The 110,154-nt window shown below is 42.2% G+C and overlaps 1 long non-coding RNA gene across 6 annotated transcripts; it reads left to right on the top strand.

Moving 5' to 3' along the window:
* The first annotated feature begins 15,632 nt into the window (after positions 1-15,632).
* LOC130141665 (uncharacterized) lies at positions 15,633-109,629 on the top strand. Of its 6 annotated transcripts, XR_008819129.1 has the most exons (8): positions 15,633-16,114; positions 20,130-20,236; positions 62,395-62,426; positions 64,928-64,987; positions 65,684-65,735; positions 68,320-68,399; positions 70,636-70,841; positions 95,415-109,629. It is a non-coding gene; the product is annotated as an uncharacterized LOC130141665 (long non-coding RNA). The 6 variants fall into 6 exon arrangements; XR_008819131.1 differs by lacking the exon at positions 65,684-65,735; XR_008819127.1 differs by lacking the exon at positions 70,636-70,841.
* The last annotated feature ends 525 nt before the right edge of the window (positions 109,630-110,154 follow it).

Here is a 110,154-nt window from a genome sequence, read left to right as displayed (position 1 = left end):
TCTCAACTGGTACAAATGGTTTCAGAAGGAAAATTAGTTTTAAAAAAATCCCATAGTATGAACACAATAATTTTTAGAATTTTTAGTATGTTTCCAAGGAGCATGTAATCTTTCCACAGCTTTGTGAGATTTATTAAGGGAAAAATCAATGTTCATTTTTTTCAGTATATGCTGATAGAATTATTGTGTTGAATTACAGGTGGTCAGACAAGTTACTAAGTGATGAGCTGAGCTTGCTTCCCTGGGGGATATAATCTGAGTTTGAATCCAAATAAGGAAGGGATATTTGTTCTTAGTGTTATCTTTAAGGACAATAGTTAGGATATCACCTGCCAATTCAGAAAGATAGGTTGAAATGAGTGAGCCATTTTGTGTAACGATGATCATCTGCATGCCAAGTCTGCCATGGAGAAAAAGAAGGACGTGTTGAAATATTAGCTAATATGAGTTTGATACTTTCTTGAGTTGTCATTAACTTTGAGTAAAGGATTTGTTAATAATTGGGTTAAACCAAATAATAATTGTCTCACACCAACAATGTAGGTTCTCACCTGGCCTACATTACTGTAACATCAGGGCATGTCCTATTTTGCTAATGTCATAACATTCCAGCGGCAGAATGCAGTGATGGTGCCCTGTCTTACAAAAGGGAAACCAAGGCACAGAAGGGCTAAGTGACATGACCCAAGGTTAAACAGAGCAGAATGGCATTTTAGGGACCCTAACGATGATCCTTCCAAATTTTAGGCTCACACCTTTCTCATGGCACAGTCGATTATGCTTGCAACATCTATATTGTTGGCTTGGTTATTGACGGATGATTTAGGTAGGCATGTATTTCTTGTACGCATATATGTGAGTGTACACATATAAATGCACAGACAGCATTTAGAAGCTGGAATACACCTTAATGGTGAGGGGGTGATTTGGAAGTGGGATTTGTTATTAAACAGCCTCTTTGCATGTTTAATATGTATCTGTTTCTAAAAATCCAGTGTCTCCTTGCTCTCCTCCCATTTTAGGTCTCTAAAAAAAGATGGGTAACAAACATCCATATTCAAACCTGCCTTATGCATGTATCAAGCTTGAAAAGACATTTTACTGCAGCTGTGGGAACCTCAGACTGCCAGTGCCGATGTGTCACATGACGGACTTCAATCAGATTTCAGTCTGCAGCGTGTGGAGCGCAGAGCCTGTTTTAACTGCATTTGCGCTGATTTGCTTCATATAGAAGACACTGAGTTATTTAGCATTATTGATTCCTCTTGACTTATTGGGTGCATTAGTTGCCGTTGACCCTGGCATCTTGCTGGAACAGACTGGCGCGTCATGTGATACTGTCTGGCTTTGTCCTTGTTCTGAGTCAGTTTGTGTTTTACTCAGCAGATGTCTTTTGTTCCTGACAAAGATTGCTCATCCGATTGTTCAGGGGTTAGCGGGTGTGCCCTGTCCAGCCTGGGGTCCCAGATCCCAGCCCTTCCTGGGCCAGACTCACTCCCCTGCCCCCAGGCTGTACTGCGGCTGCATCGAACACCAGAAGGAGCCTGGTTTGCTTTTGCTTTTGTCTCCTTCTGCCTAGGGGTCTGGCTGGATTATTTCTGAAGTTGGCTTCTCTCTTCTGTGAAAGTAAGCCAGTGAAAATATGTTTCATTTTTTTGTTAGGGTTTTTGGGGAAGCACCTGGGCTCCACCTTGACTAAATCAGCGTACATCCCTCCTTGGTTCAGATTTGGATCAGTAGAGAATCTGGCCCACGATATCTAAAGAGATTGTGGGGGTTTTTTTTCATTTGTTGCATGGTAATGCATTGCATCGCCATGCTAGAAGGGATGGGGAAAAAGACTATGACAGGCATTTGGTTGGCATCCTATAGGATTTGGGTGCCTGATCCACTTCTGTATTATGTCATCGTCTGCTAAATTAGGCATTCCTGCTCCTCAAATCAAAACAAATAAATAACTGTAAACCAAAGTGAAAGCCCACTCTGTCATTGTGACTGCAATTCTTCAGGTGCCTTTAAGGCACTGGAGTACCTTGTGGGTGCACTGCTACACTGAGCATTTTGGGATGTTTGAAAAGGCAGGGATCTGACTGCTGTGCAGTGTCCTGGCATGCCTGAGTTAGGAAAGCGGGCATAGGGTCAGGTGATGGGCAGCAGAAAAGGAGTGAGAACTCATTTCAGCCAACTCACTACCTAAAGATTGGCTAATGAGACTGCAACCTTAGGCAGGAAAAGCTGGTAAATTCTTCATTGGCTGCTAATGGCTTTTAGAGTTCCAGATTTTTCCTTGAATTCTAAGATTTCTCTTTGGCTCTAACAGTATATTTTAAGACTTTCACTGCTAGTGGGGTACATGAAGTCTGAGCCAATCCAGAGATTGGGTTCTTCCCCACTTCAGGTGGTACTGGTAAGGTTTCTGCTCAGTTCCTTCTGTGTGCTGGAAGGCCTTTTCTCTCCAAAAAATGAAGAAAGAAACCAGTAGGTCTGAATTCTGCACCAGCTTACTGCAGCCAGGCTCTGTTTTTCAGCATTGTACTACTTCATTGCAGCTTTATGTGTGGAGCCTGAATCAGGTCCATAAAAGCTGCTCAGAGGCCCGTTATTTTCTATTATTATTCCTTTTTGTTCCATTATTACTTTGTCTCAGGAACTAAATATTTCTAACTTTTTTTCTTTTTTTGGATGTGATTTAACTTACAACCACGCTTTTTCCTACGAAAACCACAATAAACTACTATGTTATCACCTGACCTCACTCACTGCAGCTTTGTTCACACGGCACAGGGATTTTTGGAAAGGAGGGGTTTTTTTTCGTACTATTTTTCTGTCACCAGTGGGAAATGGAGGGGAAAAGGGCAAAATTAAATTATTTTAAAAAATCCATTAAAGGAAAACGGATTCTGGTGGTAAACTCACCTTTTCGTCAGTACTGTATGTGATCCCCCTCTTCTGGTAGCCTGTGGAACTGGCTGTGGAGGAAAGTTGCAGACTAGGACAAACAATAGGATTTTGGCAAACTACATCGCAGAGGTATCGTTTTCATTATCCTGGTGGAAGACCTTTTTGGAATTCTACAGCGGGATGTAATTTTGCTGTGTATCAGATTCACCCTGGCGTAACTCATTTGCTGGTGTTAATTTGCACGCTGCATAAGGGAGCTGAACTGGATGTATGTGCCGCTGGATGCAGCTCAGCTACGTTTGGTGTGGCTTTCTGTTCAGTGCGCCTTGCAGAAGTGACAATGAGGGAGACTGGTTCTCCCCTGTCTGGCAGCTGGTGTTGTCGTTTGTTCCTATGAGAAGTCAAGGCATGAAATTTGGTAGCACTTTAAATCTTATTTGTCTAGATAGACATCATGGTGGGCAGAAGGCAATTGAGCCAATCCTAGAGCATCCTCAGGAGGGGTTGGTTGTGTGAGGCATGGATAGACAACAGGCAAAAATGTTCACATCAGGTACCTGATCTGTCTGCCATGAACAGTCTTCCTAGCTAAGAGCAGATCCATTACAGCACGTAGGGTGAGAGAATGACGTGGGAGATCAGGTTTGAAACTTCTGGGCTGGAAGTACTGCAATATATTTCTGGGTGTAGGTACCAAGATTCTGTTTGGCTAAAAGCAGAGGTGGGGGTAAACAGCCAACTTTATATCCATATCCAAGCTTTGTCTTCCAGAAACTGAATCTAATCATAAAGGTCATTGAGCTACAAACATGTTCCTGACTAATTGTCTAACATCTGCCCATCTCGCTCCATCATGTTTCTCTTCCTTTTTGCAGCAGTAATCACATTGGAGTTTGTGACTCCTACCCAGACAATTTAAAAGGAGGCAGGAAAATATTCTTGGGAAGGTATTGAATTACAAACTGGGTTAAATTGAAAGAAAGAACTAAAAGCAAAGAGAGATCACTTAATGCCTCCCCCCCACCCCCACCCCAGCTTAAGGAAGCAGCATTCTCTTACTGCTACCCATCCTTTCCAGGGAGAGTGATGAGATGAGCAGTCTTCTCTCTTCTTTTGTCCCTCCTGGGCTCAATTTACTGTAATTCCTGGTTGCACATGGCAAAAGAGACTGAACATGGATGTTGAACCCAGTGTTGCATATAAAATGAGCCAAAGAATCATCTTCCCGGTGCCCAGATTCTCCTGGAACAGAAAAATATCCTCTATTTCCTAGGGCCCTAGAAATCCTAACCCTGAAATGGATCCCTATCATAGAATAAAGTTTCTTCTGGCTTTCTGTGTGTGCTCCTATCACACATGGAAGTGTCAGACAGAAGTTTGTTTCACAGTTGTGCCAGCTGTGGGAGACATATTTTCCTTACTGGAGTGGGAGATTATTTCTGAGAGATGTCAATGCCAAAGCATCCAGAACGTTGCAAGGTAACTTTGCCCTGCCTGTCCAAGAAAAGGGTCCCCTTGGCCTTGGGTAGCAGGAATTGGTTATGGGCTACAGGTTGGTAAATGGCTTGGACTCAGTGTCTTGGTTTGGTGGCTAGTGATACCATTAGTGTGTTTTAAGTCACCTCAGCTCTGTTTCTCCTTCTCCCTTTTTTCTTGCTGTGTCTTGCACTCTAAATATCAAGATTTTTGTAGTATAATGGGGCCTCCATGCCAAATAGTGCCTCTGGGAAATTCCACAACGCCAGTAACACTCATGTGACCCTTAATGTTGAACCTGCTGGTCTTAAATCAGGTGCCCTCTTACCTTCAAAGTACTGTGGAAAGGGATGAGTCAAAATCGGCAGGGGGACTGCAGGAGATGTCTGATTGAAACCCTGGGCTCTGCCATAATGTATCCATCTCCCTTTCTGCTAGAAAGTTTCTGAGGAATAATAAATTCACTCTAGGTCTGCACTGAATGCAAAATTGATAGGCTGCAGGAGCCACAGGGAATCAATTTTGTGTGTGTGTGTGTGCTGGCGCGTGCGCCGTCAGTAGCACAGTCTCTGTGTGCACTGCATATACATTTGCTCCCTTTCTCTTCTTCCTCCTGCATTGGCCTGCGGATGCCACAGAAAATTGATTTTTTTTATGAAATAAAAAGGTGAACTGTGGCATTAGGCAATTCTAAGCCATCTGTCTTGTCAGGACTCTTGTTGGAGGGAAGGCGCACACACACACACAGCCGAAGATGTATATCCTTCTGTCTGAGAGAGAAATTTTCTTTTGTTTTTCCTACAAAATCCATAAGTAAGCACAGATTCTCTTTCCCTTAAAGAAAAGTCAGCACACACAGCACGTCCAGTTGCATGCATGTGGGTTTTTTCTTGCCACAAAAAAGCCTGATCCTGCCAAGGTGCTGAGTCATTCCTGAAAAAGCCAAGCACCTGCAACATTCCCTGCATACAAGGTGAATTGCAGCTTCCTAGAGCCACTGAGGTGCAATCAGATATGTCTTTTAAACTCACCCAAATACAATAATCTACTGAAACAAAGCAAGAGATGCTGAGTCATGGCCCAGCACTTCTGTACTACTCTGTTCACCCAAAGAAGCTGGAAATGGGTTGGCTTTCCTTAGCTGGGGAAGTAGGAGAGGACAGGAGGGCACCCAAAAACCTGGGGGCAGAGCTAAGGCGGGTCTGGTAACCTCCGCAGTACTTGCATGTTTTTTAGCACTGGTATGTCTTTGATGATAGTTATATTTATTTTTCTCCCCTTGTCCTTTTCATGTTAAACTGTCTTAGTTACTGGTTTTGCTTTTCTTCTCTTTTTATGTTTTGCTGCACTCTACAGACAGGTTCTCAGCTGCTGTCATGATAAAGGGTATTTCAGAACTATGCCATGTGTACAAACTCCTCTAAAGTTAAAAGAAAAAGAGATTACATTGTATTCCTCCTGTATTTCACAAACCTTCACTCTACCTTGAAGAAATCACAGTTTTTGGAAAGGATTTTACTTCCAGTCTGTAAACTGTGCTGTTTGTCTTTCCGAGGGGCAAGCTGTGCCTTCCTTTCATTATTTCAATATTGTATCATGCTGAAGAGCCTCTGTTTTGAGATCATGTCAGAGATTACAAAGCCCCAGAAACCTATTCTGTCCCCAAAAAATCAATCAACCTAAACTAATACTTTAGTGACTCCTTTTCTTACCAAGGAAACAAATTCAGGCACACACACAGGCGTGAACAAAAAAAAAAAATTTTTTTTTTTTTTAAGAAGCTAGGGGCTGAGGAGGACCTCGTCTGGTCAATGAAAGAAAGAGACGGATGTCTGGTGCCATGGCAATGGAACAGGGATTACTTTGCACTGGAAAATACATTCTTTTTTTTTTTTTTTATGCCAGTTTTTTTTTTTTTTTTTCAGGCAGCTAAGAGTTGTCACCGAGTCTGAGAGGCCCATTTAGAGGAAAACGAGCCTCTGAGTGGAATTGAATGCTTGCTTTCACAGGCTGCTGCTTGAACAGTCTGCTTTGCTTTTCAGGCAAGTCAGGATGCAAACACCCATATTTGTTTAGAGCACTTTCACAATCACAGTGTGTATGCATATGTGTGTATACTTATCTATATAAAGTAAGAGTAACTGGATACAGACTTGGGCTACTAGGAGCATACATTAGTAACAAAACTATGCAAGCATATCTAACATGGCCAGATATATTGTGTATGATTCTGTGAGAATGTATCACTTTGCTGCTGAGGATATTGTGTCTGATTTGGGGAGTATTTAGCATTTTATTGCCATTAGGCTAGATTTTGACTGGGTTTAATTAATTATGGTTGATGCAGGTCAAGACATTTTCTGACAAAAGGTATTTTTTCACAAGAAGCAGTTTGATTCTGTGCTGCTTCCCCCCTACCCCAAATTCTAAGTGTTTCTTTGGAAACAAGTTACAAAGTTTCAAACTGAAGAAAGTATTTTGGTCAAAACAGTGTTGTGTTAAAAATTTGTCTTGTTACTGTAAACATTTTACAATAGAATTGGCCAATGGAAACATACTGAAGTGACACTGTTTTAAAGAGGTGTTTTGTTTTGTTTTTTTTTAACTGCATTTTGAATTTCTGAACATTTTAGAGGTTTGAGATTTTTTTGTCACCTGTCGGGGTGAGGGAAAGGCTTGCTTGCAAGTGTGTACCAGCCAAGAGATGAAGGCACTCTCTGATTTGACCCATTTTGTAGTGAATACACCCACCAGCCTCCAGGCAATGAGTTACTAAGTAGACTATTTACAGCAGGTAAAATGGAATAAAATAGCGTTATGTGATTTTTCTGGGCTGGCTGAGGCATTTCCAGGTGATACCAGCTCAGAGCTCTGTGATACCTGGGGTCCCCTTAGTGGCTCTTGCCTCTCTCCTCTGCTGAATTTCTCTGTTTGCCATTCCAGAGGACAAGAGTGTTTCTTCCTGCCCCATGTGGCAGATGGAACCCAGAAGTTAGTTCCTCTGTAATGTGTGGACCTGATTCTTCAGTGCTTTGGGCCTTCCCTAGCTGTGGACTTTGGAACTGGGTTGGTTTCTGCCATTTGAAGGACCAGGCAGTGTATTAACTTTGCAGCCTTGCCTGCTGGGTCATTCAAACACACATTTCACTGGCATGAATGATGGCACAAGTTGCAAAATATTTACTCCCTGCTGACATTCTGAGATGCTGTCGCTTTTAACCATAGTGAAATTGCCTTAACATAAAAGCCAAAACACGGTTTTAAGCTACGTTAATCATATTCTATATATGCCATGCTTTTTGCATAGCAGGGCCACATTAAAGCCTTTGAAATCTTATTGTAACATTTTGTGCGCTCTGTCCTTTCTGGGCTGAGTAGATGTTATAAACTATGTTGTTGTAAATGGTATTGTATATCTTCTTTCTCCTGTCTGGAATGAAAAATAGCTCCTCTCTTTGATCTTCCCTCATTTGCTAAAAAGTAACCAAAAATAATCCCCCCCCCCCCCTTTTTTTTTTTATGTTGGGGTTAGGTAGTGAAATGTGACAGGATTAAAAAAATGTTAACCTCCTTTTCAGTGATTACTAACTGTGAAATATAAAATCTCTGTCCAGGTAAAAAATTTGAGTTGTCATAGCAACAGCAGGATGGCTATTTATTTTTGGATTTCCATTTTCACTGATTTATTTAACACATTGACAATCCATTTATAATGAAGAGGAATTCAAGAGGGTTTTTGTTTCTGGCTACGTTTATACTAAGCCAAGGTTGGGTTACTTTTCTTCATAGAAAATAAGCAAAGATGAAGGAGGTAAATAAGAAAGAAACCTCGTGGTTTTCAGGGGCTTTTCTTGTAGGCTGACACAGGTGCTCGGGGAGTGAAAACATGACTGACTTTTTTATTTTATGTCTTTTGGAGGAACCCTAATGTTATAAAACAGAACGAAGATTTAAGTCCAGTGCAGCTGTGAGGCACGAGAGCCGTAGATGCTCCCCTCCACCTGCCCTTGGTTGCATGCACGCGCTTGCTGCCAAGAAGAGGTCATCAGAGCCATTGAAAGTGACACCTACTGCTCCATCTCCTTGCAGAAGTCAGAGCATGCCCCAAGGCTGTGAGTAAAAGCCATCTTTCTCATTTTGGTTATGAGCTCTGCAGCTATGCTCAGTGCAGTTCAAGGCAGTCTCAGGCTCAGCCTCTCTGGATCAAATTTCCCTGGTCTTCACAGTGTTTATGTGAAGGGGGCACCTGGTCCGGGGCTTGGAAGGAGCCACAGTGCAGCCTGGAGTTTGAGGAGCCCAAACATGCTCCATGCTTCAGGATGGGTTGGTTCAAAAAATGGTAAAGATGGCCTTGTCTCATTTTGGAGTGTTTGTGTTTAAATGGGCTGTGCTCTGTTTTCAGGAGTGTTCCTCATTTGCAAGTCCAGGTGAGGCCAGTTGCCCTTCGGGTAGCAGTTGTGTCTGAAAGGTTCTGTTTCTAGTGACTGAAGTCACCCCTGGATACCCAGGTGCTTTGCACCTGAGCAAACAGGCAGCCACAAAATCAGTGGTACCTGGGAATTTTCATAGCTTACAGTAGCATTAGTCAAAGCACTTTGACAACACTGAAATGTAACAAAAAGCCCAAGAAATGCCTATAACCTATCAATTCCTATATATCTTCTTCCCTGGAAATTTCATTTCGGTGCATACCTTTGAATGTCATCAAATTTAACTGCCACACGAGCCAAATCAAGTTGCAGTGTTTGGTGGCTTTTGAAAGCATCAGGAAATTGGGAAGTCTGAGGCAGATTTTGCAGAAGCAAGCAATGAAATCAAGAGTGGAATAACACAGCAAAAGCAAACCCAGCAGATTTCTGCCTGCGGAACGTGTCTGAGAGTACATAGACGAAGCAAATTTCTGCATGTTTTTTCTCACAGCCTGTCTTTCTGCAATTGCTCTGCAGATTGGTTTCTCTCTGGGATTTGTTTCCTCTGATGGATTTGGGTGACTAAGATTGATGGCTTTAAAAGAACTAGTGTTGATGACACATTTGTAAGGCTTGGTAAAAATTGTGAGCCTGGCAGATACTGGGGAAGTCTTCAATCATTTTCTTTTATTATTGCTGTTTGTGGCATGAATCTGGACTGTTTTCAAGACAAGCGCGACAGGAGGCCAGCAGCTGACCAGGGTGAGTGTTGAACTTGCAGTCCAAACCTGTTAATCTGTGAACTTCAGGAAAAGGTGAGCTTTGACCTGTGCGTTAGATAAAATCAAGCATTATTTCCAGATGTGATCTTGAGCATATAGAGAGGAGAGTACTGTCCATCAGTCACTGGTGCTTCCCCTGTTTGTTCTGATGAAGGAATCAGCCTGAAAGTTATCTTTGGGGCTGAAAGAGGGGGAAGGGTGGGAAAACCCAAGAAATCAACTTCCAGGCATAAATACAATATGAACAAGTCATAAACATTATTAAAGCAAGTCTATCCCTGCAGGGCAGGTTTTTCTTCATAATGCTTTCCTGATTATGCTTCCGCAAAGCTGGGGAAGTGAATAGTGGGCTGATTATCCATGGACCATGATCTACATCAGTGTAGAACTGTTTCCATTGTATGTGAGGAGAGAACTTTGCATATTTACTGGAAGGGGATAGTCATCCTGCTTCTTATTCTGTCTTCAAATTCACAGTGGGCCAGATCCAAAACACAGCTATGTCAATGGGATTCTTTGTTTGGGCTCTTCTTATGTCCTGCATTACCATTGCAAAACCTGCCCTGTTTATCATCTTAAATATACATGCCATAAACAGACCTCGTATTGACACAGTTTGTGATCAAACCCCAGACTGATTTGTCAAACACTTTGTAAAATAGGAAGATCAATGGATAGACAACTAGGAAATATTTCTGCAAAGGCTGTATATAAGAAGAAAAAACCCAAACAAAATATGACTGACTCTGTGACGTAACAGAATTGTCTCTAATTGTTTTTTTTCTGTAAAAGAAACAGAACCCTTGAGAGAAATCCAAGTCCTTTTGCATAATGCTTTCTTGGAGCCAGACTCCAGTTGTCTAGTTCATCTTAAGCACCACTGACTTTACTGCATATACAGTATGGCACTGCTTGCTATGAGAGACCAGATCTGATCTTTGATCAATAGTCAGAAAGCATCAGACTTTGTGTAAAGGTTTGTGTCAGTAAGTATATCACATAAAAGACCACTCATGCTTGATACAGTCAGAATAGCATTTTTTAAACAAATGCACAAGGTGTGTTAGTTTCATTATTGAATTATGACAGAATTTTTTCCAGCACCTCAATTAACATTCATTTACTAAGTATTAAACCATTTTTTCTGTTAAACATAAAGATCAGTGCTAGGAGCTATACATTCTGAAAGATAATTGCATGATGTAATTCTGGTGCTTCAACAATTTGTACTGAAATATTGATGGATATGTTCCAACATATTTTTTTCACAAGCGTATTTCATAATCTTTTAAATATCTCTCTCCTGAAAACTTTAGTATAAAGTACAAATCCTCTTTACATAATAGAAGTTTAATGCATCTGGATACTGCTAACCAAACAAAAGTATTTCAGACTGATATCTATTTTCAGAAATAAAAGAAGTTGTTAACATGTAAGTGTGAATTTATGAGGACTATGCAGTAGCAGAAGGGCATGACTAAGGATTCTCAAACAGTTAAGGGTTCCACTTTAGTATTAGAAATATGAAGTATCTTTTCTGGTTCTCGTTAGCATAACTAAGAATAAAAAAACTTCCATTTTCAAATAGAAACTTAATGCTAAGTGACTCTTCGCATAATCTCCTTAGGAGAGTCACTCTGTAGTCTTACTGTCTGTGCTATGGTTCTAGCATTAAACCAAGACTTGTACAGTGAGAAGAAACGCAGTGAGGTTATACAGGACAATGAAGGACTATCTCAGAGGAGGAGGCCTCACCCATAACCAGTATTTGGAAGAGCAGTTAGTTCAAGTGGTTCGTATGAAAAATGTCATGAAAATGGTATGAAAATTTGTCATGAAAACAAAACTTCGATAGAGCAAATAATAGTAATTAGTAAGTAGCCAGGATAAAGCATTTAGTTGTGAATTTACACAAACTGTGCAGAAAGCTCTTGTGTTTGCTATAGGAGGAAGCTGTAGGAAGACTCCAGAGTGCTGAAAGCTCTGCCTTAGGCTGTTGGATTAATTGACACAGAAAAGTTGAGGGGTTTACCTTTACCGCTGCTATTGGTTCCTAGTGCGTGAAGAAAATGTAAACTGCAGGGAAAGGCCTGTGAAATCTGGTAAATATTCCTTGAATTTGCTACAGTGTCCTGCTCAGTTATGTACTTACAATGAGTTTCTGTTTCTGTGTTATTCCACTATCCACTTAGCAATTTCAGGCCATGATGGTTTTTCGCTTATCTGCAGAGTTCTCTTTCCTACCTTTGTCTGGCAGCATTCTCTCTCTTTTGGTGCATCTTTCCTGCACTGTATCCTGTCCTGCATCCTGTCCCATCTGCTAAAAAATTAAGTAGGACTTGTACAGGCAACAGTTCTGAACCCTGCTAGTTCACCCCAGCTTTGTCCTGGAAAGTCCCCTCCACTGACAATGAGACATAGATCAGCCTTTCTTCCCATTCAGTCTTTGGCTTTTTTGGTAAGACCACAAAGATGGATGTTTACTGTGATAATGGTGTTGACATTTGCTCACCAGGAATTGGAGCGAGACCATCATTTCATGTCATATAGGTCTCCAGTAACAATCAAATGCTAATGAGTGCCAGGCCATTAGAGGCCTGGCATGCACTCCAACTAGTGTCCTAAACTCGGTGTCCCATTATCCATTGTATCTGCTAGGTATTGCTACAGTTTGCCCTGTCAGCAAAGATGTTGCACAACCAGCTAGTGACCACCCAAGCCTATTCTGTTTAGGCTAGATGCCATCTTTTTTGGGCAAGCATACAGATCATGTCTTGAACAGTGCCAGGCACACTGTTTGTGCTTCATTTTCTGCTTATGAGCCTGGTTGAACAAAAAAGGCTATATGTGTATATATATATATATGTACCAGTAGTGTTCATGTTACATACAATCTGACACCTGGTGGATGGTCCTTGGGGATTATAATGAGGCACCCACTGCTCTACAGCATGTTTTGGCAACTGGGAGGGCTGGCAAATCCCATGCCTGTCTTCCTTTTGCATGTCTTTGAGTTTCTTTTTGGCACATACTTGCAATGAAGCACAAGATGCAAATACTGCCAAAGCTTCTTGTAGAATAGATGACATTTATATTGTTATGCAGTTTGCTGATCTAAACATACCATTGCCTTGCCTTGATAGCCCAGGGCAAGTGCTAATCAGCTTGTTTCATGGGCACTGTGCCATCTGAAAGGGTGAGCACAAATAGAGACAGTATGTGCATCATCGAGGAGTGTTGCAAGAACACGATTCCCAGCTGAGAGTATTGAAATGTGTCTGTCTCCTGAGCTGGCATGTTGGCATGTAAAAGATAAGTGACAGCATGAAGTATAATGTATTTGGAATAAATCAAGGTTATATTCCTTGGCTGCTTTAAGCTGGTTTTCATTATATAGGTCACGTCGTCAACTGATGTAAACTGGCATAGCTGCATTGAAAGCAGTGGAGTTCACCGATTTTGATCTACTGAGCATCTGGCCCTGTCTGACTGTTCTCCATGAGAAGCTTTCCTTCTCATTTTGCCCTCTACGGCATCATCAAGGGCTGTTTAAAAGGTAACATGTAAGATGAGGAGTTTGGTTTCCTATATTGTCTTCATGGCTCTGTCAGTAACGCTTGATACTGGGCAATTTGCCCTCATCTGTGTGCCTTGCTTCACCTAGTATATGTAACAGTACTTTTATTTAATTAGTACCTTAGTACTAAGGGCTTTACTCAAGCTTTGCTGTAATGGCAGGCATGGTGGCATAGTTCACATGACTGGATGGATATTGCGATGGATGGATGGATACAGCTCTTTGACGAAGATATACCTGGAAAACAAGGAGAGGGGGTTGTGTTTTGTGCAGAGGAGCAGCAGTGGGTGTTGGAAGCTTCTGGGTTGGGATCAGAGTGGGCAGAGCCACAAAGAAGATGTTGCAGTGGGCAGCTCCTATTAACCACCTGATGGAGAGGAAGACGTGAGCAAAGTTTTCTTTAAACAACTGGGGAAAAAAATCCTGTCATAGCTGCAACAAAGGGAATTCTGATTGGCTATGGGGGGATGGGACGGGACTGGGGGACAGACCTCAAACCTGAGGGCGTGGTGCAGCACTGGAGCAGATGCCCAGAGAGGCTGTGGGATCTCCATTCTTAGGGATTTTCAGAGCTCAAGTGGGCAACACCAGATTCAGTTTTGAGGTTAGCCATGTTTTGAGTAGAAGGATGGCTTAGGTGACTTCCAGCAGTCTTTTACAACCTCTGCGTGAAACATTTTTCTACAAATCTCTGTGATTCTCATTTTGTCCTGGATTAGCAGGCAGACAAGGTGTAGCCTGTCCATCCTTGTCCTTGCTTTCAGTAGCATCTGAAGTACCCTCAGTGCCATCTCCTGCCTTCATTTGGCTGGTTTATGTACTGTCCTTTCCCTCTTTCTGTGATTTTCTTGCACCCATTTCCTATTTGCTTGCTTGTTTATTCATCAGACTGGAATTTTCTGGCCGTGTTTTCAGGAAAGCACTGTCTATGGGTTTTACATGTAAACAATTGCATTTGAAAACCACCGAAGATGCACTGAAAATGGATACTTGCATGAAATAACAGGGGACTTTGGATGTACAAGTAGAACTCTAATAGCTGACTTGAATTTGTTTTGGTAATCTGGCCCTTATCCCAGACTTTTTGAAAGATAATCATCATTCAAATAGAGGTTTTCATTCACTATAGCATACATTTTATATTTCACTATGTAATGTATAGCCTTCCATATACTCAAGGAAAACAGTTTACAGAGTTAATTGCTGAACTCTGCAGATATAATACTTTAAGTGGGTTATGTTAGATATGAGTTTATGTTAAAAAAGAAGAAATGTTCTACGGGAAAGTTATTGTTTAGGGAACATCGATTTGCATGAATTAATGTTTTCACTTCTGTTGATAGTTAAAAATGGATACTTAAGCTAAGCCACATTTTTAGAGTAACGTAAGTGCTTCATGAGCTATGAACCCAGGGTATGAGCTGAAGTCCAGTGTTTGGTTGGTGGGGTTTTTAAGTCTTCAAATTTCAGTTGGTGTTGGGTCAAACTGTGCCAAAGATTTTATTTTTTTAAATTTTATTTTATTCAAAAAAACCCACCAAATAGGCTTAGAGACAGGTGGATGTTTTGGAGTTCTCATTGTTGCTTGCTTACTTTAGACAATCCTCTCCACCCTTCTGTCTCAGCCTACTTATCAGTAAAATTAGGGGTGGTGTTAATGATCCTACCTGACACAGTCATTATAGAAATTAACTGATGAATATTTGTACAATACAGTATTTGTACAAAGGTAGTGTATTACGTGTACTGCAGGAGCAGCCATCTGTCACACACACCACACATCTCAAATTTAAAGACTGCAGCAAATATTTTGAGCTTGGGAAGTTAAGTAACTTTGGCAGGACTCAAATCTTTTTCTTGTTGTTGTTGCTGGTTTTATTACTTGTTTTTTATATTTTAATTCAGAATATTGCCCAGGTCTGTAACTGCTGTCAGTTATTGTGACTTGCCCTATAGTTTGGGGTTATAGCACAAAGTGTCTATGTAAGAGGTTCATCACTGCTTAGAAGGTGTTAGTAGTGAAGCAGACATACTGTCTGAGTTTAATTTAAAATTTTCTCCCATGTAGCTGAGTGTTGGTGACAGATTGAGAGAGAAGGAATAAACCACAGCATTGTGTTTTAAAACAACCCAATGGAATAAAGGGTATATGTATTTACTTTCCATAGTTCTCTTTAATTACCTCGTATTTCTGTGTCATGCTTGATTGTGTTTAAAGGAAGGTTGCAGATTCACATATATATAAAGATGGAGAGACTAAGGATGATATTCACGTGAATCTGGTCTTAGCCAATGAAAGCAGAAATGTGAATGTGGAGCTGTCCTTCATCAGTGGAGCACCAAGAGAGTGGATCAGGGCTCTGAAGGCAGGAGCCTGGCTCTCCTGATAGTCAGCAGAGCCTTGAGTTGAGGGCTCACAGCTTCTGCTGTTAGGAAGTTCTGCTTCTCTATGGCTAAAGTATATGCCTTAAGGCCGACGAGTATCTTGAGCAGCCTCCCTTCTGCCAATGTAACTCTGCTGATTTCAGTAGACAAACACTGGAGAAGGTGGCGCAGCCAGCTCTGACCTCAGGCATCGTTTCAGCAAGAGGCTCTGGGTCTTGATTAACTTGTACAAGAGGCTCTGGGTCTTGATTAACTTGTACTGACAGACATGTCCACCGCAGTCAGCTGGATTCTCGTGTACCTACCAATGTACTGAATTACCTGAATTCTCCAGGCCTAGACTCACTCTCTTAGGCATAAATAAAACTTTCAGCGTGTGAACAGAGCTGGGCTCTCCAGCAGACAATAGCTCAGTAAAATGTGGAGATCACAACTAATTCCCCTAATGAGTGTGAATTTCCTTCTCTTTCAGGATCTACAGTGCTGCTCAAGTCCCTTCTGTGAACCACACAACAGAAGCTGCTGTCCCAATTCATGGTTGCTCCTTCCCACTGGCAAACAGCCCAAGGAGGAGCTGTTTATAGGTGAGATGTTCAGCATCCAGTCAACTCTACTTACATTATGCAAATGTGCAACATTAGCTTTTTGCTCCTTTCTGTTAGAAAAGCCTTACCAATTGTGAATTGAACTGATAATTAAGAGCTCAGAAGCTTTATAACCCATTGCTATATTTATACTATATTTGTACAAAGGTAATATGAGCCTTCGACATATTACACAAGTCCATTGCTTCTGCATGATTATCTTCTTTCTCTTTCCTCCTCTCTTTCTATTCTGTGAATTTTTATTCTTTGGAACACCTCCTGCTACGTCTTGTTGCAGCTAAAATTGATCTCACCTGTGAATTTAACATTAACTTTAAAGGCATTACTGTGTCTCTAAGTGAATGTCAGTATGATACTGGCACTGGAGTGGGTCATTGAAAGAGAACGAAGAACGGCAGGGTGGACTCAGTGTTGAATAACCATGCAACATGGAGGTAATTCAAAAACTAATCAGAGACAGACATAAAAAGAAGTTGTCTTCTGGAATGCAGAAGGTCGGGTAAAATGAAAAGCAAAGCTGAAAACAGTGAATCTGTTTCACATCAGTGAAGGCAGAGGAGTCCTACCCAGGATTAGTTTGGCTACTGTCAGCGTTTGGTCTGCAGATAACATGAGTTCCATAGTAACGATTTTTTAACCTGAAATTCTTGTGTGCAAGGATGCATATTAACTAGAAAATGGACTTGAGTTTCACTGAGATCATTAAAAACTAGCTTTATTTTATTTTCCACCCACCATCCTGCTCAGAAAAATGGACATTTTTTTTTAAGTCCTTAAATAAGGATGAAAATTTAGTGTTAGGCAGATGCTGTCATTTTCTTCCTACCTCTCCAGCAAAAACCCACATGTGATGTGCTGCATTGGGCCCTGAGGCTGTAGGATGGAACCTGCAGCACATGCCCAGGGACTTGTAGTCATATGAGTCATATGTTGCACGGACCAAGTTTAATCGCAGAGAGAATGTTACAACACAGGAAAAAAACCCTGAAAATAACAGGAATTGGTACAGTATTTGGGCCATAAACACAGGTTAGAACAGTCTGGGTATTTGCTTTAATCCTCTCTGATTCTATTTTGAATTGCAATGTTCCTACTTGCTAAACCACTTTCCATTTTTGCTGTTTTACCATGACATAAGGAGGAGGGATATTTTGGAAACTGGAAAACTGCCACTTGCACCAGAATGGCATGCTGCCGCTAATTTTTGCAGGTTTTTTGAACTGAGCATTGCTACTCTGAAAGCTCTGTCATCCTCTTCTTCTAGGATTCCCCACAGAGATCCCCACCCTCTTACAAAGCAGGACATGCTCCAGGTTACAGGACTTTTGTTCCTTCCTCTGCAAGCTGTGCTGCCTCACCAGCTTCAAAATCAGGCACTTTGAAATGATGAACTGAACATTTGAGAGGATGAAGGAGTTTGGATTTATGGGCTCTTCCTCCCTTATCCTCAGCAGCACAGATTCAGTGGGCCCAAACATTGCCAAAAGATGAGGAGTGTGAGCACATCCTTAGGGTAGACAGGATGAAAAGTTGCTCCATGATATGTATTGATGTAGTTTAGCATAATTTCATTCAAAGCTCAAGCAAAACAGTTCAACTCTCCATGAAGGGTTTGGCTTTGTGGCAGCGAGGTGGCAAGGAATCATTGGTGCAGCATGTCGGCTGGGTTGGAAGAGAGGTGCTTGTGACAGTCCTAGCCAGGAAAATGCTTGATGATGGACATTTCAGTAGCTGATGTTGCACAGTAGCTCATGATGAAGCAACCTGAATGGTAGGTAAGAGCTGGAGATGAGGCTTGATTTTTTTGTTTGTTTCCTTTTTTTTTCTTTTTTTTTTTCTTCTCCCAGTATAATGAAACATTACAAGGGTCTTGCTTTGCACCTTTGCTTGCTTATGTTCTGCTGTAGGTTTGGGTGAGATTTAGCAGGCATGACAGGTAGCTACGTTGAGGGAGAATCTCAAAATGTGTACAATGACATAGTGAAGCCTCTGTTATAGAGGGGTAAACTAATCTCACTTCTACTTCTTTGGTTTTTTTCCTTTTCCCTTGAGCAGAAATTTGAGGAAGTCATTTAATGTCACCTAGTGAGTTTTAATGGAGGCTTGGAAGAAGAAGAAAAAAAGCCCTCCAGTGTCTGCTTGTTTCTTAGGTATGCCACATTGCCCACAGCTAGTCTCACCACTCCCAGAGAAAGTTTGTGTAAGTCCTAAAATAATTTCACTCCGCTGGCCCACAAATATTCCCATTTGGTCAGCCTTATATAGAGTAATTACTGTTTAACAAGACACCACAGCTGGGTTAGGGCTTATTTTGGGTTGTGAGTTATAAAAAGCTGTTTGTAGAAAAAAATATATTAAAATTTACTATGTTTGTCAATCTGTTATTCTAAACAAATAAGTCTAGAAACTTTTTAGTTTACTTGTTCTTTTTTACTTGTTTTGCTTTAAGAGTCAGCATTCATGAGATTACTGGCATTAGTGCCAAAGGCATCCAGCCATCTCATCCTGGCTTATTTAGGTATGTCTGCACTCCAATTTAAAAAAATGTAATTGTTAGGTAGCCAGGTGTTGTGGTGATATTGAGCAAGTATTGTGGAGTGGCACATTCTCAGGAAAGGGGGTCAAGGTTTAACGAGTGGAGACATGGGAAGTTCATTTTCATGAGCAGGTGATAGGTGTGATGGGTGGGAAGAAGCATCCTGAGGAAACGTGTTGGCTCTGTGCTCTCCTCCAAATAGGTCTTTGCATTTTATATACCTGAAGTGCTGTGCCCAGAGCAGGAAGTTCATTCCCACAGCTGTGCTGTGGTGTAATTAGTGTTTTTTCAGACCATGCAGAGTCCAACATCAAAGTTCCTTCTAATTTTAATAACTTTGATATATACATATATATGCGTGTATTTTATATTAGTGATTATATGGGTATATGTGCGTGTACAGCTAGAAAAAAAGAAAACACGTCTATGTATATACATGTGTCATTTCTTATCTGCTACTAAAATACAGGTGTCTCTGTGGGAAACAAGTTAAGCTGTTATTGTACAAGAGTTCAGGAAGCTGAGAGTATTGTATTCACTTACATGGTTTCCCATGCTGTGTTGGTCATTTCACCTCAAAAATTAGCATCCTAGTCTATTTCACAGAAGACCCCAATATTTTTAGTATTCATAGGAAAGAATGTTGTCCACTGGGACAGAGCAAGACGCTGTGTATCAGGATTTAGGGTTTGATTGTCTTTTTCTACTTACTTTATGGCCTGGGACAATTCTTAGCATTCTTCTGTGCCTCTGTTTAATAGCAAAATGGGACTAGTAACATTGAGTTACCTTGCATAGAACTATCTAAAGATGAAATACAAGTTTGGAGACCTTTTACTAGCCTTTGGCATCAGAGAAATAGAGGAGTTATGAGAATCATTCCTGTATTTTGGCTTTATTAATGATATGAACTTCTTGAGAAATTTTATTAATGAAATGGAGCTGGGAAACAAACCAGAAGCAGATAGGCAGAAATCAAATCCCTTTGTGGACAGTTATACAATGTGCTAAGTAAGGATGGCTGCATCCTTGGATTTTTTCTTGTGAAAAATTCTGAAATGCGTATGGAAAAAAGTTTCCTCTCTATAACAAAAGTGATGAGACAACTGGCATTTCAATAATATTTAAGGCAAGACAGATCTGAAAAGATATACATTGGAAATTATGGAAATATTTCAAACTGGAAATCTGAAACCAAAATTGAGTCTGGGAACACAAGCTGTTGGCTCAGAAGTGACTCTCAGGCTTCTTGGCTCCTTATTCTTCACCAGCTGTGCCAGAGAGGTGGGGAATGACAGCCTGGAAGCCCTGAGGTCTAAGCCTTGGACCAGAAGCAGATACATCATGGGGTGGGGAAATAGAGATATGAACACAGTTTTTCCTCCACTTGCGTTTCCTGTCAGGGCATCCATCGTGTTATTCCTTATATTCATATATTTCTTATGCCTGTTACCCCAGGTTGTGCCTGTGAAGTGTTGGAGGAGAAGAAGTGCACACCCATCCTCTTTGCCTTTCTTGCCAAGGACAGGTACCACGTGGTCATTCAGGACTGAACATATTGCCAGGTAAGGGAGCACACCTTCCTCCCTGGGTGGTGGAGTGACCAGTTAAATGTGAACTGACCCTGTGGTAGTCCTAGCAGCATAGGTTGTAACATACCAACTTTGCCTTTCTGTTGGATATTTCCTATGTGTTCATAGTAAGAATTTAGTTCTTTTTCCATCTACAGCAATTCTAATAGGTCCAGATAAATGTTGTTGTGTAGGCACCAACAGTAAGGAGAAAACAAGTTTGATCCCAGGCCATCAGGGACTGAATCTTTTCCATTGTAGGTTGCTTCTTGAATTAGTCTGAAAGAGCTTTCATTTTATTTAAAATGCTTTTATTGATCAAAAAGGCTTTGTTCATAGGCTCTATCTTCTTGAGTGGCTGAAGCAGGCTTAACTCATGACAGGAGTTCTCATTTGAGTTCATTTTTGTCATCTTGGTGGTTGCTAAATTTCAGGCTTTTCTTCTCTGTAAAGGTAACTGCAAAAGAGGCACATGGTTTAGAGAAGAAAAAGTGTAGGTTTCCTTCCAGTCCATTAATTTTCTTTCATTGAGCTTTGTACCAGTTTGAGTGCACAGCTGAGAGAAATCAAAACACAGACATCTAGACTATTACATAAGATCAAAAAGAGAACAGATTTGTTTTTAAGCTGAGTATAATGTTTTTGTCTGAAGTCATGAACATTTTTGAGAGCGCAGAACATTCTTCCTGTTCTGCCTCAGGATGAAACTTAGTTCATATGAACTGCAGAAAGATCCTAAAATATTTGAAGCCGTTTAATTCCAGGTCCTTACTGACTGAGGCCGAGCAGGGATTTTAACCTGATTTTCATATGCGCTCTTTTCTTCTCTTTCCTCCTTTTAACTTGATGTTCCATGTTATATTGATGATTCTGTGGATTTCATAAAAATGGATTCATTCAGGTCAGACACTTAGGAATTATTTTTTTTAATCTGACCCAGTGTTTTGTGTCCAGCCACCCCCACCCCTGAAATAAATAAATAGATTTTCTGTGGAAATTTCCATAGAACATTTTCCTGTGTCTTGCCTCATAATTATATTATTTTACAATATTTTAAGTTATAACTGTTCCTAACTGAGTGTCTGTATGATGTAAAGGACAAAGAGCAAGTGGAATGTCTAGGCTAATCTCCTGTCTAAGGGACAGCTTACAGCCAATGTATGTGCATCCAGCCACAGTGGATAGCTTTGCTGGGTTCATTGACCTCTGTATACATGTCTGTTAGAAACAGGCTAGAAACTGGACTGAACTCCTGCTGCTGCTAGCCACTTCCAGTTCTGAACAGAAAAGGAAACACTAGTTTTTCTTCCACAGTCCGGATGCTGACTCACCTGTGTGGTGAAAGAAAATAGCCAAAGGGTAGCTATTTCACCAGTGTCCCAGTGTGCCTGGGGATATTTCATCAGCTGCTTTACTTGGGCAAGTTAAACTGGAAAGCTTTAAGGCCTGAGGACAGTTCAGTAGTTACTCACACTTAGCTTGGCTGTGTGTTTGATGCCCTGGTGCCTGAGGTCCCAATCACCGATAAGTTTTATTTCACAGTCTGGTTTAAAGCTATTGGCAACATCTAGTTGTTTTGCATTGATGTTTCATTGATGCATGCTGTCAATTCAAGCCTCTTTTGTTTGAATTTGGAAAAATGTTCCAACTCATCTGCCTCTTCTCTGTGTCTGGTTCCAGGTCCTGACCTGGTCTGTGGTAGGACTGGTAGAGTGTTGTGTTTTACTGCCCAGCAGCTGGGTTTTGGTGGGGTGGGGAGAGCCGAGCTGACAGCGATGTGCAAGACGAAGGAACCACTGTTCCTGAATTTCTGAAGGCTGGGGGTGACCAAGCAGCACTGTTGTCAGTGGCCCTCCTGGTACAAGGCAGGAAAACTTCCTCTGACCTTGTGCAGTGTTTCCATGCTCTCTGCCTGCCCTGGAAGGCCTCCAGATGCCTTCAGACCAAACAACTTTGTAAAAGCTTGCTGGAGAGGGCATCACTTTTAATACTGCATGGAAGAAGATTTCTCCCCTGCTGTACACCTTTTCCTTATTTTCAGAGCCGGCTGCCCTGATGAATACCCAAGCTGGGGACATGAGTTCAGGCAGGCTACCAGAAAGGATCTGCACATCTGGGTCAGTGCTCAGGCAGGATGCTGATGGTCCGTGAACTGTGCCTGCAAGGTCGAGATCTGAGCTCCTCCTCACGTTGAGCCTGTCCTGAAGTTCAGGACTGGAGCAGGCAGTGGCTGTCTTTTGCTGACAGCTCACTGCAGCGCTGCTTCGCTCTCCGTCCGCCATCGATGCTCACCTCTGCCAGGATGGCCGATAGAGCGAATCTCTGCTTATCTGAATGCAGAGACACAGGCAGCAAGAGAATTAATGCAAATGTGGCGTCGCACAGCCCTGTTCCTTCCCACAAACTATTGATTACGGGCCTGATTGGCTCTCCCCGATAATGGCCATAGGCAGAAGCCAACAGGGCGAGGAGGAGGGAACTGTCAGGATCATTCGATGCAGCCGGTGAGCCAGTGAGAGGAGAAAGCCGGTGGGTTGGGCTGGGAGAGAGCAGGGCGGGGAACTGTCTCAGCAACAGCAGAAAGCAACTCTTTCCCCCTCCCACCCCACAACCATGCTGGAAAGTTCCTGGTGATGCTTGTTAATGTATTTGTCTCGCTCACGCCAAGTCTGTACGTGATTTGTGTGACTTTGCTGCATGTGCCGGTTTACCCCTTTTCTCTGTGATCCTGTGGGAAGGGTAGAAGGGAATCTTTCTTTGTCTGCCCTACTAAAACCAACTAGTGAGCACAAGGTAAAGGGTTCTGCTGCTGGATTCATTGCCGTGCAAGCCCTGAGAACAGAAGTGAGTTTTGTGTTGTCTTTTTGTGGTTGGTATCTTCCCCTTGACATCTTTCTGAGACAGTCTGTTGTGCCAGCAGGAGCTGGACACCTGGACTGTATTCTCAGCTCTGCTAAAGAGCCCTTATATGAAGCCAAATGAATCCCTACCCTTCAGAATCCAGGTCACTCCGCCAGGTTGCTGAGCTCTCTGTTTTTGGAATTAGAAGAAAAGCTTTCTCCCTGTGATCTATGGGCTGAGAAAAGCCAGTCCAAGGCACCATACTGCTTTGCTTCTTATCTTTTATCTGCCTTATAGCAGGAAATGTTCTTTCTGTCTCTCTGCCTCTCTTATGGTCAATCTATCATTGGTTTAACCAACCGAAAATGAAAATGGCAGTTAAATTTGTCCAAACCTTTTGAACATTTATTGGAACCAAACATTGGAACTTTCAGCACTCCCTTGAAAATGACCTTCGTTGTCCTCCTCTCACCTGCTGCCTCCTCCTGCTCATAAGTATTCACGCATTTATCTCACTATTTGCATGCTGATAATAGACGTAGATTTTGTTAGTCCTGCATCTGTCAAGACGGCAAGGACAATAATAGAAGCACCGTCGGGACCAATATATATTGGTCTTAGGAGTGTGTCCAATAATGTCTGGGTCAGGGAGCCTTTAACTGCAGTGTCAGGGAGTTTAGTCAGCTGTCATCGCTTCTTAATTAAAAATAGCTGAGACTTACTCACATTCCATTGCTGTGTGTTAGCTCATTCGTCATCTTGTCCTCTGCTCTCCAGCAAACCCCCTAAACATCTTCAATAACAGACAATGGGTAGAAATGCTTGCAGCAGGTAAGAAGACAAGGGAGCAAAGAGAGGATAACCTGTGCCATAAGCTGCTCTTTGGGTCAAGAGTTTGCAAGCGTTTAGCAGGATTCAAAGAGAATGGGAATACTGCAGTATGTACTGTATGTATGTATTTTATATATATAAAACTAGCCTCTGCACAGGCATGTGTCAGGGAATAAATCAAACAGCAGCTGCCCTGAGGTTACAAGAAACTTTCCTTGTGGACAAACCAACCTATATGTTTCCATGTTGAATTTCCAGCATCTTCCTCTGGTCCAGTATTCTAAAAGACAGAATGTTTTTTCAGTATGATCCAGTCAGACCTTTCCTATGTACATAAGTGATCGGATTCCTAATTCCTCGCTAAATGGAATTTAGTGGTATCAGTAGGTTTCACTAATTTATTTGTGATATTCCTGAGGGGACAGGGAGATGGAAGGTTACAGAGAGGTTCAGGAGCTGCAGAGGGAAATAAATAGCACGCTGTAATATCATTACTGAAAGAAATTATATCCCCCTCCCCCTGCCAAATAAAAAAGAATTTATTGTGTTTCAAGCTAATGCTTGGAGCCAAGGGACAGGTCTGGCATGGGGAGAATTTTTCTGGCTTCCCTTTTACAAGTAAATCAGAGGTGGAAGGGCATTAGACCAACTAACTTCCTGAACTGGAAGTTGCATCCGGACTACCATATTTAATTGTCTGTGACTGACCTATCTTCCATGAATTTTGCTAATCCATTTTTTAACCTGTTTATATATTTGGCCCCACAGCATTGGATGGTGATGAATCCCACCATTAAGTCACATATTGTTTGAAAAAGTTCATCCAGGATGTCCTGTACAATGCTATCAATCTGTCCAGTGAGTAAATGGATGGCTGTTGCCAGGGCTTCAGATCCCTCAGCCCAAAGGCGATAATTCCCCTTGAGACCACATCCATCCCTTGCACTGGAAAAGGGAAGCAGCACCAAACCTCCTGTGCTTCACCACCCAACTTTGGCTGCAAGGCAACAGTGTTAGCTCTCACAGAGGGCAGCTTTTGCAGTCCCACTACTAAATGGTGATTTCTCTGGCCGTACATAGTTGTTTCCCTCAGGACTGTGTTCCTGCTGGCTTGACTGAAGATCCAGGGATACTTGCTGATGTTCTAAGAACGTTATATTTCCTGTAGGGAGGAAATTCACATGCAGCTAGTGGGATATCCCTGGATTAAGTTAAGATACTCTCTTCAATCTGGTCAGGTTTTTTCTGAGTTCAGTTCAAGAAAGCTGTGGAACAGTTTATAGGAATAAACAGGGAAGCCCGCTGATTTGACTTGATATTGGTTGGGAATTTTGAGTTATTCTAAGGTGTGCTGGTACAGGAAAGCAGAAGCAACAGGTAAAAGCTCATCTGAACCCCAAAGCATCAAGCTAAGGACAGACCTTCACATTAGTAGAGACATTTTCAGACTGCAGATTTTTTTTTTTAAACTAATTAAGCTATGATGACTTCAGCTGTATTTTCAGCCTCTGATTAAGGCCATGATACTAATTAAACTCTGGAATTATAAAAAATGCAAATAGTCACATCCATGTGCAACAGCAGACTTGCATTTCCATGCTCCAGGACAGTAGTGGGAATATTTGGCAGTCTCTCTTGTGGTCACAAGTTTTTATTTTCTTTTTTCTCTTTTCTTTTCTCTTTTCTTTTCTCTTCTCTTCTCTTCTCTTCTCTTCTCTTCTCTTCTCTTCTCTTCTCTTCTCTTCTCTTCTCTTCTCTTCTCTTCTCTTCTCTTCTCTTCTCTTCTCTTCTCTTCTCTTCTCTTCTCTTCTCTTCTCTTCTCTTCTCTTCTCTTCTCTTTTCTTTTTTCTTTTTTCTTTTTTTCTTTTCTTTCTTTTTTTCTTTTTTTCTTTTTTTTTTTTTTTTTTTTTTTTTTTCCAAATGGCAGCGCTTAACTTGATGCAGAGCTAAAAAAATCAGCCACTGGGGTAAATGTCTCAGCTGCCTTGCAGCTAGACAAGTAAGTTTGTTTAAAACACAGCAAAGTTTTGGAAGGAATTCTGGGTTTCTTGAAATCCTGACTGTGGCATTTTCACTGAATGGGCTGTTGGGATTGAAATACCATGTAATCCTTAGAGAGCGAGTCTGCTTTCAGTAGCGAAACTCTTGGAGCTGCATTTAAGCTACCTACTTTGTTCTCCTAGTTCCAGAGCATGATAAATTATTTAGACCTCTAGCTGTCCTTCCAGATCCTCTCTCTCTGGCATCCCCTATGACATACATGCAGAAATCTGCACCAGGAGGTCTGATTGTGGCCTTTGCTTCAGTCCAGATGTGTTTTGGTTGTGGCACTACTACACTCTAAGGGGTCTGATGTTTTGATCTCTTTACTGTCAACCATCTTAGCAGGCACCAAGCACCTCTTCTGAGTAATAGCCATTCTTGTGTACAAATACATCTTTTGAAGTAGGTTTTTGTAAACATAAGTAGGGCTCATCTCCAGATGAATAGTCTTGCAGAAGTACAGTTAGCTGGTCTTTGAGGTAAGATAGAGTTCTCTAGGCTAGGAGCTGGGTGAGTAAATATTGCCTCTGACTTGTCTCACCAGTGTCACCGTATACCTAGATCATGGAAGTTTCTGTTTATTATAAAAGGCTTTGCACAGTTCCAGTGATACCCCAAGTACCACTTCTGCATCACTGCCTGTACCCTGGTCAGTCTTTTGGATGTTCAGCCTTTCTTCTGGTTGAGGCAGTGGCCCGTGGGACTTCGAAGTATCTGCCCCACCCTTGCAGCCCTTTTGCCTTGCCATTATGGAGGCTCTGCTGGATCTGGCAGTGTTTGCAGCCGATACCAGCTGGGATACTGGAGGGGTATGCCAGTAGGCAGTCTAGTTATAACCTGCCCAGAGGGAAGTTTCTTCCTAGTGCCTAGTTAGTTCATATTAAAGACATAAATTAAAAAAAGGTGCACAAGACACTATTTAAATGCAGCAAATGCATGTCATATTTAATAAACTGGAACTCTCGCTGGTGTGAAGTGACAATAATTTATTGGAGTCACTTACCAGATAGCAATATGACCCAATGTCTACAGTTGAGTCCAGTCAATGGCAGGGTTGGTAAAGCTATGTCATTTTTTACTTTCCCTCTCGACTGTCCTTTCAGTATGTTAAAACAAAGAAATAAGGGGTCATTACTTTACCTATGACAACTGATTTTTTTCATCCTCCTGCTATTATGGGCTGCAGATGTTTCACAGCCAGCCCAGACTAATAAGAACAGACATTCTGGCCGCATGCCAAAATTAAATAGATATATATAAAACTGTCCAGAAAGAAAAGAAAAGAACAGACAAGGGGGGTGAGGGGGAAGAAAAAGAAAGCACAGGAATCACTCCATGCTGAGATTTTGTACTTTTGTGTCTCCTGAAGTGAATACATCAGTCAGGAATCAATGGTTTGAAAAGTCATTCAGCCCCTCCAAATTAGAAAGTGAACCATCTGCACGACAGGATGAAGCTCTTCTCAAAGGCTGTGGGACAGGGCTGATCTCAGTGACACTAGGGCAAGCCTGGAGTACCTCCACCAGAGTTACAACCAGCTTACCCAGGATATCAGATTCTGGCCTAGTACATGCATCTTCCTGCCAGAATAATGTTTTGGACCCAGCCCTTTAATGTTGTATCAACATAGTGACAGGCTCCTCTGTTCCAGAGCTGGTGAGGAATTGCTGTGGGGTTGTCCAGTGTTAATTAATCCCTTTTAGGCAAAATTTGAGCTCAGTGGAAACTGCAAAGACAAGGCAGCCCATTCAGAGCTCTACAGCCTCTCGACCTCTTCCATTTCAGCAATGTGTCTTGCCCTCAAGTCCCACATGCCACAGCAAATCCCTTGTGTTTCCTGGAAGTCAGAGCAGTGGTTGAAGAGTCAGTGGGAAGGAAAGATGTGCTGTATGAGAACCGAAGATATACATGTGTCCTTACAACTTTGCAGATGATGCTCTTTGGAAAGACTGGGTTGTGATGCAGGCTTCCCAAGGTGCTGCATTTTTGGGTGTGAGCCAAACAGCAGCCAGGATAACTGAGCACAAAGGAAGAGCTGGATCTGAGGCAGTGGCTGGCTTAGAACATTTGGCTTGAAGCACCCTAATGCACTGTAGCTAATGGTGAGAGATCAAAGTCTCCAAAGATACCTCTGTTGAATAAGTGCCTTGGGGATGTCCCTCACCTGAGCTACCTCAGGCAGGTCCCTAAAGGTAAGTGAGATATGTCCAGGCCTAAGGGCATGTCCATGGGGAGAAAGAGATAGTTCTGACTTCAGTTAGCCACAGCAAGGGGTCACAGCGATGCCCTGATCCCAACAGCTATACTGCTCATGCAAAACAAACCTGAGTGCATCTTCCTCTGTGCTGCTCAGTGTTTCTCGGTCTGAATTATCTCTCAGGTGCAACCAGGTTGTCCCTGACCCCAGACAGACATGCTTCTGGGCTGCATCCTAAAAGATGCCAGAAGACATTACCCAACCCACCAAATGGTTTGGGGTCCATATATCATAGTAATGGACACATCTGAGGTCAAATTACTTTGCTGAATTTAATGTGACAGATCCCAACCACAAATTTCTTACCCAGATTTGTTTGGAACCAGGATTTGGTTCAGGCCAATAGTTTTGTTTTGTTTGTTTATCTAAGATATGTTTCTGGATGCTTAGCAGGGGGAAAAAAAAAGCCATAACTGATGGATGCTAATTATGTTCATTTCAGATCTCCTTTTGGCAGCTGGATGAGAAGGGAATGCCACTGCAAAGGCAGGATTACTGAGGCAAGGTTCAGGTTGTATTCAAAGGGGACACAAGTGGTGTGCATTACACATATTGCAACCACAACAGGTCAGTACCTTTTCCCTGGGTCACTGTCAGAGTTGTGAGTAACATCCATGATAATTCAGTCAGGCCCTGTATATGGATTTAAAGGTGATAAAAATGCCATGACTGAAATTCATTTGTATCAGAAAGAAATTACGCAGTTGTAAGGCTTAAATGGTTTTAAAAATGGTATTAGATCAAATGTTTTATAGTAAGCAAATGGTTGATGAATAAAGTTTCAGCAAGTGCTTTGTAATGAGACAGACAGAGTCAGTTTTGAATTTTCTGCTTTTTTGGATGGCCTTTGGTTTTTGCATTAACCCAACTAGGCAGTTTGCTTGGAAAGGTCTGCAAGTTCTGGCGTGTTGTTTGCAGAGTGCTGAGAACACTGTGACATCTCTGAAAATACAAATAATGGTAGTGGTAATGAACAGCAGCTTATGAAAATCTTTTGTGATGGCTTAGAGATCCATGAATTCTTTTGCTCTCTGATTCACCCCTTGAAGTATCCTGTGCTTTGATTTCTGTTTTTGGGTGCCAGTAATGTGCAGCTAAGATCTGCTAAGAAATTGAATGCAATTTTTCTTTGAAAGAGTTTCAGATCTGCAGCTGGTGCAAACCTGTGTCTTGGGTGGCTTCAGGAGAAATTATTCCCTCATCTGGCAATCAGGATTTGATCCTCCTGGGTAGAAGTTTAAGTTCCTTACAGTTCCCATGACCAGAACTCAGTTTTATGATGGCTTCCTGGAGCTTTGGTCATTCCTTTAGTTAACATCAACATGGTTTATGCATATTCAGCTGCTGAGAAGACCAGGTGCCAGTTTAAAGCATTCACGCTTCATAGTTGTGGTTTGCTTTGAGACTGAAAACTTTTTAGGTGCATAGTGGTTTATGGTGCAAGTGCACTAGAGCAATTCTCATTCTCTTGTACTGTATGTACAAACTCCTTAGTTGAAGACTGGTTCTGTCTAACATTAAGCATTTGGCTGGGCTGCCTAGGGTACAGTCCTATGCTTCCCAGCATACCTGTGAGTGAGTGGAGAGAAATAAAAGGGTGCAGAAGGCAACTCAGGTTTCTGGGAGATTGAGTATTGCTCTGAAAATGCCCATCTCTCCCGCTGATCACGGTGAGAGCTGAAGGCATAGCAGAAAGGGGATGGGTTCAGGGCACTGCTGTGCAGGCTTTTAAAAATGCTGCAGAGAAAGATGCCAGATCTTTGTATGGGGTGTCCTGGTTTGGGAGCTGTTGTGGAGATGAGATACAGAACCACATGTATCTTGAGTGGCAGGGACATTACTTCATTTTCTTCTCTTCTTAAGCTTATCTGAGGGGAGGAAGCTGTAGACATTATCTTCTTCTAAGTGGAAAAACTGATCTCAGGTACAGGTGTTTGAAGCTAGCAACAGTGTGAGCCAGGTTAACTTGGCTACATAGGCATAGGAGGCCACAAAATCTGACTGAGCCTAATTAGAAGCCAAGATGCCTCCCAGCACCTAAAGGTTCCATTTAAGATTGTGATGAGCTGACAAAACATATTAGTGAGAGGTAGAATTGGTATGAGCCATGTTTGGCGCTTTACTGTTCAGTGGCAGCAACAAAATCCTGTGTAGAGATCTGAACCACACATGCACAAGCCTGGATTAATTCACCCTACCCATTCTTCGGTGTTTAAAACCAGCACCTAAGTTAGTTGCACGAAGCTCTCAGAGTCAATGGGATGGACTGAATCACCTTTGGAGATGCTGCTGATCTGCTGTGGAACCCAAGTCTTTGAGGCCATGCCGTCATTACCACTAGCCTGGATTCCTCTGCTGTCCATCCTGCACATTGCATTAGCCCAGGCAGCGCACTGCCTCTGTTTTTGGGATCAAGCCATCAGTGCTGGAGCAGGGCCGTGAAACTGTTTTACCTGAGCACAGCCAGGCTGCCAGCGAGAAATGAGGCTGACGGATGCTGGCTGGTGGTGGGACCTATTGCCTACTCAAAGCAATCCTGCCCTCTCGATGCCAGCAGGTGCTTTGCCTATCCAGGCACTGCCAAGCTTCCTCTCGTCGTTGCCCTGAGTTCCAGTATTTCATCTTTGCTCATGCTGCTGGTTTTAATCCCGCTGCCTCGTTCCCAGCCCTTGGTGTCTGTTCAGAGACTCAGCCTCATTTGTTGTTGTGCTCTGCCAGAATTGTAAGAGGCGATGGAGCTGCTTCTGTATGGGGAGGACTCACGCTCGCTGGCTCCACCGTCTGGACCTGGCCCCGAGCACAGAGCGCAGCAACCCCTAACAGGTCCCCTTGCTTTCTCTCCAAGAACATGATTAGAGGTTTGAAACTGAGCAGACAGCTGGTATACTCTCCCAGGGCAGCCTCTCTGTCTGGGCCTCCATTGTTTTCGTCCAAATCATATCTGATTCCTTTCCAAAAGCACTTCAGTCCATAAAACCAGACCAGGTGCCTTTGGTTGCACTCACTCCTGAAATGCCAGCTATGAACAAAAGCATTTTGGATTGGTCTTAAATTGGGTACAAAATTCATTTCAAACTGGGATGTTTTGGGGGCTTTTTTCTCCACTTAAAGCACTTGAATCTTCCCTTATGCTTTCCAGATAGAAAACTGACCTTGTTCAGATCAGTCCTTGGTCTTATTTACTGCACCCTTTTTTACTAGATCTTCAAAATTGCTTCACGCCACACGTCTCTGAAACCTCACATCTATAGACATTTGTTGCACCTTGACTACTCAGGTTTTTTTACATAGAGTAAAACTACCAGCAAGTCAGATGATAGGGTTTACTCCAATGTGCTTTCCCATTCTGCCTAGTAATTTGCCAGAACAGTAGAAAAAGCAAAAGAACCCTTACCAGCCAAAATCTGTGGAAGTGTTTAAAAGCTCAGGTGGCCTCTGAGTTTTGGTTTACCTGTTAACTGCCAAGCTAAGTGCTTTGTCCTCCAGACAGTCCTTCATCTAAACAGTGTGAGCAGTACCACTGGCACCAGAGCTATGGAAGGGCTCCTGATGCTGCCAAGAAGATGGGGCCTAGTTGTGGAGCAGAGATCTGCCAACCTTCTGTGCTGGGGAGTTTGCAAACTTCCACGATGCATCTGTTTTATTTCAGATCATGGATTACACTGAATAGTCCTTTCGTGTGCTCTGTCTCCAACTACTAAAACTGGCTCTGAAGAAGCCAGAGATAAATATGATGGTGACTGTTAGAGAGTATCGCCCAGATATATGGCCTGACCTGCACCCACTGTCTATCTTAACATTGTCAGTAATAATGTTTATATTGCTGTGTCAACTTCGTTTCCTACCGTGTAACCAGAGATGGGCCAAGTGAATGTTGAAAGTTTTTCTGTACCTCTGCATTCAGGGTCATTTAGAGGTCCACAGGTGGGACAGGCACTTTGCACTGAACTGTTTACCCCAATAAATGCCATGATGTTCTGTGTATCATTCAAGGGGCAAACAATACCATTGGAAATGACAGGAGAGCATTACAAGGGTAGACTGAATAGCACGACTGCAGATTGGCAAATCTGCCTACCCACAGTATGTGGTGTTACAGCAAGTTTTGCAGAGGTAGGCTCTGTCCACCTTTCCCATGGGACATTACCTTCCAAACTTCCACAGATTCTCTGCGTAGGTTCAGATGGTTACAGGGGCACCACGGTTTTGTGTGCTCTTCACGTGCATTGTTAGATGGGCTTCATTTTGCATTGTAGAAATTCTTACATTTCAATGGCAAGGGAAATGGTTTTGTTAGCACGGGATAAAGGTGCACTTGCATATGACTATATCAATAGCAAGGGAATTCGGGTGTTCCTGGACCTGGCATAGTGTTTGTCATTATCTGCCTGGGAGCACCTGGTCCCAGTGAAGTGGTGTAAATGAGAGGGCTGCTTCATTGCACCTCTGAGCAGCAGGTCTTTGATACCTGAACAAGGGTTTTCATCAGTCAATCTTGTCTCCAGATAGTGGATATTTTGGAAAATTTAACCCATTTCATTTGCATTTAAGCATAGGCACCAGAAAGAAGTCTTTATTCCTCTAGTACTTGCAGTTCAGTTGCTGGAGTGTCACCAGTTCAGGACGTCACCCAGTCAGCCACTGGGAGCCCAGCTTTCCCTGTGCTGTCTCTGGACAGTGTTTAACTAGACTGCTTTTATCTCTCTAGTCTGTCAGTGGGAGTTGAATCTTTGTGCAGAGACTGCATTGCTTGGCATCTAATCTGGACTAGTTGACTCAGTCAGCCTCAGAAGGCAAGGGGGAGGGAGATAAGTAGGAGGAAGAAAGGTGGGAGTGGAAAGTAACATATTTGAGGGGACAGCAGGAAGCCTAGGCTCATTTGCATCTTGGGAATTGCTCAGGAGATGACCAAGTGAGTGTTTCCTGATCCCCCCTTTTTTTTTTTTTCTTTTTTTTTTTTTTGTGTGTGTGTGCGCGCATGTGTGTGTGTGTTCCCCTGAGGGCCAGAAAGGAAGGTTCCCTGGGAGGGCACAACTGGGGGAATCCCAACATGGGTGATGCCCTTGGCAAATGTCACTAGAAGGCCAAGTGCCCCAGGTGGGTGGTAACTTTGGCCCACCAAGATTGCTCAGTTGAAAAGATTTTCTTTATATTATTTCCTTTAGTACCTGAATTTCTGTTGAATGTGACCCGTTCAGTGCAGTCCTTGCTTATGCCTTAAGAGGAGTTCTCTGCATGGAGGATATTTTAATATATGTTTGCTTGTTATTGTTTGCTTTTTCTGTGGGGAGGTGAGTCAAAATGGAGACTAAATGAGGTTCCTTGGTGAGGAAAAGAAGGCAAGAACGATCTCTAAAAGATAAAAAACATTACTGCTTTTGGATAAAAGGTATGGGGGTTGTTTCAACCTGCAGGTTATTTGAGAAGAGAGGCCATTGTGGAGGTGGAGCTGTAAAGCAGGACAGGAAGCAGAGGTGCATAGCTGTGTGTCTTTTCAAGTACTTCAGGACACTCCAACATAAAAGTTGCCATGGGAATGTCAGATACTGTTACCTGTTATTATTAAAGTTGGGGTTCTGCTCACAGTTTTAAAGATCAATAATCCCACATTTTCTCAACAGGTAGAGCTGAAATCAGAGGATACTCATTGCATGTTCCATGTACTTCAGGGATCGATTATGTCTTTTCTTTGTCTGCCCTAATTAAATCAATAAATGGCCTTTGTAGTCACCTGTGTAGCAGGTGACAAGTTGAGCTGCTTGAGGTCACCGAAGAGGTCATCCTGGCAGCATTTGAGAAAGAAAAGGATTTTGATCCAGAATAGTCATGATGTCCTAGTTTCCTAGTCTCTTGGGCCAGCTCATTCCTAGAACAGGGCTCTGAAAGCAAATAGAAAAGGACAGAAGAGAATTGTCTTCTCTCAGGGATGATCTAAGAAATCTGGTATTTCTGTTGTCTCAAATCTTTCACTGTTTACTCCAGCTGTCACCTGTTTTGCTTCTTCTATGCTTCTCTTATTAACGTAGTAGTAATGCTGTGATGATTAGGTGAGCAGATGACCTGTCAATGTTGCATTACGATTTAGTTTCTAGTTGTACTGTAGCAACTCCTGAGTGTACAGGCATCGATGGGAACTGTATTGTGTAGGTTGCTGTGTAACCCCAGTGCTTATTTGTCAAGGTGAGATAATTTTAAGTGGAAGTGGGTAGAAAGAAATTTTGATTCAGATTCCTCTTGGTGCTGTGGTTGTTTGAAATCCAGATCAGCTCCAAATGGATCCAAATTTTACATGCAATACATGTTTCACATCAATTCAGGCTGAGTCTAAGACTGACACAGCCTCATTCTCAGAGATGAAAACAAATGCAAATCCATGTGCTGTGGTTTGTTCTGCTGGATTAGCCCATTTTTCCTCAGATTGATGCAAGGGCATTTGCAGGTGTTTTCTCTGTGGTAGTTATTTGACACTGGGTCCTGGCATGCTGGTGTTTGGAAGAGTGGCCACTGTGACTAGCAGAGCTCTGGGCTCTGCTAAGGCTGCTGCCATTAGCAGGTTTTTGCCAGCCTCCTGAGATAACAGGTGTTGCGCAGAAACCTGAGCCTTTGGAGCATGTCCTTCCTTCCCTGGGACCCTCTGAGGTAGTTCATTGTTCCTAGAACCTCGTGCCTTGTTCTAGCACTTGAGGATTATCATAAAAGAAAACAGCACTAGTAGGATGGGATTTTTTTTCTGCTCAGGGGTCTAAAAATGGTATCTTTCAACCTGTCAGTATGCATTTACAACACATCTGAGGTTTGAAAAAGGCTGTCCAAAAAGAAACCCAAGAGTATTAAGAGTGTGTTAGCAGAGCCAGTAGGCATTGAATAGACTCTTGCGGTGGTAGAAAAGCCTTAGGCTTCAACTGATTGCTAATTATGTGGCTCTATTCCTTTTTAAGAAAATACCATGCAAGGTTTGTGAAGGAGGTAAAGTGTGTTGATCTGTGGAGAGTTACCAGGTTTTGGGTTGGTGTTTGGTTGAGGTTTTCTGGGTCCGTCCCCCACCCCCCCCCCCCTTTTTTTTTCCTTTTATCCCATGCCTCAATTTGGTATTACAGACTGGGCTCTGGTTTTAAAATGAAGCTGCATTCCCAAGTTCTGCCATCCATCTCTTAGAGCCACTGTGTAAAGGACACAAGTTATTCCACCTTAAAAAGAAAAGAAAAAAAGAAAAAGGGGAAAAAAGCAAAACCCACGCTGTGCAGAGAGGGAGAGAGTTACAGAAAGTGGGCCCCCTGCTTTTCTCAGAGGGGGAATGTAAGCAGATCCTTGCTGAAACTGCTTCACTCAGCAGTTTTCAGCTTGTTTTAATTGGCCTGGCCTGAAAGAATTCTGAATGCTGTACCTGTGCCAATGAAAATGCAAATGTTTCCCCGAGAAGAGGCACTCGGAGTGCCTATGTCCCAGCTCTGATAGCAGCAGCAGGGGCACAGAGACATGTATGTGATGGGAAATGGGGAGGCCTTGATCTAACACAGCTTAGAAAACAAAGGGCTTTGGAAAATGAAGTATTGAGTAAGGCAGACCAGGGCAAGATGTAGGGTACCTACTGGAACTACTGCAAAACCAGGAGCTTTTCTGTTGTGGAGTCGATTACCCTCTCACCTGGCACTAGACTATTGGATCCTTTACTAATTTACAGGGGAACCTGATATCTCTTTCTTTCTAGTTTTGTTTATATGTAACTGTTATTTACTGTAGAAGGTTTCCTATCAGAAAGAAGGCTATTCCTTCAAGTGCAGAGATGCTGTCATCAAGTGCATTCTTATAGCCAGTGGGTACAATGGTGTAAGGTACCGCAATGTGTCGTTGGAGACTGTCTTGCTGTGGGAGAACTCCGTGGTTACTCGATGATGTTACAAACTGACCCCCGACTCTCGCTACCTGCAGGAATTAACAGGGTGGCCTGGGCGATAGCAGTGATGTTTCTGCACCTGGAGCCTGGTGGCAAGGCTGTCATTGAAGCAGTAGTTATGGACCCTGCTTGATGATTTCAGCTCTTCCTTGTCTGTGTTGCTGTAGCCTGGGACCTCTGATCCCCCTCACATTGGAGACAGATTTTATGGATGGCTTTATAGGTGGCTCAAAGGGTAGCATCAGAGCCAGTGAATCAGATGCTGACTGTGTCTTCAAAGGTGCTGGAGTTTGTCTGGGGATTCTGAGGAGGATATCAAGTTGTTTCTCTGAACAAATAAGGTCTTTTCCCTGTCTATCTGGTACAGCCTAATGCTCCTTAGTACCAAAAATTCAGCATCAACCCCATTTAATAATGACTGTTCTTTTCTAACTCCATACAAACTATTGCTTGTGTTGCTAGCTCAGCTGGTGACAGCATTTCCGAATTAATTCGGTTTCATGGTCCTGCATCCACACCTGGTTGCAATGTAAAACTCCCAAAGCATCAGCTCAGTGGAGTCAGAATTACTGGCATGACTGTCTTTATGCTCTAAGCTTGCCATTATCTTAAAACATGAGATGATTGCTTAATTCTTTGTGTTTGTTTTCTGAGGCTTTTTTTACAACAGACTGTCTTTCCATCGTGGAAATAAAACACAATTTCCATTTCCACTTAAATTTGATAGTAACTCATATTGGGTTCATCATCACTAAGTTATGGTGTGTTTGTACAAGCATGGGTCTGGATCCTCCCTGGGTCATCCCATATCCCATGTCCCACTTTTATGCTATTCATTCCCGTGAGATGCTGGCCCTACACAAAGTTAGTTGTCCTTCATCCCAAAACCTGCATTTTTGCATTCATTTGCATCTCTATGAAGTAGCGATGTGAACACACACACGCACGCACGCACACACATGCACATGCCCACACACAGACACACAGACACACACACACAAACCAAACCAAGCTAAAACAACAACAAAAAATCCTTTGAAACTATCAAGTCTCATATATTTCCTGTGTATTGATACTCTCCACAAGTGCCTGGGTACCAGTATTCCTCATACACTGAACTTCCCCATATGCTGGGCATCCCCTAGTGTGACCATTCTAAATGCAGATAAATCCACAACGTATGTATTATAAATCATAGCCACACAAAATTATGTTCTTACACATCCATCAAACATACCTCCTCATAAAGGATACATACTAAAGTGCTGGAATGAATGAATAAGAAAAATCACCTGGCTCAGCTTGTTTTTCAGCTTCGTGTCAGATTACCAGCCCAGTTGTGGATTGGGAAAAGAATTAATTTTCAGTAAATGGTTGATCAATTATTTTCTGTCTTTGTAACTCCCTATACAGTAATGAATATGCATTCTTTGCATTTTCCAGATAAATATCCAGCATCTTAGGGTATTTAAAATTAGATCTGTATGCATTTAGAGAGTAATGATTATTCTGAATTTCATCTGAGGCAATTAAAAAGCATCATGATGACATTTAAGGTGATATTTTTCTCCTCTATGTTAAATAATTATAAATAATAATAATAATGATTAATTCTGTTCCTCCCAGTCTGGAACAACCTTTAGGTTAATAATCTAAATCATTAAAATTCATCTGTCTCTCAAAGGATTGAGTAGTTAAAAAAAAATGGAGGAACCTTTCTGTATAAGGGTGATTGATAATTACCAAAGCAAAGATGTTTTGTGGATAAAAATTGTGAAGGCTCAGCAGATTGGTTGGGTTATATATTGGTCAGATTGAGGTGCTATTTTCAACAATTAAACATGGTACAGTTTTATCAACTGACATGCTCTTCGTAGGATGATGCGGAGGCCAAGTCCAAGCCTCCTTCTTAGTAGACTGACTGTCAGGAATTTGTGGTTTGTGGCTGCAAACTCATTGTGTGACCTTCGGTCACTGATGGCCATTTTTTGGATTATTATTTAGTTACAGTGGGAGTTAGGCCATTCTAGGTATTTTTTTATTATTATTTTTCCTTAAACTGCCTCTGTGAGTGAGGTTTCTCTTGACTAAGTTCCATCAGCTAAAATCCAGATCTCTAGACCAAGCTACCACTCTGGGGAATAACTGGCAGCGTCCATCATTTCTGTCTGCTTAAGGGTTGGTTGATTTACCCCCACAGGTGCCTGTATCACTTTATTTGTGATATAAAGCACCTAAACCATTAGATGAGAACTAACACCCAACTTTGAGATGGTCAGAGCTACAAGTTGAATATGACTCAAGCTGTCTCTCAGCCTCTTTAATAATGAGCACTCTCGACCCATAGACATTGCAAAGATAATGGTGGTAAAAGTGGTAAAAACTCTGAAATGCTGTTTAGCTTCTCTGTTGACAAAAGCAATCTAAGATGACTACCTGAAAGGTGTATGGACTGTTTTGGATTTTACATCTCTCTGGATAATTAGAGGCTTTCCCAGCCACAAAGAGCCAAGGAAGAATGGATTTCCAATGCAGGAAGGAAACATAAGGTTTTCCCTGTGAGGTTTATTGGATTGTGAATCGCTCCACCTATTTGCAGAGTTCTTCAGAAGTAATCTGCGTTCATCCATCTTTCCCCACCTCCCTCTGGGCTATTAAATCCCTCCCCACTCTGCTAAAACCAAGCCTTCATGTTGTCTTAATAAATTGCTTTTCTTGTTGAACGTGACTGTGCTTTGCAGGAAAATACCCCTTTCAAAGTAATTAGGACCAAATAGATGCCCTGTATACAGTGCATAGACCAAGAGGCTGTCCTTTAAAATGTAGGGGGCTATGGAGTTACATCTGATTTCACCGAGCACAGTCTCTGCTGTTGGTTACACTCTCCTCTGTCTTGCTCCCTCTCTTTGTTCGTTCTTTCTTTTTTTTTTTTTTTTTCCTTAAACACGTTTTTATATTCCCATCTTGTTTTGCTACGTACATCTCCTCCCACTTTCCCTCCCTCGCCTGTTGCCTTATCTTCCTAGGTGTCCCTTGCTAAGTATGAATTGCGGTGCTGCGATTCCAGCTCAGAGTTGAGATCCACCGAGACGCCTCCGTCCAGCCCTGGCATCCCGTCGCTGGCAGACGGACGCTCCCCGGAGAGTGGCCTTGCTCAGGAAACGTGGCCATTTCCGGCTTTGGCTGCAGCCAGGAAATGAGGAGGCCGCGGTGAAGATATTTTTTTAATTTGACGGGTTTTTTTCTTACATTGTAGCAAGGAATGCTCAGGCTGGCCAGTCCTGCAGTGAGGGGTTTGTTGAAACTGTTGGCCCGGGGAGGCGGGTCTGAATTTGGGGTTGTGTTATTCGCAGGTTCAGATTAAGGTTTGGGATTTGAAAGCAGCAAAACGTGAGCGAGTGATCCAAAGATTTAAAGCCAAAATAGTAAATGTGACCTCATAAAGTGTTTCTGCTTTCTGTTGCTGATGTTCTCATTTGCTGATTTGTTTTATTTTAGTTTGACCCATTGTTTTGGTTTGTTTTGGTTTTTGGTTTTTGTTGGTTTTTTTATGTTTGGTTGGTTTGGATTTTTTTTTGACACAATTAAATAATGTAAAGTCTCTTCAGAATCCAGAGCAGTGCCTTTTGGGTGCTGCACACGAAGAAATTCCCATCTGCTTCCACTGCAAAGAAAAGGGTTTCAGACCCCACACCCTAATATTGGCCCACTTCTATGTTAATTTTAAATAGACTTTCTTAAAATTAGTGTCATGAGAATGTAAAGCAGTCAAGGGTACTTTAGTTTTAATGGAAGATGTGGCTAATCCCCTAGATTGTTTTAAAAATCTCATTCTTATTAGCATGAATATTCTATAAATTTCTACTGCAAGTAGTGGTTAAAACACTGAATGTAACCATTGCCAATGAAAATGAAAAAATAATAAGGGTAATAATTTAGCGAACTTGGGTGGCATTTTAGAAATATGTTATTTTAGAGCTAAACAGTAGATAGTTCTTGCAAAGGATTTCAAATGTAGTTGTTTTCAGAAACTGGCCCATAGTTTGAAATTCTCTGGAGGAAGCTTTTCCTCTGCCTGTCCCTCTCCTCCTTCAGGAAAAAAAATACATTGGAACAGAATCTACCATTTCATCAAAATAGTTATGATTTTTAAAAATACGTATTTACTGTAGAAGGATTTAAAAGATTCTATGTCGATATTGAATTTTTATTTAATATATGAAAATATAATAGTAGAGCCAGTAAATGTCAAAGCAAAAGCTTATTCTAATGAGAAAAAAAAATGTTCTGAAATTTTTGATTGATAGTTTTACAGGATTTAGAGGTTTTTCCTAGTCTTATTCCACACAAAAAGGTTTTTTACACCATTAGCCTGATTTTTCCCAGGGTGTTTCAACCACAGTTCCCTTGAAGCTTCTGTGACTGCTGATAAAACTTAGCTACTTTGCCAGTGTGTTGTGTTTCATTAGTGCTTCAGAACCAGAGTCACAAAGCAGGGGCCAAAATCCTGCCATCACCTTATGAATGCAAACAAGAGCTGGCCTCTGCCCTAAGTGTGCGTATTGCAAGAGTACCTACAGCAAACATTTCCCACCGGAGGAATGCATGACAGCAGCCACACATGCACCCCAAAGGGGCTGAGTATGTTACTGCTGTAGCCCCCAGTGCCACAGCCACAGGCAGATGCAGTGTTTAGGGCATAGCGGTGTACATTTGAAACTCCAGCACAGGGGTTCCAAGCTGAATCGATGCCTTTTTGTTCTAGGGATGGTACTGATACTTGGTATTTTTACTGTGTGCTGGGGAGTTTGCTTGAAATCTGTGACTGGCTGTGATGCTCTGGCATTGCCTGCCATGTTGTGTTTTGCTTTCCACAGGCAGGTCTGTGTTTGGGTTGGCAAAGCGAGTTGGGTGTCTTCTTGGTGTGTATCTCTGTTGCTCAAAGAGCAGTGAAGCCTCCAGACTGTAGGTCTGAAGAGACAAAAGGGAGGGGAGAAAAGGGAGGAGTGACTTGCTTGTAGCCATCCAGAAGGAAAGCACAAATCTCCTGACCTGCAACACAGTGCTTGTTCCCTTAGCACCCACTGCCTCACAAGCAGTGTCCCAGATCTTTACGTGTGTGATAGTCCCACTGAGTTCAATTGTGGCTAAGGAAACACAAATATTGTTACTCCCATGCGGAGAGTTGCTCATGTACTAATCAGATGAAGAACGGAGATATCCATCTCAGCCCTATTAACTTCATCATTGAAGTGGGTAACTGGAGGCTCAATTAGGCATTTGTGATTTTGGCTGGTGCCTGCAAAATAGTGTCCCGTTGTATAATTTTGTTTGGTTTTGGTTTTAGATAGTAAAGCACAAATAACATTTGCTCATGAGACAGAGTAGGGACACACTGCCAGAAATAGAGGCTCCCAACAATTATACAGGATGTTGCTGTGGTGTTATCATATGATTCATCCACTATAAGTATGAACAATTGTTAAACTCAAGACACTCTCACTTTCACGCCCTCTGATACACATACCACTGAGGGCAAATATTCTCAAGATGAGTAAAACATTAGGACTGTGATTTTAACTCATAAAGGTCAGTTAATTTCAGGTTCATATGTTAAGCCTTAACTTTGCTGTCAAGTCCTTGAGCATGGGGATTATAAGGAGGAATTTCTGTAAGCAATATGACATGCTTGCTTAGTAAATCCTTTTTGGATGCTGATTGACCATGGTAATGGCTGTGAGTAGAGGCTATCAAAGTGGTCCATGGTGGGAACTACTGAAATCAATTACAAAGAGAATAAATTTGGCCCAGATTGTCTGATACAATGCAGAAGGGAGTTATGATGAGGAGCGTATCCAGTAAACCTGGAACAAGCATGGCCAAAGGCATTCAAGCACTTGCAAGAGTGTCATTCTTGTGAAAAACTTCTGTGCAGGCTTTGCTTAAACACAGTCTTGGCAGTTATAAATTGGTAGAGCCATAGCAGCTTGTATCAGCTGAGCAGCTGGACTTTGAGACTTGTAGTTGCAAACCTGCATGTTCTGAATGTCCCCTGCCATGTGTAACAGCTGGATAATGAATGAGCTTCTATGCAACCCCTGCTATTGTAAGTGTTCTGTTATCTTACATACCATAATGCTTATCTTTCCTGTAAATGGTTGAGGGCCACCAATGGGTGTGCCTTCTGCAATTCTTTTTGTATAATAGAATTTAGGTTAATTCTGGACTCTCAGAACTTGACTCGGGCACTTGCTGTTGGTCAGCCATCTTTTGCCAGCTACTTTGCCTTGCAAACTCGCAGCACTAGATGGCAGTGCAATGGCAAAAACCTGCCCCGTGCTGCCAGCCAGGGAAGTCAATTTTTACCTAAAAAGCTGGATGAAATTTAAAATTTGAATGCAAAACAACCAGACCTTAACATGCCTCTTCAACCTCCTTAAATTTCTGTAACGGTCTCTGTAAAGACCTAGGACAAGGTCTTCACTTATGACCCAATGGCAGAGGAGCTACACCAGTTTATGCCACCCACAGATTTGGCCCACAGAGCTCACATGACTATCACAGCCATACCTGTGATTTGCATATATATATATTAGGTCAGGAAAGAAATTCCGGTAAGGTTTAAAATGCAGAAGCAGTAAGGCAAACAAGCATGATATTTTTCTTCACAATTAAGCTTTCCTTACTCTTCAGCTATTGTTCATGCTTCCCCACAGGATAACGCTTTGAGTTGCTTTGCAGCCCCAGACTTGGTGGTGCAATAAATGAAGCTACAGGTCACCTCATTTCAATTCTTTTGACATAAAAAGCCTCTGCAACATTCAATCCCATTTTGTGGCCCAAAGGGGAACGTAAGTGGTGCATGGGTATTGGTTTGGTTTTCTGTAGGGAAAATTCCATCCTATGAGCCCATGTAATTGAACCGTATGGGTTACATGTGTTCATGTATGTTTTCTTAGGTCTGGATTAGCACCCTCATTTATGACCAAGATTTGAACAAGGAGGAAAATGTCGCAGTACAGGAAAAAAAAAACCCAACAAGATAAAAATAAAAGGCAGAAAGACAGTCTTCACCACACTAAACATCATCCTTTTTGGACATCACGAATACAGCTGTTGGCCAAGAGTGAGATCTGAAGGTCTTTGTTAGGAAACGTTATTGCTGAGATTTTCACTGTTTGGATTTCCTGTTTTCCTCACTTCTGAACCCTTTAGCTTTTGTAATCTAAGCAGGGTCAGGTCTGGTCATCCGTGGGGAAACAGACTGACTGTGAACAACAAAGCTATGTACTGCAAGAACAGCACTGAGCAGTCAGTAGGTAAATGGCTGGGTAGGGTATGGAGGCAGCCAGAATCCTCAGCAGAGTCTGCTCTGACCTTCCACGTGATGCTGGCCATAAGACTTCCCTGTTTGAACTGGGTCTGTCTAGATAAAAAATACCTGTCCTTGATTTTAAAACACTTGAGTGATGAAAAACCACCCACTGTCCTTCAGAAGTGCTTTCAGGGGTTAATGGCCTTTGGCTGTTAAAAACAAGTATCTTATTTTTGCTCAAAATCTACTTAGCTTTAATTTCCTTGTCTTGCATTTGATTATACCTCTATCTGTAGACAGAAGAACTCTCGTGAAAATTTTTGGTAGGAGTCTGATGCCCAGATACAAAATGCTCCAAAAGATGCTCCAAGAGCCATCAACTTCCAGATAAGATGTGAAAGTCAGATTGGAAACATTTGATCTCTCCCCAAACCCATTCTTGTTAAATGTGCCAAAATCCATTCAGTCAATCCATTCACTGACTATCCACAAACTCCCTCTCCAGTATCAGTATCATAAAATGCTTTTAACAGTGCTGAAGTGGTGATATCCCTGCATGCATGTGCCTTTATGTTTTCATTGGCTGAACACTGTAATATTTTTCCCTGCAACAGCTAAAGCAAAGTTAGCCCTAGAAGGGATGAAATTAAACCAGTGTAAAGGTGCATGATTGAAAATATACAGAGAGAGGTTGAAAAGTCCCACCCACTGTGGCCACACTTGGTGGCAGGTCATATAATTATACCAGCATAGTTGAAGGGATATAATCCTATTGTGGTAGGTGCTATTAATGTTATTGTGTAATATTATTTGTCACTGTGTGGTACTTAGCAGTTACTCTAAGTAAAGTGATTAAGCACTGTACAACATGGCTGTGTATCAGGTGAGCCTGTGGAGTAAATCAGTGCTGTCAGCCAGTCCAGTTCTTTGTGCAGAGTCTGAAGGAATGACTGCCATAGTGTACTGAGCTCATTTTAACTTCTGCACATGCATTTGATGTAAGCTAAACTTGGGCCTGTCTCACCATCCCTGCAGTGTGACCAGGAATTCTGCTTTGTACCATCTCTGCCAGTATCCCTCATTTCCTTTCCACCATTTGAAACACCAATTTTCACCAGCGGATAGGTTAGATCTGCTCTGGAAGGCAGCCTTCACAAGGCTAATAACTTTCCTTCCCTTTCTAATTATGCATGGCCCATTTTCTCACAGATATGCGTTGGCTTTTCTCAGGGTTATCATGGCACAGCCCATCCGTGTTTTTGAGTTCCTTCTAGCTGCAAGTGTGATTAAGTTCAACTTTTTTGAAGGGCAGCTGGGAAGACTTTCACAGAGTGGCATTTAAGGGTTGGATTTGTCCCAGAACCTCCACCGAATGCCTTGGATTTCACCTTCAAATGCATAGGTATAGGCGATGCCATGCAGACATTTAGGACTTGATTCTCCTCTCACTACAGTGCTGTTTTGAAGAAAGGCAGAGAAATTACCTGGATTATATCAGCATAATTTATATCTTTGTAAAAGGACAATTGGGTTCTTGGGTTGCTGGATGGATAATACGCTGTTTCAGTCAAGTTGTTAGGTATCTGAAGGTGTCAGGGCTATTCTGCAAATTGAACTATGATGTGGAGTGAGAGGACCCGGGGTCCTGCTGTGATCTCTCTCTGCCTTCTTCCCCGTGTACATGCCTGAGTGGGGCAATGTGCCCCATCTCTCCTCTGGAGCGGGTGGGCTGGGCAGCGGCTCCAGTTCTCCCACTCGCTGACCCTCCCAGCAGTATTGCTGCAACAGGACGTTGTGACTTACGAGGACGAGGACGGGCCAGCAGGAAATTCCTACCTCCGCCCCCCAGGAGAAAGAAGGAAGCAGAAGAAGCGCTGTGACTCACTCGGTCATGACTGAGTCACTGCAGACGCAGTTCCCGGGGTGGTGCTCAGCTCGCACCAGCCCTGATCCTGACCCTGCGCACAGCCCCGCTCCCCGTCCCCTGGAGCGCAGCTGGAATTAACTTGCACTTCTGCACTGATGCCCAGAGTTATCTGAGGGGGAGAATGAGAAGCTGCATGTAGAAAAAGACCTGATTTAGTCAATGCTCTTCTTTAACACCTGAAGCAACTTATGGCAGGTGCCTGGCAGCTTACAGTATTCAACGGGATATTTATTGGGGATCAGAAAATATACTTAGTTGAACAAATCTCTCATCTGTCTTCGGCTTACCACAGACTCGCTGAAATTGGATGGGATCATTTGCTGTCCAGTTGCAGATAATAAATCAAAGAGCTGAAGAAACTGCAGGAGAAAGGGCATGAACTGACCAAACATTTAGCTTATTGTAGTAAGCATCAGCCCAGCCAAAATGAAAGTTTCCCAGCAAATTTTCACTTATCTCAAATCCAGTTATTATTATCAGCTCCCTGTAGGCAGCTGAGTTGTCTAAGTAAACAGAGGTCACTTTACCTTGACTAAACAATGACTTTGCTATAGTCGGTGCCAGCTATGTAGCAGTTACAAAATGCACTTTAAAGGCTTGCTGGTAGCAGGCTGCCAGGGTGAATGAACCAGTCAGTCTGGTCTACTTTGGGCAGGATTTAGGATGCTTAGTTAGATGAAGCTGTGGTCGGATCAGCTGATCCCATTCTTTGAGTGGGGATATAGTACGCAAACGAACAGACATGTATAAGGAGGAAGCGGACAGGAGCTGGGGGAGTGGAGAAAGGATGACTTTCCTCTGATGTCAAAAATCCCATCATTCAGTGCTCACAGTGAAAAAGACAAGAGGAGAAGAACGTGGAGAGAGAGAGAGAGGGAGAGGGAGAAGAAATGAAGGGGAAGCATGCACTAATTTTTCTCCCTCATTCTGTAGGCTAGCACTGTCCACCCTAATAGGATGGAGAAAATAGCCTGATCCCGAGTGCCAAGTTCTGAACAGCCTTCCAAGCCCCAGGGATTGTTCACAACCCCATCCCGATCTGGACTTGGTTAGTACTGTCTTGATATGAATAATCAGGTAGATAAAAATTGTCAAGAAACTTACTGCTGTTTCCTCAGGGCTCTCTTTGTGTTATCTTTTATTTCTGGCAATTTTAATTTTCTGATCATTGTTGTGTTTGTCAGAGGTGTTAGATATCCAGCTCTCCCAGGATTTCTGCAGTGTGGTGAGAAAAGGACCAGAGCTGGCTGTAAGTGAATTAGATCAAGCAGCAGACACAGGATTGCTGGAGTTGCCTGCATCTCTGTCCAGGCTGCTAATTCTTCCTTCTGAGGAGCTGATTTCAAAAGGTGCCAGATTTGTCCTTCATGCATTTCACTGTGTGCTGTTGCCTGTAATTAGTTTCTCAGCTGAAAACGCTTTCTCAACTGGAGGGGGGGTGTGGGGTGTGGGGGTGGGGAGAAAAAAAAAGCCAAAAAACAACCCCACACATTTTTGGCAATGGGTTGTTTTTCTAAGCAATTAATTAAGCACTGATTTTAAAAGAATTTGAATGAATCCTCCTTCCACTCTGTGTCAAGCACGGATTTTGTATTAATCACTTCACTACTCTCTGACTGAATAAGGACTGAAAAAGATGCATAGAGTAAAAATTTCCTCAGGAAATGAATCAGTCAAGGAACCTGTGCCTCATCTCGCCTCCTACAAACGAAGAAAGAGAGGATTTTGTCAATGGTGGGTCAGTTTACAAATGTGTCCTTTGCAGTGTGAGTCACAACTAGTGATACATCTCACAGCAATGCAACCACAGATGCAGTTTAAATCCAGGACTGAATGCCAGCTAAAGATAAATAGAAATGTATCCTCATGCCCGTAATAGTAATGAGAATGAAAATGCAACCTGTCAGACCTGCTTGTATGTCAGCCAACTCTTGCTGCTTTTTAAACCAGTGTCAAAATTCTCGATCACTTTAATGGGAGCAGAATAACCCCTCAGGATATGGTCTTGTGATTTCCATTTGCTTACAAGCAAGGAAGAGGGGTGGATTTAGATGGAGCTGGCAGAGTACGTGCCCGACTGTTGGGCACCTTTAACCTACTGCGCTGAAGTTTGAAGGAGAGGGGACAGCATTTCAGTAGAGTGCACTCTCCAATCAAATGTGAATGCATCCAGGTGCGTATCACCTCATTGCAGGGAGGTTATAAAGGAATCAGGAGCCAGTGGGAAACAGCACCGTCCCTGGGGCTGGCTGCAATGTGTTACTAGTTTTGAAATCTCCAAAATGCTGGACAAATATTTTTTTTTTCAGAAGTGTCAGCCTTTGTTAGTGTTATAGCTGTCAAGAGATGTGTAAAAACTGTTGTCATGAAACTACTATCAAGATTTGTTGGTTTTGTTTTGGTTGTAGGTGAGATAATGAAATTTAGCAGAAAATCTGATCTGAAATACAAAAATTTTAATACTTTCCACTGGTGCCGCTTCCCCCCGTGTTTCCTGAGACTGACCCTTGTAAGTGTGTTAGTACTCATGTTTTTGGTTTTCTTTACTGAGTTTCCTGTAGTCATCTCTAGCTTGCTAGGCTTTTAAAATGTTAGAGATGCGATATGGATCAGATATCTAGTGGGTCTGCCAAAGTCAATGCAACTATCACAATTTCTTACTGGCCAAGATCCACCCATCATTGTCCTAAAGTGTGATAAAATGAATAGCTGAGATGCTGCAGGTTTTTTTGTTAAAGGTAGAGGCCATCCTCAGAAATATCTTCATATTAAATGAGTTTATAGACACAGATTGTAGTATGTTTGTTTGTTATGTATGTGTAGTCTTTCCATCTCTGGGCTCAAAGACTATCACAGTTTGGAAATATCAGCATGTTCCTTTGTAAAAGTGGAAACACTGGGGCTACACCAAAAGGTTTGAAACAGGATGGAGAGTGGCAGACCTGGAGTCAAATTTAAATTTTCTGAGCCGCTGGCCAGCACTTTAATCATAAGATCAGTCCTCCTCTTTTTAGGGTTAAACATTTCCTCTTACAAAAAAGAGCCAGAGGCTCTTGATTATCCATGCAAAACAGGCCAGGGCTTTGCTTTGTATGGTTTTGTCTGACACACTTTAAATGGATGAAGCTCAATTTAGATTCCTAAAGAAAAATCTAAATTTGATGGTTGAGGCACATACCCACTCTTCTCTCTTATCCTGAGGCACCTTTCTCCACCCTTCCCCTTTCCTCCTCAAAAAATGATACTGCCTAATGCTTTGAACCAAGAAAGCATATTTCAAGATCAGTGTGGAACAATTAAACCAATGATCTGTACACTTCAAGGAGAAAACTGAGCTGCAGTAGCTCTGCTTTGACAGGTCTTTGGAGGATTTCAAGGAAGTTACACCCACTTCATTCATGATAATCGGCTGTTTAACACAGAGCAGCTCCGTGTTATGAATGAAAGGGAGCATGTTTTGGCTTGCAGAACAACTCACAAATCTAATGCTTCACTCATCAAATAACCAGCCACATTACAAATAAAAAAAAAAAAAGAAAAAAAAAAGAAATCTGACTTCATTCTTGAAATGCAATTAATGAATGCAAGATTCAGTGAAACAAAACCCCCAACCTGACACCTGAAAGTGCATCCTCTCTTTCTTTAGAGATCCAGAAACATTTTACTTCTCCGTACTGTCAATTTGTGAGTCACTGTGGCTGGACAAGTTTGGTGAAAAAAATGCAGCCTCTGAATGGACTTTGATGCAGCTAAGACCAGGTCTCGGGAGGGGGTTGTGCATTTTATCAGAACATGCTGAATTGCTGGGTTTTATATCATTTTGGTGGCAAAAGGGAAACAGAAGGAAAGAGAATATTGGGAATCGTACATGGATCTACAGAAGCTTTCATTTGGATGGGGTTGTAGGGGCTTTCTGAGAAGCTGTGGGCTCTGTGCTGTGCTTAAGTAGCCCTGCTGATTAGAAATACATTGATTTTTGCTTTTTAAACTTGGCTTTATAGAATACCAGGATTTTCCCAGGTGTTGCACAGCTGCCAGAGCTGGCCTGTATCAGGTGCCTTTATGCCTTCTGGCAACACTGGCTTTATAGGCTCTGGAGAGTCTTGGATGATAGTAGGACTCCAGGGGGGGTATTATTGTAGGCAAAGGTAGTTTAGGGTATCTGGAATTAAAGGCAGAAGCAAAGATAGTTTAAGGCTGTCTTTCTACCTTCCCTTATTCACAGGTCATTTGGTAATAAAATGGCTTTCTGGAGGAGCACAGCACATACCCATCCTACTGCCTGCTTTACCAGGCAGTGATTTGCCTGTGCCTGGGCGGGAAGGAGCACAGTTACTTTGATCAACCACAGGTGGTTGCAAAATGTTTGACATGGAACTGAACTGACTGTTCATTAATTGTAATTTTGGAAGAAATGTGTATAGCCATTTCCCTTGCTGGTTCTCATCTGGATTTGGGGTAAAAGTGCCAGATGTAATATTTTTCTAATGTATCATCAGGTTTATCTGGGACATACGTGGTGATATCAGTTGATTGAGTGATTTTACCAAGAATAGGTCAATGGTAAAGACTAGGATTAACTATCTAATCCAGAAAATATTACAGCAGATCTCCTTTGTGAGCCCAAGAGCATCAAAGCATCTCTTTCCTTCTTAGTGCTTAGATAACTTCCAGCTCCATAGTATTCAAGCATCCCACAGCACTGCATCACCACAAGCTAGAGCAGTGCTTTCTATCTTACCTTAATAGATGGGGACCAGATGTACCAGAAGAGTACGTGCCTTGCCCAAGATCTTGGAGAAAGGCTGTAGCAGAGGTAGTTTGTCTTGGATGGGATTTGGATCTGTTTGACTTGAAGCTGCCAGTTATGGTCCAGAGTAGTAGTAATAATTAGTAATACTATCAAAAGTCAACAGCAATAGAAAACAATAGGAAAGCCCTGGAGCATCTTAAAAATTGAGGCCTAGGTTTCCCACACTCTGTTGATTAGGAGAATAAATGATTTTTCAAGAAGTTTAGGAGAGTGAAATATAATATCCCTTTTGGTGTCTCCCATGCTGTCATTGCTGTATCATATGGACAGAGATGTTGAGAGACCTCTTTTGCTTCTGCAAAAATCCCAGAAAATCATAACAGAATAAACAAGAATCTATCTGACTTTTCATTATGCATACAGAGCAGGAGGCAGAGAAAGTACAGTTCAACTGCAGATAGAGGAACCATGGGAGAACCGTGCATCCCTTAATACTCAAGTTGATGCATACGTTAAACATTATGCATGTATTTCTGGAACTGACTTCTCTCTTTCAGAGTTGAGTTTTAGTCAAAAGGAAGCTAAACAAAATCAATTGGAGAAAAGGCAATTCTATGTGAGGATCTTTCATCTTTGTTTGGTAGCTCAAAGCCTCTGATGAAAGATGGGAAAACAATTTTTCTCATCCTTTTTACACTAAAATGATTCCCAGAACAATATTCAGCTAAAGCCAGGATCTTGCTAGAGCCCCTTCCACTTAGTATAAAAAAAAAAAAAAAAAAAAAAGGCAGGCTGGCTATAATCCCCTGCCTTGTGCCCTGCAAGGGAAAACAGCGGAAGGCAGAGGAAGGCAAAGGTGGGTCGGATGGTGCCTAGGAAGGGAAGGAGTGTGGGGGATCACTTCTTCATCCATTGCATACAATAAACTACTGTCTTTTTTTCTTTTTCTGCTATATAGAGCTGTGTTTGGGGAAATCAATAACTGAACAGATCCTTTTATTGCCACTCATTTTCAGGGTGAGTGAATTCTCTTGTCTTCACTACTGCTGTCATGTCCTGTGTAGCTAAGAAGTGTGACTTAAGGTTCAGAGGAAAATCTCTCTTTTTTTAATCTTTGCACTGATAACACTGCGCTTAATTTAGCAGCAGTGAGGCAGAACATTTGGATTTTGTCATCCATTTCCAAAACTATTGTTGGCTTCTTATTTCTTCATCCCCCCCCCCCGCCACCCCCCGCTCATTTTAGACTTACATTTTATTGTAGGTGCCAAAAGATAAGTCAATGCCAACTTGATGATTAATTAATGAGTATTTTCCTTTGCCCTAAGATGGAAAGTCTTTATCTAAGTAACCTATTAATTATTATCTTATTTATTGCTGCGTGGGTACATCTAAATGGATTTGAGTTCTGTCTTCCTGAGAAATTTGGACACAAATTTCTAGTAACAGGATGAAATAAAGCCAAAGGAACCTTAAACTTGTTATCAGAAAGTATGTCTCGCTGTTGGGATCAGGGTACTTGTTTATCTATGTTTTGCAGGCCCCGAGCAATACCCCAGTATTATTGTCAAAAGTCCCTGGTAATACGCAGTTCTGAGGCTTTCCAGCATGCTGGGAAATGCAAAAATCAATAAAAAGCTTGGGTTTCAAGAGGCTGTGAGAATTGCTCAGATATTCTTTAAGGATCACGGCAGAGTTGCCCAAGCTTAGAAGGAAGTTGCAGAAAAAGCACACCTGGGAGGCTTTATGTCTCATAAAGACAGCTTTATGGTGACATATGTAACTCTGGAGAAGTTACCAGGAGCTTCTGCACTGGCAGTAGTGCTTACACCCATGTCCCTTCTTTCTTGAGCTGGTAACTGGATGCAGACATCTCATGTCAAGTTAGTGTCTTTTCACCAGGAGATGTGGAACTCAAGGTGGAGTTCAGAGCTGCCTTCCACTGTGGGTAACGTTATCTGAAGTGCCATAAATGTGTAGCATTTATACAAGACCATAGATGTGAGCAGGTTTAGCTGAATAAATGAAAAGAAAGGAGGGAAATTGGATTGAACAATGATAATAAATTTATTGCTGGTGAGATTGGTTACCTCATTCTCTTGAAATTATGATTAGACAGTAGGAATGAGGTAACTGTATACTTTATGGCACTTCTGAGGATCTTGCCTATGGGCAAAAATTAATGCTGTGGAAGTGGGAGGTATTATCCATACCAGGTAAAATTCCCACCATGAAGAAATGGTAGGGCACCACATAATTGCCAGTGCTTAAGACTTACAGGAGGACTGTAGGTAAAGGTGAATTGACCCCATCAATCCATTTGTAAAGGGCTTCACCTCTGGAGACTTGAAATACCTCTCTTTGCATTGAGATTCATCTCCCTGCTTATGTATGTTCTAAAAGATGTAACACATGTCTAATTGATGTCCCCCCAATTGCTATTGCAGATTAAATATTGAATGCACATATGCCTACTGTGTAACATAGTGACTAACACATATGGGTGTAGGTAGCATGATAACATGGCTTGTGAACTGATGAATAATGTGTGTGCTTGCTTATATAATAGGTGTACTAGCTTTGTTCTGCTGCTGTTGAATTCTGGGTCCAAATGCCTTTTGCTTTTATGAAGCCATATGCATGAATAAATTGACATCTGTTAATCTGCTGAATTCATTGGTGCCTAAATTAGAAGTGTACCAAGTTTTCAGAAGTCTTATAACTACCCTTGACTTCAGTGGGATTAATTTGTTCCTGGATGGTGTGAATAATGGGGTATTTTTAGGGGGCAGGAAATCGGAGAGATCAGTGGCAGAAGCAGGAGGTTAAGGGAGAAAAGCCTACATTGCCCCTGCCCCCCCCCCCCCCCCCCAAGGAAATCATTCACACAGACACACATTTTTTTCTCCTCATGCTTAACATGGTATGTTTGCCTTGAGCTTTCACAAAGTGAAATGCAGAGCTTTGAAGGCTGGATTTGACAAGATGAAGGTAGAGTGTCAAGAGTAGTCACAGTAGCATCTTCTTGTCATCAAGTGGCTCAGGAGTTTGTGCAGTCACCTCAGATGTGGGACACCCTGGTTCGGTTTGATTACCTCCCCTACCTCTAGGAATTTTGAACCACGTCCAGCTTGCAGGAATGTGTGCTAAACTCCAGCCTACTTTACAGCTGTTCCACTTTGCATGAATAACGAAGTACCAGCAGAGGCAAGGTCTTAAGGCGAGTATTCACCTTCCTACCGCCTTTAGTGATTGTGCTACTGATTTAACTAGTGAATCGTTTTATTTCAGTGACTATTTATATTGATATTACAGCTTTGAGGACTGTTTGTACATTTTAATTGCTATTTATTGCAGAAGGTATAGGCAGTCTAGGTTTCCCCTTCGCTAGATGAGTGCCACAAGCAGCACATCAGGGAGCTGTGCTCCATCTCTCAGTGTGCTGAATCTTTCCATCTTTTTCCCACAACTTTAGCAGGAAGTGCAGTGGGTCCAGACAGTAGAAAGCAGCTGACAGCCAGCTGGTTAAGGCATGTTCTCTGAAGTTTGGGGAGCCTAGACAGGCGATACAGTCGTTCCTTCTATTTCCTCAGTCTTTTTACCACTGCTCTTCTGCAGTAAGGGAGGATGGTGTGGTCTGCTTCCAGGGCTTTGCATGCAATTGGCCATGGTCAGAGTGTTTTATGCAGAGCCCAGAATGCATGCATGCATGGTGGCAATCTGGATAGCTAAGACTTGAATCTGATATTTTGAGAATCCCTCTTGGGCACCTCAGATCCCCAAACTTCTGCATAAGGAATCAGAGTAATTGAGCCTGAGATGATTGGGGCAGATTTCTGACCATATGAATTCTACCTGCAAGAGCTGAAGCCCCTGTGAAGCTTTTGTGGGATTCTTTGTAAGCCACAGAAATGGTGAGGGCAGTACACTGTTGGCAGCTATTCCCTCTCTTACGAATCTAAAGGGAATTTCCAGTAGATGCAAAACATCTCTAGGAGCGTTTGTGAAGCAGTTTCCCAATTCAGAGGAGTTGCTGAATGTTTAAAAGTTATGCAAGTGGACCACTGTCCAGTGCTAAATTTGGAGGGTATTAAGCTCTGGCCCTTGGGCTGTGTGTTCTGATGGCTTAGCATAGGGGTCCTTCTCTTGGGTTATTGAGCAGCTGGGGAAAAGCAGGGAGATCAGAGGTAGTGGAGGCAACAAAAAGCACATGTCATTTGAGGCTGAGGCTGATGGGAAATCACACTGGTGTTTTGGGTGAGCCTATTTCTTGCACAATGCTCTCTGCTTATGTTCAGGTAACTGCAGAAAGAGGTAAAAACAAAGTTAAGCCTCTACTATACAACAGAGAGGAAATAGGAACAAGGTGTCCAAAAATGTTAAAACCATCTGGTTTAGGAAGATGAATTAACTGTATCTTGCATTAAAATAGCTGCTTTGTATTAAGTCCTTTTACCCATAAAATAAAGTGGCTGTGCTTTCTCTATTTAAAGTTGAATGTTCTTAATATTGTCGAACTTGCTGACACTTCCGAGTCCTTTCCTGCACCAGTGGATGGTGAGTGGAGCAGCAATGCTTAGGAGAGATTTTCCACTGCAATCACCCGAGAAAGTTACTATGCTGCCTTGTAGAAAGAAACATCACTATTAGCTGTTAGTCCTGTTGCATGAACACCAGTGCTCTGTGCTGACATTATTTGGTGGGTTCTAATACATGGCAGTTTGAGGCATGCTTTTGTGGGGAAAGGGGGGTTAATCAGGGAAGGAAAGGCCTGAGGGAGAACTGCTATGGGGTTTGCTCAAAGTATCATCCGGGATCCGAGCCTCACTGAAAGGCTGAGTGTTAAGGCAGCTTGTCCATCCTGCTCCTCATGGAGACACCTGGCAGGTAGATGGGACTTTGCATCATCCCCAAGATGGTCAACACATTCATCCCCAGAGAGGCTTTCCTATTTTGGAAGGGTCTTTGACCAGGGGGCAGAGGTGGAGATGGTAGCTTTGGGTCCTGCCTGAGGTCTGTCCTAGGTCTATATGCATTCCTAGAGACTTCACTCTCTTGTAGGGACTTAATCTCTTTCTCTAGGTCTATACTCTTTCTTAGGCACCTATTGTTTTCCCCTAATCCTGTGCTCTTTCTTAGAGATCTATTCTCATTCTCTAGGCGTTGCTCTTTTGCTGAGGATCAGCAGAGCAGGCTACAGTTGTATTGAGCATCATTATTATTAGAGTATTTGCAACATCAAAAAGAGCAGAGTTCTACACTGCAGTAGCTATTGAGGCACACAATTATTAGTACATTTGCAGTATCTGAGAGAGGGGACCTGTGGCTGCAGTAGCTGGACAAAGCTCACAATTATTAGCATCCTAATAGTATCAGAGAGGAGGTTTTGAGGCTACAATAGCTGTGGAAGCTTACAATTACTAGCACATTTGCAGTATGAGTGGAGCATGACTCATGATGTTTATTATATTGCCCATCAGTCTGTGTCCTGACACTGCTCAGTCATGCATGCTAGGAACAGCTTATCCATAGTGCTCAGAGAACGGTATGCCAAAATCCTCTTGTAGTCCATCAGCAAGGCTGTCGGAGGACCTCACAAGGCTATGAAAGGAACAAAATTACATTAGTATCTGTCTCTCCTTTTTCTTTCCTACAAGCAGGGATACTCAGTGTGATTAAATTGTTGGGGCTTTGTAGGAGGTTAAGAACTTAACAAAAGGACTTTGTCATGCAAGATGGGCTGTCAGGAGAGATTCCCCAGAGAAGTTCTTCCTCTGAGATGTTCACGTACCTGTATTGTGAGTGTCACAAGCCAAACATGGTACAGTACTAATAGACCAAAGAACAGTGCTTCAATGTTTTTAACAAGTGGCATGTAGTTTGGGGTTTTTTTATCTCATTCCTTGCCTGTGGCAGAGGAAATAGGATGGGAGTGCCACACGCATGTTTTACACTCCAGATTTCTAGTGAAATAGTCTCTCCTGGCCATGGTTTTGAACTGTCTGGATGCAGCGGGTGATGCATTAAACTTTCTACATTGCTTGTTAGTGAGTTTTCCACTATCCTTAAACTGAGATAGGTATTGAGAGGATAAGCGCGTTTACAGAAAGAGTTCAGGTATGGGCGTAAGACAACAGATACCTTCACTGATAAAAATTCTCCTATTCAGCTCTCTTGTAAATGAAACACAGATGTCCTGAGTTGCAAGCTATGCCTGAACCACAAGGCTAAAGGGAGGAGAGAGTATATGTTTATTTGAGCCCCTTGTTATATTTCTGGCAATGTATCCCTAGTTTCCATTCCTATTTTTTGTTCTCTTAGCAATCCATTTGCTATTGCCCTTTTCTTCCTCACTCAGCCAGTAATCAACACACTCCAAAACACAATGGATTCCTTTTTGCGGTGAATCCCCTACTTGATGCAAACATTTGCTGGCCTCATTTCTTTGGGATACGTTTCAATGGGAAGAAGAGGGGAAAGTATTCCTTGTTCCTAGTGAAAAATTGCACTGGCAGCCTGGGTTATTTTGTCGGACGTGTGGCTTTAAGTGACACCTTTGCCATCTGTTCTGTCTGCTAATTATGAATGCAAAACAAACGTAGCCCACAATTGCTTCATTTAGAATAAGGGAGATGGCAGTGATCAAAATAGTTTTATTTTGGTGTCAGATGCTCTTTTTATTTCTCCTGTCTCCTCCTAATCTAAAGCAGGTCTGAAGCACTTCTCCCTCTTCCAGTTTGCAGCAATAGGCTTTGTTACGACAAATGAGACCATCTTCTACATGTTCATCCTTTAGGGCTTTTAAAGGGAGAATCCCACAAGAGCAAGGAAAGGGAAAAGACTACGTTTCTTGAACTGCGAGGGCCGATTTCAGATTTCATTTTTTTAACTTAATTTATGCTGGTCTTAGATCTGCAAGTGTCTCCAAAAAAGACATCAGGGTATCTCCAGAAAGTTTGACAGCAGTGTGTGAACCACTTTACCTGTCTGTTCCATCGCTGTTTCCTCTTGCCAGAGGCAAGTTTTGTGCCCATGCTGGAATAGCATGATGGTAATGATGATGCGTTCTCCTGTGGCTGTGTCCAGCAGCCAAAGAGGTGAATTTTCTTGGCTTTTGACTGTGGGCTCAAAGGCTTTTCTCCTTAAGTGAGCCATCACCAAAGGTAGGGGATCCATCTCCTTCGGTGACTGTGCAAGAGAACGGATTATGAGAAGCCCCCTCCATTTCCTAGTTAGATGCTGCCTGCTGTTTAGCATTTCCTAAGTTTCTTCTGACTTACTTTAAGCCAGGGCTGTGGCAAATCATTGAGGTATCACTAGCAGTGCAGCCATGGATTGAGGTGACCTATATTTAGAAAATGGAGATAAAATGCTCACTGCACTCTGTTCTAAGGAAACACACAGCCAAGTAGTCTGAAGTGGTGGAGCAATTTCTCTTTGAGTCATTTGAAACTGAAAGAGGCCTTTTTTTTCCCATTAGGTGGCTCTGTGATATGTGGCAAGCTGTGACTCCATTTATTTCACTTGTCCTTTCTCTAGTCTCAGGCCAAAGAGGAGATGGACAAGAGGGTGCCACGTCCCCCCCCCCCAGTCTGCTTTGCTTCAACCCTCCTTGCTTGGTATTTTCAACCCTCCTCGCTTGGTATTGAGCACATAGACACATCTCTTACCTGTCCCCCTTTTCATCCCTAGCCATCACTCTTGTTATGATAATTAACATGTTTCACTTTATTTTGTGCCTTGTTCTGTGTTGAAGAGAGATGGGGATAACAGTAATTTTATATAAACTGAAAAGCAAAAGTTTTGGACATTAGAAGACCTCCATTCTTCCTCCCCACAAATCTTCTCCAAGAAAACTTGTTGGTTTATACTTAAGTATTCTACTTCCAAGTTATTTTGCAATTCTACTCACTACATTACAGTTTTCCTAAAGTTCTGATTATTTCTTTTTTTTTCCCCTATTTGAGGTTGTACAGGGAAGGAGTGGCAAGGGACACTCTCGCAGTAATATATTGTATCTGGAAAAATCTCTTTCACCATTTTCAGATCTCAGCAAACTGTCATAGCCAGCTGAGGCAGAAGTACGTGGAGTGCTATGTCACATCCGGGGTGTGAAATACCCAAATCAGATATTAAAACCAGCATGGGCTGTCATCCAACAGACAGGTCCCGAACTCTGTATCTCTGTCATTGAACATCAGGATCCTGTTCTAGGCTGGAGGCCACCTCTGCTACAAAACACTTGTTGAAAAGGCTTCAGGATCTTACAAGAGTTAAAGATTTTGTCGGTGTCCTAGGCCTGAAGGATGATCTTGTGGTTTAAGCATTTGGACTGGAGCCAAGAGATGTGAGATAAATTCCAGGCTCTGTAGCACATTTCCTCTGTCAGCTTCTGAAAATCGCCCCTTCTCTCTGTGTTTCCATTCTCTGCCTGTAAATTGTCATGCTCTGCTCTCACTGTTTCAGTAGCATACTTGCAATACTGAAAGCTCCTGGTTGACAATGCAGGTAATTTTCTGAAAGTCTTAACTGTAGGGTTAAAATAGTGATCTAGCCCCATGCACCTTCAAGAGGGAAAATGTTTAAAATTTGAAAGTAAGGGCACAAAAGCTTAGACAAGTTTGAAGGACACAATGATCGATGCTATTTACTTAGCCTGATGACAGTGAGAAGCAGCCTGGTTCAGAGTGGTTGAGGAGTAGCAACACTGGGAATCGAAGGTACAGTACATTGCTCTCTGGGTTCAGTTAGGTCGCCCAAGGAATGAATGTCCATGAGCAATGCTAAAAGGCTGGTGAAGAAAAATTAATTTTGTATGCCCACATAGCTGTATTTTAATAAGTTTTAAATGCAGCAGTTCTGATTATTGGAATGTACTTATTTGGCGAAGTGCTTCACTAACAACAGTCACAATCTGATGGAGAAGACTGGGATGAAGGCTTGTCTCCCTTGGTACCTGATACGGACATTTGCCGGCTTCATGTTTGGAGGGAAGGGGAGAGGGAAGGACAGTTACTGAAGACTTCCATTAGGATTGTCATCATCTATTTCATACTAAATTCATTTGTACCTAATTGTAGATGTCTGTGACTAGAGTAATATACAGAATGAAATTACCTGTTCTGGGGTCTTCTATTTCTTGTTTGAAGGTTTGGAGTCATATAGATATGACAGCAATGTTTAGTGAAACATCTTTCTTGCATGATTTATATCTGACTTTCAAATCTGATGAGATGCCAGTCAAGCTTTTTGTCTTTGCACTAACTCTCGGAGGGCTGCTTTGCTTGGAGCTCACTGCATCGGTGGCCAAAGGAATGAACCTTCCATGGAATAATGCAGAAGGTATGCGTAGGTGTGTGCACACGTTCTTCCCGGGGGGCATATGGCAGGCAGTGGCAGCTCTGGGTAGGGTTGGGCAGCCTGGGTAAGCTGCATGTGCACCCGCTGTGGTCTCAGCACCCTGCACACCTCCCAGATGTTAGCCCAGGGTGTGCTGAGTCCCAATGAAGATGGTTGTCCAAAGGTTGGCACAACTCCCTGCCCTCCCCACACTTTTTGAAAAAGTGTTCCCCTGGCATGGTGTAGCACTTTGGTACTGAAAACAAAATTACAAATCCTTGGGTGTGTTATTCAGCCTAGGACACTGGCGTTTTCCCTTATGGAAACTTCATGTGGCAGCTGCTTTTTGAATAAGTAGCTGTGAACTGGGTTTGGATAGCAGAAGTTGAAGGAAAGGTCCCCTACTATCCCACTGTGTTTTGCTCACCTACAAGCTGTGTAAGGTTGTTCACATTCCCTGTAAACCATTGCTTTTCTGTCTTAAGATTTGCCTTTGCTTGTCTTGGTCTCTTCATTAGTCATCAGCTTTGACTTTAGGGTGGAAGAAGGTAGATTTTTTTTTTCTTTTTAGGATTTGTAGGATAGGGTATATAGAGGACAAAATTTCTTGTTAGGAGGCCTTGACAGGTGTGAAAAATGTAACCCAAAGCATTCATAACATGTGTGACTCTGTTCACCACTTTGTGTGCTCGACCTGCTCTTGGACAGCGTAGCAGCTTTTACTCCAAGAATAATATCAAGACCAACACAGTCTTAGGTCAGACTGGGGCCATTGCTTGTCAGGAACTGAAATTCTACGTGTCTTGTTGCTGGTTGCATGACACATCTGATTGTTCCCTTTAAAATGCAGTTTTAAACATCACTCCTGCATGCATCCATCTCTCAGGTTAGACCCAGATGCTGAGACTTTTGGTCCATTGCTGCTTTCCCCGTGTTGTGGTAGCATCCCACTATGGGTGCCTTACAGTCTTCTGGAACCTGATGATGTACCTAGCCTGTCAAGTAACAAGAGGGTGTGTTTTGCCTGCTGTAGGAAGAGATTGGAGTAGATCTCATTTATTTGCCTGTCATTTGGAGACAGCAGTGATAAGGCAATAAAAAAATCCCCATAGCCATTAGTAGCAGCAAGGTAGATCAGTTATAGAAACAGCAAAATGAAAGTGGCCTCCTAAATTAGATGACCTGAGTTACATTTGCATCACATTATACGAACCGTAAGTGGTCCAAAACCACTGCTCTGTCAGGTCTGTTGTAATTGTGACTCCATGTAGCCCATTAAATAAGACAGACTGTCTTCTGTCTTACAGTCCAACCATGAAACAGTTTGATATATCCCCATCTTTTACTCCTTGGGAGGAACAGAACTTGATGTGAATATGGTGTTTCCAGTGAAAGCAGATTGTATTTATACCGATTTTTCTAGATGACTGTGCCTTGACTGCAAGCTAGGAACAACTAGGGTATTCTTCTCTGCTGGGGATTTAGCCTACTCTTTGGATTCTTCTAAACAGTTTCTTTCTCTAGGTGACTTTAAAGTGTGACCTGTAAAAGGATTGCTTTTCCTTTCACTGAGGATGCACTAGCTTGTACCAAATGGTAGGTATTATCCCAAAATATTTGCTTAAGGGCAAGTAATTCTCAGACCCCCTGCAAGAGTTTTATCTCCTCATCTTCAAATTACACAGTTCAAATACACAGATAATGACACATGTAATGATGATAAAATGTGTGACTGCAAAGAGTAATATTTAAAAATAATTATGTACCTCTAACTAGGTCCTAAGGAAGTCTTAAATAGCTAGAGAGAAACAGATGTTTTGGGGGACTTGTGGATAAAAATAGTGGTTTCCAGTTTGCAACCAGAACAAAAATGTAGCCCCGCTTAGTCAACCTCAACATTAGAAATCCCTCTGAAAACCTTAGGGCCCAGAACTGGGAAAGCTTATAAGCAACCTGTTACTGCATCTGCAGTGGTTTTACTGTATTTTTGCGTCTTCTACCTTGCCTTACTGCTTCTCAGTTTCTATCCATATTGGTGCAAGTAAGTACCCATTCTTACTGGGCCTGGTGGTTTAATAGCTGTCTAGTGGTCTGAGACCTGTGGGTTCTGTTTTCCTTGGGAAAAATGCTCAATTTGTGTCCAGGCTATGCGCGCATGATTGTCTGCTCCATGGTCAGTATGGATTTCGACAGAAGTGGTGCAGGAGCAGTCAGTGCACTCGGATCTTTGCCCAGTATTGAGCGTATTCCTTTAGGCAGGGCTGCTTGGGGCTCAGTTACCTACTTCAGCGATGAAAGACTGAATCAGCCTCAGCAGAGATGGATACGTCTGCCTTCCAGTATGAGATTTTCAAAGGCCAGCTGCAGATGGCTCACTAGAGGTGAAGGCACATACCTTCTTCCCAGCTCAACTGGGCTGGTTGAAGGTCTGAAGGTCTGCAGGCAGCTCACCCCTCCACAGCTCACCCAGGGGAAAGCAGTGTGTGAGCAGCCCCTAATCCAGTCCAGTGCGTGGGTAGGTCTATACTGTCTCCTTGGCCGGTTTCAAGTTAAAATGGCTGATTTTTTATTGATGCTTAGAGAAGCCGTGGCATGATCCCTTGTCCTGGCTCTGCTGTAGAAGTGATACCCTCCTTCCGAAGAAGTTAAGGCGCAACAACATCTTAAACCTCATTTCAGCCATTTGTAAGTGTGTAGGTGTCCTGCAGGCAGGTGCTTCGGTTTTGCATTGTTGGGCTTGGAGCACCTCTCTGTATGTAGGAACTGAGCAAGCTAGGGAAAGGGAAATGTTTCTTTTGCATGCTTTTGTTTAACTCAGGAAAATACTGGTGTGTGAGAAATTAATAATCTTTTTATGACGATTCCTACTTTTTCTTTACCTGCTAGGGCAAAAGCCAAACCTTTCTCTTAAAGGAATAGTTTTAACTTGTTCATTTGGTATTTTTGTTTCAGCTGGTTCTTCCCAAACAAAGATAAGCAGTCAGGTGAGTCACATGTTCCACTTCCCAGTAGATCTATGGAAGAGGAATGAGAAATGATGAGTGGAGACAATGCTAGACCCCTCCAAATCTCAGGGAGTGAGGTTCAGGATGGCTCTATAGCCACCTGAGCAATAACCCACTGAGAGGCATTTAAAAAGTATATATTTCATGCTCTAACTTCTGTGCAGTGCCACAGATTCACTTCCTTGGGAGCCCAAATCTGGTGATTAGAACTTTATAATTTTCTCCTCTGTTAGTAATGCCTTCACACTTTCATTTGGAGCTGAAAGGAAAGCACACTGCCAGAACTGGCCCCACCGGGTGCCGTGATAATAGTCTTGTGAGTGAGACTGTCATTAGATTAAGTGGGAGATACCAGTAGAGTTGTTCTTGATGGCCAGCCTCTCCTTTCTCCACATGATGCTCTGAGTCCAGCTATGCTTTTTCTTTCAGATTTCCATATTGTCCCTCCTTTATGCCTTGTCAAGAGCATTAGTCACAGTTAGCTATTTGCATCTTACATTGCAGCTGAGACAAAGCCCACGGGACGTGTGGCTGTTCAGCACCCTCACCCCTGCCGTAGCATAGGGCTCGAGTTCCTCACATGAGCAACAAGTACTGGGGTAGGGAATGAGCATTTGACCCTATACGCCCAACGCATGGTGATGCTTCTCCTGGATGGGGTGGCACCATGGCGTGACACTGACTGTGCTGAAACGAAGGCAGGGACCACTCTCAGCTCTGGCATGGAAACCCTCTGAGGCTGAGCAAATGGACTCACTTCTCCTGTGCTTTTGCTGGCCTGGGTATAAAGTGAAGATGATGCTCCTTAAGGCAGTTGGGGCTCCCCTCCTGGAATATGCTGCCTTCAGTAAAAGCCCTCAGCTGGACCTGAAAGCAGGACTAACTAGCTCCAAGGCACAGCCCATGAAATTGGCTTTTCCTGTATGTGCTGCTGTTGAATTCGTAGGTTACTGGATTCCTCATTTGAGGACTGAAATTCTTGTCTTGTGAAACGCAGTGTACAAAACAAGCAAAAGGCAGGTGTTGAATGATTGTACTGAGCTGTCTGTCAGTGGGAGAGGATTTGAGACTGTGAGAGATGGGAGGAGGGCCTAAAGAAAGAGATGTATTTCCTGCATCCCAATAACAAGGAACCGGGGGGGGGAGGGGGGGGGGGGGAAGTTTAATTTTGTCCCAGCCAAGGGCTGGTGCATTGTCAGTTACTGAGGCATGGATTGTGCTAGTGACAGTCACCTTCCACGAATGGGTCAGGTTTTGATTTAACCTGCCCCTTCCTAAAAGTAGCGAGTGAAAATATTACTTCTAAATGTATGATTTAGGAACATGCACATCAGGACTGGAAAAAAAAAAAAATGGTTGTTTAGTATGTATATATGACCCCACTGTGCTGAGAGAATGAGCTGGTCTGTAGCCCCAAATGTCTGGTGGCAGAGAGTGGGTCCGATATTGTTAGATCTGGCAGGGTTTCAGACATCTGCCAGGGGACGGGGGATTTTGTTAGGAGAGGTGGGAGAGAGAGAGGAGCGAGAGAGACACAAGAAAGCTCAGGGAGGCTTATATATATGCCTCAATAACACTTCCTCTTTAAGATTCCCTTACTAAGCTCGGCTCTTATATTTTATATTCAGCACGAAGGTTCCCGCCCCGCCCCCCCAGCCCTCCCCACCCACCACCACCCTCTCTCCCTTTAACTTGTTAAGTTTGAAAGATGATATATACACACAGTTTGCTTTGCCAGTCAGCCCGTTTAAGGCCAAGATTAATGCAGTGCATTGGTGCAATCATGCCGCAGTGGTGCGTGATCAGAATACGAGATGGAATATAGGGGGAAAGGCCAGAAATGTGCCTGTATTCTGAGTTTACACAAGTCTCCTTAGCAACTTGTCTGGTTGTTTTTTGTTGGTTTTTTTTTTTTTTCACGTGGGGGGTGTGTGCACGCGCGGGAGCGTTGTCCCAAATCACCAGTGAATAAAACATTCCCTGAGTTTTTAAATAGCTTCGGTTGATGGTCTTGTTGTTTTCCCTTCTCCTTTTCCTTTTGTTAAATTAGTGGCTGAATTTTTTATTAATTTTTTTTTTCCCCTGGAGGGAGGAGGGTACAGGGGGAGACTCCGAAAGGGATGGCAGTTGGGCTGGGGGTGGGGGCACCGTAATAGTTTTTATTGTGACTTCTAGAGAGTTGGTTTCTTTCCAGTTGTTCACATCTCAGCATGTGGAATTATTGTGCTTTCTCCCGATTTGCCACAGAATTGGCAGTAGACTGACATTGTTAGTCATTTGAATTGTATTTGGATCTGGGCTGATTTTTTTTCATGTATTTATTTATTTCAAAACAATTTCTTTTATTTTGAAAATATGCACAATATATTTTATAGCCTGTAAAATGCAGGGGGGGGGGGCGGGAAGAGGGTGAGAGGACTGTGGCAAGGCTGTCCCCTGAACCGTCCCATTATTCACCTCCCCATACAATTTTTTTTTAGTTGCCTACTGAAGAAACCCCCTTCCTCCCCATAGGAGGGAGTGGCCTTTTAGTGATCAAGGTACGTTGGATATTTTTTTTTCCCCAGTTTGTGTGATACTTTATTAATAGCATGGGGCAAGAATGAAGATGTAGGCTGGGGAGAGCAGGGGAGGAGGTGACGGCGGGTGGAGGGAGAGGAAAGAGTTATCCTCAAAGTACTGTACCTTGAAATAACTCAAGGGAAAATAGTTGCTGCCTCACTTGAGTTGCTTTCAAAATCTTGCTGTGCGCTTTTACTTTTTCTTTTACTTCTATTTTTTTAAAGCTTTTGGGGTGGGGTGGGGGGGTGGGTGGGGGGAGAAAAAAGAAACTGAGCCAAAAAAAATTTTAAAGGCTTGGTCTTGGCTTCTATACAAACAGATGTTGCCTGTCATTCCGTTGTTAAGCAGGCAGCAGATTGGAGCAAGCAGCAGCAGTTTAGGGGGAACTGCAGAAGAACTGGAAAGTGGGAGATATATAGATATAAAAATATCTTTTTTTTCTTTCTTTTTTTTTTTTTGTTCTACACATAAATATTTTTCTCCCTGGAATTATCTCTAATTACAACATGTCTATTTTACATTTTTCATTCATTTTTTTTTTTTAAGTGGGCAAAATAAATCCAAAACAAAATGGAAAAGCACTAGGAACTTTCACTCAAATTTTACCAAAGCAGCTATCTTTTGGGGTGTTTTTGAGAGCTTGTCAGTTTGATTTTTTGCTCTTTTTCACATAGGCGAACATGTGTAGGAAAGGGGGTTCTATTGGAAATGCTTAAGGCATTCTCGGTAAGTGAAAATTTGCAATGAATTAGGTCAGGGATTCTGTTGTTTTTCTTGCTGCTAGCCCTGTTTCTGTTGAGCTTGCCCTGGAGTTCTTGCTGTACGTGGAATTGTGAAGGTTGAAGGCCTTTCTGTCTCCTTTCCAAGTTTTAGCAACATTGTAAGAACAAGAATCACGTTGTTTATACAGTAGAAGTTCTAACGAAGCACCGATACGCTCCATATTGTGGCTCTTTTGTGTTCTGCATGTGCTTGTGGGTTTAATTCCCCTGTTCTTTTTATGCTCTTGTTTTTTATTTCCCACTTCATTTTTAATTTCTGCTTTCTGATTTATTTGTAGTATGCCTGGGAGAGACAGAAAATAGCAAAACATGGGGAGTTTTGAGCCGAAAGAGTTAAAAGTTTCTTGGCACACGAGCAGCAGTTTAGCAACAGATCAATTCATTTAAATGAAAGAAATCACAGACCAAGCCATCTGATTTTGAAATTTCACATCTTATGCTTTCACTTCAGAACAAAGCTTCTGTTTTTCTTTCCCCCTTATTAATTCACGCTGGTTTTGTTTAAGACTGTTGGTTTTCATAGAAACTTTAAGCTGTCTGTAGTCTGCCTCTTTTTCTCTTAAAATATGAAATAGGGGGCTGTATTCGTCTTCTGCTAGTTGCAGTTAGCTCTGCTGTAAAGTCAGCCATAAACCTCTGCACATATAACAGCTGGTGCCAGAGCTGTTTTCACCCTCGATTACTGTATGTTTGGAACAGCTTCCATTTTCTGGCTTGCAGGCTGTATAAACAGTCACCTATGTACTGCGAAAAAACAGTCGTCTCCAGCCATTCTGACTACCCTGTGTGCATTACATATGCGCGTAGGTCTGTCTGCATGGGTAACTCAAGGAACTGTCTCTGAGTGGGAATTTTCCTCACACAGATAGGAAGTATATGTCCCTCCAACATCTGTATCAAGAAGTAGTTGTTCGGACTGACTCTATGTGTGTCTGATGGAAGAGTTATATCATTCTATACTTTATGATGTATATTGAGCATAAGCCACTGTAAATGCTTTTAATAGCAAGTTAAAGTCCAAGAAGGATCACAACCAACTTTGTGTTGCTGTTTGTTCATTTAAATGCATTTGAGCCTTGGTACCATTCCCAATAGTTTTGTTGCTACATCAAGTAAAATAAAATAAATCAACTCATATATAGAGAAGTTGGGGATTTTAAAAAATCTATTCCCACCATCCTTCTACACAATCTCTTAAAAAAAAATAAAAAGTCTGTTGCTTATGATAAATGGATGTGTTTGATGAAAGAATTCGCAGCGCTGTACTGAATTTTGATGGAAGCTTTTGCGCCGTGATGCTGAGTCTCTTCACGGTGGCATTGCGTCAAGAGAAAGGCCGTGATGTTTGGGCATGGGTGAACTCCTATCAGAGGGAAGCAGCAAAAGGGTGGGGTAGGAGTCTGTGTGCAGGGGGAATCCTTTTGTTAGCCTGCTCCCCAACCTCTGCTCCCCTGCACCCCCTGCAAGAAATCCTCAGTAAGAAAGAATAGTCTTAAGCTGCAGCAAGTGGATTTAAAAAATAGGTAGTGGGGGGGAGAAGTATCAACCTCCACCTCTAATGTGACTACAATTGATCGTGGGTCTGGACATTTTTATTATTTCCTTCTCTTACACTAGATCTCCCAACTGTGTTGTAAGAAAACGCCAGGATTCTGAGCGTGAGTCCGTCCCCCCCAGTATTGGAAATATTTCTGTGGGTGTCGTTGTGGTTACATCACAGCGCGCTCCTTCCTCATCTCCATTCTTGTGCAAAATTCAAATAATTCCCCCCCCCCTCCCCGATAGCAGCTGTGCATGGTTTTTTAAGTCGGTCTTTAACGTTGCGAAAGGAACAATAAAATGAAAGGCAAAACCGGCATCTTAAAACTTGGCAAGTGAAAGCAGCTTGGACTGGCAGCCAAGAATCCTGCTGTGGTGCAAAAAGAATAGCATCTACGAAGCCACCACAATCCGGGGTTTCTCTTCTTTTAACAATCGCATCGGCAGAGAGAAATAATTATTCCTTGTATCAGTGTTAAAAGAGTCAAAAAGCTTAAAATGCTTGCTTGGTGAACCTTCTCAAAAGCAGGTAACAATCCTCCTATTTGATTCTGTTTTATCAAACTTTAATTGGATAAGGATCTATATATGATAAATAATCAGTTTAAGAAGTTGATGCGTGTTACTAACTAACAGGGAATGCATTTGCTGTTGCAACTTCCACATTGCTGTATTTTTTCTTAATCGCTTTGGTGGTAATAGAATTGGCAAACTTCATAAATGTTTTAGTTACAAGAAATGTTTTATTTCCACAGATTTAACTCATTGTGGGGGGGAGGGCAGGAGTAGTTTGATCCAAGGTGTAACATGGAATATAATTAAAAAAAATAATATGTAAAAATCAGGACATCAGGAGGGGGGAGTAATTTCTGTCTTAGGACCTTGTCTGTTCCTTTTGTTTCTAAAGCTGTAGCCTCTGGATATATAAAGGTAAAATCCATTTTTTGAAAATATGCCATGAAAATATCCATAAATATTTTGTCTTCCAGAATACGTTCCTTGAAGAGTTGGGCCTAGCAATATGGCAGCGCACATTCGATAAGAAATCTTGTAAAATGCTGCTACTGAGGTAATTTGGTTTCTCATACATTTTCCAGTCAGTATCTTCCTTTTCCTTATGATTTCTTAAAATTATTTGAAGTACAGGAATCTATTGATACAGGTCTTCTCAGGTTTATGAGAGAGAGAGAGAGAGAGAGAGAGATTGTGTGTGTGTGCGTGTGTATAAAAAAAAATAAATATATATATATATGTATTTCTAGGCCTAAATAGATTAGGATTAAAACTAGAGGGAAGAGGTGAGGGAAAAGAATAGCAATTATTTAGCTGTTTCTTATTTGTCTTGTTTTCATGAGAGAAGTATGAAATGGCTGCAAACAGCTTTTTTACTCAGGCACACAATGCATTCCATAATGATCAGTTTTCCTGGACAGGGCATTTATGCTTTGTGGTTTGTAAGAATACCACCCACAGACCAAAACCAATGTTATGTCTTCAGAGACTTTATTTCTACATCTTTCCTTCTATATTCCTTTGGCTATAAATCTATAAAATGCCAGTTTTATACTGGGTTAATTCTAATGAAAGTGTATTACTTTTTTGACTGTCCCAGGCTGTAGTAGCAAAGCCTGTGATCACTGACATATTTTAAAATTAATAGTGAAGCAAAGTATGCTTAGTATAAGGATATAGCAGTGCTTAATATAAATAATATGATCCTTCATGTACAGGTGGAAACTTTTTATTTGTAATCTTAGCATTCTAGACAAATACAGTGTGAAGACAATAGATTCGTTTGCCTATCATGGATTTTCTGCCACTATGTATATGTTCATCAGGTTTTCAAAAGGTACAATAGCTGTACGATTAATCAATGTAGAGAAATGTTTCAAAACCCAGATCTTGTATATTCTATGGCTCTCATTCAATCTCCCTGCATATATTTGACGTAAGTGAAATTCATCTTTAAAATGCAGTGCTCATTAAAAACGTATATATATCTCCATATCTTTCAAAAAACAAAACCATGTTCATTTGCTGCTGCCTTTATCAGTTCACTGTCTCAAATGAGTTTTTTTTCCAAAATGTATGAAAAGGAGTAGGTTGGTTCCTGGATACTTGTAATTTACAGCACGCAGGTGCCATTAAATGAAATCTCTGTGCCACCGAGCTGCCTTTCTTCAGGGCCCACAGGAATGCAGAAGAGGTCGACCAGATTTATAGTGGGGGCCTGCCTGAGGGATTTGTTTGGCATACATAGGTGCTTTTCTAGAGATAGCTGTTGCTGCTTTCTCTTTTCCTCTCTTTCCTTTTTTAACAACTGAAGCTATGGCTTCAGTTCTTCCCTTTCGTTTTTGTTTTATATTCTTCCCCTTTTGTTTTGCAAAAGCCAATCAGGTAGCAAGGCAGTAGGAGATGTTTGGCCAGAACTGCAGCAGAGGTCGGCTCTCGTTTAGGCAACTAAATAAAGGGTGTATTTTCTGTGTGGGTCAACACCTAACAGCTGCCCTTGCAAGCATGTGATGGGCTCTTAGAAGGTCTGTCTCAGTTCTGTCTCTGAGAAGAGCTGCAATAACTCAGTAATAAAGAGCAGTTGCTGAAGTGCGTTGGGTGCCTGCAACTTCCATTCAGACCAGTCAGAATTGAGGACACGTGTCCTATACCACAAGGAGGTATGTACAGGCCACCCAAATGTTACATATTGGTTTCCTTCATGGACTTGAGCTATCCCAGTGGTTAGAAAGTGAGATTGTGAGCTACTAAGGAGGGGGTGGGGGGGTGAGTTTTAGAACTAGGAAAACCTAGTAACAATTTAACCTCCACACAGTATGTGTACTTCAGTGTGATAATTGCTTTTTTTCCTGTCTCAGATGAAAAAATAAAGTATTTCTTTGCCAGCACATACATGCAAATTAGCTTACCTTCATATACATACATTAACGTAAAGAGTGTTAGGGTCAAAATTAATATACTCATAAAGAAAATACTCTGTCTTATGCAATATTGCATTACAGCATGAGAGTGGCATGCAGAAGTCTGACAGAAAAATCCCTTGCCATCGTAATACTGGTACCGCAGCAGCAATGTTACTGACTCCTGATATTGTGCCTCTTAAGCCCTATTAGAGGGGTCAGAAGACAATTTGAATTTTAATCTTAGGTTCCCTGAAATAAATGAGCTTTGTAGTTAGAGGGCTTGGGTTATTTTTGGTAGGGTAGCATTTGTTATATTCCGTTTGCAGTTTGGTTCCAAAGAAGTGCACAATACGTGTATTTGTGCATGATGTGACTCTGTTCTGTCTGCAGGACCACGTGCTCCCTGACCCATTGCCTTGACCGCTGTACAATTATTGCAGGGCTAGACCTTTCTGATTTCTGGGTGCTCCTAAATTGCATTCAGGCTCAAACATAAAAGTTGTCCTGATTTTTCAAAGATGTTGAACCCCTGCAGCTCCTGTTCTTGGCATGAATTTTGAGTGCTGAAAACTTTGGAAAAGCTGGATACTTTTAAGGTAGGTATTGGAGTATAAGCATAGGAATCCAAACTTAGATGATCAATTTAGATAACCTTTGGACAGATGGAGAAAGTTTAACATCTCTATTGCTGGATGGAACAGGAGTTTCTTGTAACCCAGCCCAAGCAGTAATTCCAATAAAGGAAAACTGCATTTTTTTTAATTGCATACTTACCAGGTTGGAAAGGTTGAAGTGATTTATTTTAAGACCCTACACAAGAAGTGGGGGAAACTATCTAAAAGCATCCAAATAGCAAAATTATTTTCCAAGTGTTGACTACTTCATTTTATAGAGAATAATACTACCTTGCATTAACCTAGTTTATCTTCTGAAGAAAGAGAAGAGGTAGAAAGTGAAAATTTTGTGATGCTTTAAGCGACAATTAATCTCACTGATGTTGTTCACCACTTCTGTGTGGAGCTTACAGCCCGACTGCTTTGCAGCCTAACTCCGCAGCAGTTGCCCACCCAGTAAGATTTCATTAATGGGAAATGTTAGTTACACAGGAAAGAAAACTTGGAAACTTTGGGGGAAGGAGGGGATGCTTCTTGCTTGCAGTGGCAAAATTTTGCTCCATGACTGTTTTCCAATACTTAGTAGAAAAATCCTGAAGAAGTTTTATATTTGTCATTTTAGAAAGAAATGCAGTGAGACAGCAGAGAGACGGAGTTAGGGGAAAATTCTAGATTGTTTAACAGAGTGAAAGGATTTCTTTTCTTTAAAAATAGAGTTTAAATAGAACCCCAGACCAGTAATGACTTCTCTGAAAGTTAAAACAACTCTTAGGCAGTTGTTTCTTCTATCTGTCCTAACCAGGCTGCCAGAATGGAAATGAGACAGCTTTTTGTGGGGTGGGGGTATGCATGTGTATTGCAAGTCTGTCTACATACAAAAACTTTGCTGTGTGATTATTTGCTACGCTGTTAACGATGTACCTCCAACGTTGGCTGTTAATTCTCCAGTACTGTGTAATCATCAGTAATTCTGTCCAGCAAAGAACTCAAAAGAAAGAAACACAGATCTACTTTACTTTGTTTATTTTAATATTCATTTTATTTCACTAATTTTTTCCAGAGGGTTATATGGGAGTGAAGGAAACTGTAGCAACAGCGCTAATTTTATAGCAAATTCAGTAAGAAACTCTTCCCCCCACATCCCCATGCCCCTCCAACATCCCCCCCCCCTCCCCGCCCCTACTCCAAAGGAGGGCTTTTAAGGTGCTGAGGAGAATGAAGGCTGCTACTTACTAACAGCTCTGAAATTTCATTTGCAGAAATGGTTTTCCTCTTTAAATAGAAAATCAAAACCCACACCTAGCAAATTACAGAAGAGATCCCTGCCTGTTGCCACAAACCCGTAGATCCGAACTTGTGGTCATACTCCACACAAGCTTGTATCTATAGGTATGTGTCTATCTGGCAAGTGCACAAAGTGTTGTGTTTATGCATTTAAACTGACAGTGTTCAACTTTGCTCTTTGTATCCTTCGTCTAATGCCTTCTTCCCTCCTCCTTTTTTTTTTTTTTTTAAGAAATATAAAATTAGAGCTGCAGATCTTGTTCTGCAATTATCATATCAGTTTTCAGCATTGGTTAGTGTTAAAATACACTCATACAAACCAGCAGTTCATTTGTGCCTGAGTAAAATGGGACAGGGGAGTTATTTGACATCAGACCGAAGAAATTAAAGCTCAGATACATTATGCATAGGTTTGGCTGTGGGGACGTGGTAGGGAGTGTTCTTAGGTGGTTTGATTCTGGGCTTCTTGGGAAGCACGTAAAATTGTTTCATTTATAATGTAACTTGGATCCATTCTTTCTTTGCTTAGTGGCAGCAATTTGTTTATGAGAGGAGTATATGCTCCTGTTTGCCTTTATTATCAAGTAACTTTGAATCACTGGGTACGCTGCAGGCTTGCAGCTCTGTAACAGAGGAGGGTATTGAACCTCCAACTACTATTCTGTCTCAAAAACCACTTTATTGTAGAACCCCATCCCTTCCAGTTTCATGGTACTTGTGTCTTTCAAAATAGTTTTTAAGGGAAAACAATCATGCTGGAAAAACCTCACCATGTCAGCAGGCAATATAAAACCTGCTGCATAAAACTAACATTTTTAAGTTATGAAAGTGGAACAATTATTTTTTAAAAAGTCATTTTTTAAAAACCTCACATACAGATTCTATATGAGAATAATTAGGCTGTAAACTCAAAATAAAGTCTGACTGTTTTTTTCCAGCAGCGTTCAGTGTTAATTCTACCAGAGATTTGGTCTGCATTTCCACTTTTAAATTTCTCTGGTTTTGAACTTGGTTGGTTTGACGCACACTGCTGCAGTCCAAAAAAGTTTGGGGTTTTTTTCCTTGCTGAATTTCCAGGGTTTTCTATGTGTTTTCTATTTACTATAGAAGCATAAAACGATGTCAAAGAAGGCTTCTGCTAATAAAATTTCAGTCTAACTGCTTTTCTTTCTCCCTGTGAATTGAAACTAGCTTTTAAAAAAGAAAATAAAATGCACAGTTTGGCATTCTGTGTGACCATGCATCTGGGTACAGGAGCTGGTGGTCAATATTCACCTCCTGCATGTATGGGAGATTAAGGTATAAAAGCTGCACTGCAGCAGATGCGTGGTTTCCAGAAGAACTTTTGCTGCTGGGCTGTCTCTGTAGTGCGAGGCAGCTGTTTTTCCAGCTGTGTGCTTACCATTGCCACAGCACAGGATGAGCGCTGAGCACCTCTCTTCAGGTTTCATTTACCTGTATGGAAAAGGCCTTAAGACGCATGGCCACAGGTAATGGCTTGGCTTTTCAAAAAACAGACAGTAAGAGGTGGCTGAGGGGGACGGATAAGTCTCTTCCAAGCAAGGGTGCTGCAAGGCCACACTGAAGCCTGGTTGTGGGGTACTGTCCAGAATATGGACCTTGAGTCAAGATCTCCTTTGGCATGTGGTGCTGGTTCCCGCCTCCACTTTGGTTTTGCTAGTGGACGTTGTTTCATCCTTAGTGGAATGAGTAGGGTATCGTCATGGGCAGTGATCGAAGCAGGATGAGACTACATCCAGTTGTGACAGTAAAAACAGTTTTTCCCAGAGGAGCTGTTAATATTCTGTGTTGGCTTTTGTTTGTTTGTTTTAAAATGCTGTGAATATTCACTGCATTAGATTCCTGTCTTATGGCTACAAAGGAAGAATTGGCTCATTTCATCTAACCGCCAAAGAGAAATGAGCTGGTCAAACCCAGTTCCCAATATAATACGTATTTCTGCATGGTGGTCTCTTCTCTGTAAAGCCATTTGGAGACATCAGGCTTCTGGCAGAATTTGCTGAGAAAAGCCTGGAATTTGTCATGGATGTTTCTAGAGGCTAGCACTTCAGGTGACATTGCTTTGAGAGAGCCAAAAGCCCATGGCAGGGAAATTGGGCAGATGTGTCGCAAAATGAGATACCACAGTTGGGTCTGAAAGCATATTTTTGGATTAGAAAAATCAGTATTTGAATCAAAGAACAGGAAAGCAGAAACGTGTGTTGTTTTTTTTTAAACATTGTAGTGTAATTTCTCACTGACTATGTTGGGACCTGCTAGTCAGTATCTAACTTCCCTTCCCCCCCCTCCCCCCTCCTTCGGTGAGAGACTTGATCTAAACATGGCTGGATACTTAGGAAGCAAAACTTAGAAATGTACCATCAGAAATGGGGCAAAGATGCAAGCCCTGTGCTTCTGTGAGGAGAACCATCACATTGTATTCTGAGGCTAAGCATGTTTTCTGGTTGCTTCTGGTTTTCTGGTGCTTGGCAAAGAAAAAGGGTATCTGTGCCACTGTGTGGGTATGCGTCAGCTCAGCCTGACGTGAGCTTGGAGACGCTGTGGCCTCTGCTTTATGGGACAGGGTAAACATGCCCAAGGAAGCCTCTTGAACACTGGTGTCTTCTGCAGCACTGGGTGCAGCAGCATGGCCACAGAGAGGACACCACCATGGGCATAGGAAGAGTTGGCACATCTGTCAGCAATACCAGCATAGCTTCTCTGAGCAGAGTGTAGCCATGCTTTCTGCCACGATGCTACATGTAATTTGGGTCTTTGTATTGCAGTGCTCTCCCACTATACCTGTTTGCTTGGCATTGCTAAGGCTGCACTCCCTGTGCCAAACTTAGTACTTGGGATGGCCTGGCTCCCACTTCTGCCTTCCTGCCACTAGCTCATGTGCCTTTCCCCTCTCCTCCTTCTCCTCTTATGTTTTACTAAATTTTAGAATTTATTTTAGTTTGTTTCTTGTTAAACTGCCCCCTGTTATTTTTTAACTATAGCCTCCAATATTCTCCCCCACCCTTTTGTTTTTTCAGCTCAGCTTTTTGAAAAGAACTGTATTGTGTTTTCAGCGTTAATTTGTATTTCTTTTCTGTTGGTTGTATTTCACTGCACTTCATTAAGTTGTAGAGCAAAACTGGAGTCTGAAAAAATGATGTGAAGAACCTTGAAATGTGTCTTCTCTTTACGATAGAAAAAACTAATTGGAGTCTGTGGAGCTTCTACCTGTGTGTTTCTTATGAATTTTTTTCCTCTCTTTGTTGGTAAGGAGCTTACATTTATGCAACAGCTTTGATCCAAGTGCCATACAGAGTGCACAGAGATCTCTTCATCTGTCACTGAGGCACAGCAACTGCATAACAGCGGAGAGACACACTGCAAAATTGCTAAGGGCAGGAAGTACTGAATACTTCACCCAGTTTGATGTTGCAGGGGAACTTAAAGAAATAGAAGGCAGTTACTGTAGCTGGAAACAAACCAGAGCACCTGAATGTAGAAAGTACCAAGAAGGCCTGGAGGACATGAAAAAGTCCCCAAATCCTCTTCAAAAATTGATACCTTAATTAATGCAGTCCCTCTCTCTAGCAATAGGCAGAGTCATTGCTTTAGTACCTCCCAAGGGGAAAACAAATGCCTCCTGTGGAACTGCATGGCTATATCTGCATCTGGGGAGGCTTTACTACAATTGCATTTCATTTGGCCAGTTACAGTTTAAACTAGAAGCAGTAGTTCTTGCCTGAAGACCAGACCAAAGATTTTCCAAAGCAGATTCCTCTGATTTTTCAGGCTTGGTAAATCATGATTTTCTCCCTTGGAGTAACAAGGCCATTTCTCTTTTCTGTTCCTGGCATCTTTCACTGAACGCACCTGTAAGGTCCCTTGCAGACAAGCAAGTTGCACAGTATCCACTGGGGTATGAAAATTATTACATTTGTGTGCTCCCCCTTTTCCCAGTCTCGTCTGGTGTGGAGCACAGTGAGCCCTTATCAGCAGAAGAGCACACAATAGCATTCGGGTAATTAGAATAACCATATGCAGTGGCAAATGGGATTCATGATAAGCAGAATGTAATTGTGTACCCTGCAACTTGAACCATATCCAAATGCCCTTATTTAGATAATCAAATCTGGTTAAAATCTTAAAAAGCAGATAAATTTCAGTGTTCTGATTATTTCAGTAATCTGACTTATTTTTCCCCCTCTGTTTATTTGTGCTTTTAAATCAGTAAGGGAGAAAATAAGGAGAGGATGTTCTTAGGGGAGGAATGCAAGACTAAGACAGACACCTGCCCTTGAGCCAGGAAGTCTCCATAACTTAGGAACATTGGCTACAGCAGTTTGGAGGAGGAGAGGAGTTGTGCTCCAGCTGGCCTGTGGAGCCTTTGGTTGTAGATATGCAGTATCGTGCTGAAATACAGCCTCACCATGCCACCCTGGCAGTGGCACCAGGCTTTGGTACAGCTTCCTGGTGATCACCTATGAGTTCCTTTAGTTTTCAGTGCGGATGTGAAAACAGCTTTGGCTCTGGGTCCTTATTATGGTGTGCAGAATCTTGAACAAGAGTATTCAACCTGGGCTCACTGAGCTTCACACAAGAAGCATAGAGCACTGCTCAATCACAGGGCAGGCCTGGGCTAAGCAAAATAACCTAGGTTTTGTGGTCAGAGCAATCAGCCTTGCAGCCCTTGTGTCACCTTGCCCAGCAGCATCACTGATCTGCCCTTAGACCCAGCACAAAGTGTCTATGTCATGTGTTGTATAACCCTGAGCTGATGCTGCACTCCAGCTGCTGACAAAAAGCTCTATATGGTTCAGGAGTGAGAGCGTGGCTACCTTTCCCCTAGAAAGTACCAGATACTGTAATGTAATATTGAGTAAATCTTCAGATTGCTGTAACTCTTGCTAAAAATTGAGGCAAACGCCATTTTTTAAATGTGTTGAAAAGTTCTGGACAGCTTCCAAAATATTTACTTGCTCTGGATTTCAGCTGAGCCCAGATGAGACTTCTTTCCTTGTTTTGCAGACTCTTGAAGTTCCAGCCCTGTTTAGCATATCTGCCAGACTTCTAGGAGTTCTCTGAGCTAGAGTAAACGTTGGAACCTCTTGAGGTTCCTCATCACAACTAAGTTCTAATAACAAAGTTTCATCAAGTAAAGCTGAATGGGTGAGATGACCAGTAAGGAATCATGTCAGCATTTCCATTGTACAATCTCTTCTGTCTGAGGCTTATGAAAGTCAGCTGTAAAAAAGATCACTCTGGGCTGAAATTTAGCAAACAAGTTTTCAGACCTCAAACTGGAACAAGTATCATTTGTGGGGTTTGGTATTTATTTTTTTCTCAATGACTTAAGGAAATATATTTGCTTCACGAGTATTTTCTGCTTTCCACCCGCTCCTTGGCTAGCCCTGCAATAGCCTGCCTGGGATCTGAAAGTGAAGGTGGGTTCTTCCTTCTTCAGCATCATTCACATCCATAAAGATTCAGAGCCAAATCTCAGCTGATGATTTTACTGAGGATAATAACAAAATATAATTCAGCTTTCCTGAATACATCTGTACTGAATTCCCATTGCTGGTATCCTTACTCTCTTGTTCATATCTGTAAAGTCAATAGGAGTGGTTTTTAAATGCACACAAAATGTGGTAGAGCTGCAGGGGCAGTATTTTCTGTGTCATTATTTGTGAATATTCTCCCCTCTGAAACCCTCCTTTTCTGTGGATTGTGACTAAATAGCTGCTTTGCATTGAAGCATGGTTTTCAAAAAAATAAATACTTTAATATTGCAGCCATTCAGTCCTCAAAAATCAGTTCTGGATTTGAATTCTCTCCTCATTTGTGGAAAAATTAAAGTTTGGGTTTGTGTAGTGTAAAGTAGGGGAAGCAGGTTTCTGAATGTTTCTCTCGCCTGAAGTCCATGAAGGGAGCAGGCGGTAAGAGGAGCGATACTTCTGCATAACTTCATAGTCCAGACTAAAGCTTGCACCTTGATCTAAGGTCTTCTGAGGTCAGTGGCATGGGCTGTTGTTAAGTTCAGAGGCAGAAACCTGTGATCTCTCTGGGAAGAACTGCTACAATGACATTTCCTTTCCATTTGAAAATAAGTATTCATTGAACATGAATTCCATCTTCTGTGTGATAAGACAGCAGTCTTTTTCACGTTTACTTAAGCTACTGTATTTCAGAATTCAGAGGGTTACACTAAGTAAAAGAACACAATTTTGATTATAATGTTGCTTTAAAATAAAACTAGCTGGGCTGGGACAGAGATTTCCTTTTGTTCACAGAAGTGTGAAATCATTTCTGTGGTTCTGAAAAAGCAAGAGGCCTAACAGGGTTCACAAACAATAGGCTCTGGGGCACATGAACTTACATAGGAACACACAGCTCTACATGTAATGCAGTTCTCCCTATCACAATTTTTAATAGGAACTTTTACAACATTGATACATATCATAATTGAACATTATCATTAGATTACATATTTAGTCTAATTACATAATTCGATATGATTGTGCTAATTGGGTAAAGACATAATTGACAAAAATCACCAGAAAACAAACATGGAGATTCATGCCACCAAAAGAAAGTGTCTTAATAGACACCAGTGCTGTGAATCTCTCTTGCTTTCCTCCCTGAAGAATGTCTGTACTACATAGGTAGTTACCAAAGAGTCAGGCATTCATAGGTATTGTGAAGCAGTGGTAATTAGATGACTTCTGTTTTAATATTTGATCTCTATTCCTAAACTCAATGCTTCATGTCAGTAATAGCAGAGATATTCTAATTGGTGGAACGACTAGATGTGTGACACTCTTTTCTGCTTGAAATTACAGTTACTCTGAGATGCAAATACACTCATCTGTCCAAGCTTCATCTGAGCTTAGAGCGGTGGGAACAAAATACCTGTAATTCTAAAGCCAAGCTTTCAAAAATGGGGAAAATTTGCCAGGATAATCTGGTTTTAATTTGCCCGGATAATCAGGCTACAGAGGTATCTAAAAATTGACCAGAGGGTGAGTTAGGTATCAGACCCTGGGACAGAAGCTGCTTTAGTAATTAGAAAATACTTTATCTTAAAGTATTTTTGTAATGCTCTGTAAAGAGAGCATAGGTTGCCTACAGGTCCACAGAAGGACTTGCTTATTACCATCACATTTCTGCAGAGAGGTGTTAGTACACGTGGGAGCTTGGATACAAATATTTTCCCAGTGAGGACCTTCTCTCAGTGGTTTGTGCTTGGACACTGCTATGGCACCTTGGAGCAGGTCTTGGTACTTGCAGCAAAAGCACATGTGCCAAGCGGGGCTCAGCTCAATATAGTGACGGGGGAGGGAGCGAGAATGCTCTTTGAATAAGTGCCAGCACAGGGCTGACAGCTCAAGGATTTGTAAATGTGGTGATGAAGAGGAAGTTGAAGTTGCGATGGAAGAGCAGCAAGGAGAGGTGGCGAGTCATGAACAAAACAGTCACAGTGGCACTTGCCAACCTAAGAAAAATTTAGGTTATTTAGGCACAAGTTGGGAGTAAGGATTTTTTTCATAAGGAGTTCTCTATTGTAATACATCTATGAAAGGACCTTTACTGAGTTGAGGATATAAATGAAACAAAACACCTTTCCCCTGCCTTCTATTTTAGAGCAAATTATTGGAGAGGTTTTTTCTCAGCTCTGCTTAAAACTGCCTGGTCTGCAAGGTACGCCTGTGTTAGTCTCAATGCAGTGGTGTTGTTAACAGTACTTTCCTTGATTAAACTGATCAGAGGGAGATAATAATTTTTAAATTGTTTGAATTATATAATATCTACCATTCATGACAAGACAGAGATATTGGAAAATACTTGTAATTATAAGTTGTATAAAACATGAGTGGCCTAGCCATGTGACACGGAAATGGTTTAGTTTATAGCTACAGAATATGAAATAGGACATTTTTGAAAGTCTAAAGGGGAGTTAAGTCTCCTGGGTCACACAGAAATCAGGTGGGATTTGAGATCTTCCATCACCCTAAATGAGCATACAGGTTCATTGGGTTCCATAGGGCTACATTAGTTACATCATTGGATTTCGTGTCAGAAGGCAGATGTTCAGTGCACAAAAATTATGACGTTGCATCAAGGAATTGGGATAATTTCAGGATGCTTTTAGACAGCAGTAAAGCTCCTGGTCAGTGTTGAGGGCCAAAGAGCCATGGTTTCCTTACCCAGATTTGTGGCTGGATCACTGTTCTAACTAATAAAATGGTTAACAGTGACTCTATTGTTAGGGTACTTTCCTGCCCTGTTAACTAAAATAATATGTTGTATTTTCACAGAGCCTTATCAGGTCAAAGTAAACTTTACCAAATATGGAGTCATTATAAATTCCGCTGATACTATAAACATTACGTACATTTGAACCTAGCAGAAGGATTGGGTTTTTTCAAATGCTCTTCTGCTGCTGCAAGCGGAATTCTGAAGAGTAGTATTATTTCTCGTCTTCCTCCTTTATTTCTAGTCAGGATTTGAATGTAAAGGTAGAGCACTGACTTTTTCATAATCAGCAATGCTACTTTATCCTAAGAAAACAGAAACAACCAAGGTGCCATCTATTCAGCACTGCTCAGCGTTTGTTCATAGGGTTTGATTCCCTTGTAATCCCCTTCCATTACAGAGCTGCTGTGCCTGAGGATGCATTCACCTGAGAGGCAGGATCTCAGGACTGATTCAGTTCCACTGTCTGCACTAGCATATTTTAAGATGCTAATCCCTGTTTGTAAGCCATAATAAATAGGCAGCATGCTGCTCTAAGTAATACCTTGGTGGGTAATGGGAATGAGTCACAATGATAACATCCTGGTTGTTTGACTGTGAACTAATACAAGTTAAAAATGTAATGTGTTCCTTGTTAAGAGAACACCTTATTCTGACTGCTAAAGAGTGGCTCAGTGTTGCATTTCTAAAATCGTTAATCTTAACAAGAGTTTGATGCAAGGGTTAAATTTACTTAAAACTTCCCACCCTTTTTCTCCTAATCCCACTCCTGCAACCATGCTTTAAACATGCAGGAGTCAAGATGCATGTTCCAAGGTTAATGTTGTATGTGTTCAAAAAGGAAAAGACATGTTAGGACAAATGTCATCCTAAGCCTTATTCAAGTGCTTTAAAAAGACGTATGTGTATGTTCTGTGCTGTAGTGCAGATGCATTTACTGTGGAAGAGGAAAGGTATTCTTTTGGCCAGAGGCAAAATTCCCTCTTGTGTGAAAAGTGACCATGATCTTGTCTATATCTAGAAGTAATAACCATGGCTTACTGTGTCTTATCTATTAACATATGCAGTGTGGGGAGCTGCATTTGGTTTTGGTGTCTTTCACCAGCAAAGCATTAATTACTTCTAAATTAGTGCACTGAGAATTTTGAGGACTTTTTTTTTAACTAGAAACCCTGACATTATGTCGGCTGTGAAGTGTTGGGTAGCTTTCAGCATTTTTGACTGCATGCATCCAGGTTGAGGTAGTAGGTTGTATAGTTTAGAATTACACCAAGGGAGATAACTGTACAACCTCCTAGCTTTCCTTGGGTCTTGCACAGAACGGCGTGATGAGCGACCATAATTCCTCAGCAATGTTTGCTCTGGACACATGGAACAGGAAAGAGCAGGTAAGATGAGCTGGAAAACCTGTTATTTTCTTCTGCCACTCTAGGACTTCAGAAATGTTCATTCTCTTGGCATTTTTTACCTGTTGGTGCTATATTATTGAGGATTTTGCAGATTCAGTGGACTAGTAATACTTGTCTTCCTTTATTAGCATTCAAGCAGCACAATGTGTAACATTCCTAAAAAGCACCATGGCAACATATCAGTGTTATCGCCTTTGCAGTCAGCAATCAGAAGTCTCCAAAGGTAACATGAAAAACATCCTGTATTGTATCTGTTATTGAGGTGTGTAAGCAGGTTTCCCTTTCCATTAGTCTTTGGCTGGTTTGGTTAGTTCTACACCAGGAGTTAAACAAGGCTGTGCCCTGTGGCAGTGTGAGACCTGGCACACTCATTGTCTCTCAGGAAGCGTAGGAGGCTGGTGCTGATGCTTCCAGATAAAGCCTGTAAGGGTTTTTGTGAAAGTACCTAAATCTACACAGTCCTCAGGAGAGCTGTTTTTAGGGAATATCTATTAGCAATTACAGTCGGCTAAAACGGTGATTCTTAAGGGGGTTTTGTCCCCCTAGGCTTGTACAGTTACATTAGGTGTTTCAAAGGCTGATGCTTCTGGACACATCCAGTAGAGGTGGTTTGCTTCTCCCTCACAAGAGTTTGGATTAAGGAGCTGTGGAACCACCCCAAATTTTGTGGAGGAACTGTGTGGAGAATGGGTACATGGTGAGCCAGCTATTCTGGGCAAAAGACCATGTTTCTGATTTATCTTCCACGTCTAAAATGCAGGGACTATACCAAGTATATCTAGCTGCTATTGAAATCTACAGCTTTATTTGCCTAAGGAAAAAAAAAAACCTCTGAAACTCTGGCATTTATCTGGTAAAGTTTAAACACAAGTGTCAAGGTCTTCAAGCTGGCATTGTTCAGGATTCTGGTCCCCTGGCAGCCTGAGTGAAGATGGTGGCTGTAATGTTTGGTCAGGGCCCAGAACACGAGCTGTGTTACGTCTTTTGACTACATATATGACTAATTCTGACAAGAGGTTTAGGGTTCCCAGATAGAAGGGAGGCTGTTTGCTAGTGGGTAAACTTTCTAAGTTAGCGAATAAAAGTAAAAGGTAGGCACAGGGTTCATTTTGTTAGGCTACTCTAAAAGTGTGAAAATGATAACAATATTTGGAGATATTCTACATTACCCAGAAAAATGTTTTTTCTGGTAAAACGGCACTTAAAAACTTTAATATCTGCAAATCCTTGTTCACTGAGCGCAAAGAGAAGCTGTTGGTTTCTCAGGTGTTACTCAGTGCTCAATTATTAGTTATTCAAAGAGTGGATTAGTGGGATTTTATTTCTTCTTGTTTTCAAAGAGGTTACATATATCACTGCCATGGTTTATAACTCTGCAGTTCCTTGGGACAAGGCAAGTATCCGAGTGAACACAACGCTGCCTCTGTGGTTCATGAAGGCACATACATCAAACACGTGCAGGTAGTTAAAAAAGAGGAATCTTTTTGGCACATTTTAGGCAGAACTCCCCCCCCCCCTAAATCTTCTTGCAGATGGAAGTGAAAATTTTCAGCTGTGAATCCACAAGCTACATTGACTCGCATCCAGTGTAGAGCTGTTCCGTAAGGGTCGATTATTTTTTTGTTGTTGTTTTTTAACCTGCATTGTACTTCTCTAGGAATAGCTTTATGAATGGGGAGTAATAACTCCCAAATAAGAACAGTCACTTTTCTTTTTGATGGGAGCATTTTAGATCTTATTTGCACACATATAAGGGAACTTCTTAAGGTTCAAAAATAGCAGTTATTTATACTAATACACACAATTGTGGCTATCAAACTTAGATAAGTATGTTAATCATATGATATGTAAATCAAATGATCTCTCTTGCTCCAAAGAACAAGGAATAATAATTAAAAAGGAGAATGGTCAGTGGTAAACGTAATTCAACGTGCATATTTTTCTTCTGAACAAAATAGCATTCCAGCTCTCCCTGTGATGAGGGGAATGTATTGTCAATTAATTAGACTTCCATCATATGTCCTCGGATGCCCTTCTATCATATGCCTTCCATATGTCCTTATGTCATATGCCTTCCATATGCCCTCTGTGTAATTAAGCTTCTATCATATGGCTTGTATCATATGCCATTTCAATAGATTTCCAAGAGAATATGGCAGTGTTAAAATTATGGACCTTTTGCAATGAGTAAAGCAACGACTCATGAGCTGTAGACTAAAAGAGGAGGAGGCAAAAGGAAGGTGGCTCACCCTGAACAGTTCCTTTAACTGCCATTTTTGTTTCTCTCAGCTTGGGCAATGAACAGACAAAGATGTTCAAAGATTTCCTTGTTTTTCATTACATTCCCAGTTTTTATTCAGCTAAGCCTGTAAATAGTCAGAGAGATAGCAACCGTTTTTCAGCGAACATTTCCACTGGAATGTAAAATGCAAAAGAAGTGATCTACCTCCCTGAAAACTGTCCTGGGATAATGAAATGTAAACTTTGATCTTGGTTTTGTCCCTTCAAGTCTGTAATGCAAAGTGAAGCACTAGAAATCTCATGGTTAGAGAATTAATGAAAATGAGATGGTACCTTTTACTTAAGCACGCATCCCTGTTCTCCCTTAAGGACCATGGGTGCAGAGAGTATTGTGCTTTTCTTGGTATGGTGATCGCTTGGTAGGTAGTATCCTAATGTTCAAGAATATGTAGTGAAATGAATTCCAAATTTACTGTGACTTGTTAAGGATAAAGACCAAAACCAGGCACTGATGCTTATATACGTAATGAAGAAAACTGCAAGCATCCGAGGAATGATGAAGTCTTGGAATGGTTTCCAATGAAAAGATGGCAGCTAGTGTGCTCATTTGCCTTATGCACATTTATATATCTGTGCCTTCTTTCTTCCCAGCAACTTCTGAGACTATTTTCTAATCCCGGTCAGATTTGATAGAGGAGCAGTGACTTCTGAGACTATTCTGCTCCAGAAAGCTTTACAGAAATTATGGAAATCATAGCCATACATCCAGCAGTCAGGAAGAAGATTGAAAGGACAAAGGGAAGGTAAAATAGTCATATGTGCTGAGGTGCCCAAACTGTAAAATGGAGAGCAGTTTGTAGCATATGCCAGTTTACCTGGATTAACTGGATTGAATGAAGTAATGAGAACAGTTCAAACAGATTCCCACTGGCTAGTAACCAGCGCGTCCCTGAAGACTTTGTACTGTAGTTGCTAGAGCATGCTAAAACCCATACCATCATGACTTCACTGCTATTTTTATGTGCTTTGCCTAGATTATGCTAGAATTTACCAAACAATGGCCCTATATTTTGCTGTGTAGGCATACTGTTAGCCACTATTTGTAATATAGGTGCATTCCTGAAAGACAGGTAACAGGTCTTATTTTGGCTTAATCATTTTATTTTCAACGGAATTCTCATTTAAAACACACACAAAATATAACCAATCTCACTGGAAGCTCTAGGACATTAGGGAGATTATTTTGAAAAATTCATGTTGTGGTCCTGCATCATCATTAGTTTGCTGGTGCCACAGTCATAAACCGCATACTAAGGGAAGCCTTTAAGCCTCTTGTAGTGTACACTGAAATTATCTATCAAGAATAACTACTAAAGTGTTGTATTCAGAAATACCTTTTTTGTTTTTCCTGTTTGCTGGGCAGCTAGAAAATACTTGCAATAGTGCACCATTGCAAATTTTCTTTTGCTTCTGTGTTTTCTGTGGCTGTGATGCTTGTGAAAGATGGCCACCTTACAGTCTTGAAGAAGGAGGAACTCTCCTTATCCACAGAATTAGTACCTGATTGCTTGCGGCTCCATAAGTGTCTTCTGACCATTCTGTTGTGTGGCCTCACAGTTCTGCTTGGGGAGGGTAAGATGGTAAGAAAGCTGAGGCACGGGCTGTTTCCTGGGACCTGAATGGTGTTCCTTTGGAAAGGAGGTTGTAACTCAGAAACTTTGACTGTTAGAGGGATTTTTTTTTCCTTATTTTTTTTAAAAAAAAACAATGCCTTTCATCTGTTTCCACACCCAGCTGAAACTATGCTGCAACACTTCTGCTGCTAAATCAGATGCATTAAGTACAGTCAAATTTGTACATAAAAGTTTTGTAAGAACTGGGATGAAATAGAATGGAATGCCAGAATGACTCATTGTTTAATGAATAAGGCCCTAAGTGTTCTATTGGTGCCATTTATAAATCCGTATAAAATGTATAGAATTCATGTCATAACTGGAATTCCAAGCACAGCAACCTTGTAAGCTAAATTATGATGATGATAGGGTACTGCATAAATTAATATGAATTCTAACACGCTTCTGCTTGAAAGCTGCTCAGACAGTTAAAAATAAGACAATTTCATTACACAGATTCAAAGCCCAGACCTCAGAAATGCTGCTATGCTCTCCTTTTGAAATTATAAATTACTGAGGAAGGAAGTTCTTTTTTGCATGTTAGTGTCAAAAAGTATAACCTATAAGGGAAACAGATGTCCTTTCAATTAGATGTAGATAATTGATTGAAATGCATAGTGCGATTGGAAAATAAAAGAATTAGCTGGTGTAGACCAGCTCAATATTTGGAACTCTTCTATTGGAAATGAACAGTGTGAGGCCAAAGCAGAGATCTGAACACATAGCTCTGACTAACACTGTCCTTCTCAGTCTTACATTTCCCTTCTCGTAGCTTGGTGGCTTAGATATACAACCAGGTGAATTTCAACATTTCCAGCATGAGTTTTTGGCATAAGTTCTATATCCATTCAAACTTCAGTCAGAGACAAACTCATATATGTGTGCTGTTGGGCTGTCAGGATTTAACCTTGTGATAAAAGCTTCCAGTCTAAACTGGGACAGAAAGGAAATCTGACATTTGGAAATTTCCCATAGCAGAGGAAGATCCAAAATGTTTAACTTGAGAACACCTACCCCACCCCCACCCCTTTTTTTTTCTTTCTTTTTCAAGCAAGACAAAACTTTAAGTTGCCCTGACCCCACTGATGCTCCAGGCAGTCCCAGTTACATATATTTATATATATATATATTCAAAATATAAAATGTATTCTCCCTGAGCAAATAATTTTTTTACATGCAATAGTGTGAAATTAGCCTCTTTGTGCAATGTCATGGATGTCATGGCCCTGTTTCTTGGTTAAATAAGTTCAAGAATCAGGTTTCTGGGGCAAATATGGAAAGAAATTTAAATTCCACATTTTGTGTTATATGCAGTGGCTCCTCCTCACCACCACCTTTCCCTGCTTCCTTCTCAAAGTCATAGAAAACAGCTTCCTTTCCAGTTAGGTGATCCAAGATTGTCTGAGGTGTACTGCAAATGGAATGCCACTGGCTAAGAAATATTCCAAGCACTTACTTTCTTAAAAGCAGGAGAGAGCCACTACTAGTGCTAAGGATGAAGACACTTACCTATGGGGAAAGAGCTGTCAGCCCACAAGTGAGGACCCTACCAGTGGCTGCAGGATACCTGCTGGAGCTACTCCCTGGCTCCTGCCAGACATCTCTCAATGTACAACTACTTTTTCTTTTTCAAGAAAAGAGCCCACCATACTCAAGACCCTTTCTAAGAATACTGTTTGAGAGCAGTGTAAGTATAGCCACTATGGAGTCCTTGATTTCTGTTTTCCATCTACGTTCTTGTAGGTTCCCACATTCAGGTGACCAAATCAGCACGTCTTGCCACAGAGGAGCAAATGTTGTGGTGCAGGGCTCTCACTTGCCCCCCTCAGGTCATTGAGGATAAGTCCGCTTCAAGTGTGAGTCACCCTGCTGCCATTTTTCCTTCAGCCCTTTGCTCAGGTCTGACAAGACTGTAATTTCTCTAAGCTTGTCTTTGTTACAGGTGTGACACACAGCTGAGAGGGTTTCATTATGGCTTTCATAACGTGTTAAGGAAATGTCAGGATCAAGTAATTTATAATTAACAGTGATGTGTAAATGTCATGTCTAACAATTGTAGTGTAAGAGTGGTTTTGTGAATGGGCCATTTTTTACACATGCAACTGTCAATGTCCAAAAAAGCCATAACTAGTCAGGCAAATGGCTGATAAAGGCAGAGATTTATTTTCTTTTGTTTACTCCTCACAGAATTCTGGATAGATCTTGTTGTCTGTTGCTCTGACATTCAGTAGGGATATAAAGCTCAAGCCATGAATGGATGCTTTTATGAACATTTTAGGGCTTGATCCTATTATAAACACAGAGTGGATAAACCCCTGCACAATAGTGATGTGAAACTCATATGAGTGTTGTCTGTCTGTATTTTTGGGACCAAAGACAATAAGGCATGCAGTGTAGGAGCTGTACTACCAAATCTGAGGAGAGGAAGAGTGGCTTAAAAAGGTGCCAGCAGAAATAGTCCTAAGCAGGGAGATATCCAAAATTGATATACTGGCACCATTCCCTTTAGAAAGGAAAAACAAATTGACATTACAATGAAAAGAGAGGAAGGAAGAGGTAGACTGATAAATTCTCGTAGTTTCACTAAGTGAATGCAAGGAGACATGCAGAGAAATTAAATGGTGACAAATTGAAAATGTTTTAAAAAGCAATTCTTTCCCACCAGTTTTTAATTTAAAAATGAACTTAATTGCTTTTAGAAGTTAATGGGAAGTTTGCAAGTCTAGAACAGATTAGATACTTATGTTTTCAATAACCATACATAGAATTATTGTAATTCATTATAATAACTTTAGAACTGAGTTTAGACTTCGTGTTTCAAGGTTCTGCATGAAGTACAGCAATTCAAGACCAGGGAAAAACCAGTAGGAAGGACAGCTCTTGATTGTCCAAAGCCACTAATGCTTGTCACTGTTGGAGAAGGTGTGTTAGAGAAGTCTGGATTCTGACCCATTCTATGTCTGTCTCCTGCAAAGGATTAAGTGCATAGTTTGCCACCGACAAATAAAAGTGAAAGGCTGAGAGGAGTTTGGCCTTCACTTGGGCTCGTGTATTGAATAACTGCACTATAGGAGTTTTAGTAGTAATTATCCAATGACATGGGCCACCTCCAGCTCCTTACGGTTACCATGTGCAATGGGAAAGGATTGCCGGACCACTGTCCAGAAGCTGAAGCAGAAGGTGAAGGACTTATCCAAGGCCAGGCAGTGTATCATTGGGAGAGCTGTGTACAAAAGCCAAGTCAGCTGAATTGCAAATCTGTGTCCAAACATGCATCGTGACCTTTCCATTCCTCATTAAATTTGTTTCTTGGAACTCTGGTATTACCAGGAGGAATAAAAGTCTGAGAAACAGTGAGGAGGGTTACACCTGGTTCTGCTTTCACACCGACTTTTCAATATGAGGTTAGAGCTGGTCCTCACCATGCAAGAGCATGACATACAGGTACAGTCCAGCTGTCACTTGACTGCTGTGGGATGTGATGAGCTCAGGTGTGGTGCTGCACTAGCCACAGCCCTGCTGCCCAGGAGCCTGAGCTGGCACTTCCATGTGGTACTGCTGGAGATTTGTAGTTGCAGCAGCTCAGGCTGGTGCTAGATTTGGGGTCACTACAGTCAGTCCCCTGAAGAGCATAGGCACACCCTTTGTATTCCTTAGCTTAAGTGAGATTTAAGGAATCATTGTAAATAGCAAGCCAAACCCATTCCCAGATTAATGACACTGATGGGGGGTTATTGTAAAGTCTGGTTTCCTTGTGTTTGAAGTGGCTGCTCATCTCTTCTGACAAGGAATAGCAATTGTGGCATCAGAGAGTGGTTTGCAATAGTGGTGTTTGCAGTCTGTCAGAGGCCACAGCTTCCCCTTGGCTTTCCATTTCCTCTCATAAATGAGGTTGTTAGATTTGGAGGACAGGATTTTAAAAAAAGAATGAGGAAGAAAAGAAAAAGCAGGAAGGAAATGGGAAGGCAAGAAGGCAAGACATGATTGCTCTCAGCTACAGATCTTGTGGTTTGAGTTGATGTTAGAGATTGCCTTTCCAATAGGTTTTGAAATGTGAAAGGAGAACTGATTTTACAAGAGCCCTAAGATAGGGCATGTGATTCCCTTCATTTGTAGATGAGAATAATTATTGAATGAGACATTAAACAGCTTAGGTCTTAGTGGAAAAAATAAAATCAGTGTCCACTACCTACTGTGTTAGTAATGGTGTAGTTAGACTGCTGAATCATGTCTGTTTGTAGAATTCTAGGATAGAAGTCACTGATCAGCAATCTGTAACCATGGTGCTGTAATAAATCCACAAGGGCCGTATGTTGGTGGCTGCATTTCATAAAGTGACTACTCGGGACTTTGCATCAGAATGAGGGAACGGTAGTCTCTTCCTTCTTCAGTAAAAGAGGAAGATATCCACACTCTGCTGGTGGAATTGCTAGTGTGAGGGGTTCTATGATGCTCCATTTTGTTTATATTCCAGTGGAGGGGCAACTTTTAATCGCAAAATACATACCCACAATCTCATTACATGGTGTGTAGAGCCTCTCAGGAAGTATGCCCACCAGCTCACTGCTGTGTGTTTTAGAAGAAGTGGGGGGGATCTCATAAAACATTCTGTCTTGGTGCTGTCTAACATTGTAGCTGTATATATGTATATGTTTGTCATGTGCCTATGAAGTAGCAGATGGCAAACCAACAATGACTAATGAGTTCAAGAGCCAGAAAAGGTTATTTGGAGCAAAGAGAAATGTGTGATAACTTTTAGACTAACAAGGTGCAAGACAGTATGTGTGCAGAGACTCAGTCCTGCACCAAAATTGAGTCAAGAGGTCCTGAGGCGTAACTAGAAATGGTCCAGAGAAGCAATGATGTGGGGATGTGGGGGTGCTCAGTGAGGCACTTCTGTCAGCTCTCAGTAGCAAGGAATTCTCAATCCATGTTGAAGTCCAGGGTTAAACATTTAATCTATAATTCATGCTAGGAATTAATACAGACTACTTGACATCTGAAGTCACTTCTGTGTAATAAAAAAAGCCTTTTCAAATTATTTAAAGTATGCTTCTCTTGCCTTTTAAAACCAGGGGAAGCTGTGCAAGTGAGATGGGCCTTGGTTAGTAATAAATTTATGCAAATGACAGCAGGATTTTTGTCTTTCTCCTGCCATGGCTTTGAAAGGACTTAGATCCTGGTTTAGGCTGCAAAGAAAACGCTTCCAGCTGCCATTTCCGTGAATGCTACTCTGAATCTCGGTAATAGAATCACGTCATCTGGTCATCCCAAAGTCTGTCAGTTAGCTTACAGACAAGCTGTAGGCAATGGGACTCCAACGTATCTTTAATGGCATTGCTCAAGCAGTGCCTTGAGACCCACAGAGGCAGTGAATTCCGATGTAACTGTCCACGTTTTTGTTTGCTTCTTGTATGACGTGGGCCTGAAACCTCAACGGTAATTCACTGGAGTAACGATGAGGACAAAATGAATCCTTCCTTTGCCTGGGTATCTGAGGGTGGTTTGAAAACTCCAACTAGGACAGAATTCACTTGGGAGGTTCAAAGTTTGTAAAGTAGCTCCCTTACATGTTGTGAAGCCCTTGGTCTGCCTCATGCCACACTGCATTACATATTAATGCAGGCCTTGCATTATATATTAGCGCAGATTTGTCCTCAGATACCCTGCTGTGGAGAAGGCCATTTTTAAATCTTTAATAGGGCATTAGAGCAATTTGCCTGTGATTTAGTGTTAAGTGGGCAAGGAGAGTGGTGACAAACGAAGCCAGGAGGCCCTAAAATTCTTTGAATATTCCATGTTTTCCTGGAACTGTTGTGAAAAGGCTGCCAGAAAGGTCTTGGCAGGTTTTCTAGGTGGCTGGCCAAGTCTGAAGCAAATGTGGATAGTTAATAGGCGAATGCAGCTCTGGTTCCAAGATCATATGTATATAACATACGTTTTTATTTAAGAAATCCCACCCCATGGAGGAGCAAATGTAGTGCTAATATATCTTGCTGAAAGAAAATAGCAAGGCAAAAAACACTGTCATCTTGTAACAATAAAATAAGGGATCTTTTGCCCTTACTTTTTAGTGACTTGGATTGTCAGTTGAAGAAGAGAAGATGTAGGAAATGAAATCACTAAGACAGGCAGTGGCTTTCCCATGAGGGCCCCATGTTAATCAGGAATGGCTTATGTAGCAATAGCTTACATCTAAGAGAAAAGGCAGAATTTGTTCAAAGAATGGATTTCCGTTGGTAGATAGACTCTTTGTTGTTACCATGCAAGTAATTAAAAATGGCAATTAAGCAGGAAAGTGATCAAATAATGACTCAGGACCTGCTGCTGCAGTTGGTTCCATGTGGAAAGTCCGGTCTAGCATGAAGCATTGAGGCCACCTGTGTGGGTCAAACTGTAAGAGTTAAGAGCTGCTACTGAATCATCCCAGGTACAGGCTTACTGTCATGACTGGCGGGAGTTATTGCTGGGAAATGTGAGTTCAGATTTCTCTGAGACACCAGGTGAATTAGCTTTGTAATTTTTAAATTGTCTCTACTGTGAGGGATTCTTGTTTGAATACAGCTCATGGGGTCCGTCTTGTTTTATTATTAATGGAGTGGAGATTGTGCACGGCCTCTACTGTTACAGTGGAGCAATTATTGTTCTTTTTTTTTTTTAAAGTTGTTGGTGCAGACCCTGAAGTTCTGCTACAGACTCCCCTGTGGGACCTTGGATGAGCCACGTCTTTTTCTTTGGTTTTATTCACTATACCTTGGATGAGCCACGTCTTTTTCTTTGGTTTTATTCACTATCTATGAAATAGAGGTCCTTGTTCCTCATAAGGAGTATTGTAAAGACAGAGAGGAACTGATCGTATGTGAATTGTTCAGAGGCAGTCGTATTGCATGTGATATTGGAATTGCAAGTGAGCATGATATATATCTCTTTGAAGAAATATGGACTACCTCCATGCTGACATACGTTCATTAGCTGTACAAAGTTAAAATCAACAATATTTATAACCTAATACTACTTTTAGACAAATAAAATCAACTAGAAATGGTTATTACTACACTTTAAAAATCCCAATTCATGTCATTTATTATCATAATAAGTTAAATAATCTAACATTCCAGTTGTGCTCTTTTCTTCATTTTGTATCTCATAAAAATGTTACATTGTCTTTTTGCATTATAAAACCAACTAAATTTAAGTTTAGGGGGTACTAGAGCCTGCACTGCAACGTGAAGTGATGCAGAAGTGTGAACTGGCACCAGGAGTGGGGAGACTGGCTGCTGCACTTGCGTCCCGCTGCTATTTCTGGCATGCAGAGGCTAAGCAGCATCTGATGGGCCGAAAGTAAGTCCTCAGAGGCTGCTGCATCCTCCTCGCGTTCTGACATTCATTCTGTCTGTCACATGCCTCTCGATATGTGGCTTTCTAATTTTTAATACACTCTCACCACCAGCGAAGAAGCTGAAAACAAATTACTGTATGTTAAGACCTCTGTGTCTGGTTTCACAAGAGGTGAAGGTGACTGGGGCTGCGTTCAGACTTCCCCCGTGTTGAAGTGCCCAAGCCTGTTATGTCTTTGACAGCAATACCTAAACAGCTTGGCATCCTGTAGATACCCTGTGAGAAGAGACTCCCTGTCCCCAGGAGCTTGCAGGCTAAATAGATAAGGCAGGCAGAAGAGGAAGCACGAAGAGAAGGGGAGACTTGCCCAAGCCACTTAGCACACCGAGTGGCAGGACTGGGAATAGGAACAGGCCTTTTGGATTCTCACCACTGTCATCACCACTGATTTGGGATTCCTCTGGCTGGTTCTATGCCAGCTTCTGCCTGTCCCTGCACAGGGACTGGTGGCTTGGGCTCACCAACCAGCTGTAGAAAATATTTTGGAGTCATACCTCTTGGTTTAATTCTTAAGCAGTGGCTGAGACAAGTATTTTTTTCTTGAGAGAAATATGCCCTCGTGTTGTTCAGTTATTTGTGTTTGGCTTTTTTAATTGTGTCAACTGCAAGCTGTAGCTGGAGCACTAGAAAACCTGAAAAACATTTCTTTCTTTGTTTTATCTTTTAAATAATTCCACCCTCTCCTTGAAAAGCAAGTTGGTGCTGGTTGAAAAGGCTGAATCTCACAGGAAGTCTGGGGGATATTTAAGGATAACTCTGCTTTGAGGTTCCTCAGGTCCCTGTGATCTCTCAGGGCTCTTCACAAACGTTAATTAAGGCTCATAGTCCCAGCTCCTTTCTTACCTGCAGTAGTTATGTTACCTATTTGTGTTGCGTTTATGTAGGGGAGAATTGGAAATAAGTCTGCAGAACTGAGAGTCCACAGCAAATTCATGGAGAAGATGGGAACAGGTCTGTGGACTGCAGGCAGCAGCCCTCCAATCTCTGAATTACAATCTTTCACAGAGTGACCCTAGCACTTCTTTGCTATTGAAATATAATTCATTCTAGCTTTGCTTTGTCACACAAATTTCTAGTTTTAATTTAATTTTCTGCTTTTCCTGCCAGGTGAGATTCCCAAAGTGTTCCTAAACTTTATCCATGTTTCTGAAGTTGAATCTGGGTTCAGCAGGTTGAATTCTAATTGAACAGCCTCAACACATGTTGGTTTTGCTGGCTTTTTTTCAGAAAAAAAGAAGAAAGTTTATTGAGAGGGACCATCTTTTTCATGCAATGATTCTATTAGAATTTCAAGTAAATTTTAAAAAAGCATTAAATGTTGACCAGATAGAATACTTTTGTAGCAACCTTGTAAGTTAATGTATTAATATAGCTCCATCACTTAGTAACTGAAATACTACAAGATTTGTCAGACTTCCAGTATGAAGCTTCAGATCTTAGGAAATCATGTCACCAGCTTGAAACAGGTTAGTCTTACCCAAAATTTTAGTGAGGTTCTTGGAGGTTTTGTTATGTTTTAAGTGAAGTGAGTCTTACATGAAACTTTTGTGGACCTGAAACCATGTGAAATACAAGGGGTTTCAGGTACCTTATGTGATATGGAAATGGCAAACCACGCAAAAGTAGATGTAATACTTTTTTGCATGACTTCACATAAAATCGAGTTTCACCTTGAGTTTTCAGACCAATGTGTACAGAACTCACGGATAGGGGCAGATTGTTAGCTCCCCCAACGCAAAACGCACATCACTCGGGGTACTGCATTCCCACTTCTCATACTTTTTCTTTGATAATTGGACGAATTCAGCTCTGTAACCTTTCTTTTCAAATCTCTCTGTTCTACTGACTGACCTTTTGTTGAACTCTTCCCATTTTCCTATACATGGGTTCCAGTAAGGGCACCAAACGGTGCAGTATTCCAGGACCTTTCACCGGGAGGTGAACAGCACCACCTCATTTTGCTTTTTGCTTACTTTACTCGCCTTGGGATTGAATTGTTTTATGGCCTTCTCACCTTATTATTTAATTGTTCTCCATTATCCAGGGATTGATATAGTTGGAGCTCAAAGATCTTTGAGAAAGCTGTTAGCAGAATTGGGGGATGGAGAGAAAATACAACTACCACCTTTTTAGTTGTGTTGCTGTCAGGATAGTGCTTGGGTGAGGTAATTTGCTAACACATGCCTTGTTGGGTTTGGAGGTGAAAGTTGGTGGATGAGTCAGTTTAAAAGGAATTGTTGGCAATGAAAGGGAATTTACGTGATCTTTAACCACACTCCGTCCTCTCTGTTGACTAACAGGATATCAGATGAGGATAACAAAAGTAATCTGGACATAGCAGCTCTCTTCCAAGGACCTCAGAACACTCCAAGGACATGGTAAGTATTGTTGTGATGATTCTGTATTTTGGGGATGCAGGGTAGGAAGAGGTGAAGTGATTTCATCACTGACTTGATGGGGAATTAGACAACAGTATACAAAACAGTGAGGTTCAAATTAGAAGTTTTGGGTTGTCAAGCTCCTCACTTGATAGAGCACTGTTCTGGTAATGCCCAAATCATGATGCCTTTGCCCAGCTTTGCTTTCCATATATGTGCCTCACACTGTGAATTTGTACCTTGTCCTCATGTCATTAGAATTCTTTGTTTGTATTATTAAATACTTTTTACTCCACTGAAGACATTTTATTAATTTGTAAACTATTCTCATATGTTATCATATATGCTGTCCATATAGCTGAGATGTAACTTATTTTAAAGGTATTTCCTAAATGATCTCTGTATAGTTTGCCCAGAGTGAAATTATTGATTTGTCTCAAAAAGGTCTTAAGGTTTTATAGTTAATGCTTAAGTCTCTAAACCATCCTCTCTGGCTGAGCATCCTTTCTCCTGTGTGCCTTCTACTTTGAATTGCTAATTCCAATTGGTCACAAAAAAGTAGTAATAGTTTGTCTTTACTCTGCTTTTGCTGTAACTGTGCACCTACCAAAGTCTCTTCTTCCTTTGAACTTGTCTTCGTAATTAAACTCATTCTTCCTTTCTGTTTTCCAGCTTCTCTCTCCAAACTTTTTCTCACTCCATTTCTGCAAGACCTTTTCCTGCAAACCAGGGCCCTGAGAGGATTAGTGAAGGGGGTGCCAATTTATTTAAACCCACCTCAGCATGGTAGCAGCCAATTATTATAAGTTACTGAATTGGTAAATGACCTGTAGCACACAAAAGAAGCTTCAGTCTTCAGGTGTAGTTCAGAGTGGATAAGTGTCTACCTCACAGCTGCTCTGAACTTACCGCCAGTTCTGGCATTTGGTTTGGGTTTGGTGGGGTTTTTTCTGCTTCTGAATCTGTTCACATTGGTAATATGAACGCGCATGCTCAGGACTAAATGGACTGCAGAGACTTGGCCTCTTTAAATATGAGAGCAATTTTCAGGCCTCTTCCAGTTGCACTTATTTCACTGAAAAAAAAAAATCCAAACAACCAAACAAACCCCCCAAACAACCAAAAAACAGAACAAAAGATAAATATGAGGAGCTGTGGAAATGCCTCAGACTTCCTCTGTTTAATTCCTGGTGGTCACAGTGCCAGGTGATGTTGCCATTTATGCTTTCTTCTGTAGTGCCTGGCTTGAATGATCCGAAAGCAGCAAGCTAAGTTAAATGCATGACTGTGATCAAAAGAGAATGACGCCTCTATTTTTTGTGCCAGCCTGCAGGCCCTTAGGTTTGGAATCTGAGTCTTTGAAAACCAAGGTTACTGGACTCTAGTAAATGAAGTGTCCGGATGTTACTGATGATTCATAAAAGCAATTAAAAAAGGAAAGTGCTTTTCCGCTGAGCGTAATGTCTTGGTTTGAAGATATCCTTAAGTGTGTGTGTAATGCTGCAAATAGTGGTCAGTGGGTAGTGACCACTGTGCTAGAGATTATGGATCTGTTTCCAGCATAATGCTTCTTTTCACATGGTTCTGATGATCAAATCCTTTTTTTTTTTTTCTTTGGTAGTTGAATTTTTCTTATTTAGTTTCTATTTCAGAATAGTTTCCATCTCTTCCTACTTCTTAAATTGGTGAAAAAAATCTGCTGAGGTGGTATATTTTCCGTGGGAGAAACATGTTATTTGCAGCGTAAATATTGAAGATGGCAAATAATTGAAATTTATCAAATATTACCCCCTCCCCCCCATGCCACCCTCCTGCATTTCAGAGCTGACCTTCCACAAACACAGAACGCCTCATTTGTACAGCTTTCAAAGTGATTTTCAATAAGCAAGACTGAACTCAGTTAAAACATGAGTAGGATTATTGTTGTATACAAAGATCCCTCAGCCCGGCCACATTGCCTAAGCAAGAAGTAGACCCTGAGGCATGCTCTACAAGCTTCTCCCTACATGGCTTTTCAAGCCATCTCCAACCAACCTGTTAGCTGTTAGTGATGGCTACTAGGCTCTGCTGCTGCTGTTCTAGAGCAGCCCTTTCCAGTCTTACTTCCTTCTCCAAGTGGATGCCTCTCACTTCTCTTGGGGCCTGTGCATATTCCAAAGCTGGGGCTTCAGGTTGCTTTGCCCTCGCTTGGTCAGCCTACGTATATGTGCTAAAGGGAAGCAAAATAGTTTACTGATTTATCATGGATCATTAGATGGAGTAACTATTCTTAAAACATCACCAGTATAGATACAATTATTAGAGGTGTGCTTTTGCTAACATTGCCAGCCCCTACCCTCTTGTACAGTACCCTTGGGTACTAAATAATTACCCATTTTGTGTGGTTATCTAGCTCACTAATTACCCACAAAAATTGGGGTCAGGTGTTAACTGCTTGAAATAAGTATCCTCCAAAGACTTGGTTAAATCGTATAAAGAAATCATGTGTTTGCAACAAAATTTTAAAAGAAAAAAAATCAAACATTTTTTTGGAAGGAAGATAAGGGAACGTGCAAAAGACAATAGATGCAAATTGTTTGGTGTGATGGCAAAATCTTGCCTGCTGCTGGGATGGTGAGGGAATCTGTAGGGAGAGTGAAAGGATCGTTGGCAGATACAGTCTCTCTAATCCAGTCAACTTTTCCCAAAGATTAGATCCTTTAGTACACAGGGTTTGATTCTTCCCCTATCTAGGCTGATGTCAATCAGGATTATGTTGGTATAAATAAGAAAATTTGTATCCGTGATTCCCTGGACCGACTTCACTGCATAATCCCACCTCTTCTCTCACCCAGGGACTTCTGCGTTGCCTCCAATGATCTAATTATGCATTGTATATTTATTTCCATATGTTTATTTTAGTTGTTTCAAACTCTGTATGCATGCAGAATTTCATTCTGAGGCTGCTGCTCCTAAAATGTAGCTTGCTTTGAGTAATAATTTAATTCCTGTGCTCAGGGAGTTACCCCAGTGAGTCAAAGATTTCTAGATAGCCCCACCCTCCCCAACTTCCCGAACACTGCAGTCACTTTCTCTTTGCCAGACCCACACAAGATGTCTAGCTAGCCAAAATCCCAAGAGGCAGCTTCTCCTGCCTTCCCCATTTTAGCCCCAGAAAACTAGGAAATAAAGCCACAGGAGCCCTAAAGCCCTTGAAATAGCCGGCACGTGTAACAGAGGGATAGTTAATAGACTGTCTTCCTAACCTGGTTTCTTGCATCAGTGCTTGCTGTCTTCAATACAAAGGAAACATTTCATCGGGCACTAAGAAGGTGTTTCTGAAAATCCCACTGTGCACCTGTCAGGGTCTTTGGATACCCAGATACCTTTAAGTCCTAAGCATCTGTGCAGTGCGTAGTGTTACAAGGAAACCACCTTCTTTATTTATTTCTGTATTTTGCATTAGGTGCTTCCTCTCCCTTGTAGCGAAGACCACCTTCTCTTCCCATGAGCACATTTGAAGCCTGTGCAGAGTCAGGTATTAGGCATCAACAGCCCCACCTCCCATTTCCATTGCTCAGGCAAGTGTGGGGTCTCAGGTAAGGCCCCACTCGGCTAGGTGTGTGCTGTCTTTTCAGGGGCATACCTGCACTCCGCATTGTGTACTGCATCTCTGGGGAATGCAGGGATCAGCCCAGTAAAGCACAATGCAGATTTAGTCGTCATCTTTGTCTTCCCCCCCACTCCTCTGCTCCCCGCTGATGTTAACTGTCTGTATTATTATTTATTGTTATCAAGGGATTTGGTTTGATCAATGAAGTGTATATGCGTCTGACGGACATTCGGAGAGGAAATGCTTGGAGAATGAGTAACATGTCTGCAGCAGAGGGTGTGTGTGAGGGAGAGAGAGGGAGCATCGGTACTAGAAACATTGACTGATGAGTTCATTTTAAAATCCAAGGGCATATAGCTGGTAAATTAGCACATATTGCAAATATAGTCTGGTGTGAGAGGCAGCAGTGCTGCCATTGAGCGGGGCGGGGTGGGGGGTGGAGGGTGTCGAGGAGAGGAGATTGTCAGCTCTAAAGTCATCACGGGCATGAGCCAGGCAGTCTGCCTGCCTCAATGCAGACGTGGGGCGTGCGATTTCCACGGGCGGCTGCGGGCTGCAGTGTGGCGGAGGGGGGGAGCGGGGGAAACCGAGATAGCAGCGGTGGATTTTATTGTTTTAAAATCCAGATCCAGCCAGAGGGATGCTAGGCGAAGGGCTGCAGTCCCGCCACTCCCCGCCTCATCCCCTTCTCTCTCACCACCCCCCCCCCCGCACCCCCTGAGGAGGGCAGCGTGGGGCGGGAGCGGGTGCCCGGCTGCCCGGGAGGGTCCCGGGGCTGGGCGCAGCGACAGGGGCTGCCCGGCGGCGGGACCGGCTGCGGCACCGGCACCGGGACGGGGCAGCCGCGCCGGAGATGCGCCGGCGGCCGCGGCGGCGGGTTTTTCCCGGGAGCTTAAGAGCTTATTGAGGAGGGGTGAGCGGGGCCGGTGTGTGTGTGCGAGGCTGGCGGCGGGGGGAGCGAGTCCTTATTCTGTTAAAGATTTAAGTAGGCATGCAAGGAATCTCTAGGATAGTTGGCAAAGGGCGAGGGTGGGGAGGGGGGGAAGGATCCAAAAGAGTCTGTAACCAGACACTGAAGCTTTCCAGGAGTGAGAGTGTGTGAGAGAGACGGAGACAGAGCGAGAGGAAGAGAGGGGGCAGTGTGGTCTAGTACATTTTCATCTGGTCGTTGATTTGAGCCTGATGCTTGCTGTCCCTCAACAGCCTCCCTTGCCTGTATTTTTTCTTTCCCCCTCTCCTTTCCCTTCTACTTCATCGAAGCCTAGGGGAGCCAGTAAAGATTAAATGTGCTTTCTAAAAGGCAGCCACTTCATGCAGCTATGTCTACTCCCCCCCCCCAGCTACCCCCCCACTCCCCCTATTTGAAATAAAAAAAAAAAAATTAAAAAAAAAAAAACCGGAGAGAGGGGGAGACAGAGAGGGGGAGAAGGAAGGAGGAGGAAGAGGAGGACTATAGTTTAATGATGTCGGGACTGGCTGATCCATGAAGGAGGAAAAAAAAAAAAAAAACACACCAAAAAAAAAAACCAAACCAAAAAATTGAGATCCTGGACGAGGAAGGACTTTGGTGAATGGGCTCAGACTCCTGAGGTGAGAAAAGGACGGGGAGTGAATGATGATGATTCCATAATGGTGCCTGTTACCGCTGCCCCCGGCCGTGCGGTGGCGGGGAGCGCCGGGGCACGGAGCCGGGCTGGCCCGGCGTGCGGGGCCGGGGCCGGGGGGGACCCGCTTTCGGCGGCGGGCGAGCAGCGGCGGATATTTTGCATTTTTAAACTCGGGCCCTCCGGTACGTTTCGGCTTCTCCCCGCTTATGCCGGTGGGCCTAAGCCGTTCCAGAGATGGGTGGAGGGTGCAGATCCGTATTATTTATTTGGGCGGGGGGTGGGGGGGTGGGGGTGGAAGAGGGAGGAAAGGGAGGGAGGGAAGGAAGGGGAAAAGAGCGGAGAAGGAGGTGGCAAGCTGGGGACGAAATGGTGCTCTCGGTTATGGCCGGCGTAAATTTCCATTGGCTGGGGTTGCACAAGGTGCTTGGAGAGGAGTCGGTGCAGGATGGAGTCCCTTTTGTGTGTGTGTGTGTGTGTGTGTGTGCGCGCACGGTGCTCGCGGACCCTTCTCTCCCGGGGAAGCGGGTTTTTCTCCAGGTTTTCCTTCGGAAGCGCTGCCCGCGGCTGGCAGGGGAGGGTGGCCGTGGCTGCGGCGGCGCTGCCCGCGCCCTCCCTCCCCGCTGACAGTCTGGGGCTGGCTCTGGCACCGGGCTGGCCCTGGCTCCGGCCGCCCCCAGCTGATGCTGTAGTTAGGAGCGGGCCGCTGCTTGCAGACCCCCCACCCCCCCACCCTCCCCAGCCCCTTCTCTTAATAATAATAATAATAATAATAACAACAATAACAGCAGCAGCATTGGAGGGTGCGCGGAGGGAGGAGGGCGGCAAGCGAGGAGCTGCGGAGGAATTTGGTTCCTTTTCCTTTTCCCCCTTTTCTTTTCCTTGATATATTCCCTTAAAAAAAAAAAAAAAAAAAAAAAAAAAAAAAAAAAAGATGTTTTAAAAATGCAAGCGGCTTGCCCAGCTGCACACACCCACCCTCGCCTCCCTCCCCCGGCTTGCGCACACCGCACGCTCGCACTCGCTCGCTCGCCCGCGCTCGCTCGGGTGTCAAAACCCGCCGGGCACCCAGCCTGGTCCGGGCACTGCCCCTGCCCCTGCCCCGAGCCCGCCCGGGGGTCCGCCCGCCCCTCGCCTCCCCGCCGCCGGGCTTTTCCCCCCTGCTCTTGGCGCTGAAGATCGGAGCCTCCCCCGCTTCCAAATGGTGAGTTTCTACCTGATTTTCTTGCAACTCGGGGTTTTTCTCCATCCCTGCCGGCCGCGGGGCTGGCGGAGGGGGCGGGGAGGCAGCGCCTTTATGCTGCTGCATGCTTTGTGCCAGGCGGCTGGAGGGAGAGCCTGCATATTCCTGCTCTTATTTCTGCATTCCTTTTCGTTGAAACAATGAAAATAATTCCGTCACTGCCCCAAACTTCCCTTTCTTTCCTCCTCTTCGTTATTTAAACGCGGAGACTTTTCATGTATTTGTCGCAAGCGACCTTGTTGGAAGCTGTAAGGAACCTGCCGCGCCTTGTCATTTTTGTATAAACGATTAAAAATGGAATGTATTCTCTCAACAGAGGGTCCTTAGAGAAGCTCTTTCCTTCCACCTGTGTGTCCTGTTTTGTAATCTTGATCCATGAATTGAACTTGCCTGCTATTCTTTTCCTCTTTCTCCTTTTTATCTTTTATTTTTGATCCCTGTTTTTTGCAAGAAATAGTTTGTTGCGCCCCTCTCAATCCCTGAGACCCTAACTTGTGATGTTTAGCTTTTAAATCCACGGGTTAGGCTCTTGGGAGCTGTGAGTTGTGCTTTGACATCTTTATTTTATAAATATATCATATATATATGTATATGTGTGTGCGCGCGTGTGTGTATATATATATAGACATATACACACACATACAACAGTGTTTAGTAGACCTTTTAAGGGAAAAACGTGCATCCTCTGTAGGGTTGATCGGCTAATAGTAGGGCGGTGGTTATGGCCATATACTGTAAAAATATCTCAAATTAAAACTAGCGTTTGTACAGCAGATTTGTGTGTGTGTATATTCAAGCTATAATTTTACAGCTGATACAGATATGGGGGTGTATGTGTGTACACATATAGTGATATTATATATGCGTGTGTAGATAAGATATACACGATATGGATGCATGTAATATAGCTATTGAGGTGTGTGTATAGATACACATATGGATGATATGTGTGTATGAATATGTATGTAGGCAAATAAAACCCTAGATATGTATATATATTTACATATGTAGGTATATTAATAGACATGCCAGTGTTTTCATATTGAGAGAGATTTGCCTTGCTGCAGGCCACTGCATATAGCATCTCTCTTCCACCCCCCCCCCACCCCCCCTTTTTTTTCCCCCCTTCCCTCCCTTCTTGAGAGCAACACAGAGTACCCTGAGAGCGTAACAGTAACAGCTCGGTACATTCGTGCTTGACCTCAGCTGAAATCCCAGCATGCCTCATGCTTCCAAGTTTAAAACTGAACGATTAATCTTAGAAATGTGCTCTATGGACACACACACACACACACACACACACACACACACACACAAAAATAAAAGGGAAAAAAACCCCAACAGTGAAAAAGCCAGGAGACCGGTTGGATCTTATGGATCGTTAGGTCAAAAATAAACTAAATAATAAAATGGTTGTGTGTACTAATGGTTGGAAACTACTAAAAAGAAATTCTGAGCCAATGGTGAAGTTTTGTTTTAGTCTTTTTCTAGAACTTAAAACTTTCCTGCTTTTCCAGTCAAAAAAATATGTAAATGACAAATCAGAAATGTTAAAAATGTTTGCTGCTGCTGTTTTTCTTTATTAGATTTTTACATTGCTGTAAAATTAATTTTGATTGGTACTGTATTTCTTATCTCTGTTTTGCGAGGCAATTTATAATGAAGTTACTGTACCTTGTTATGGCACCGATTTACTGTTTGATACTTGAATGCAAATGCTTTAACTTAAACCACAATGCACCAAAAATTAATTGATGGTGTAACATTTTGGTATTTGGTCGCTCAGGGTATGTTTGATGGTTTCCATTGTTTAATAGTTATCAAACTGGAAAAGGTTGCTTGTTCGATATTTTTTTTTAAGCTTTTTAATGACACTGTAATTTCATTGAGTATTTTACCTCTATGGAAAAAAAAATGCCAGCAAAGCCTTTCACTTCTGAATTTGTGTGTTTTTCCAAACGTCTTCTAATTTCAAAGTGAGAAACTTATTCTGCGTTGCGTTTATTTTCTGTTTACCTGTTCGGCGTTGTAAATCGGGATAGGATACGGTAGTACCCGGCCACCTTTGTCCAGCTATTCCCCCCACCTCAGAGACGGGCAAAAAGTAGTTTTTTCCCTTCTGAAGCTGTTTTTAATCGCTGTTGTTGTTGTTTCCCCCCCCCCCCCCCCCCCCCCCCCCCCAGCTTGGGGGGAAGGGGCGAGCGCTTTTGTCTGCCCCGGGCTCGCAGCCGCCTGCGGTGCCCGTCCCCGCATCCCCGCCGGCTGGCACCGCGCTGCGCCCTTGCCGGAGGGGGGTCACCGGGGAGCCCCCCGGCGCGGCCGCGCCCGCACCCCTCCGCGGAGCCCCTCCCTCCCCGGCGGCTGCAGCACCGCTATTGTCTCCGCGCTGCGCGGTGCGGAGCGGAGCCAGGCGGGAGTTGCGCGGGGCTGCGGCAAAACAAGGCGGGGGGGGGGGAGGGGGCGCTGGCGGCCGGCCCTGCGGCTGCGGGGGCAGGGCCCGCTCCCCTCCCCGCCGGGCGCGCAGCGCTCCGCTCCGGCGCAGCGAAGAGCATAATTGGGAGCGGGTTCAATCACTACCAGTCTAGACTCGCCCAGACACATCAATTAGCGGCGCTGGCGTTTTAAAGGCGCAGCGCGGCTGGAAGCAGCCCGGGCCGCGGGAGCCGCAGCGCGGCGAGCGAGCGGAATAAAACCCAACGCAATGAAAAACAGTTGGCAGGGATTAAAATAAGGAGGAAGCCCGAAAACTAGGCTCCCCCACTTTCCATTTCCAGTGGAAAAGGCGAGGTTCTTGCGAGAAGAAAACGTGGGAATAGGAGCTGAAGCACAGCGTAAGGCATCCCGCAGCCCGCCGGCGCGGGGCTTCGCGGCCGGGCCGCTGCCCGCCGGCCGAGGGGGCGTCAGCCCCACCGAACCTCGGCGCCTTATCAATACCCCCTTGGAACAACTTCTTTGCAAGCAAATGTAAATCAGTGCGGAACTACTCCTGCAACGGTTTTTACCTTCTGCAGACAAAAGAAGGGATGTTGAGTTTTGGGTTTATTTTTGCTTTATATATATACAGACAAATTATATTTTATATATATATGTATTTATCTATATATATTTAATATATATATAGCTACAAGGCTACCTTGTCTTAGTATTACACAGTTTCTTCAGTGACAATTTCATCAGTCTCTGTAGTTGCACGTTTTCACTGGAATAAAAGGAAGCTGTGGACAAAAAGACAGTTTTTTATCTTAAGAGGGAAATGGAAGAGAAAATAAACCTTAGGTGTTAATTTAATTAACAAATAGAATAAGTAAGCTGGGCTTAGTAAGGATTGAAGATCTTATTCAGCCACTAAGAAAAATACCAGACTGGGACTAGTTTCAATTAAAAGTATTTCTAATATGCTACCATGACATCTAATATAACACGTTCCCAAGTACTCTGTGCAATACGTGATGCAAATAATTAAAAAGGAGAAAGATAGACAAAGCCAGGTATATTTTTTCTTGAGTAGTGCTTTTTTAAAAAAAATCACGCAAATTTTGAAAAACTCTAGTGTCTAGAAGTTCTGTCTGGGCAGTCGCTGTACCATTTGGCTCTGTGACTTTGACCTTGTTGCAGCTTAGTTGGAACTTGCTTTCCCAGGTTGAAAGGCATGGGGTTTGGTGGCAGCAAAAGGTAAAAAAGGTCCAAGGCATTCTGCAGTTTCCCATTGTTGCTCTTTTATTTCAAGGGTTTTAACGGTACCTAAAGTTGCATAGTACTGCAGCTCAGAAAATGGAGAATACTTGTACTATCTGTCTTTCCTGAATAATTTCCAATTACTAATTGGGCCAGATACCAAATTATAGTTGAGATACTACGTAGTGGCTAGTACTGATTTGACTGATTAATTTCTAATCAATTTCTGAATCAAAACTTCATTCGTGTTATAAATCCTGGATATTAAAATGCAACTTAAGTTGAAATCTGATTGCAGCCTCTTCACAAAGTCGTATGAACTCAGTCAAAATGCTAGTTGAAAATGGCATAATATACCTCTTTTTTTCTGTTGAATTTGTTAGCTTCTAATTTCTCTGCAATGAAGTCCTTGGCCATACTTCAGCACTTTAAAGCAATGAAGCGTTTATTCATAGTATGTTTGTGCAGCAGCCTGATAATCATAGAAGGCACTGTAGTACCCGGAGTATAAGGTAAATGTTAATCTGCACCTCTAACCCCTGTCAAATGATTTTGACTGTTTTAGTGGCCACTTCCCTTTCATGCTACCCTGATTTTGTTCACTTTTCTGTGAGTGAGGTGGAATGCAGCCACACAGTTAAGAAGTTCAAAATGCGGGCTTGTGAAAGGTGCAAGTTTCCCAGTGTCTGTGTGCAGCTCTGCACAAGGCTGGTGCGCACGGTGCTTGGAAGAAGAGCCTCTCTGCCAACTGTACCGCATTCTTGCTGCCCTGCCTTTTTCCCAGGGCTCAGAAGGAAAGAGCATCCCAGTTCTTCTTCACTCTAGGGAACACACACATTGTTTCAATAATCCAGGCAATAAATGCTAATTAGTAATGCTTAAGGACCCTACCAGTCAGAGTAATTATCATAATTTACCTCTTCCTTGTTAAAAACATTCCTTGCTGATTTAAAATTTTTTGAAGAGATAGTTTCTTTCCTCTTCCCCTGGAAAGCATTCCTTGTTACATTAGCAACGAGCGCATGGGTCTGCTGTAGCACTGGAAAACATTTCACATATTGCGTGGGGAACCGGAGCTGGAGATAAACACATGTAAAGGTTTTCCCACACATAAAAAAACATTTTAAAACTGATATTTTTTCCTTTGCCTTCCTTCTCTGCTCCCCCTGCTTTCCCCAGCACCACCAAAAACCACTTACAGAGGGAGAACAAAGGAAATTGCTAACTATAAAGGGATCATTAAGTATGAACAGCAACAGCAAGATAGTGTGATATGACAACATATTTTATTGCACAAAAGTAGAGATAATTAAATAATTCAGTGGTATTCTTAACTAATTAGCACAAAGATCTTTCGGAAGCCATCGGGAAAATGGAAATCATCAAATCTAATAATATGCTACATTTCCCAAAGACACTGTGTTTTCCAGTGTTGCTACTGCTTCACCACCTGATACAGTGACACAAAAGGTTACAAGTAGTTGCACATTTATTTGGGCTGTTTCTCAAGATAATCTTTTCTGCATAAGGTGATTAAGTATTTGAAGGAAATCAATATGTATAGCTGGAATTTTCAGTGTTAGTCGATAGTAGAGAAAAAGATCATAGCTTCAGAAAAGCCAGATCTATTATTATAAGTGATCCATTAAAAAGATTAAATTATCAGCTCAGAGCCATTCTTGGGTTGACTGTGATGGGCCTGACTCATTTTGATTTGGAGTTGGTGAATGAATGCTGGAGTCCAAGATCTTTTTATAGAGTTAATTGGGGACCTAGACTGCCTGTTTTCAGCTTTTCTTGACATTGAGAAGTGTGTGGCAGAGTCTGGGAGAAGTCTGGGACCTCTGGTTTAATGTGGGCTCTAATTTCAAGGCCAGAGCATTGTCTCATTTGCCAGTGGTACAGACTGGGAAGAGCTCCATTCTCATCAGTGGAGTTCTTTCCAGTCTTTGGTAGGACGACTATAACTATCATGCCATGCAAACACTTTCTTCTCTAGATGCATGAGGTTTTTAGCTGGAATCAGTGGCTGTATGTATCCATGAGCACAATCCAGGCCAGGTTAGCCATCTACAGATCCTATACAGGGGAATGGGCTGCATGGACAAGTACCTGCAGGGCATTGATACTGCCACTGAAAAACTGCTAGGCATGTTCTTAGTAATTAGGTGCATCAAATATTACTCAGAATATCTCATTATACTCTTTTGATCTAAATGTATCCACAAGTTCATGTGACACATTTACAAACTGTAATTTACTGCCTCTATGTTTGATGTATTTAAGGTTACTTTTTCCTCTGCCAAACAAAGGGTTGTCTGAAAATTTGACTTTACCAGTCATTTAAACATTTTCTGTTTCAAGTAAAATGTCAGTGTGCAGCTCACCCTTTAAATAATGGAAGGGCGTGTGCATCAGTCTTTTAGGTACAGCACTAGTTCTTGCTTTTACTCTGAGCCCAAACTGAACTTTACTCCTGCGTTACAGTTATGGTGCAGGTTGACTCCATGGACTACCCAGAAAAGTAATGCTGTGGGGTAAGATGCTCTGGTTTGTAATTGATGCATGGAAGGTAGAACTTGGAGGCTCATCCTGAAATCGCACGGTGCCTAAGATAGCAGTGTCCCTAGTACATGGAAAGAGACTTTTCCTTCCTCAAAAGAGATGGAGGCTGATTTATACAAGATAGATGAAGGGAACACGAGGGGAAAAGGCACCTAAAAGTGATTTGCCCAAGGAAGCACAGCACACCATTAGCAAAGCAATAATGCATGTCTCCTGGTTTACAGGGCTGCTATACATGTGTACATTCTTCCTCAGTGGAACTTTCCAGGTTGTGAATAAGGTTACTGATATACCAGGAGACCCTCTTGTGTACCTCCAGATGTAATCATGAAAGAGTGTGTTACTTCTGTAAGCAAGTCATGCATTTATTCTCTTTCATTTTTGTGTCATTCACCCAATGCTGTATTTGCTATACAAGGCCACTACAACCCATTAAAAAAAAAGATATTTTTCAAGATGAAAGATGAGTCTCTGATTTACGTGGTAGTCAAAGTGACTGTGGAAGGCTGAGACTACTGCAGTCATTTTTATTTAACAGCTCTTCCCACAGTGTAGTCAATGAATCTCTAATCTCCTGAACTGAAACATCTGACACTTACAGAATCATTTATTTGCTGGCCCTTGTGTCCGTGATCGACTGTGTCGTGCTCACAGAGCTCCACCCACAGCAGTGTCTTTTAGGTGGGCTGATGGTACATTGGATATAAATTATATGTTCTTTAAGGGGAGGTGGGGGATGGGGCAGGTGGGATAAAAGGATGAGTATAGGCTTTACTGTGCAATATGTGCTTCTCATGCTGTCCTTGAAGTAAGGGGTAGTATCCAGCAGCAACTGTTGAAGGATGGCTTGGGCTTCTGAGAAGCAAGGAGTAGAAATTTAATTTGTGCTGCTGACTCTCAGACCATGGCTACTCATGACAAAGAGCCAGCATGCTGGCCGAAACTTGGTGCTATTTGCTGTTGTATGCCTTTGGAAGACGGGACAGAAGGGGTGCCCTTTGGTGTCCTGTGTGGCAAAGAGGAGGATAAGCTACGTCAGCTCCTGAGAGAAGTCTCCGAACAGCTCCCTCTGGCTACTACAAGAAGCTGAACGGATGGCTTCTGTTCCCTGGAAGCTGTGTCTGATGATCACAGGCCATTAGGTACTTCTCACTTGACTGCCCTGCTGGTAACTCCACTTTTAAGATGAATTATGCAAGGAATCCTGTGAAGCATCAGACATTCAGGAGCTGAGGATTAGGAGGAGCCCTCTCTCAGTGTATGAACTCATTTCTGGATAAAAATCTGAGACTCACCTGGATTCCAGCTTCTCCGGAAAGGACAAAAAGTGAAAAGGAGCCAAAAATAATCAGTGGACTTTGGTTTTCCTGTGCATGTGTGCTTGTATCATGTCTGAACTTGCAAAGAATATACTTTTTTATTCACAAGGAATCCAGTAAATGGTGAATCTGTAAATCAGCTACTTGAAGTGTGTTTGTCTCATTTGATCACCCCTTTCTCCCCTTTCCCCCAGGGTATCCCCTTGCTTTTAGAGCACCTCACTGCCCTTGAGGATGGAGTGGTTGGGACTGGGTTCTTCCTGGGTCTTGCTGGGGGAAGAATACCATCTTGGGAAGAGGGTTGGTGGGCTCGTGGAGCACCTCACACAGAGACTGATCAAAATTTGCCTTCAGATCTTTTCTTTGGTTGTGTTTTCACTTCATGAATATCTGGCAAGGTAACGTGATTTAAGGGATGTGTTGCTTCTCAGTGTTGAGGGCCCAAATACACTAAAATCTCATGAAATCTGTATTTCTCTCTCCTATGTTTCACAGGTAATTCAGAAAAACCAGTACAGCTATGGCATAATTCCTGTTCTCCTTCATTCCCCCTTTGATCCTTTTCATGTGATCTAACATCCAATGTACAGTTTTGGGGTGTAATGTGGATTTTGAAAGATGCTGAAACATAATTGCAGGAGGAGGGATGCCCTGGTTTTGAATT

The sequence above is a fragment of the Falco biarmicus genome, chromosome 20 (assembly GCF_023638135.1).
Source record: "Falco biarmicus isolate bFalBia1 chromosome 20, bFalBia1.pri, whole genome shotgun sequence".
NCBI lineage: Eukaryota > Metazoa > Chordata > Aves > Falconiformes > Falconidae > Falco > Falco biarmicus.
The sequence above is the reverse complement of the archived record's forward strand: the minus strand, read 5'-3'. Positions and strand labels throughout refer to the sequence as shown.